This window comes from Mastacembelus armatus, chromosome 4, assembly GCF_900324485.2.
Source record: "Mastacembelus armatus chromosome 4, fMasArm1.2, whole genome shotgun sequence".
Taxonomy (NCBI): domain Eukaryota; kingdom Metazoa; phylum Chordata; class Actinopteri; order Synbranchiformes; family Mastacembelidae; genus Mastacembelus; species Mastacembelus armatus.
This window is the reverse complement of record NC_046636.1, coordinates 11434608-11578786: the sequence shown is the minus strand read 5'-3', so window position 1 is coordinate 11578786 and position 144179 is coordinate 11434608. Positions and strand designations below refer to the sequence as shown.

Sequence of the window (144179 nt, the reverse complement as noted above, 5' to 3'; positions counted from 1 at the left end):
TTTTAACATGTTTTGCTTCTATTCTTTAAGCACCATTAACATCGAACCTGAAAACAAGCTTTAAATTTAAAAGCTTTGGTGATAATGATTTAAGCAATTTATTTGCTGGACATTTTTATATTATATTTTTATTTATTTTACTACATCATTTGTGTTTGAAATGTGTATAAGGTCTACCATGAAATGCTAAACTAGCCCTGAATATCATAATCACTGAAGTATTTAGAATCAAAATCATAGATAATGGCTGGCTGGATGTTTCCTATTTCCAGCTACTATGCATGGGCAGCATTATTATTCACGACAAGAATGTGACATTAATTCCTATTTGTAAAACACATTGTCTTCTCCACTTCCTGTATTTGTCACTTAGACCACTTAAAAATTTTATTTTTGTAGATTTTCCTGCTCACTCGAACTCACTCTCATCTAGACAAAGCAGATTAAAGCAGAAAAAGCTCAGCATTAATCTTACTGAATGTCTGCAGAATAACAGCAGCAGGTCAAACAGTTGCATTAGTTTTTGGCTTCTGTGAGAGCAGCGGATGATGTTTGTCAAATTTTAATCAAAGCACAGGTTGTGGTCACGTCTACTTATGATTTGGTCGAAATGTAATTTAACTAAATTTTTATGTCACACACTCCAGGGTTATAGATGTAGCACCTGCACACTGTGATATAACATCAAAATCGGCTTGCAGCCAAGAATGACTACACAGACTAGACCATTCACATAACAAAAAAATATATTCAAACAACAAAACATAAAAGAGTCACATTCTCATACCATGAACTCATTTGGAAAACTGAGATGCTACAAAATCAGTGAGTCACTCCATGACTACAATATGATTAAGCAATGATTACAAAGTAAGTCAAGAGTTGGTCATTGGAGGGTTATGGGCTAATTTGACTGATGAATATATATATATCAGTATGAAGAAAGAAAGCAACATGCCGCTCTTGATCATTCTGAAAGTTTTGGCAGAAGTTAAAAGCCTCAGTGAAAACTGTGGACTCCTCTTAATCACTGTGTGGTTTGCTTAAAGATGCCAGTGTTTACAGAGAGGAGTCTGATGAAAAACCTTTGATTGCAAGATGAGCATCCACATACTCGCTCTGTCGATGTTTTGGCATTTCATACACCATAACTCTAACTTCATAGCATCAAATAAATGCCCCAAAATAAACTGTAAGTCATGAGGGATTCTTTTCTAACCAGCCTGATTAGTGGTTGACAAACCCAAGAGCTTAAACCAAACAGCACCTTTTGTGATATGAAAATCATACTGAGCTGGGTTGGCAAGTTGTTTATCTTTTGTGCCATTACATCACTGGAAGAAATGTACACAAATTAAGTTTTCATCCAAGAAAGTCCATGTACTTTTGGTTCCTTTCAATTTTCCTTCTTCAATTTGACTAGAAGACTACAAAAAAAAAAACCTTTACAAACACTGTATAATGATAATACAAAAATTTAAATTGGAAGGTTAAACGCCAAATATTGCACTGACTTATTTTCTGATTTCTTTGCTTCTGACTTATTAATTTATGTAACATTTAAATACAGAACAAATCAAATTTAAATAAATCTTGATTGTACAAGTTTATACTTCCCAATATATTATCAAGAAATAGCTGAATAGACCATGTCATGCAAGCATCAGCCTCACTGAAGCTTTATTGACAGGCAATAATGAAGAACTGTGGTCCATACTCCAGCATAGTAGGTGGCGCTGTTGTGTTTAACTTGAACCTAAAATTATTTTAGCCACTTCTATCAAGGGGGTGGGGAAGCTGATCCCAGCTGACGGTTGGTGATAGGCGGGGTACACCAGGGTACAACATGGATCGCGAGGCTATCACCGGGACACACCAATACACACTCACATTCACACCTACAGGCAATTTAGAAGAACAAGAACAAGGTTAGTGACATTCAGTGGTGGAATATACATGTGAGGGGGGAGGAGAGGAAGAGAGGGGAAGGGAGGTGAGCTCAGTGCACTGATGGTCCTCGGGCAGTCTAGGCCTATAGCAGCATAACTAAGGGATGGTTCAGGGTTACCTGAAGCCAGCCCTAACTATACGCTTTGTCAGAAAGGAAGGTTATAAGTCTAGCCTTGAAAGTACAGAGTGTGTCTGCCTCCCGAACCCAGACTGGGAGTTGGTTCCACAGGAGAGGAGCTTGATAGCAAAAGGCTTTGCCTCCCATTCTGCGTTTGGAGACTCTGGGAACCACAATTAGACCTGCACTCTGACAGTGAAGTGGTCTATTGGGATAATATGGTATACGGGTTCCCAATCCTGTATGGCGGCCGTGCCCCTGTAGGGAGCCAGCCTGTCACAGTGTAGTGCAACTTTCCGACCTCTAGGTGGCAGTTGGACCCTATACACAACCATGTGTATCCCGTAATCGGGTCCTTGAGGGTCATCATGGTCTTCGTGGGATTTCCCTATCATCATCTCCGTTTGTTTCCGAATCTGCCTCCCTCGCATGAGAAGGGCCAGGGAGCATGAGGTGGAGTCTTGGATGGCAGACCGGTATGCCATCAGCACCAGGGGAATGTGTATCCCAGTTTCCTTGGTGTTTAGCCATTGGCTTCTGGCATGAGGGGAACCTGTCAATATCCACTGTTCACTGGAAGTCAGTCCATCAAAGTTTTTCTGCCACACCTCCCTCACATCTGAAACTCTTTCTTCTTCTGTAGGCAGTATGGCAGAAACTGGCAGTGAGCACAGGTCAGCAGCAGGCGGAACAGGAATCAGCACAGCCAAAGCTGGTCGAAGGTGTGTGACAACTGCAGGCAGGGTGACAGGTGGAGGAGCTTGCTCCGTTGTGAGGGAACAGCAGGGAGCTACGTTGGCCGTTGTCTCGACTGTGACTGTGCGGGCCACGGGGCAATCTGGCTGGGGCAGCTGCCTTGACATTTGAACCACATGTCCCATCTGCAAATGTGAGAGTTTCGCATTAATCACGCAGTCCAAAGCTTCGAGGCTATCCAGCCTCAGAATACAGTCCACCAGGTCTGCGACCCACACAGAACAGCGGACAGACTTCTGACCCACGACCTAAAGTCATTAACGCCTCTCCCATGGAAGTGCACTCTCCGGTGACTGAAGCTTGAATGAGGTGGGAAAGATGGTCGTCCTATTTCCGACAACCTCGGGTCTTACCCAGATCGCTGAAGAGCCTTTGTCCACTAGTACAGAGTAGCATATTTCTCCCACAGTCACTGGGATGTACCAGCAGTTCCCTGACCAGGTTCGACCCAACACTACTAGTCGCTCCACCTGACCATCCACCACATTTGCTGGCTGGTCTGTCCGGTTGATAATCAGTGCCGTTCTCTCAGTCTGAATCTGTTTGGGACCGCATTGCCCCAGTTAAGTGGTCCAGGACCCATTTCCCTGGTTCGCTGGACTCCGTGGACAGTTTTTGACCAGGTGTCCAGACTGGCCACACCCCCAGCAGACCCTCAAAAGTGGCCTGGGATACCAGTCCTCTCTCAAGGTGGCAGCCCGCACTAGTTGAGTCAGTTCTCCCAACCAGGCCAGCAGCTGGCTACACAGTTCAGAGTGTAGTATGCTAGCCGCTGAGCACAGCCCAAAACACCTCCTCAGGGATTCCACTAAAGCATCATAGTCACTTCTGTCCTCAGGGCTCAGTAGCAGTAAGCTTGACAAGGCATCTCCAGTAAGACACATTGCTAGCTGCAGGGCTTTCTCTCTTGCGCACCACCAGCCAGCCTGAGCCAATAGTTCGAACTGGGCATGGAAAGCTTCCCAGTTAGCTTTGCCATCATACCTGAGCATTTTCATTGTGGTTGGAATGGCTCCTACAAGCAGCTCGAAACAACCCCTTCTGTCCATATACTTTCTTGCAGTCGCCCTGGTTATCACTGGAGCAGAGGGGTTGAAGTCCACCTCAGAAGCCATCTACCTGGCCATGTCTCTCACCCGTTCTCTGTGCTCTGATCTCCCTACTGCGACAGTCCTACATTAAACCACACATGACCCCCAGTCTGTTACAAATGTAAGGAGTATAAAGTACTGATATTTGTGTCTAAATGTAGAGAGTAAAAGTAAAAAGTCAAAAAAATAAATACTCAAGTAAAGTACAGATACCTGAAAAATGTACTTAAGTACAGTAACGAAGTAACTTCGCTACTTCACACCTCTGCCTAATGGACCAACCAGAGAGTCCAGGCTAACTTATACCATGAGAAAATGGTCTCTGGAAGATGCAGAGTCTCAAAGTATAAATATACAGCTCCATCATATAAATAAAACATCTGTTCTTGGAAGCATATTTCCAAGAACAGATGATGTCCCTTTTTATTTCTGGAGACAATGACATTTCTGCCTGGGTCTAACAATGCATAGTGTACAAAGCAGTGTTAAAAACACTATAAAAATTTAATGAAGTAAAAGAGATTGTTTTATTTAAAAAGTAAATATATTTAATTAAAGAATTTATTTAGGTGTGCATAAGGCAACAGAAAACTTGATTTTGCAAAGGTCTGTGGTTGCACTGTGCTCTTTATTCTATCTGCATAAATGCACCTTCAGCTACACTTCTGCACAAGCAGGTTTGTTTGGAGCCATGACATTAACACGTGCAAATGAAAAAGGTGAAAGACACCTGAAAACTGTGTAGATGGTGCCATTACTTAGCACTTACATGATGATGAAATCCTTAATAGAGCCCTTTGTGTTATCTACACTTTTAGAGGTGCTGGTTTGTGTGTGTGCATGTGAATTTTGTGTGTTTCAATGCAGCTAAAGACAGAAGCCACATCAAAAAGATAAAGTTTATCTTTCTAGGTCATAAATAATTAATGTGACAAAATAATTACGAAAATGTCTTAAATTGAGTGAAATAGGTTGTAAAATTATTTTTCATTTTCAATATAGACTGCTGAAATTCTCACTGGAGACACTTCAGTAGCAACTGTAACAAGATATTCTTTAATGCATGAGTGGTCCTATTCTCCAAATGGAATATAAAGTGGTTCAAATGCCTGAACACACCATTTGCTGTTAGCCAAAACAGACACTCCTACCAATACCTGGACATTTATGGGTCACCTCCTGATTAGCTTCCATCGTCATTAATAATCCCTTCATCTGAAATATCATTTCAAGACTTTGACAGTGTGTGCACCAATTTTCAACACGTTATTAGGCGGACTGTCGAAACAGAAACGAGCGACTTTCATGGTTCTCTCATAGTAAATGCCACTGCAAGCTGTATTAGACTTGTGAGGCCCAAATGACTGGGTGAGTGAAGGATGGACTGCAGGAGAGAGTCATTATTTTTAAGCCGCTGGATTCAAGCCCAGATATTTTGAATTGGTGCCTAACAGGAGATTAGGATGAACCCATCAAGGTCTTGTCATTTCACAGAACTTTTTATGAAGCTCTGTACTATATGGTGAGTGATAAGCAACTTTCACTAGCTAGTCAGCTAGTCAAACCGGACCATACTGTGTCAATGCATGACAAGCACCTGCCTGCATATGTTGCTGGAAAGCGGTAAGTATCCAACATCAGCTCTGACTCTTTGACTTAGTAGACTACCAAATCTGACAACCACAAATTCCTACACAAGTGTGACATGCTACAGAACCCAACAGCATTTAGTGTGTGTCAATACTTATAATGCTTTCCTTTTAATTGTATACATATTTCCATATGTTAGGCCAGCTTGCTAGGATAGCCTGAGGGCTAGATGCAGCTCTGGCCAGCCCCCCCCCCTCGCCCTTACAAACAGGAAAAAAGGAGTCAGATCTGGTAATGATTGTCCCACTTCATTGCACGAGATGTGGAACTGGCCACGCTGTCCCCAAACTCACTTGTTTTTCACTGTCCATCTGGCTGAACTGCTGAAAAAACATTCCAACAAAAAATATGGTTTAAACTTCTTTAAAAAATACAGGGATCATTGTTCAGGTTTGTGAATATTATATATTGCTTCATCGAAATCATCAACGTGTCTCTTGGACCCCATCCCGACTAGACTGCTTAAAGACACCCTGCCATTAATGAACTCATCTTTATTGGACTTGGTAAATTTATCTCTAGTATCAGGCTACGTACCACAGGCCTTTAAGACTGCAGTAATCAAACCTTTACTCAAAAAGCCTAGTCTTGATCCAGGAGTCTTGGCTAATTATAGACCAATATCCAACCTGCCATTTATTTCTAAAATCCTAGAAAAAGCTGTTGCTAAGCAGCTATCAGACCACTTACACAGGAATGAACTATTTGAAGATTTCCAATCAGGATTTAGAGCACATCATAGTACAGAAACAGCACTGTTGAAAGTTACCAACGATCTTCTCTTAGCCTCAGATAATGGACTTGTTTCGATACTTGTCCTCCTAGACCTTAGTGCAGCATTCGACACCATTGACCACAACATCTTATTACAGGGACTGGAGCATGTGATTGGTATCAGAGGAACAGCGTTAAAGTGGTTCCAATCCTATTTATCGGACAGATTCCAGTTTGTTCATGTCCATGATGAACCTTCCACACGAACAAAAGTTAGTTATGGAGTTCCACAAGGTTCTGTGCTAGGACCGATTCTGTTCACCCTGTACATGCTTCCTTTAGGATATATCATTAGGAAGCACTCTATTAATTACCACTGCTATGCGGATGACACTCAGTTATATCTATCTATTAAACCTGTTAACACAAACCAGTTAACCAGACTTCAAGCCTGTCTAACTGACATAAAGGCCTGGATGACCAGTAACTTTTTACTTTTAAACTCGGAGAAAACAGAAGTCATTATATTTGGGCCTAAAAATCTCAGAAATAACTTTTCTAAAATTATAGCTACTCTAGATGGCATAGCCCTGGCCTCCAGCACTACTGTAAAAAACCTTGGAGTTATTTTTGACCAGGACATGTCCTTTAACTCACACATAAAACAAATTTCTAGAACTGCATTCTTTCACCTGCGCAACATTTCCAAAATTAGGAGCATCCTGTCTCAAAATGATGCAGAAAAACTAGTCCATGCATTTGTTTCCTCAAGGCTAGATTACTGTAACTCATTACTATCTGGATGTCCTAATATCTTAATAAAAACCTCCAATTAATCCAGAATGCCGCAGCCAGAGTCCTGACAGGAACTAGCAAGAGAGATCATATTTCTCCTATATTGGCTTCTCTTCATTGGCTCCCTGTAAAATATAGAATAGAATTTAAAATCCTTCTTCTCACATACAAATCCCTTCATAATCAAGCTCCTTCATACCTTAAAGACCTCATAGTACCATATTATCCCAATAGACCACTTCGCTCTCAGAGTGCAGGCCTACTTGTGGTTCCCAGAGTTCTCAAAAGCAGAATGGGAGGCAGAGCCTTTAGCTATCAAGCTCCTCTCCTGTGGAACCAGCTCCCAGCCTGGGTTCAGGAGGCAGACACTCTCTGTACTTTTAAGGCTAGACTTAAAACCTTCCTCTTTGACAAAGCATATAGTTAGGGCTGGCTTCAGGCAACCCTGAACCATCCCTTAGTTAGTTATGCTGCTATAGGCCTAGACTGCCCGAGGACCATCGGTGCACTGAGCTCCCCTACCCTAACCCCCCCCCCCTCTCTTCTCTCCCACCTCATGTATATTCCACCATTGAATGTTACTAACCTTGTGCTCTCTCTCTCCCCTAGTTTGTGCTCTCTCCCTCTCTCTCTGTTCTCTCTGTACCTTCTGCAGGTGTCCCTGGTCCTGGAGCTGTTTATCGCTGATGTGCAGTTACTGGCCCCACCAACTTGCAGTGTCTATTTGTTGTTTATTGTTGCTGTTCTTTTCTCTCTGCTCTATCCACTCACCCCAACCGGTCGAGGCAGATGGCCGCCCAAACTGAGCCCGGTTCTGCTGGAGGTTTTTTTTTCTTCCGTTAAAGGGAGTTTTTTCCTCTCCACTGTCGCCAAGTGCTTGCTCATAAGGGAATTGTTGGGTTCTTAGTCTTAGTTTTAGTTTTTGTAAAGTGCCTTGAGATGATTTGTATTGTGATTTGGCGCTATACAAATAAAATTGAATTGAATTGAATTGAATATACAATAATGCACTGATTTGGAAAATATTTTTGTACATAAGTTTTACTTTGGATATTTTTACATTTTGCAACTTATATTTCTGAGCTTTAGGTAAAATTTTGGTTTGAGGACTTCTGTATAATGCAGTATGTTTTACATTGTTGTGTTTCTACTTTTACTTAATGAAGGTTTTAAACACTTCTCTCACAATTGCTGAAATACTACATTAAATAAATTACATATTTTTAGTTATTTAGTTATATAACTTAAAAAAAAAACAAAGGAAATCTCAGACAACAAAAGTCTCTCACACTGACACTGGTACAAACATTCCTCACTTTGACGAGGAAAATACAGCTTTGAGTTAGATATGAATTATAATCTCTACCGTTCTTTGTCCCTATTTTCAAGACAGATACACCAATATTCACACACATGGATGAATCTAACATTGAAAAAAATGAGACAACAAAAACATGATAATTATGTTGTTTTTTTTCCCGATCACATTGAATTACATCTTTCATGCCTTCACTTCAGCTCCCAAATGTCTCCAATCCAACTTTCTTGCCATCAAAGTCATAGATCCATTGCTCTTCCCATGTGTGATGGACAATGTTTACCATGGCCATGATAAACTATTTCCTCATAAATGATTTTGTCATGGCCTTCTGCTGGCTGTCATGTGGGATTCCGCCTGCAGACTAAAACAACCATAATTCACTGGGTGTATTTACCTTCTCAGAGGACAGAAGCTTGACAGATGATAAATGACCACTGCTGACAATCATCAACACATACCACCCTGTGTTTGCCATGAGTATAAGTGGCGCCAGAACATGGAAATAAGACTTTGACATATCACATGTGGAGAAAGACATAGAGGGAGGTAAAGAAAGAAAGAACCAAAAAAAAGAAAAAAAAAGAATTGGGGGGAGCCATGGCTCTATTAGTGACTGGTTGAAATCTCTGATATGTATATTGAGCATGTTTGTTTCTCTGTTCCCATGCATGTTGACTGTGTAATATTTTCCTACTGTGAATGGATTGATGCTGTACATGCAAACCCAGCAGGGGAGAAACGCAGCAGTAAATTGAAGATGTGTTTTTTTTTCTCTCCTGCTTCTGTGTGGTATAGTCATCCAGCATATGAGCGCATGACTCAGAAGATAACACAGTCAGGGTGATGAATGTGAGCCTCCTTAAAGCATATTTTTGTATAACGATGTTTCCATATGGCCTAATGACATGTAGCAAAGTCACCTGCTGCACAGCCAGTGCAATCTTTTATATTATTTTTCTATATGTGAGCTTGTTAACAATGTACATACAGTAGCTCTGTATGTGTGCCTGGGGGGACTGGAAGTAAGAGAGACCCTCCGGTAACTGAAAGCTCAAAATATGAGTTTCAGCAATTGCAAACAATATATTATCACTGTGCTTCAGATCTAAATACAGATTTTAAGATGGTTTCAGTTTTGTTGGGTGTTCACCCTACACCACAAGGTACATCAAAAGCATTCCATTCATTATCTATACAGTATATAGAGAGGCAGAGATCACCCTGGACAGGTCGCCAGTCTATCACAGGATTGACACAAACCATTCACACTCACATTCACACCTACAAGTAATTCAAAGTTGCCACTTAAGCTAACCTACAGATAACTGGACTGTGGGAGGGAGATGGAGTGCCCCAAGAAAACCCACACAGACATGGAGAAAACAAACTCCAGCAAACTCCACTCAGAAAATCCCCAGTTACTCAAAATGTTCAAACTCAGAACCTTCTTCAAAGACAAGAGTGCTAACAACTCCAACACCATGCCACCCAATTATATATTTCTATCTAAAGCAGACAGTATGCATAGTAAATAGGTTTTTGTGTGCTCCTATATAGCAATGCACAGACAAAATTCAAACAACAAAACAACTCACATTTGAAAAAAAAATAAACCATGAGTACTTCTGAAAGAGCTTTAAATACAGTATAGGTACTAAATGGAGGGGAAATTTGTTTAAGTTTCATTTTGCATTAATATTTCAAAATCAAGCAGTTTGACATCCAATATTACATATATCCTATAAAACATTTTTTTATAATAACCACTAACTTAGTAGTAGTAGTAGCAGTTTTAACAATACAGCCTACTATGAAGATAAATGTGTATTATGGATGTGGGACACAGCTTAGGAGTCTCTAGCCATGCAAACAGGCTGCTAACCCCGAGGCTGTATTGCTAACATGCTGACAATGGCAATACTGATGTTTAACAGCTATGTTGTCTACTATTTTAATCATATAGGTTTAGCATGCTGACATTTGCTTATTAGCACTAACCAGAAAGAACATCTGAAACCAATAGCAATATAAATTGTTTTAGAGCTATTTGCTCACTGACCAAATAAAACTTTTACCTAATGGTAAAAAATGAGAGATCAACATATCTACTATTGGTTCTAAGGAGAATATCCATCAAAAATGTGGTGGAAACGTTTTAATTTATACCACTAATGTCAACCTAATTCAATGAATCACTAAACCCAGAAGGATTCATCATCGTGGGAGCATTAATGTCTATTCAACATTTCATGCCACTCTATAGTTACTGAACTACTTCAATCTTGAACAATTTGGTATGGTGACAAACTGACATTTCCACTGCCCACAGCCACAGTTAATATGACTTTGTCAAACATTATCTTTGTGCCACAATGCTTTCTAAATATGCATGTAATGTGTAAAAAAACTACTTCTAAGCCATACTTTACTCATGACAAAAATTTTAAATACAGTCCTTCTTAACCTTCAAACAGCTTTTTTTGCTACCAGTAAACATGGCCATGCAACATGTTTGTATAGTACTCCCATCCTTCCACCTTATGAAACAAGGATAATTCCAAATCAATCCTTTCATCCAGGTAAAATACACGCCTGCACCCACTATTAATTAGCACCAACACTTTGATCTTCTTCTAACAAGGAACTGTTCAGCATTGAGAGTCTTGTATAAAGTGTAGAAAACACTTTTTATGGATTGAGGTCTTTGCTATTTTTCTCAGATTTTTGTGTTGCTTGTGGATGGTTCTACTCTTAACCTTGTCCAATAATGTCTTGGTTAGATAAATGTGATCTTGAATGGCATTAGCCTTTCATAATAGAAAAAAAATACAATATTTTTCATTTATGCAAAACTAAAGCCTTTGTACTCTATCCTCCTCTTTCCTCTATATGCCACACAATATCTATTTGTCAGAGAATTAGGAGATTAATCATGTCAGACCTTGCTTCCTTTGTGGTCTATCTGTGAATTAGGCTCTTTGAAAGATGTTTTTATCAGCCAGGAGTGAAAAGATCCTTCATGTTTGCATGTATTTCCCACACACATACTTTGCCTGCTGGATGGGCACGCATGGGGAGCCTACAGCTGTTCCTATCCTTAACCCTGCCAACAGTCATTACGATCAGTTTTGAAACCTAACACTTGGTCACATTAGGCTTAGAAGAAAATGTATTTCTTGTTTATTTAAGTCTAACAAATACAGAGCTATTAACATGGTGTAAGTTTAATATTCAAACTTCTGAAGAAAATGTAATTCACACACAACACTGAACTTTTCCACTAAATAAAAGTAAATCTATCCCTACTGACAGTTTCAATAGGGTCAAAGTCAGCAGCATGACATGCGGAGGCACTTCTGCAGAAAGTTAGTGATGCATCTCCTATCCAAATAGTTTGTAAAGGGCTCTAAGGATTTAGATCACTGTCTAGATACAGTATATTTGATTTGTTCAATTTCACCCCTGTGAAAATCCAAAGAACAGGCTGTTTTCAGAATGTCAATGTTGTGTATCATAGCCATCATAATGCTCAAATATCCTGCTTCAGGACTCTAAGGTCTCTTCAGACTCCTGTGCACACGTTGAAACGGATGATTCCCAGAGATATCCCGGGGATATTGGATTTCCCCGACACATGAAAGTATTTGTGACCAATATGTTGATTTTTTTTAGTCTGTTTGCAAGGGGGCAAAGGAGACAGGTTCTGACATCTCTCAGCCTAAGCAGACACATATTTTGCTGACCAGCAAAGGCTTCATTTCTAGATATGGAAATATTGCTCTGTGGCAGTTTATTAGCATCCTGTCCAGGGGACAGGGTCAGCTGAAGGCCTGGCTCACATTTGGAGCAAATCTAAGCACAGGCACAGCTCCTTGTTGTCAAATTTGCACCTAAACTATGCTGCAGTATTTAAGATAATCCGCTAATTGTGATTATTATGCATAAGATACAATTTTAAAAGACTAATGAACTGAAATGCACCCTACTATCTAAGATCAGTATTACATTTGCCAAAATTCCATTCAGTCAGCTAAGATATGAAAGATGCTCAAGATTTCATTAAAGTATTAGAATAATAAATTTTAAAAAATACAGACAAAAATAGCTGCCTCCAGATAAATCAGCCAAACGATAACGCTCCCAGATCGATCAGTGCTGGCATCAGCCCAGCAGTCAGAGAGTATATCTACTTTTCACAAGGCATTTCAGTTCAGACTGATGCATATATGAGCAGGCAGGCAGATGCAGTCATTCTTGGCTCCTGTGTGTCATTGTCATTGTGAGTAAAAACAGGACTTATGGGCTTTGTAAATCAAATCAGTTCCTTGTGACGCAAGTGTGCCTCCAGTATTTAACTGTGTCAAGTTCCATTAAATGAACTTTAAAATAAATTGATTGACAGGTCTTCCTGTTTAGCTGCATCACTCCAAACAGTTAAATGCTGACACCTGGTAATGAAGCCGTGACATGTCTATGCTGTACTATTGTTGTGGTCTGGCTTTCTATCTGTGTTACTTTTACACAAGTCTCTTATTTACTCTAAATCTAGACAGATCATCACCATTTAAATGAGTTCCTGAGCATGCCACTATTTAGCAAAATAACATAAGCATGATTTATTCAAATGAGTAGTGGTAGGAGCACAGGAGGAAGCCATATTCCCCTTAGTGCCAGCAGGCAGGCAGGCACATAGACAGATCTAGCCTTGCTGACTAAATAGTGCATTTTTTTCCTCAAAATTGGCAAGCTCTGGCTCACTAGAAGCACACTATGGTGTTGTCAATAACAATAACTGCCTGCGGCTTATTTATTTTCTTATCAGCTTTAATCAGTCTGTGTTGACAGTGACATCTGTGCTCAGCAATATCCAGACGCTACCAGTTAAAACCCATGTACATATTTGTGTTGTTTTGTGTCATATGCCTGTGTGTATAATTGGACATTTGTGTTTAACGACTCAATTGACCACCAAATCTTTGGTATAGTCACATACGTTGTTAAAGACCTTGACTTATCTTGCATAGAGAGTATGTTTTTAGGGACAACACAAAGTACAGGACAAGTGTAACACAGCTCCATGCAAACGCAGATATTTGTGTTTGTCTATTAAATGCTTTTGGTTTCTATCTTATTTTATCGTTTGGTGTCTTATCACTTATTACAGTTATAGCGATCAAAAGTCATAAAATGGTACCTAAATACAATAAAACTATTGAGAGCTATTCATGTACAGCTATTTTCTATAAAGCACTAAATGATAAAAGCTTATTCAATGTATTTTTTATAGCTGACGAATGAGTGAAAGTGAATAAAAATACTCTGGCCTTTTGGCCTCCAGTCTCTAACTGAAACAGATAACTGCTGGTTTTGGACAGCTGTTTGACTGACTGCATCTCTACTGAGGAGCACATTCTTCCACTTTTCTGCCCGGCTCAACAGCCGGGCATGCCAGGAAGCGTTTGCCTGTCTGTAGAAGCAACACTGGACTCGTGGGCAAATGTGTGTATTTGTGTGTGTGCATACGCGCCTGTGTAGTGTATGTGTATCGTCAATGTCTACCTCTGAAACATATCGGTCCAAATTTGACAGCACGGGGGCAGACAGCCATGTTGCAGAATTCTGATCATTTAAATGCTCAGAGGCCTGCTTGAATAGCAGAGGTGTTAAAAAAAAGAAGAAAGACAGAGAACGATAGAGAGCAGCCCTTCATATGCCTTCATATCACATAAGGGACCGCCTGCCACTTTCCTGTGAAAAATAATGCTCACTTGTCAATCTTCCAAGAACGAGTCAGATAGCCGCCAGTCCCATGGAGACCTATTGAGGTGTATGCTTTGTTTCATCTAGGGCACGCCTCAGAGGAGATCGAGGTTGTTGTATCTACGAATTGCCTCCAAAATATAGGGTAGGAAAAAAGGCCACACTTGATACACTTTAGCAGATGCTCAGTACAGAAAAGAAAATTACTCATTTGCCTGAACAAAAAGAGATGAAAGAGACACAAATGTTATATGTACAGTATATTATATAAAACTGGGAGCTATTTAAAATTTGAGAATTTTTTTCTAAATGATGACAGTAACACACTTAGCTTGAAATTCAAAAACCTGAAAGAGTACAGACAATAGCATGTACAGCCTGTGGATACTGCCATACTTAGTACAAAACACAGTTTGAACTGTTATTCTATAACACAATTGTCCCTGAACATTAAAGAAAATAGATTCTTCACTGCCCTAATTACTTAAATTACTGTCTGATGATGAATTCACTAGCATGTGGTTATATACACAAAGGTACTGCATTCCTCCAGAAAAAGCTATTCTCTGTAGTCTATGGCACTAACTGTAAAGGTGTCAAGTGATTTATCTATGCAGCATTGCAAATAAAGCAAAACATACCCAGCAGCTTGAGAGCGAGGTTTGCGTATCTGTCCAAACAAACATTTCCATGTCATTTTGAAATACACTTGCTATTACAGTTTCATGATGTGTAGCACTGATGCAAGTGACAAACCTTATTTGTATAATTGTGGGAAAAATAACTTTGGAAACAGAAAGCTATGCTAATGAAAATGCTCTAAAAGGTCCAGAGCAGCCAACAATGACTTCAGCCTACAGCGACCACGCTGAAAGAGATTCTGTCCTAAACATCCCACGGATCGTCCTAAATGAGGAGGTTTATATCAGCCTATCTTAGACAGAGAGAGATTGAATGTTCTGCTAATTATTCACAGGGATTATAAATCACAGTGGTGTCAGTGTTTCCAGTGATGGCAGAGGATGCCTCCTCATTCCTTAAAACAAATGACAGGGAAAACAACAGCTGCAGCAATAAAATTCTCTGCCATAAAAGAACAACAAAAAACAGGATAAATAAACATAAATAAAGGAAAAGCCAAGGCTCATCATTAAACATCCCTCTGTGTATCTCAGTGTCATCTCAATGACTTTATGCATATTTTATTGTTTCATATCAGCTTGTTTCTGTCTTGGGTTGCCAATTGTCTAATTCATTTATCTCATTCATGTCTTCTTTATGTTTTTCTTATTGGATTTTAATTGTTACCATTTTCTTTTCTCTCTAATGTGCTTTCTCCAGCTCTTGAGAAATGTTCTTTACCTCGCCTTGAGGTGAAGTGATGAAATGACTGACAAGGTTTTAGCATCTTGATATTGGTCACTCAAAAAAAATCCACTGCAGTACATTCATATTTCACGAGCATCCAGATATCATAAAGTGACACATTTTAATAATGATGGTAATTTCATATAAATATTTCCAGACACACTCAAAAAGACTTCACCACAAACTATTAGTAATCTTCAGAAACTGTATACAGAAGAAATGTACATTCACTGAAGTCAAAGTGCTTCTTAGCTGACTGAATTTTGAATTCAGCAATATAACATATGCATATACCAAACATATCTTTTGGTGGCTTGAATTTAGAATACAACATATCTGATGTTTTAATTAATTTTTACCACATATTTGGAGTTTCACTGTCTATTGGTGCACACTTTGCCCTTTAAGAATCATAGTGAAAGAACTACAAGGACGTATGAAGGATATTTGATTGGTCATAAAGGAAAAGCATGACCACAGTGTGAAGTTAAGATAAATACCAACAATCCTTTCATTTATCATTTATTTACCTGCCATTGGCTGTCCACAATTTGTCCCACAGTAAGTTCATCTAAATCCATGTTGAGTCAGAAGGCAGAAGCCCTGAGTTCAAATAAAAGAAAAGTCTAAAAAGCAAGTTTTTAAAGGTTTTTCATTTTCACCAACAACAGTGATAAAATAGCTAATAAATGAATGATGAGGGGTGATATTCTTCAAGAGTCACTCTCTCCCAAAGCAACTGTCACTGTTTTTGTCATTATGCAAGGCAGCAGCTGAGGTGGTTAACTACACTAAAGCCAGGTGAGAACATGTGGTAACTCTGGCTAATGAAGGCGAGACACAATGACTCTCCATTTCCACATTAGCCTTACGCTCTCCCCTTCTTATTTCCCTCTGTGGGATCGCAGTGACCTGATCCTCCCTGCTCATGTATGTTCTGTGACAACTCTTATTAAAATAACTCTGAGAACTAGCTATATTAATTTTTTGGCATTGTGACATTTGTAGCTGAACCATTTTGCAAATCAAAAGACAAATTCTACAAGTGGCTTTTACTTTTAAAAATATTCCACAATTTGTGACAGGCTAGACTCATGGCCACACAGGGGCTGTTGAAGCAACAATGGGGGATATTTTTAAAATTCAAATGAAAATCGTTTTTAATCAAATTTTGACTCTGACTATCAGCATCTTAGATTAGTTCTAAATCAGGGGTGGGCAACCCATGCCCCTACAGGGCCATAGTCCTGCTTGTTTTTGAACTATGTGTGCCCTACCCACTGCTGATTACATGGATCAGGTGTGTTTAACCAATCAGATGCTGGAAGATACAACCTTAAATGAGGGTGGAGTGGGAAAAGACAAAGTCAGCTGGTATTTTGCAGCATTTGATCGGAACAGAAAACACGTAATCCAGATAGTCAGTAGTGAGTAGAACAAGGATGGTTCCAAAATAAGCTGGATTGTGGCCCTTGGGGAACATGCCCCCCCCCCCCTCCTCCCACATAGCATTACTGTAAAGTAATTACTGTAAAGTAATGCTATTAAGACTTCATTTTGAAAAAATTACACATTTTTCCTACTTAGATTCATAATTTTATCTAGCTGTTTTCCTTATGTCTGTTTACATTTTAAAACTGTGCTCAGTGGTATGATTAGCCTGAATGTCAATCTAATTAGCAGCTCCTCTTGAAGTAATAAAAAAAACCATAAATGACTCCTCCAGATAGGATATGTGGGATTTTATTACACCTAATTTTTTGCTCTAACTAGGGTGTGTTTTCTTTTTGGTTTTGGTTGTGTATCTTGTGAGGAGAGCTTTCACACTATTTCTGACCTAAGCTTGCTTGGAGCTATAGTATCAAGGTTGCCATAGCTGTGGGTGTTTGATAAGAAAGACAGTGATTCAAGATATCAAGGAGAATCCAGAGGTTTTAGACACTGAAAGGGCAGATATGTAGGGTGACTGAATCAGAAGCGATAGCTGAGGCCAATGAGATAGCCAGCGCTAAGGGATAGTGTGGAGATTTTCAACTGATGACTGAATACATGATTTATTTATTTGCGGTCAATGTTATTATTTAGTCTTTGGGATAAAGTAACACTGTGGTGATTAAATTCCTAAGTGTAACAAAAGGCAAAAGTAAGCAACTGTTAACTGGATATTGTTAATGGAAACATAGACCCAGAAGCAAATCCTTACTTAATACTAAACAGAAAAACTTAAAGAACTAAAAGAAAAAGCTTTCCGTTTCTAGTAAGGTGTTGCTAAAGATGGAAGGAAGGAGAAAAGAACTGCTCATTCTATAACTCTGAGTTGTGTCTTCTTAATTTTAATATTAAGGACACAAAGCCGCAGCCCATCTGAGTAATCTAAATGGTGTATAGATAGCATAGACACTCATTCACACATAGAAAAGTCTCAAGCCCCTTTCCACTTTTGTCCTCGATTCTCTTTTGTCCCTAAACATAAAACAAAAGATAGATTCTAAGTAAAAGAAAATGTCTGGATGTTTTTTCTATATGAACATTAAGTCTAAAACATATCCTTATAAACATGACTTTTCCTTTAACACAAAGCTTTGAAATCAAGTTATGAGCTTAGACAGCATTGAAAATTCCAAGTGGGGACATTTTGGCTGTCTACACATCTTGTTACACAAACTCTTCCTACTCTGTTGGTCTAAATACTTACTGTTCCCCACAAAGATAGAACATCCACACAGAATACAGAACCAAGTTTGGTATTTTTAACCCTAGTTGGGAACAGGCAGTCATATTAGTCAGCCCCTGCATTTATTTTCTGCAGTTGAGATGTTATATATTTGTCCCACTGGTCAGAACACTTCTCCAGTGCCAGGTATTGATAACTCTCCACCCACCACAGGGGTCAAATTGAAATGTAAAAATAAAATACAAAGATTTTTCAAAACAACAGCAAGTGAGTGGTTACTGCTGAAATGCCTGGATTCACAACTATGTAATCATTTGGCATCTCTTGTCCTTTTTGAATAAAATGAATGTGAAGCATACATTTGTACATCATAATAAAAATGTACACAGGAAAGAATGGCGGATGTGCAGAAAAGGTTATATGTTAAGTACAGAGAAACACTGAATCAGAAGTGTAACTTTGCTTTTAAACCACTGCACAGTTTAATTTTTCTAGGAATGAGTTGTAGTCACCTGCTCGCACTGTTATAAGATTAATTTCCTAATCCCCACTAATGCTTTCACTTTCTTAGATTCAAACATTTTAAAGTCAGACAAGAGCCTAGTAAACTGTATGGATGTTCTAATATTAATTGATTGCTGTCAACGTTTTTTAAATGATGTAATGGATTCTCCAGACTGACTCTGAGCAGACTCATGATGCCTTGTACATGATATTGTAAAGGCTTGGGAATTAAGCGTGCTGTATATGACCCCAATTAGCACTTATCTCCATTACTTGGAGCGCTGTAATCCCGTGAGGCAGATTTAAAACGATCATTGTCAGTCAGCATGAGATGTCACAGAACTTTGAGAATGACACTGTCTCACTCCATCAACTTTATCTGGAGCGATTTGGCTTACTTATAAAAAGACACTTTTGTATGCAGGGGAATGTGCTGGTACTCTGAAAGGATAAGTCAGCATTTTTTTTTTTTTTTTTTTTACTGGGTTGAGACTTAATAACACTGATTTGTTGCTGAGGGTGTTGATTGGATGCAAAGGTGAAAATCTAAGTTGCCAGAAAAACTTACAAACCAATATGTATTCATGAGGTTAATTACAGGATGTGCTAAAATGATACCTTTTCATTATCATGCCCATTGTCAAATACTGAAAGCACTGAAAGGTGTCAGATTACAAATCAGTGCCAATTATATAGATATGCTTTCTCTTAGGTTGGCAGGTTTGTGATGTTGATGAACTGTTGTGCTTTACAAGTACAGTAAATTGTTTTGATCCTCCTGCCAGACAGTATTTTTTATTTACTGTTTGTTACCTTCACTTTGAATCAGCTTGCATTGGGTGTTAAAAGATAAAATGAGTTGTGGGGACAGCTGTTGAGTAAAGGTGAATACACAGTAATTCATAATATTGACTGCCAACTGTAGAGCATATTTCAGTGACTACTGAGAAAAAATGTTTTGTTAGACTGAACAGTAACGGTAGGAAGAGTTGCCTTTAATTAATAGTGTCAGACAGTGTGTTAAGAAGATGGCATATTTCATAAATCATAAAATAATAATCATAGTTTCCAAGACAGTGATGCTGCTAAAACACTCTTGCCAAAAAAATGTTTTTGGATCAGAGATATCACTGATCACTGATATCAAATTTAGCAGCATACTCAAGTGGTTTATTCAAAAAAATTCAAGTTAATGGCATAGCGGTTTGGACATATTTCTTGATTAAGTTAAAATTTGGCACACAGTAAATCAAATACTAACATGTTGTTCTTTAGTTTAATTTTTTTTTTTTTTTAGCAATCTCTGATTTTCTGCAGATGCTAAATTAAGCCATTAATCAAATCAGTGATTGCTCACTGATTTACTATTGTGTTTTACAATTGGTGTTGTTATATCACTTTCAACCAACAAGTGGCTTGTAAACCAGCTCATGCCCAGAATCATGAACAAGAATTTCAGTGTTTCAATGCTGTATAATCACCTTGCTTATTATTCAGAGTACTCTATCCACTGCTGATTAATGTCTCTGAGCAAATATGTACAGAAGGTCTGGTTAATCTGCAGGGCTGTTTTAATCAAGTGGACCTTTGTTTTGTCCAGCTGTCTACTTTGCCCACTAGCCCTGCACTTTTACATGGTCATTATGTATTGATCACAGCACAGTGAGAAATTTTGTTTGGACTTGGCTGTGTTCTACTGTACATCCACCCACTCGCTGCAAGATCACCTTTTATCTCTATCCTCACCCATCTGTCTCTTCATCTTTCTTTCCTCCAGCAGCATCCAGCATGTAGCTGTAACTCCTTGGTGGATTTTATCATGGCATTAGTGGGCACCCCTGTCATCTGCCCTGATCCCAGTGGACCCCTGCCCTTATTGACCATGTGATCCAGTGTATTGTTAAGAGAAAACAGAATTTCCTGTTAGGTTTCCTGTGAGGTCCCTAAACAGTGACAGAGAAACCAGCACTATGACTGACACCGGGTGACAAACACTTTGAACTCAGACAACAGGAAATTAATGCGAGGAGCACCGCTCAAGGCACAACACATTGCATGCCGCACACTTAAATTGACACGTCTGTCCAGATGACACATGTTGATACCTTGGCTGTGGCCTCAGCTCCACTTGTGATTCTCTGCATCTGGTTGTCCTCCAAAGCTGCTGGCACACTGGTCACATAAAGACAGACCCTGGAGACTGTGGAACCGTCATCTGAATACAAATGTAAGTGAGTTAGCTTTTCCACCCCAGAACAAATCTCAACATGGCATCAGAAACTCCACAAACTAAATGCAAAAGTTGGATTGACAGCAGGGCTAGAAAATGGTTCACTGCATAGTGCTTTTATACCAAGCATGACCAGTAATGTCATCTGTACTTTGGCCTTGTTAGCCTCTGGAATTTATCTGCTTATCTTTTTGTGCCTTCTGAGCTAAAAATCTTTTGTATGTCTTTTCTTTTTGCTTTTTTCCCTGTGCTACTCCAATTAACCTCTTCAAAAATGACACAGTTTTGATATGAATGTTTAATTTTAAACCAACTTTTCCTAAATTGCATTGAACCAACAGAATCTAAAATGCAAAAAATATGGTTACCCTATGGTCTTTCCAAATATCTACTGAAGATCTAATTTCACTGATTTGCCAGCTGCAGCTATAAGGTATAACATCAAAGTGAGTCATAATCTAGCTCCTACTTGATATCACCTTCAAGCTGAAAAGCCCCCGATGTACTCAAGACAAAACAACTATTCAACATCTGTTGGGATCCCTCTGGCTCTGCTTTAATGCATTTGAGCAGTGCATGTGCAGAGTAGAAAAACTGTAGGCCCACACAAGACAGACAACACAAAGTTCATTTGCCATAATGATTGTATTGCACTGTAGGTTTATATATTGAATTCAAGCCACAGTTGGTCATTAAAATGTTATCCCAGGTAGGACATCTGTGGCAGCCAGACTTGTGTTCTACATAACGGGTGAAACTAATCAATCAGGCGGCTGTGCCACCATAATCCATTATACTCAACATTATTGAGATACATTTAAATTAAAAGTCTATTTCTAGGGTCTCTGGTAGAATATGTAATAGGCACCATTCATAGAACTGAGTGTCAATACTATAATCATCACAAATAAGCTCAAAGCAATTTACCTTCTGTACAGCGAAATGGCTTGGATGGCGGAAGCATGCCTGACATTAGACCATCTGATCATTTAAATCTATTTTTGATTGTTGGAGATATGAAACCTCAGCTCAGATGTCATTAATTGCTTGTTCTCCCTTTTTCAGTCAACATAATGCTTCCCTCGCTTCCTATCTGCAATGTGATCCGTTGAATCTAGGATGTAATTTCAATGATTGGCAAGACATCATATTGTCTTATTGCAAGACACCAGAAATGAAAAAAAAAAAGTTTAAAGAGGAAGTTTTAAAGGTCATGCCACTAATTTCATCAGCCAAGAAATTTACTATGGGTAGATTACAGAGCTCTCATCTATGAATGTAACAATGGTAAAACCATTCTCTTCTCTAGCCCAACTCTACCACATCCAAAATAATGTGCTCTAAAATTATATTTTATAAATCATGATACTTAGGAAGACCTTTGGGTTTACTTTAGGCTTGGTTCAAAGTGCAGGATCTACAGGAGTATTTCGATGATTTATGTTTTAAAATGATCAATATTCAATCTAAGTATTAAGTTGTGCTGTTTTGCTTGTTTTTTTTCCCTCTCTGATATTAAAATCAAATTTGCAGATCTAGAAATAGATCTAGCTGATAGTCGTCAGCTAACAAAGCAATGATTTGTGTTGGTATTGCTGGCAGTCAGTAAAATATACTGTTGCTGTGGATCAAAAAGTGTGATTGATTCCTAGAATGTATTTTCATTTTAATAAAACGAAATCAGATTAGATCTCACAACACTTCACTCATGCTATATTGAAACTGACCTGCAGTTCAGTAAACATTAAATTATCCAGCAGACTGTATTGTCTGTATTTTGCTACTTCTCAGATAGCTTTCTGTTGCTGTTTTGTTGCTTTAGGTTATTAGGGTAGGGTTAGGGTATAATTGTATTTGAGAATGTGAACAAGATGATTCTTCATTAAGAAAACAAGTGACCTCAACCCAAATCATTTCATAAACAAGGGCAGATATTTGTTGAATCATTATTAATGTTAACAACAGTGTGTGTTTGTATGGTCAAACCTTTTTGTTTCTGCACATTTTAATTGAAAATGGAGCAAGTTATGAATTTTGGTGTCTTAATAAGTGATTTGACTGAGACAAACAACTATACAAATAGGACAATGACAGCAGAAAGGCAATGCAAGTGTATGATGAAGATCACAGATGAAAAATGTTCGCTCACAGTTGCTGGGACCCTGTGGGACCACTTGGCCAGGATTAGCATGACAAGGTTTCTCTGCAACGGCCCTTCTGAATCTTAATGAGAAACTATAGTCCAAGATAGACATTCATAATATATTTCATATCTTGTCTTCATAATCTCCTTGCACCTTCGCCACCAGCAAGGAAATTCTGAATCAATATTCAGTTGCAATGCACATCTATACTCAAGGTTACAACTGTTTTCCCTCTACATATTAATTATAAAAACAGTACTGGGCCTATCGCCTGCTTTATGGATTCCATTTATTTCCCACTGCGACTAGATGTGGTTCCCAGGCAAAGGGTTTCAATGAGATACAGCCAAAGCCCAATCAGTACATCTTGATGGCTTAATCATTTCCATAGAGACGCAATGCATATTTTTGCATATAGATTTAACCAACAATTACAATTTACAAAATAACATATTCAATCAAATGTTTTCAGCTGTCTCACATTACACTGGCATACAATCACTAGTATGATCTTCATGGAAATAAGGATACTAATAATTCAAATAATTTAGAGTATTTTTTTCTTGAAGGATATGAGGTTTTATGAATTCATGTTTACATTGGCAAAGCATAACAGTACTGGGAAAAAAGGGAAAATCTGAAGAGTTTCTCTGAGGCTTTAACATCAGAAAGTCGCCTTTGGAGTTCTTCCATTAGTTCGGAGAAACTGCAGGTGGTTTTGTGGTGCGCAGTTGTTGGTATTCGGTACTTGGCTGTACATTTGTTTGTTTTGTTACTTCTGTTTCATTCTTGATAAATAGGTTTTCTAACCCCGGGCCCAGGGGTGGACCGAAAACTGTATTTCCAAATGTATTACCAACGATTGTCGGCCAAATTTGAATAAAGGCCGACAAACTATATATCATTTGAAAGCATAAAGTCCCACGATTCAAATGGTACAAAGCAATTTAGAATTGAATTATCACAGTGACTACAGTTTCTTAATGCTTAACAAGAGTAAAAATGCTTGAAAAACGCCACGTCTTACCTTCGCTGGCGTGTATAAATCCACATATGTACTGAAACAGCAAGTGTTGGATATCTTTTTTTTTTTTGTTAGAATCCAGGGAACATAGTGCATCCATGTTTTTATTTCCTAAATAAATCCATAAAACCATCGTCCTCCTCATGAAAAGTTTTAATCCGGGTCATTTTACGGTTGATTTCGCCGTTTATTAACTACAACTACATATATAAAGCTTCTGTGAAGCACATGAGCCCTCAATTATACTTGTTCGTTACGTTTTACAGCGTATGTATGTACGAAAACCAATGGGAGTCACGACTCAGAGCAAAACCCAGTCAGGGGGAGAAAACAACTTCTAATGACAGTAACTACACCGCACTACATTTTGACAGGCAACTTGTGGCTGCAGCTATTTTGCTGTGGTGGGAAGGATGGAACGTAGCCTACGACTTATTAGAAGCTGTGCTGGTGACTTCAGACTGTCTACTGGTGCGTTGTGATATTCTAACAAACTGAGATAGGGGTCTTTTCCTTCAGCCTTGGCTTTGTCTAACATGCGCTTGGCTGTCTGAACAGTTTTCTCTACAAGTCCGTTACTTTGTGGGTACTGGGGGCTAGTAGTGGTGTGTATAAATCCCCACGTTTCAGCAAATTGCTTGAAATCGTGCCAACTATAACATGGTCCGTTGTCACTGATCACGGATTCTGGAATTCCGTGTCTTGCCATGGTTGATTTGACACCTTCGCCTCGATCTGTTTTCCCATGCCAGGCCAAAACAGGATGTCTCTTGCCCAACTTTTGCTTTTCTCCACTCCCATGTGGCTTGCATGTTTCCTATTGATCATGCTTTCTCTCAGCTTATGTGGAATAATGATCCTCTTACCTTTGAACATGATGCCATCAATCTCTTGAGATTCCATCTCTGTAGTTCCAATATTCTTGGATGCTGGGTGGGCACGCTGACCTTGATTTTGGCCAACCAGCCAGCGTGACTGTTAAACTGTCAATGCTATCAAACTGACAAACTGAGGGTCTTGGCTAGTTGCATCTCTGATCTCTGGCAGTCTCTTGTCACTCACAGTACTGTAGTTCATGACTGCATGCATTTGGGCTTCCATTCCTGCATGCAGCTCTTGGTCGTGATAATTTATAGATTTCCTGGACAATGTATCAGCCACTGGGATGTTTTTTCCGGACAGGTGGGTGATGTATATGTCATACCTTTGGAATTGTAGAATCATTCTCTGTAGGCAAGGTGGTGCTGCCGCAAGGGGTTTCTTTAGTATAGATTCTAATGGTTTGTGGTCTGATTCCACAATCACTTTGCGTCCATAGATGTATTCATGGAAGCTCTTGCAACCAAACAGCACAGCGTACAGTTCTTTCTCGATCTGTGCATAATTTTGTTCTGTGCTGTTGAGTGAGTTCCGTGCGTAGGCAACTGGTTTGCCATCTTGAAGCACCAAGGCCACCAAGCATCGACTTAGAGCCGTAGCTCTTTCAGGGGGTCAAAGTATGTGAGTACTGGGCCAGGCTGCTGTGTTATCAGGTCCTTCATCCACTGGAATGCTCTGTCAGAACAGCGTCCCACACAAAATCTTTGTCCTCTTTTAGCAGCTGTTGTAGTGGTGTGTTGATCTTGGACAGGTGAAGGGCGAATCGGGCTAAATAAGTGAACATTCCTAGTATTGTCCCTAACTCTGATTTGCTCTATGGTGGTTGCATCTCTTGGACAGCTTTTATCTTTTGTGAATCTGGTTTTAACCCTTCATGTGACAGTGTGTGTCCAAATGTAGCGGTTGTGTACTCTGTCTCTCTCGTGCGTTGTGTGTCAAAAATGAACATACAGGGTGCTGCTTTGGCTTCAACTCGCAGTTTATTGCCAGGTACCGGTACCTGGTAGCAATAGAAATGTGTGTCTCAAACAGCTTCGTGGTACAGGCTTGTCACAGTACTCTCTGAGACACGATACAGCAGACTGGCCACAACTATATTTACACAAGTAAAACAAATGAACCGTACTGGTACGTGGTAGCAATAGAAATGTGTGTCTCAAACAGCTTCGTGGTACAGGCTTGTCACAGTACTCTGAAACAAAGTAAATAAAAATGGCTCAATCAAGCTAGCAAAGTTGTTAATGCAGTGGACAAAAGTGATATGATGGACGCCACACAACCCCCTAATACAGGTTGTCAATCTTATTACAAAGCACTTGGCCGTATTTCTGACTGCTACTTAGCATGTAGTGTGGAAATATCAATGTTTTAGTAACAAAAATCACTTATTTAAATTTTCCACCAGAGCTTCTTACAGATCTACCTACCTCTGAGACACGATACAGCAGACTGGCAACAACATTAGGGGCGCACCACCCAAGTTTGCAGGGAGCCAGTAGAAGGCGCTAGTGCCATACAAAGTATACATACTTATATATATATATATACTTATACATTAATTGTAGGTTTAACATAAAAATGGTAAATAATGAAAATAATGGTGACAAACAATAAATTAAAAGTTACAATAAAAATACTTAAGTTATGCAAGTACTGGCAATTTATGGCAAGTGGAATCATTAACTCCGCTACATGAAGTAGCTGACCTCTGGTACACAGATGCGGCATTTATCGGGGTTCAGTTTCACACCTCTCTCGTGCGTTTTACCATGGCTTCAAGGTTACGATCATGCTCCTGTTTGGTCTGTCCAAACATCAATATGTCATCAACAATAGCAGCGACACCCTCAAGGCCGTCGTATGTTTCATCCACATGCCGCTGGAACTCATCTGGGGCTGAAATTATGCCAAATGGTAGTCGCAGGAAACAGTACCTGTCGAACACTGTGTTGAATGTTAACAGTGATGATTCATGGCTCAGCTTGATGTTCCAGTAGCCTGAGCTTGCATCAAGAACGCTGAAGTGTTTCGCTCCGGCAAGCTTAGAAGTGACATCCTCTAGAGTTGGTAGGGGGTACTGGGCTCTCTGTATTGCTTTATTTAGTGGTCTGGGGTCTAAACATACTCTGAGCTTTCTTGATTTTGGTTTCTCAACAACAAGTGCATTCACCCAGTCTGTGGGTTCTGTGACTTTATGGATGATGCCATTTTTCTCCATGTCATCAAGCTCTTTCTTCAGTCGGCCTCAGAGTGCAAAGGGAATCCTGCGTGGTGGGCAAACTACAGCTGTTATGTCTGGGTCAACGTGGAACTTGCCTTTCCCTGGAAATTCTCCGATGCCCTGGAACACATCTGCAAACTCCTTTAGTATGTGCTATGACTTTGTGTTGTCTCTGTCTCTTCCTTCAGTTACAGCCATTACAATTTTGATCAAATTCAAGTCTCTGCAGGCTTTCATTGCCAGCACGGGCAGGGCACTAGTGTCAACAATGTGGAAACTCAATGTTCGCAACTGGTCCTTGTGTTTGCATTTCAAATTACATTTACCATTCATGTTCAGTGGGTGCCCTCCGTAGTCTGTGAGTCTCTGTGCGGCTGGTCTCAGTGTGACATCTTAGAATAGATTATGGAAAATGTTAGCTGGAATGGTGTTGGCCTATGCACCAGTGTCAACTTTGAAATGTATTTTACGGGGGGGGGGGAGCCAAGCTCCAGCTCTGCATATGCCTGTTCATTACTCTTCCCTTAATTTTCTATTGTATGTATGTATGTATATTCATCTGTGCTACTTTCATAGTCATTTTTACTTTCTCTGACAGAGTGAACCATCTTGCGGTGGGTTTTTGATTGGGCTAGGGCCCTTGACTTACATGCCTTTGCAAAGTGGTTGAACTTTTTACATTTCATACACTGTTTTCCTTTGGCTGTACATATCTCTTTGTCACCATGTCGTCCTGCACAGTAACTGCATGGTCTGTGGATGGCTCTGTCATCCCTTCCTCTTGTGGATTTCTGTGATGGGTCGTGTCTATATGGCTTTTTTCTTATAGTGTGGATTATATTGTGGTGATCTTTTGGGTTTCCCATGGTCTTTAGCTGTTGTTTTGCTAGTTCGTGTGACCGTGCAATGTCTATGGCATTCTTCATTGTCAGCTCTGAGCCTTGGCTGAGCAGCTTTTCAAGAACATAAGGTGAATTGGTTGTGAACTGATCTCTGACCATCTTGTCACTGTTTGGGTAGCAGTCTTTGACTAACAGTTTTAGCTCGGTTATAAACTGTTCAAATGACTCATGCTCACCTTGCATCTTTTGGTGAAACCTGTATCTCGCGTATATGGGGTTGGCTTTGGGTGTGATGTATGCTGTGTATTTATCATAACAAGTCTGCAGCTTTTTAGCTTCCTCTGCGGTGAGGTTCCTTGTGTTATATATATATGTGCAGTTACTGGCCCCACCAACTTGCAGTGTCTATTTGTTGTTTATTGTTGCTGTTCTTTTCTCTCTGCTCTATCCACTCACCCCAACCGGTCGAGGCAGATGGCCGCCCAAACTGAGCCCGGTTCTGCTGGAGGTTTTTTTTCTTCCGTTAAAGGGAGTTTTTTCCTCTCCACTGTCGCCAAGTGCTTGCTCATAAGGGAATTGTTGGGTTTTTAGTTTTAGTTTTTGTAAAGTGCCTTGAGATGATTTGTATTGTGATTTGGCGCTATACAAATAAAATTGAATTGAACTGAATTGAATTATAGATATCGCGTCCCTTTTCCCTGATCCATAGCAGGAGATAGCTGCACTCATCTGCTTCTTCCTTTTCACGAAGTGGGCCCATGAACATCAGGTCCGCATGCTGCCGAAATTTTCTCCATGCCTCTGGCAGGTTCGTAGAATCCCAGTCCATCCTCGGAGTAGAAACACTGTAAGACTCCATTTCACATGCTGGGTTGTCAGGCGATCCACTAATCTGACACCATGTAATGTTTCTTATACTTTGTATGATGCTAGATCATATTGTCAGTTAACACTGGAGACGATCAGGTCTTTTACTTGTTTACTCCACCATACTTGATCACACCGAAAAATCTCCTAAAATCTCGTGAGACCTTCAGTAACAACACATATATATCAACCATTGTGATTCTGTGTTCAGATGTACCTATAATATTTTCTGGCCTGCTGCAATGTGAGAGTTAACAACAGCACTTAGAGTGTAAAGACGGAAGTAGTTACCCTTAAGAAGCGAATAGTGCAGGTGAGGGGGCACTATTAAGTCTTACATATTCCTACTCTTCTTGTTGAATGATGAATAGAAATGTTGATGCTGTGTAAATAAAGCACCATAATGGATTAGCTTGCACAAGTCTCACCATACACTAGGTGCATAGAGGGAACGGGAGTTATCTGTGTTGGCCTGTAGAAGCAGGAAAAATCCTGTGGTTATTGCTGAAGGCTTCTTTTGAGTGCCAATGAGTTTATCAGACATATGTTAGATTTAGTGATGAGATGGAGTCTCTCCAGTGCAGGAACTGAACACAAAAAGGAAAGAATGTTTTGTCTCTGTTTACTGAGAAACACTGTGATAACTTGGTGTTCAATTATTTAATATGCATTAATGCAGTGAATATTTCCAATTTGTAATGTACTGCATGTATTGGTCAAAAATATTTCTGATAATAAATATTAGTCAAAACCCCTAATCTGATCATGTTAAAATTGAAGCAAGTTGAACAGATCTCTTATGTAAATATGTTGCCTTTCTGTCAGACTTGCATCACTGTGTAGTTAACTACAAGACGAAAATATGTTTTTCCTATAGGATAATTTAAATAGTTTTTCTATGTGTTTTGAGGATGTCAAAACCTGATTTAATAGTACAAGAATCTATTACTTTTGTTTTGTTTACTATAGTAACAGCGTTTTAATATTTAGAAAGCCTAGGGCTGAAATCTCACTAAGAATTACAATGAAATGACGTACATTAAGGGCAAGAAAGGTTTGAATACAAACGTCTGGGGATGAATGTGTGACATACCCATTCAGTGTGTATTGATTTACAGAATAATAGCAGTTACTTAAGTTGAAAGCCTGGCCGCCCATTCATAATTACTTTTAAATGCATGTACAATTTATGCATCAAATTGCATTTATTGTTTCACTGTTTAATACTTGTAATGCAATAAACTATGCTGCTGCTGGTTATTATAGCTGTTCTCCAGTTTCAGCCCCCTGACAAGGGCAGATATACATTTGTTTTAAAAACTTCTTTTGAGCTCTAAAATAAAAAACTTTTTATTCCTCATAGTCCTCAAGAAATAAGCATCTCCACCAGCAGAGATTCCAAACTGCTCAAAGTACTACTGTTTTTTTTGGGAGTTTTTTTTCAGTGTCGATTCGGTAGTGTATTTATACTGTTACTTCAGTCTGAATGCATTACTATCTAGTCTATCTATTAATCTCATTGGCTAGTTGAAGATCCAGCCATCTTCTTGTTTTTGTTAGGATATTTTTTATTCTGATTACAAGGGCTTTTGCAGGTCTCACCTTCAAACCCAGTTATAAGACTTAGTTGTTCCCCCTTGAGGTAAATTGGAACGCTATACTAGCAGGGAATGGTTTATTTCATCTTTTTTTCTGAGCCAGTCACTCTCATCCTTTTTTCATTTGAAATCCTGCATCTGGTAATTTCATAATTATGGGAGGGGATTATAACGAAGGCAGCTGGAGCTGCAGGTTAATTGGATTTTTCACCTCGACGGGACCGGATCTAAGTCGCCCATGGGCTGCAAATCTGCACATTTGAAGTTGGGGACAGGACAAAAGAAGCTGGGGAAAGAAAAGAGTGAGCAGTTAAAGGGTCCCCTTTGACTTCAAGAGTTTGGGAAGTTACTTTTGCGCTGCCAGTTACTTATTGTGGCTTGAGAGGTTTTCCTTTACTTGTATACAATCGCTTTCATCCATGTTGATGGCATCTGTAATTGGCACTGTGCTTTCCATTCACTGGAGTTACTGCCGAAGCTATTGCAGCTGCTATTGATAACCTCATAGAAATCCTCAAGGGTTTGAAATGGAACTTCTTAAACGGAACTTTTCACAAACACATAAATGTAGACTTGAAAGAACGTAGCACAGAAATACTGAATTATTTGGATTGGATGATATAAAATATATATAAACATTCATTTTTGTTTTGTGGGGATGCAGAATTAAGAAGTCATAGAATTGGGGATGAGATGTAATTAAAACAAGCGCTTAATTATTATTCAATTTAACTTGATGAAGCTTGTCACAGTTCATATTAAACAGATTAGTTAAATATTTATTTAATCTCTGTGTGACCAAAATACAAAGTGCTTTTAGGAAAAGTCTTGTTTTCTGTGCCTTTAGAGATGACACAGAAACATGGAGATTTTCAATACATTCTGGGATTTCATAAAAAAAAAAAAAAAAAAACATAAAAGCTTTCATCAACATGAAGATCACTTTCATGCAATTGCATCATATCCTACGGAAATTCCTTGGATCTTGAACTTTTTTTTTCTGACTCAACAATCACAAATATCCATATTTGGCCACACATTAGTCTCATGCCTCTGTTTCGTCAATAACACATCCATCTTTGGCAGTTTCACCCTGATTCTGCTGATAGTATTTTCTACCTCTGTTTCCAGGGGCTGACTTGCTCCTCTGTGGGAGCAACTGAGCTCTCAGCCCCCCGGCTCCTGGCCTACTTCTGAATCAATGTTTGACAAAGGGCAAGTCTCTCCCTGAGCAAAATATGGGGAATTAGAGAGGCTCTTGCATGGTGAGAAGGCCACACGCACAGCTAGAGAGTACAGAGTCCACATTCTCTGTCACAGACAAATAGCCAAGCCATGATCATATTTCCCTTCCCTTAATAATGAAAATAAACCTGCTTATCAGCTAGGTTTATCCACTTGTAAGGTCACTGCGTGAGAACAAACAAACAGCAGTTAGAGAGAGGGTGGAGAAAGGGTTAGCAATTATTTGTTTGCTGAGGAGAGTGACTACTGACTCTTACCATCGAGGTGTAGGATTCTGTGGTTTAAGAATCCTGCATCAAGGACATGTCTTTTGTACTTCAGGTTCCCTTTTGTTAAAATTTAAATAAAATGTTACTAGCAATATTTCTTATTTATAATATAATGCAATTCTTAAAAAGGCCTCTTAAAAAACAACAGTATATTTAAAATTTTAAATTTTCTTACACAGCTAAAAGGTTGCTGCATGTTTTATAATGCAAGATGGAAATCAATATATTTTTTCTCCTCATTATTATGCATATCATTATATCTGCCATTTAAGCAGTCAACAATCACCTCAACACTTGATTCCTAACTGACATTCAAGGGGTCTGTACAAGAGATCACAAAAAAAGAACATAATTCTTCTATGACAATTTGTAGCCTCAGATAATTGCACAAAATGTCACATAATTGTTGAAAACGTCAAAACAACACGCAGCCCACAAAACATTATGTGCACCGACACTGACATAAAGTGTATTTTTGCTAAGTTCTAAGTCATTTTCTTCAATGCCAAATGGTAAAACAGTGCAATTTCCAGCTACCCTGCTGAGAGCTGTCACTCTCCCTTAACTGATGATATATTAAAATGCTTCATAAATTAGCATTACCTGAGGCATAAACCATACAGGAACTGACCATGGGCTGCGGCAGCAGACATTAATTACAGCAAATATATGTCATACTCGAACATAGTATGTATAATATACTTCTACAACTGCAGCTGAGTTGACCCATTATTAGATCCATGGACATATTTTCACTCCCACATGGCATTAAAGTAATATCTTAAAAGACTTTTGTGTTGCCAGGCTTTGTAATTGTGCCAGAACTAGTGCTCATTCAATAATTTACTAAGTGGACAATGCTGTCAACCAGTGTCATTTTCTTAACCTTTATTAGTGTTACAACCACAAAGAGGAACATTTACAATTCAATTTTCCTACCTGAGTTTTCGCATTTGTGAATCACATGAAAAGATTTGGCTTCTCTAACACACATGGTGAAATGAGCTCTCTCGACTCTGCAGCAATTGAAGAAAAAGCAGAACAAAAAGCAAATAAATTCCCTGGAAAAAAACAAATCGCCAATTTACCTTTCGAGTTGCTCGGGACTCACTTAATGACTCAAAAGTTTATTTTGTCCATAGCAAAATAATTAAACCTGTTTTCTCAAATAGTACCCAAAACACAAAACTAGTGAAAAGCAACTGACATTTGAGAAAAAAATCTCACATTTATTTCATTTGTTAAACAAGTGTTGAACTTTACATCAGTCTTAAGTGATGAGCCCCTTGGTAACATGTTTACATAAAAAAACATGAGCTACAGTACAGCAAGTATACCAGTGCTGGAAAATATTCACACATTTTCCACTTATTTTTTGGAAAGATTTTAATAAATAAAATGTCCAAACCCAGGCGGAAGAACTACATTTATGATAGAAATGTTATAGTGAAAAGTTGGTTTCAGTTCAGTTGCACTTACCCATCACTTTGCCATGACTGTTAAAAAGATCCATTCAGAATTACACAAAACTGTGCAATGCATTAATCACTACCAATTAACTGGGGTTTTGCAGTCCCATTTTACTAACGTAATGCCACTTTGGCAAAATTAAATAAATATATTCAATGGGATATCAATAGAACTCATTAAGCAAAAACACTGTTCACAAGTGGAGAAGGTGAGAATGCGTCTTTGTAATTTGTTGAATCCTCCTGTATGTTCAAACATACTACCATGAATGAAGTGTTGGAACCATAAACACATTGTATAACATATGTGCAACCTCTACACAATAGTCTCTCAAACGTTAAATTTCGCAATTAAAAGGTTTTTCATATTTATGTTTTCCCATGATTTTTTATTTTACACTAGCAATACAACAAAATATATATTTCAGCCATTTTCCTTGACAACAGTTCAATGTACATTTGAGAAAATATAAGGCCAGGGGCTTGATTGCTAGTGGTTATACAATCCAAATATCGTGGGGGTAGGGAGTGACTCAGGACCTCATATTCCTTTTCTATCAGTCCGTCCAGGAACATTTGCAAAGAGTCTATGTCCTGGTCCAGGGGTGTTGTTTTATTTAAAAAAAAAAGAATCAAATAAAAAACAGGCTTCGACAAGGATGTTGGGGAGTGTATGTACAACCATTTCACCAGGAAATTACTGATCTGATGTAGCCAGTAATGTTTTTTTTTTTTTTTTTGTGTGTGTCTTTCACAAATTTCCGTACCTTAAATTTTTCTCAATTATTCAACAGCAGCAGCACATTTAAATACATAATTGGCTTGTCTCTTAAAATCAAAATTTGATTCTGCATTTTATGTACATTCTCAAAACCTTGCACTGCCATCGTTGTGCACCAAGTCTGTTGGTCTGCAGGGAAGGTAGTAAGAGTGGCATGTCTGGGGAAGAGAGATGGGAATGCAGGTGGCAAGAGGAGGTTTGTAAATAACTCATATATATGACAGGGCTTCTAGGCTCACTTCAAAATTAAAACCACCATTTCCATTCCCTTCACTAGTGTGTTCTTCAAAAGTTGAGGGCTGCAAAAGGGTAGGAAGAAATTTGGGAACAATATAAATACATTTAAAGGCTTGTCACTAACTGCATCTGTCCTTCCCGTACATCACCTTCAGGAATGCTGCCCTCTTTAGTAATAGGAATAATGTAACCATCACTGCTGCCTTTGCCTATCTGGTAATAGGCTTGGAGCTGGTGCCCAGCCCCTAAGTTAGGCATGCTCTTGTAGTAAACGTCCTCATTCTCACTCGTCTTGGAGGGGGACAAGTCATCCACCACATCGGGGCTGCTCTCGGGGCATGGAGAGTCCCTAAGATTAGGCATACTAGTGTACAAGGAGTCTCTGTTTGGGGACTGGAGACTATCGTCAGGCTTGGTGGGTGTCAGCTGGCTGATAAGGGTATCAACTCCCCCATCGGTCCTCACCTTCTTCTGGGGAGCGTACAGAAGGGAGTGAGTCCGCTGGGGGATGAGCGGTGCCTCCAGTTCTTGCTGATGGTGCAGCTCGAGGCCCACTGTGTCACCCATGTGCACCAAAGACGAAGCATCAGCTAGGATAGCATTGTCTTCACTGCTGCTGCAGCCTACCACCGTCACCTTTGGGGGAGCCCGCTCCATGTGGTGGTGATGGTGGTACTGCCGGGGCTGCTGGTGGTGAGGTGGATGATGTAAACTGGGGTGCTGCTGCTGTTGCTGTTGGTGGCTTTTGTTACAGGCACGCAGGTTGTTGTGTACTAGCTCGGAGATGATCATTTTCTCAAAGGCAGCATCGTCCAGACTGAGGCCGCAGTCTACTACCTGCACACTGTCGCCAAAGTCTCCATTGCGGAGCGAGTAGCTATTATTAAAGTTACCATTTAGCGGTAGAGTATCCATTGCACTCGTGTCCCTCACTACGTTGTTCAGTGAGTGCCCTGGAAAGAGAAGAAAATGTGAGGGGATTTTATATTAGTCATCAAAAAACAAAAAAACAAAAACAAAAACATAAAAGAAACAAACAAAGGTTTAATGCTGTTTAGGATGCAGTTTCACATAGAAAACTCAAGTCAAATTAAGCCATGCCATAAAACTGTTAGTTAGGCACAATCCTTAACATACAATATACAGGCATGCATTATTAGCAATGAGAAATCATTTTACTTTCTCACATATACATTTTAACTTTCCCTTTTAATGCTTCAAAATATGCAGAGCATTGTGCATTTTAGTCTGCCACAGAAGTGACAAAGCAATGAAAAAGATCCCAAACAACATTAAGAAACAAACTGAAACAGTAATCACCATCACAACACACCGGGCAAAAGTAGATGTCCACAAGTATGAAGCCACAAACGGGCAAGCTACAACACTTACAGGATTTCTAGCAACTAATAGGTTGGATGTGCCGAGGGAAAGAAAAGGACAGAGATGGGATAAATGACATGGACAGAAAAGGGAAAGTAGTCATGTATCAACATGGGACAGCCATCTTTGTTCTCACTACAAGGGGAGCCCACAAGCAGCACTCCACCATCACCACACACAGCAGGTGAAAAGACTCACTTTAGACAACTCACATCATGTCTGTCTGCTCAGGCTATCTGGTCTAAGAGCAGCTGATGTACAAAAGAAAGTAAAATGATTTATTGTAACATGAAGAAGAATCACTCAAAAGAACAACAAAATGTAAAGTAAAAGTCTTAACTGCAACTTAGCAAGAGCAAGGGTTCAGCAAATTAAATAAACAAGCATTAAACAGCTTTAATCTCCAAAAACAATTTTTTGTAGATTTTTTTATTGTACTGTATTTTTATTTTTTGCTGGTACACTTTCTGTCCATTAGTTGGCAGCTTGTGTACCCAAAACTGGCAAAGGTCAGAGCTTGCCCGCAGCCCAGCACTTGGCATCCGTCACAGTGACAGTTCCCAGTGAGACCCCAGTCACTACCAGAACAGCTCAAGAATAACACACCCGCTGCAGAGGTCGGACATGGTCATGTTAGGAATTTCTCAAAGCTTGGAGGTCATGAAAAGCAGCAGTAAAAAGAACAAATATCAGTTATGTCTTGATTGAGAGAGAAGATAGAAGAAAAGTTTTCTCTGTTATGGCTAACACGGCTCCTTGTAGAACAACAGATGTAAAAATTAAGGTAATGACTAATGGGATATTTCACAGCAATATTCGTCTTTGTTCAAAAAAGTGGAATAATTGGGATTATACAAAGGATGAGAAAAGTTCAGACTTTTTAAACCATATTGCAGGTTAGGGGAAAAATGTCAAAAAAATTATAAAAAAAAAAAAGAAAAGAAAACGAGGGTAAGGAAAAATTTAATAGCTGCTGCCATGACATCCATGTGTTTATGTGTGCTAGGAGGCAATTTACTGCCCAGATAGGTGTTGTTCAGAAAGGTGTGAGGGGAATACTACTGGCCACTGAGACTGCTGAATGCCACAAGAGGACACAGCAAAAAAAAAAAAAAAAGGGCGGTGGGGGGGAGAAAACTTTGCATAAATATGCTCCTTTCCACTAAAATACCTCAATAAATAAACTTTAAAAAATGGTCAGTTTAAATCACAAATTAAGCAGAAGAGAGAGAAGCAGAGTAACGGGCTTTTGCAATAGAACTGTTCAGATGCATTCTAATGACTAAATCAATATTTTATTTTCTTCCAGATTAGAGATAAATTTGGGTGATAATTTTGTGAACCACTTGCTCACTGAGTGTGTGTTAATGGCCTAAAGTAAACCAGTGATTGTGCCAGGGTTTTGGTTGTTTTTAATAAGCATGCTGAAAAAAATTTACATTTGATAGGCAAAGTTAAGTTTTACTCCCATACTTGTCTCTCTGTAGGTCACTAGAGGGAAGCACAGGGGAAAAGCACAAAACATGACAAAAGATGCCATTTCAGTTTCAAAATAGAGTAGCACAAATAATCACGGCACAGTTTTACAGTGTGATATATGCATCAATGTCATGTGCAATTGAAATGTAGTGGGTTTTTTTTAAGTTTGCATGGGTATCAGCTATTAAATATATCTATAAACAAACAATGCAAAAGTTGCATTAACATGTTTTAAGGGGAAGACTCCCTCTAAAACACAGTAACAAATCACTTGAGAAATTCAGAAGCATAAATCTTAATAACCATGCAGTTTATACTACAGCTTCAGGTCTACACCAATGTTTACATTATCTCAAGGCAGAATGTGCAGTATCTCTTTCCCATCTTAATCATTATGTCCTGTACAGAGTTTGGCAACAAGAAACATGAGAACAGAAAGGGTAGATCGGGACAAACCACAAAAATCTGTGTTCTACATGAAAACATGCTCATTTACACACACAAACACATGCACTTTATGTACACTGTGCCACACACACACACAATAAGTACTGTATCAAGCACCTGGGAGACAATGATTCAGAAGGAAATGTGATACTGCAGCACATCCTGCTTTTCATTTGGTCTGCAGTATACTCAACTAAAGAGACAAAGAGGGAGAGAAAGGAAGGAGGCACAGAGAGACAAAAGGCTTGAATGCAGGTGAAAATATTAAGTAAGCACACCTGGCGAGTTAAACACTGGAGCCGTGGGGGTGTTACATACGACTGTCTCAGCCAGTAAGGTGTTGTAAGGGTTGTTAGTGCCTTGTGGTCGAAGAAGAGGATTTGTTAGTAGGTAATTCCCGGTCATTCCTGGAGTGGCAAGACAGAAGAGGAGCAGATATGTTTGGTGTAGTCAGTTGCCAGTGTTTGAAAGGTTCATAAACGAAAGAACATTTTCAGCAATTCTTTTGAGACGTGGTGTCTTCGAGAGGGATCTGATAAAATCTAAAACTAGGATCTTTATTTTAAGTTAAGAATCAGAACAAAGTCTGAGAAGTAGAAAAAAAAAAGTACTTCTGCATGAGCCAAAAATATTGAAATACTTTCAAGTCTTCCTTCCTCCCTTACTTACATTTAACAACTTTAGATAGTTGCAAGTCAACTTCATTTGTTATTTGTGCTGCAGGTCATTCAGAACCCATTACATTTATAAACCCATTTTCAAGCCTTTATGCATCCTATCATCAGTGCCTTTCAGAAGTCATATTTACTTAGGGGAGAGAAAAAAATGTTTTTGAAAAATGGTATTGTGCATTTTTGTGAACATTTCACCATTTAAATCAGGTTCGGATATAAAATCTTCCCCATGTGCAGACACCTTCCAAGTTTAGATATCAAAATATTTATTTAGACTTAAATTTGGACATTTTCTTCCAGGCCTCATCTTCCTTTCAGTTTTTTCCCCCCAGCTTGCCGTGTGCTTTAAGGATCTGAGGTATTTTCACTGCCATTTACCACCTGTGTTAAATGCCATCTGTCATGTTGGGAAGTCTCCAGGGATGATTTTAATGACAGGGAAGTGCTTCCAGGAGATAGAGCCCTCTTTTAGTGCACTGACTCTCCAGGGTAACAAGGCTACTACACCCTGGAGTGATCAATATCCAACCTTTACATTAACATTTCTAGGAAACGGTACTGTAGGAAAAAAGTCTTGCTTCTATATAGTTACTGATGTATCAGCAAGTCAAAATGTGCTTCAAAGCCCTAGGTGTGAGGTTTTATTTTGTGGGAAGAGAAAGCAAGAAAGGCAGAAAAGCCAGAAAGTGGCAGTCAGAGAAGGGGGGAAGAGGTAGTCAAGTTAAACTACCTTGGTGTAAACCCTCTTCTCCCTTGCATGCTTGGAAAGCCATTTCAGAGGCAGCAGAAAGCCTAACAACACACTAAGCACTCCGGGTCACCCAGAGTTGAACATCATCTTCTCATCATCATATTTTGCTCAATCTAAATAATAAATGACAGTTTTTCCCCCTCCCTCTTTCATGAATCCCCCCATAAAGTAATAGAGGTCACCTTATATGCCAGACAACAAATTGCATCACTCTATGTCAAGATTTTCTTAAAATAAAACTTTATTTCCCCATGTTTTAGTTTTGTCTTTGTTTCCCCCTGAGGCTGGGTATGAACTTTGGGCAACCAGCTCTTAAATAAAAATAAACGTTCTAGCCTTGCCCCAATTTGAGACTGAAGTTTTATGGCCAGAATGACAGCGCACAGAGTATTTGAGGACGGATTTTTGTAATCCTCTGTTGGCAGAACAGGGTGACTAGACTAAAGACCTAGATCTTTTTTCTTTTCTTTTTTTCAACTGTACCCCTCTGTCTTTTCAAGCTGAAAGCATTTATTACAATAACTAGCAAAGGCTCCTGCATGGTTTTGTGAAATCATTGAAACCTGAAGGAGTATTTTTAGTTGGATGATGAAATGTGTGCATAGGTGTTCATGTGGAGAGAAATGAGGTGTAAACTGACCTTGGTTAAGGGTGGAGGTGCTGTTGATGTCACCTGAGATAAAGGAGGACTCAGATTGCTTTCTTACGGTGTCATTCCACATTCTCCTGATACGACTCTGTCAGGTCAACAAGGGACAGTCATTAGGACTTTAAACAAGCCCAGTCACCTTTCAGATCAACTTTCATTTATTTTCTATGTATGTGGAATATGTACTTCTGACTATACCACTTCCCACTTGAATACAACGAGGAATGGGCAATACTAATGCTCACTTTCTCTATGTCTCTTAAAACATTTATTTTATTTAAGTCAAGTTTTGAAATTCATCTCCAGTCAGGATTATTTTCAGTAAGGGTGAAGAATTACAGTGTGAGAGGGATGTTTCTCTGTAAGCACAGTACGTCTGGAGGTATTGTCTAATAAGGCCTATTAACCTTTAATAACAAAGGAATATAGCATTGTTTTGCAAGTTTGGCTTTCCCCACAGTAAAATGTGCTTGCAGTGCTCTTTAAACAGTGCAGTACTATTTCCCATGCACATAATGTTAGTGAGAAAACAGATAAAAGCAAGTGCTAAAGGGGGCGGAACGGAAGAAAGGTATTCATGCAGTACAGTGGATGCTGCTTGTAAAATGTGACGTAATGTTTGTCTCTTGATCTACCTCTGAAGCTAAGCAAGATGGTGTGCATTTTTTTTGCTATAACTACATGCTCACGATGAAAGTACATTCCCATGAACAATTGTTCAAACTTTGTAAATAGACTGCATGGTGAGTGTGTATCTGTGCTGGAAATGTTGTGTTCTTCTCAGCTTTGACACTCAGCAAGTCTTTGGCTGTATGAAGTTGCTGGTCTACCTGTGTACCAGAGGAGTAGCGTGCGCTGGTCCGTGTGGTGGAAGTCTTTACAGAACCATGTGAGCTCTCAGTTGGCAGCCCTCCGCAGCAGTACGTGTGGCGGAAGCATTTGCTGTACTCTTTGCGGACCTGCGCGAGCAAACATCTAGGTGTTTACATACAATGTTGACTTTACTTATTACTTAGCCAAAGATTTTAAAGCGAGCAGTGTTTGTTCTCTTTATAAGCACGTGTAGCGCTGTGATTCTGCATGCCAGTGTGAAGGTTTGGCCTTGACTAGTCAAATTCAGCAGCCTTTAACATTGAAAGGAAGAATCACTGTCTTTGTGTGCTGTGGATGGCAAGATACGTACTTTTTTCTGAAGAAGGCAATGGAAGATGAAGATAAACATTCCTTGGAAAGTGTTGAATATGGTGAAGAGGTACGCCATGACAATCGAGGCCTCATTGATGAAGAAGAGGCCAAAGGACCATGTCAGACCAAGCAAAAACAGCAGAGCGAAGGCACCCATGACCCAATGTCTAAAAGGCAGCAAAAAAAAAAAACACAAGGAGAGGATAAATCCAGCATGAGAGGTGGTCAGTGACTGAAGAAGGACTCCAATTTTTAATCACCAAAATTATGAAGAACAAAAAAGCTGTAAACCAGGTGAGAGGAAAACAATAAAATGACACCTATGTTATCTGCAAAGTCCCTTTCTTGCTGTTCCCACCCTTCCATTCACACACACACTCTCACCAAAAGTTCCTGTCTTACAACTGACAGAAAGCAAAACTTTGATCTAGTTTTCTGTAAATAATAATTGATGTGTACACAGAACAACATAATCAGAGAGCACAGTATGTTTAAAAATTAGCTTTAAAAAAACCATTACATACTCTGATGTACTAAATATTTATCTAGTGAGTGTGTTATCAGAACTGGAGAACTAGGAAGATGTAGAAAGAATTCAAGGAGATTTTCCGCCTTGTGTGTGAAGGTCTTGTGGAGCCTTCAGACACCAGCAGCAGTTAGAGTTTAATGTTCAACCACAACAACACTGGATTATAAAAAACAATGGACATGGTGAAAGTGAACAGTCACAAGGACAGTGGATGAGTAGCTTTGAAGCTGCAGTCTGAAAAAGGATGAAGCAGCAAAAGAAAAAAGAAAGAAAAAGGAAAGAAAGAGTAAGGAGAGAGAATAAACTACAAGCTGGAGAGGACACTTCTGGGCAACATTTTCTTACTTGATAAACCGTTTATTATCTTCATAGCTAGAGAGCATGATAAGCAGGAAGAGAGAAACACAATTAGATCAGAGCGCATAAAAGCGTAGGTTAGTTGGCATTTGAGTTAAGATATTGTCAAGTTTGATTCAAGAGAAATCAAGACAGGCAATGAAATTAAGGGTCTAACAGTTGTGTGTTTTTGCTGTTGCTGATTCAATTAGAAAATTATGTGTGGAGCATTTGGTCAGAACACATCATCTGAGGCTAAATTTGTATTATGCCACTATATGTGAGGGTGGTGGTGTTCAGGTAAAATGATCTGAGGTGCACATTAAACGCTTACCCAGGCAAATCTGTATTATAGTAGCCGTCACAAACGCGATAATTACTGGTGTGGGTCGCAGAACAGAGAGAAGAGGAGAATGATAGGAGAAGAAAGGAGAGGGTGTGCGTTAACTTTGCCTTCACATGCAACATGCAATGACACTGGTGCTAAACTGACCAAACTTTGGCACAAAAAAAAAAACAAACAAACAAAGAAAAAGACCACAAAGAAGCAGCCATTAATATACAGTGTATTTCTCTATTATAAAGAAGCTTAAGCAAAATCAATTCTAACATCCACACCACTCTGACTGCCACCATGTTCTGTAAATGTGCTCTGTTGTGGCTCTACTTATAAGGGAGTAGTCTATTTCAAATAAACTAAGGAATCTAAATAAGCCATGTAGCACTGTTATTCCTGATTGTAGTTTTACCACAATTCTATCTATAATGCTGCACACATTCATTAGGAAAAACCAAAAGATAACAAATATTGGATAAAAATAGTAACACCGTGCTGAGTGCTGGAAATATAATGGTACAAATTAACCTGGGGCTGTGCTACTGCGAGCAACAAAACCTTATAACCAAAATGCACGGGGCCCTGAAATTCAGCCTCCAATAAACAGTGGTAAATATTGTTTTCACAGACATGCAAAAAAACAAAACAAAACAATTAGTGCTACAGAAAACTTTGCTTTCCTTACCAAAGCAAAACACACCATAAATGTCGAGGCCACTTAGAGAGCCTAGACTAGAAGGGGGATAGGGGTAGTGGAGTGGTGGTGGTAATGTTGGAAAAGATTTTTTTCTTTTCCAACATTGTTTACTGAAGTCGCAGCCTTAGAGTGATGTGCGTCGTGCCTGTGCAATTGTGCGGCTGGTGGCTTGGAGCAAAACAACAAAGGATGAAAAGACATCTAAAAGTCTGTAGTCATCATGGCAGCTAATTCGTGCCGAAAGTCTAATTCAAAAACTGTGTTAGATTTGCAATTTCTGGAGTCAAAATAATGACCTCCTCTAATAATTGCCCCTTTCTGATCAGAATAATTTTCCAAATAGACCCTGCAAAAAATTTATTCAAATGTTACTTGCTAGTCCAGTACTGAAACTTGGCTTGGAGGTGGGGGACAAAATTAATTTTCTCATGAAACAATATGAAGTTTGAAAAAACACATTTCCTCAAGAGTAAAAGAGCCTTAGTTTTCCTGGGGGGTAGTAGCAGAATAGCACCAGTGTTATATTGCTGATAAGCAGGAGAATGCAGGGGTACAAAATGAGGAGATTTACTTACTTTATATTCTCCAGTCGGCTAGAGTCTGGTTTCAAGGTGGTAGAGTGTTTCACCATTTTGTACATTGTGATGACCAGGAAGATGAGATTGAGCTGTCAAAACAGAGTGATGACAGTGTTAATCCATGAAGACGTACGACAGAGAGAGAAAAAAACTGTTAATTTGTCTCTAAGTATTAAAAGAGGAGAGCCTTCGAATCGCTGCATGTCCACAGACTAATCCAATAAACATCTATCGTTCCAGCCTGGCTCAGACGGGCCGACTGGCGCCAAATTTAGTGTCATTCTATATCAATAAGAGCATGGAAATGCATTAAAACCCATCAGAGTAAAAAAAAAAAAAAAAATAAATAAATAAATAAATAAAAGAAAAGGAAGAAACAGCAGCAGCCTGGCAAAGTCAGAAAGGAATGAAAAGAAGCAGGAGAAATAAGAGACCCTCTTGTTGTACAAAACAACTGCATATCATTTTATGCACATAGTGAAATATTATAAGATATAACCAGCTAGAAAAGGCTTGAGGGAATATTGTATATTTTGTTCGATTCTTGTGTGCAGTCAGATAAAAAGGGAAAGAGAAAGAGGGAAACGGAGCAGGGGGATGGCGTTTGCTTGCTTGCTTTAATGTATTAAATCTTAAGGGAGCCAGTGGCACATATCAGGTCGAGACAAGGATACTATGTGCACTGTTTCTGGGCGCATTTATTTGGTACCTTAAAAATCAATACTGTGATTTAGAGACACAAAGACTGGATGGGCCAGCAAGGAGCCGATCCAAATAATTTACTTCAAAAACATTTATTCTGGGGCAAACTAGTCCCTGACACAGCATGTACATGCATTCACAGCAGATGAACCAGACTGTGTTTGTACTGCAAGCCAGGCATGTATAAATAATGTCAAGCAATATCTGAGAAAGAAAAATTGAAATGTTTGCTTCCAATAGTGCATATCAAAGGATCAGACAAATATATGCAAGCTACTGTACTGTATCTGTGGCATGCTGTTTAAAAAAAAGACATATAAAGACAATAAAAACCAGTTACAACAAAAGCCTTTTTTCCAGGTGAGTCTTATAAACTGTGCATTTCAGTGTTATCATGTTTTCTTTTGAATAAGGCATAAGAAAAATGGAGTAACATTGCCAGTATGAGGGCATGAAATAAATGTATGACCTTTGTGAGCTAGACTCAGACCACGGCCATTCACTCTTAAGCAGAAATTCTCTGTTCTGGTGCACACTGCTATCAAAAGACTGCCTGCGATCAATACATCACCCCTCCACGTGCAACCAACTCATGCAGTTGCTCACAATAACCCAGGCAGTAAAAGACAGGGCTAGAAGAAAAGTTAAGAAAAAGAAAATCGTGAACCTTTACATCACAGACGGCACTAAAACTATGTTTTGTTTTAGAGCTATCAGCCATCGTTTCTGTCAGCATGAGCATGAGTCAGACAGTGGGGGTGGGGGGTGCCCAGACTTTTCAAAAAACCTTTCACACAGCCTGGAGTGGTGACATGGATCCAATGAGACAGAGGAGAGGGACACAGTACTTTAAAGTAACCTAGCAGCAGGGCACATGTTCCAACCCCCACCAACATGCTTTCGCAGCCCATCCCAAGGGATCCCCCTGGCTAGAGCAACGCTGCCTTGTCTCTATCCTTCACTTTGTCTCTCTGTTTCTGAATCATCACTGCAAGTCATGTAGAAGCACCTCACCACACTGGGACCGAGGAAAAAGCTTTCTTGTGAAGTGGACTGTGTGTGTACACACTGAACTCCAAATGAACTCCTGGAGATAAAATATTAAAGGTGCAGATGGAGCTGTCCAGATGATAAGAAATGCTAGCGACGTGTCATGATCTAAGAGGCCTTGTGTTGAAGCTATCTCAAGCATACTAATGGCTCCCCCCACCACTCATTACTTCCATGTTCCCTTTTCATGGAGCTAATACCCCCTGTGCCCAGAGACAGTACAACCTCAGCCCAAGAACATGGATCTAAATGCCTTCCTCCAGCTTTTGTTTCAGTCAGCATTTAGGACCAAGAGCAAAAAAAAAAGAAAAGAAAAAAAAAAAAAAAAAAAAAGCAAGAGCCAAGAGCAAAAAAAAAGAAAAAAAAAAACAGGAAATGCAAGCGAAGCAAAGGGAAACAAAAGGATGAAAAAAAGCATGACCACCCTTGGTCAATACCAATGTTACTTGGTACAAACAAGGTTTGGGTGGCGGCTGGGGAATCCAGACGTGAGCCAAAGCAGCACCGGTTTGTTTTTTTCTTCCTCGTGTGCCTTTTCTCTTCCTCTCCCTTTCCCTCATTGACAAGGACAAAGCCAATTTGTAGAGAAACCAGGGTCATGGATTGTGCAGACAAACCTTGCTCCTGCGTGCTCCCCTGAGATGTCCCTTTCCACACCACTTTGTCTTTTTGAGGCAATTGTTGCACAGAATCAGACGAGCAATGTGCAAAGTCTAAGAAAGTGCTGCAAAACCTCATTCCTGTCACACATTAGCTCGGCTACAATACATTAGCTCCTCACAGGGTCATGATTCTATCTCTCCGGTCATCACCACCGGGAACCCGATCATCATTTCCACTGCATCCACATTTTTCATGCAAATCATTATGGAAACAACACACACTTCGAAAACAATGAGGGTTAAGGAAACATATTCCTGTGTGGCTGACAGAGCCTTTGCTGACACATGGAGAAATGTATGTTTGTTTTATTACAATGTTAGTATTACCTCAATTATAAGCTCACACATTCAAAGTAGTTGCAGAGAGAAAGAAATATGTGAAAAAAAACTGTAATTTCACCATTTACTCAGGTTCTCTGTGCGTCATCTCCTCCATTTTTAACTGCTACATCAAGTGGCAATGTCTCTTTTTGAGAAAACTGTGAAATGCAGTCCAGACAGCACATTCGTCTTTTATTTATTCTGTAACAACACATACAAAGAGCTGTACTATATCTTTACTTTGAAAGCTCCAAGCAGGCGGTCAATGGTGTTCAAAGACTCGGTGGAATTTGACATGGGTGCCCCCTCTCGCCTGTATATTTTCAGTGTTGGTTTGATGTTCAACAGAGGTCACTGCAGCTGTACATACAGTACTAACCATTATGTTGGATAATGAACGCAGCACTGAACAAATACCACCCATCCTCCCTGCACAGCAGCAAGATAAGTTTGCAAAGCTTCCTCAGCCCTTGGTGTGCATGAGGGCAAAGCAATACATGGTGTGCTAGACTAAGTCTATATCTGAGTAATACCACCTGTTCTTTTTTTTGCACACAGAGGTAGGACTCCCTAAGGTCTCATTCCTCTGAGCCTTTCTGATGGAGCAGGAGATAATAATGTCATGACCAGTAAATAATTGCATGCCTCAATGGGACATATGTCAATATGATATGTTATATGTCCTTCACCCCTCATGGTCCTTGACCAAACAGAGAGGTACCTTTGCTTTTCCTCTTCTCCTTGACACTGTCATCTACTATTTACTTCAGGCAGGCAAACACACAAGGAGGCTGATGCACAGGAGGAAAAAAAGGAGCTGTAAAATCTAACCGTGTTATCTTACAGTATGTGCTATAAAATGCACACCTTAAGGCCATTTTAATCTATTTTTTGACTTTATCACAAAAAAGTGTAACTTGAAGACCATTAGGAAATGTCTGCAACGTGAGACTTCATGCCAGTTGTGTAAATGTGAAGTTAAAGCATACTATCAAATCCTGATCCTTGTCAAGTGGCGAGAGGCAGAGAGACTTGTTGGATGCCTCGAAATCTATCTTTCTTGCAAAATTAACCTGTCATCACTGAGGAGACTTGGAGCAAAAATCCTGCTGACTTTTCCTTCAGTTCAACCATCTCACTTCCCTTATGTCTTGCCAGCATCTCTTTCATCTCACCCTTTCAGTCCATTCGTCTGTCACTTTCGGTATTCAAAGAAAAATAAAACAGCTTACCATGATGATAAAGGTGACAGGTCCTATAAAACTCCAAATGAAATGATTATCCACACTTAGCCAGCACCTAGGACAAAGAAACACACACTTCAAATATTAATGGAAAGAAATTAATTTTTGGTTACTTGGGCTAATGACATTAGTGCGTACTTCCTAGTCAATATTTAACTTTCAAATGCTCATTTCACAGGCCGAATATTAATACACTTGTACAAAACAGAGGGAAGACCCCAAGTAGCCCCTTTTGATAGCTGGGTCTTAGCTAAGACATGGCCATTAATCTACATAAAAGGCTTTTTCCGCACAGTGCTCTTCTCTTTGAGAGAGCATTTACAAACAAGAGGTCACAGGAGGGTCTTTGAGTAGAAACGCATTAATGTAGCTGCAGCCCCCTGAAACCACAATGTTGAGTCTGTCAACCACTTTCTAATGACATAAAAAATTGAACAGCTGCCCTTCGCTGGCAAAAGGAACTCAAATATTTTGGTATAGTCCCCAGGGATGCACATAAGGCACAGGCAGAAGTGATGAATACATTTCTTTTCAAAAGCTGCCCCATGCAGATACAGCAGGTAAACCCACACAGTGTAGTATCCAGCGTGTCTGCTCTACATTTCCAAGGATTTGTCTAGTTGCACTTACGCTTTTTTGGTTCCGTAGCTCCTGTAGTCAATAGCTGCAGAGACACCAACCACGATGGCTGGGAACAGGTAACCAGACACATAATAGTATTTTTTCCGTGAGTATTCACTTTCAAAGACCTCCACAAGCATGAGGTAGAGCTGGACCCCCTCAAGACACATCCAGGAGAAGCAGGCCAGGAAGAAGAAATGAAGGATCCCCGCAATGATGGCACAGCCGATCTGCATGAAGCAAAGAATAAATATTCAAGGAAAAACAGGAATAAATATGATCACAGTTTCAAATAAACTGGTGAGATTTTTTTAATATTTATTATTAGCATTTATTACTTCAAACAAGACTTAAACAGGACAAATAGTATCTTCATAGCATTTTAAAATTTAATTTCTTTAATTGTATATCATACTGTATATCCTATCTTTTATTAAACCCCTTGACAGATGACATTCACCGCTGCTGCCTCCCTGCAGTGGAACACATATCAGTGACACTGATGAAAAAATTGGTAATGAATATTCATTCACAGTGCGGGCTCCAACTGTGCAAAGGTTTAGCTTTCCATCAGCACAGTAGAATTTTAAATTCTCATTGTACTGTATGTATAGAATTGCTAGATTTAATCATATCGCTCAGCACTGGAAGTTTTAATTCCCAGCTCAATACAGAAAACTACTGTTTTGCACCTAGAAATTGAAGTGAAAATGTAGGTGGAAAAAAAAAATGTTGAAAGTGGTATGAAAGCACAGCCATAGCAACTGTGGCTTTAAGTGAAAGAGGAAAAAGACCTGTCAAGTAGAAGACATAGACCCTTAGTAATCTATATTAATGGTGCTGTCCTACTAGTGTCATGTCAGGGACAAGCAGGGAAGGCTGGAAACAAACAATGCTTAAAGTCTCATCCATTTTACTCTGAAAGGGTCTTTTATTTTGTCTTGGGGGTGAGAAGAGATAAAGTGAGAGGGAATGCATCAAAACCAAATCAATACGGTGCAATCGTTCTGACTTACCCTGGGTTCTGTCATATCGATACCAATTAGGAATATTAACTCAGCGATGAAGAGATTAATGCATAAGTTCTTGTGGATGGTATTGCGATCACTCTGCAGGCCTCGGAAGAAGCAGAAAGTGAAGATGCTGATGGTGAGGCAGACGAGGGACACCACAATACCAACGCGAGTGATGACAGTCAGAAGCAGCTCATGCACTCTGTCATTAACCTGGAGGAAATAAATGATATGTAAATGGAAAACTAAAGAAAAAGTTTTTGCTTAAGTTCTTTAAAAAAAAAAAATCCAGAAATATTTTGTCTCAAATGAAATAAGACCTTGTCATAAATAGTACATATTCTGCTGTAAAGAAGCTAAATACTTGCCAAAGTTTCCCAAGTAGCTCAAAAAAGTTTGGCTAAAAACATTAAATTACTTATTGATTCACACTGAACCATAATGTTATAAAACTGGAGAAAATAGAGGGATAAAAAAATATTTATCATTTTGTTTTACTGCCTTTTTTTGTAAAATACTTGACACTTTTACAACTGCCTCTAAACATCCTTAAAATCATATGACAACAGCTATAACTTGCAATGAAAGGTTAGACATAGACTCTGCTTCATTTTTGGGAGTTATGAGCCAAGCGTTTGGTGATAATTAACGAAGTGTTAAACCTTAAGTCTTTTTGTGGTAAATCTGTTTTTAAAATTGCTATTTAAAAGCATAAAGCCATTTTTGTATCCTAAACACAGCAGGTGAGTTTGAAATGGACGTAACATACTGAGATTTCACGGTGTGCCATCAGAATGGCAAAGTTGGTGAGATGGTTGCAGGAGCAGGTGGTGTGGGTTTTATTGGAGTCCAGAAGTTTGCAGCCTTGGGTGGACCAGTAGCCCATCATACTCCTCTCAGAGTAATTCCAGAAGGAGCAATTGGAGTTGAAGTAGTGCTCCATCTGCAGATAACAAGAGATATGGTTAAGTGTCCAAATAATTGACTGTCTGAAATTGAAGTACATGTAGAACACAGAGGCCATTTACCCCCTACTCATACAAAGTATTTTTCTGCACTGATATGGATGAGGATTTTTCACTTCACAGCTCTTATGAAGCAATTCATATGTTGTATCTCATTTGGCACATGCTTACCAAATCAACTGAAGCATGGTTGGGTATATGAGGCCTTAATAACAGAGAAGCCTAATTGTTTGACGGCACGTCTTTGGAATTGCACAATTTCTGTGATGAAAAATGAAGCCACGCAAAGCCCTCTGGGAACTCTAGTGACAACTTTAAAAGACGTAAGATAATTGGGGCTCCAGTAATTTCATCCTAGATTGTACAGCTAATCTAGGAGTTAATTTCCCCCACTATAAAAGAAAATGGGTATCATTTATATCCCAATGTTGATTAAAGAATTAGTTTTCATTAAGAATTCACTTAGGTTCTAAAGACTCCTTTAATTTGATGTTCAATGACTTAAATAAACTGCCGGCTGACCTAGGCAGACATTTACAATTCAAATTGCAGATCTCTGTCTACTCTGAATGTTACCTCCTGGTGTTTTTTAATATGACCTCTCCGTTCATACCAGCAGGGAGACTCACATCAATGTGCTCCAGGGTAAAAATCACTGGGTCATTAAGGAATACACGGCTGGACTCTTTGTTGATTGAGGCAGCAATGATGTCAGAGTTGACGGCCACGGACACGTTGCGCCCGTAAGCATCGTTGGCCATTTTAATGGTGGCATTTTCTGTGCTGAGAAATTGGCCTAAGTTTTTGTAGAGCACAAAAACCAGCTTGGCAACTCCTGCAGAGTGAAAGAAAATGCAAACAGACATTAGAGGAAGAGAAATATGAAGCTTCCAGAACAATTTAGACAAGCGGGGAAAAAAGAAAAATACAATGACAAATTATACATAAAAAGATGAATAAAAATATTTAAACCCAGTTTATTTAATGTACATATTCCACAATAAAAACTTTGAGAATGGGAGAAAGATGAGTGACAGATACAGACAGATAACTTTTAAATTTGGCTTTATGTTTTTGGCTGGAATCACAGGGTTTGGGTTTTTTGAGATAAGTGTTCAACTTTTCACAAAAACCAGAATAGGAGCTAGTGTCAAAAGCAGCATGCCTATATTTTATTTTATAGATTTTCACACAGTGAGCAAGCACTTTATTGCTCTTTGAGCCACCAGAATTAGCTTATTTCTTTCTTCCCTTTTCTTTGTTATGTGTAAAAGGGCTTACCATTCCGACTGTTGAGCTTGACAGTGTTGGCTGATAGCTGAATTGAGATACCGCTCTTGCTGGATTGGGGAAATTTAAAATCCTGAACCTGGCCATCTGTGCTGAGTACATATACATCCAGGACTGCAAAGTGCAGAGATGCAGCGGATGGGTGAGATAAGAAGAATGAAGGGAAAAGAAAATGTGATATCAGTCATTACAGGCTTTTTAAACAAGGTTCACGGTCATAAAAATTAAAATCTGAAGAATACTGAACCCAAACGTTTCTACACTATAATGCTGCAAACAGCAAAGGACATCAGTGATTTAAACCATAAACTAAACAATGAAAAGATTAATCACAAAGTGATCATTTCATCCCAGTGAGACTGTACTAATATAAAACAGTGACAAAGGAAAAAGCATCTAAGGAAAAGATTCCTTATATTGCCCAACAGCTGAAAAAATGAGGGAGAGGAGAGGAGACTGTGGATAAACTATGTACTTTTTCTGACTCCACAGCAGGCTAATGTTCACATTAATGTATAGAGTTACAAGGTCTAGACGCATACATTTATTAACTAAGCGCTCGCAATCAGAGAATCCAGTCTATTTAATTGTCTGATATTCATCACTTTGTCAGTAAGCGACTCGTTAAACCTAATATGCTTTGTTTTTTCTGTTCCCCTGAGGTTTAAATGCTTATTATGAAAACAAAGTCCTTTTTTATGTGGCCGCCTTGTTTTCCTATCACAAGAGTTACTTTCTCAATGAATTGAAAGTAATCAAATTAACTGAGCTTGCATCAATCGAGGGTGCTTGTCATTTGCTTACCACAAACTCAGCTTTACTTACTTATATTGTCTGCAGGAACTTTGACAAAGGCAGGTTCCATGAGGTTGTCAGCAAGGACAAAGGCCCCTTCCTCCAAAGTATCCAGTAACATAGTGGCTGCATGCGTTTGCTCTGTGCTGTTCATGTCTTGCCACGACTTCAAGGCCTCTGGTCGCAGAAGGTTATCGACTGTGTCCACAATGGCCTGTGTCCAAACAAAACCAAGCAAACAAATACACACACAAAAAAACAACAAAGGTTCTTAGAAAGAAATGTATTTGTTTGCAAGAGTAAGCAGCTACATACAGACAGTGAAGTGAAATGAATGAAATGTGCTGAAGCATCCCATCTGTCGGGACTAAAATGAACGTGAACTAAAGAAGCAAAAAAGATGTATATGTATAAAAAAACAAACAACGGCATTTACTGGATTAGAAAAAATCATGTTAAAAAACTGTTTTGATGAAGGAGAAACTACAGAGAAAAAGAGATGAACAGGAGCATCATTAGAAATGTTGCATATTTAGCTTCTTTTGGAAGGACGCTACATCAGGGCTGACAGTTAGGGTCACAGTGTATTGAGCCTATTAACTCTGTTGGATAACAGGATATTAGGAGATGGCCAGATGAAAGTCAAAGTACCCAAAGCTGTCCTCAGTTGAAACTGTCTAACTGCAAAGTTTAGTATTTTGCATGTAGAAATTTTCTTTTTTCCTCGCTGATCTGCATGTACTCAAGATCAACTACTTTATTGTACAATTGGGCTTTACGCCACGCTGCAAAAATCCCTAAAAAGGCCAAGGAAATGTGTGAAAAATGAAACAGAAAATGCAAATGAATACATGTATTTTTTTTAACCTATCCTGTAGCCTTCATGCAAGCATTTCTTTATCCTCACACTTTCTGCCACCTGAACAGCTCAGTGGATAAATTAGGTGTAGGATCCAGACGACAGTCAGTTTTTTTCAGGAAATAATCAAATCAATGTGTCTAATCAGGTAATCAATGCTGGCGACAGTGGGTGGAAAGGGTGGGGGCAGCTAATGTGATGTTGTGTCAAGTATGGTAGATGTCTGATACTGCTGAGTCAACAATCTGTGTCCCAGATCCTCTCATGCTGTCATTAGTCAAATTAATGCTGTCATTTACAACCTCTGTAAGACTAATACCTCTGACTTCAGATCTACACATTGTGACATTAAACCCCCAAGATGATGCAACATTTCTGGGGAACTGGTTTGACTACATACGTGTATTCCCCCCACCCATTTTCTCTTCTCTTTTTATCAGCGGCCATTGACTGGCTAATTAACTTGATCCATTTTAATACCATCCCGCAGGGGAGATCTGGATTGGGAGGGGTGACTTTAATGCCAAGTGGAGGACACTGATATATGTGACCAAAATACTTTGATGTGTCAACCTAACCTGGTAGATGTCTGTGAAGATTCTCAATTCTAACCTGACAGAATTCTATGAAACAGGAAAAATTGATTTGACCTGGCTAACCCTATTAACCTGATAGAGCTAAAGATTTGCACCTTTAATTTATGAAACAAATGACTTACATGACCTAAAACCTGTGTCCTTGTGAAACAAGAGCCACAATTTTTACTTAATGGGATGAAAGTTTGAATGATGGTCCTTGGAAAAAAAAAAAACTTAAATAAATCACAACTGAACTGTGTGTGATGCAATATTCTTTTTAAACAGAAAGAAGCTCTGATAAGAAAGCAAAAATTGCGATAAAAATTAACAAATTCTTTAGCAAATGAGACGGATGTAAGAACAGAATGATTGTTTGAGTTGTGCTGTTATGCATCCAGCTGTGCAGTCTTGAGTAAATACTTAGAAAACATATAATAGGGAATAACAGAATGAAAACAAAATACACCATCGCTGTCAATGGATAGAGGAGGGTGGGACAAAAACAAATATACACATCCATGAAAAGAAGCCACCTGAGTAACTTCTCTTTGACTTAGAAAGCACTTTGTGTCTGTGTGTAAGGCAATTACTCAAAAAAGCAGGAAGCACAGAGAGGAGGGAGTATATGACAGTGCAGAGGGTACATGCGGCTGAACTTGGGCTGGGGCATATACACTAGCACAGGAACAGAGGAGGGGACGGCAAAAAGCAGAGCGACCAGAAGCATTGCTCCAGTACCTTCATGTATGCCCTGCATGTCCTTTCACGTTTTTGAAGCTTTTTTATTAAAAAGAGAAAAGAACAGATTAAAAAAAAATAGACACATAATTTGCACAAGTTCATGAGCTTGAGTAAAGGTTTCGTGAAAAACAAAGTCTTTAATGAGTGCTGGATGGTACAAACTATTATAAGAGCAGACCAGCCTGTCCCCATCTCCTGGTGCACTCTCTCATGTGCCTCTCACCGGTTTACCTGAAGGCTGCACAATAAAGGTGCTTTGGTTCACATTTATGCTCACATATTATAGTTTCTTCTAGATTGTCAGAGCCAAATTATGGCCATTTTGCCAAATGCACAGATACTGCCATTAATATAGTCTAAATGTAATGCAGCTATTTATTTTGGTCCTGTTCTGTTTTTCCTGAAATGAATGGGAGAAACGGACCAGCTCCACATGACATCTACAAACTGTATTACTGCACTATTTTGGGGAACAAAATAAAATTCTGCATTTGTCATCAGACTGTTAACCTGTCGGTAAAGCCCACGAGCCATGTAAACTTTGTAGAGCGATTCAGCAAGAGAAAACTGGTGAGAATGGGAGTTACAATTTAATTAAATATTGTGTATATTTGTCCAAATGCTTTTCTTTAATAGTGGTTGTGGTTACCTTATTGAAGCTGCGTCCTGCAGAATCCTTCTCGCTGGGTCTCAGCTCCTGAAGCTGAGCATCCAGGATGTCTACTAGCTGCTCCATGAGGCGCACCGAGGAGCTGACATCCCCGGCAAAGATGGGGCCTTTGGTGTGCTTGGCTAACTCATTGGCCAAGTTAGCTGCATTTTCACCGCTTCGGATCTGCGGGGGCAGTGAGTAATGTTCACAGGAATGCAAGAAGACAGAATTTTTTACAGCCATATTTCTAACATCAAATTACACTTGAAAAAGTCCTTGAAATGCCAGTTTTGAAAGGGGGGTTTAATGTTTTTCTTCACATAAGATAAGTTACCATAGTGGCAATTTTTTTTACTGTGCAGTAAGTTAGAAAACAGCGGCACACAGAGAGCTGCTTGCTTTATCTGCTGACAGATTATGGCCCTTGTTACACAGAGGGCAGCATGTTTAAGAGTACAGTAACTGTTGCTTCAAAGTTGGACCATTAAATACATGCCAGTTGGTAATATTATTACATGTACACTGCTTCTATTTTATACAGTATAAATATAGTATAGTATATATATATATATATATATATATATATATATATGTCAGTACTATATGCTAAATCTCTTTTTGAAGCAATTTGTATCATCATTTTGCAGTTCTTTTAACTGATGCACCATAATCTTCATACATGCTAGTCTTCACAGCCTTTGCCTTTATTAGTTTTGGTGTAGTCTTCTGAAAACACACACTTTCATAGCTTTTCAAGGATGTGTTTCTATTATTTTGTCTCCCCACTCTATGTTTTTAAGAAACACATTCCTCTTAGAAGAAAAACAGTGAGGCAGAGCTCATACAAACCTTCTGGGCTACTTGGTTGACCCAGTGGGAGGTACAGTTGCTGAGATCAGGGCCCTTCGGGTGCCAGGCCCCAGTGGAAAGGACACATAAATACGAGGCAGTGCCTGACAAGGAAAACAAGAACAGAATAGTCAAGTTCAATCAAGTCAAATCTAATTTATTTTCCCATGAAAGTCCTATGCAGGGCAACAAAGGACAAGGATAAAATGAGACATTGTGCATAAACAACATATTTACAACAAATTTATACATTCAACATCTGCTTGTGTATGTACAGAAAATTTGGCCTCTGACAGATATTTTTTTAGTCTGCTAAAACAATTAGAATTCTGTTAAAGAACAAATTAAAATGAAACATCTAGTCAGTAATTTTGTTTCTGAAAATATTTTTAACTACTAGTCATGCCTGCTTTTGCTACAAAGTAGTTTTCTGTCCTAATTAGCACTGTGGATGATGAACTCTGAACACTAACACGATTTCACATGATTTCGCAGTGAGTGGAGAGGTGTATGTATCCACACAAGCTCCAGGAAAAACAGCTGAGCCTGCTCCTCTGCTAGCACAGATTGCTGAACCATGTTTTGACCTGGAATGACACAGCTAAAACCCTAAGACCATTATGTCTTCACTAATTCCCTGTACACCCATTAAATCTGGCGCTCTTTTAGATACTAAGATTATTGTATGCAAGCATATCAGACAGATCAACAAACTCAGGGATGTTCTCTGGGGATCATTTCAGGTCATATTGAAAGCAGCAAGCACACAGCCCTGAGAGAGAGAGAGAGAGCTCTGTTTACCTCGTGTTCCCTTGGGGCAAGGTCGCTCCACGAGCATGCCCCTCTGAGTCTGAGGCCACGATATGTCTCTTTTCTCTGTGGCCTCACAGAAGCGCTTAGGTAAGGGGTAGGACTCCAGGGTAGGAGGGGAAGTAGTCTGTGGAATCACAAGAGGTGGCTTGGGCGCTCTCCTGCTGCCCTCCTTCAGCCCTGTTGTGGTGGTAGCGTTGGCTACACCCCTGTGTGCTGTGGTTGTTGTGGTGGTGGTTGTAGTTCTCAAAGGCTGAGGGGATGTAGTCACCTCTGACACTGGTGGTGGAGCTGTGAAAAGAGAGAGAGGCATTATGTTTGGTTAGACCATTATTATGTAATGAGCAACCAACGAGGAAAAACATTATGACTTTTATGACAGATGGAGTTTTATTCTTGCTGGGACACATATTTATCAGACTTACAAACATACAAACAATAATGCAATGCAGTGTATTGAATTTAAAACTTGATCTTCTGGTGGGCAGATGCCCTTATGCCACCTCCACAAAAAAAAAAAAAAAAAAAAAAAAAAAAAAAAATTCTCAACATGTTCAACACTGTCATGCTTATACATGCAAGTATTCTGTTGTGTAAATTGCTGTTAAGTGCTTTGTGCAACAAGCGTATTTGCCTTCCCGTTGACTATAGTTTATCCAAGGCACTCAGTCTGCAGCGAACAAGACAATAATTACAGTAACATCCTTTTGCCTGGCAATCATTCTTGCCTGGGAGATTTTGTGGCATGGCTGATTAAATTTCACTAGAGCAACACAGAACCTGTATGTGTGGCTATGGTGCCTGAACATTCATTTTACAGTTGTTTCTTCCAACAACTCATACTCTGATAAAGCAGGTGTGCAGTAACTCTTGCAGTGCCCCAGGCAAAAACAATATGTTTCAGTCTTGGCAACGGAGAAAATAGTGCACTCCTTACATTTAACATGACCCACTAAGGAAAAACTATGAAGACATTTTTCATGCGATACACTAGAGAAGTCTGAGTAGCACTGTAATTACATTTCATAAAAGTCGAACACAAGGGAGTTTCATAGATGAAATGTTGATAAACACTAACTGTGATATAAATCTGCTCCACACCACGACCCTGCACCGCCCCCTCAGCTCCCCCAAAAATATTTGTTAGTTGAATTTAAAAAATAAGCTATATTAATCAAAGGAGCTTTGATTGGAATGCAGTGTGCATACTGAATCTAATAGCATCTGAGTACTTTGATTTCCTCCATTAGGCTGCATGTAGAGCATGCAGGGAATGTGAAGAGGTGCTGTTACACTGCTTGAGCTGAGCGCAGTTGTACTCAGTAGTAACTGCTAGTGAAAACATCGATAAGATGGAACAAGGGAGTCAAAGACAAGACAAGTGAAATTAAGGTGGATGGTGGAAAACAGAAGACACAGAAGAAGATGACAGAGTCTATGTTGCCAAGATGGAGAAGGAGAAGAGACTTTTTATCTCCTAGTGGATTGGAAAAGAGGTTGCCAGACCCCAGTTGGCAACACCTCCATATCTATTGCCTCCATTGGATAATGGGTCTGCCTAACCCCACCCCTCCAACACACACACACATGCACACACACCACTACTACTATCAGTATAAGCCCCATGGTGTGGAAGAGAGGGTTCAGGACAGGTGAGCTGAAGGGAAATCACCTTTGAGGTTGGCTGCTAACTGTGGCGAATTAGGATCTATTGACCAGAGGAGATGACTCTTTGTGCTCCCTCCTGGTGCAAGCTATACAACTACATACACACAAACACACACTCTCACACAAGCAGGTGACATGAAGGTGTACACAGCTGACTGGCTGTTTTGACACTTAGCTGAAGGGAGATTTGGCTGGCTGGCTTCACCTCAGGCTCCTCTTCTCTCATCCCTCCTCCTCTATCTGTATCCTTTTACTCAACACAGTGAAATTCTCAGCTGCACGCCCTGTCACAGTGGTTGAGAGACAACCTGTGCTTAGTGTCCTTTCAGCACTAGCATTTAGCTGGCTGGGAGAAATGCTGGTCTCTGTTCTGCACCAATACATTTTTTATTACTATAAACCCTTGCCTTTTTCATCACTCAATAAGAAGATTACCAGAGGTGAAAACAACAGTAACAAAAAAAAAAATAGTCTTGCAAATTTCTGGTTTATATTTACACAGTAAAACATGTAAAATTGCAGCTCTATCCAAAGGAAATGGTTGTTTCTTTTTAAACATCTGGGTCAGGGTTTCTTGGCAAGCGTCCAGAAGATTCCCAAGAAACTGTGGGGCCCTTTATAGGTTTCTCATTTCCAAAGTCTGAAGCTCAGTATGATAAGCTCACAGTCTCCATGGGTGGGGAGTCTGGAATCCAGACAGAAATAAAATGAATATGAATTGCTGTTTGGCAGCATGATTTAAACTACAGGGCTCAAATCTACAACCTATAAATCAAAGAGGCATCTGCTGTAATCTAAGCGCATTCCTTTAGCATGTCAACTAATAACTGTATCTTGTCTACACCACTCACTCAAAAGGGCCACTTGTCATGCAGCATTCATGCTGTACTTATCAATGTACAATTAAATCTGTATGAAGTTTTTTCTTCATTTTTTTGTTGCTACCTGCTATCAGCTGGTAATTTTTGTTAGACTGGGTTAGTACAATGTTAAAACTAATGGTTTGGGCTTTGTCCCATAGTGCACTGGATGGCTTTGGCTTTGGGAATGGGGTGTGGGTTGGATTTCCTTAGTCAATGTCTCTGTTGCATGAGGCAGAAAAGCTGTGCTGGCATTGCTGCTACACTGCCATAGTATTTAGCTACACTTTAAAAACCTTCAATAACGAGAAACATTATGCAGAGCCCATAAGTAAAAAGGGCTAAAATGATCCTGCTGGAAGATTTCATTTCATGTTTATGTTGCAAACCAATCTGTTTTCCTATGTGAAAAAGTTGAATGAAGGCTGTTCGCCCCAAAGAGTGTGTGTACACAATGCAGCCTCTCTGACCACTGCTAGTCCTGTGTACATAGAGCATCAGCCTTAAATCCTGCCAGCTACACAGTAATCTTTTTTACCTTTATGCCATAGCTTGATTTAATTTAATCCAATGAAAGCTGGGAGGAATTAACCCATAGTGAACACTCCTCTCCGGCAGTCATTTCATCACACAGATGTCTAAGTGGATAAGTTTATAAGTAGACTATGAAGGATGGCTATTGATCTGTTGGTGGTGGTGCAGCAGTTTTTTCCATACCTTTTGTGATTATGTTTTCCACCGTGGCAACACAAGCAAGACAGCACTGAATACTTTTCTTGTACAATATTTCTGTGATTATGACAAAAGATACAAATCCCACATCTGGGCTATATAGCGAAACCAGGACAGGATCCTTGATTATTATGTCTCTGCTGCACACAGCCCAAGGGGAACCTTCAATTAGCTGTCACAGAGTGAGCGTATGGAGTGATATTCTCCAAAGTACTGCCAATAGTCAGGACAGACTTATTCATAACCTCTTTGTATGATTCGACGCCCACACATTGTTGCACTTGAATGTATCCCAGTGGTTCTGTTATTACTACTGGGGTTCTAAGCCTGGGATTAATGATAGACAATGAGACGGGAAACCAGGAGAGGAGCATGGTTGTCGAGTGTTGTCAGAGCATATGCATACATGCAGCCCCACAGGAACATACACACAACATTAATGTTTATACACATACACACACACAGAGCCCAGATGAGACTTTTCCAGGACTCAGTAGTCATGCCGGGGTGACAAATGGAAACTGACAGTGTGTGTGTCTTTTATATTATGCTTAATGGCTTCACGTTCAGCAGGCACTGCATGGTTGTTCATCAGGGTAATGTTTCATACACATTATCAGGTGCTGTTTATCTTGTGAAGGAAGGAAAATTTGTGAGGGAACACACATTTAGCATTTGTTTCAGCTAATTTGCCACATGAAAAGTTAAACGAATTATTAGATTTCACTTGTCCCTTCCCCTGTGCCCTGCTCTGTCATGGGATATTCTCATGATGGGAAGGGAGGTTTTTAGGGGAAGCCTTACTTTGGTGCTACAATAAAAGAAACATGTCTTTTGTGAAATATGTCTCCTAGGTGGTACTGTAATTAAGAAGAACAGCGAAAGTTAAAGTAGCTCAAACAATTCTAAGTCTGTTTCTGTCATCAGAAGGAGCCATGCGCCGTCTTTGTGAGGAGACCAGGACATTCCCTTAGATGTAAAATACATGAATAACCCATCCACTTTCAATTCATTCTGTGCTGAGCATAAGTTAATTGAAATAAGGTGTTGAAGTGTGAAAAAAATGTGCAAAATTAGTTAGGTTAATGCTGCTGCTGATATATCTCATGTTTCACTCATGCATTTCACGCAGTCCTCTCTGGATGCTGCCTTGCTTCTAGGTTCGTATGGAAATTGAGCTGTTCTTGAGTATGAAATAGTGTGATGATTTACAATACATTTGTGATGCATTCTGATATCTACCAATAATAACAATAATACACAAAGGAAATTGGATTACACGTCTTTCACTCTGCAACACATTTGTAGCTGTGGAGGGGAACATGGCTTATGATTGCTTGTGTATCAGCAGTAAATATGAAAAAAGCTGAGTGAAAATTCGTATAATTTCCCATGAGTCATGTCCTTGTGAGGGTGTGTACAGTATAAGTCTGTGTCTTAGGGAACAAAACCTAATAGCTGGATTATGTTATTTACTGCTGTCTCCAATATTTCTTTCCACAATACAAATGCATTGATTCATATGGGCACAGGCAGGCAGGCAGAGTACACTCCCACACACAAGGACAGACACACTTATAAACACATGTACACATTCATATGCATCCTCAGACACAAAATGACACCAAAGTATAGAGAACAGACATAGCAGCTGCCAGACTACAGCCTGCTTTTTTTTTTCCTCTCGGCTTTCTCTGTACTGTACGTGCCTCAAATTTCAAGCATTAACTCTAAGTGTGCCAAGCAGCCTGATATTTAATGCCATGCACACAGGGAGGTGTCTTTTTCAGGAGTATTCTTACACACTTGCACACACATACACATCCCAGAGGTTGTACATACAAGCATGCATGTACATATGGTATACATATTAACACAGTTGTGTGCCATGGGAAACCTGCATATTCACAGATTAGAGGAACACACATACACACGCACAATAATCAGGCCTCTGTGAAATAAATCTTCTCCAAGGCGTAAGTCAGGGAGTGATCGGGGACCGTTGTGATGTCTGAGTAATAATTCTTTTAATATGCCTTGTTTCACAGTCAGACTGTAATCAAACAAGAGACTGTGGATCCCCTTGGCTGTAGGGCTCAGTGTAACCATAATAACACCCTCTGCCTTTCGCTTTTATGTAAAACAACTCTTTGTTATACTGTAAATCATAACCCCAGGTTTTCCGTTGCCCTATACTTGTATGCTGTCAGCAGACATCATTTGGCCACACTGAGTAGTTTAACAACAGCGGGTAAGACATTTCAGGAGAAGTGGGAACTAGGAGTTCAGGACGACAGTAAAACGTTATCTTGAGCTGTTTTTGTATAAGTGAAATGGTCTTCCTTCTGCCAACAACAGGCCCTCATATCTTACAATATTCAGCACTGGAGGAGCAGCAGAGATGATGATCAAATTTCAAAGGAAAGAGGTGACCCCTGTGACCTCATGTGCCGAATAAACTTTATTGCCACCAGACATTGGTTGGTTGGGTATTATCCCATGATGCAGTATCAGAGACACTGTGAACAAGACTGTAAATCCCCATGGTGGGATTTTCCCCCTTTTATCGCCCCAGTTAAATTCACCCCCATGTCATAACCAAGAATGAGACCAGTGGGTCATGGTGTAGACAAAAAATGCTATAAAATGGTGGTTAAAAAAGCTCCATGGGAGGAATAAAGAATGAAAGTTGGCATATAGGGAGATACTGTAGTCCAGGAGTAAAGAAGGAGGCCTTTTGTTAGAGACAGAAATACGTCCTAGTTTACACAGAACACACCTTAAAATGTGATTAGGGGGTGGGTAAGAATTTAGACATTTAGGGTCCTACAGTAAAGGTCAGCTTACTTTAGGACCTTTACACCCATTCTGAGCTGTTTGCTGCTGATTGTAGTGTATAGTGAGATGTTTGATTTAGTCTGGTCCTGGCTGTAGTCAGTCAACATCAGTGTGATCCTGACAACAGCCAGCAGGAATTTAGGTCAACAGGAAAAACACACGAGAAAGAACCAGAGTGAAGTTGCTTTAACTGAGGTAGTTTATATTAGAAGCAATTCCCAAATCCAAGTCTGACCCAATCTAAAATGTATGCAAATACAGCTAAGGCAAAATAAGTTTCATGCAAATTTTTTCATCAGAACTCTTAAATATAAACTATAAACTTCTTACCAATGAAGCAATTTCAACAAGCGGATAACTAATGAAAAAAACTGTTTTGTGATCCCAGATCTTCATGTGTGAGCTGTCCATCTTTGTGCTGCTGTGCGTGTACAGTTTCCCAAAGGCACAGCTAAGGATTTACTTAAATCCTGTCATTTAGTGAGCACGGCTGTCATTGGGCATGATTTGAACAGTCTGACCTAGACTTTAGTCTGACTTTAGGAGTGAAGCCAAACAGATGCGTGTATATGTAGAAACAAACAGAAATGCAAATATCCAGATGTAAGACACAGCTCGTGGATGATCATGGTGGAGGATGTCTAAAGAACAAAGAGTCCACAGGGAGGACAGAAAAGAAGACAAAGACAGCAAAAACAGAAAGACAGAAACAACAGAAAGAGAACAACAAACAGAAAGACTGAATGCAATAAAGAGATAACGAAAGAGGGAGACAATAAGATGAAGGACACAGAGAAAAAACAATAAGAACAAGAATATGACAGGAGGACAGAAAAACAAAAACAAAAAAGGGTGATTTTCCACATCAGTAATCTCTTTTTTCACACTGATGTGTCCACTTGGGCAGCTGACAGAGGGTTGTGGAAGAGGGAAGGAGAGCCGTTGTCAGGGCAAACAAACAAATTGGCCGTTTTTAACGCATTGTGATCTCTTCTCTGGTAACACCGGCGAGTATGTAGGAGACAGAATTCTCTTCCATTTTACCTGACCACCTGAGATAGCTTGATGTTGAAATAATCCATATCTCGCTATCTCCCTGTCTCTGGTTTGTCTCTAAATATTGCCATGCACAAGTTGACCCGTGTAAGCACTGCAGAAGACAGGAATGAATCATTGTGGTGCTTATTAGAGAGCTGTATATTCATCAGACTATAAGAGGTAGGCTCTCTAGGGTGACTGCTAATGCATATGACTCACAAGCATCTGTAACAGCTGAGCATTTTTGCATTGTAAAGCACTTTTATAACACACAAACTACAGGGCATTGTTTTGACCACATGCAGAGTTTTGTAAGCTAATTGGCAAGTCGCATCAGTGAGGCGTACCTTATAATTTCAAACAAATTGGGTCATTCTAATCCTCACAATCCCCACTTGCAAATGTATAATTTGAGGGTGCAGCAAAGATTGAAACTGTATGCAAATGTATTGACATTTGAGCAATTAGAGAGGAGGTCTTGATTTGTGTGGGTGTTAACTGCAGCGCCGGGGGCTTTTATACGGAAGTGATTCAGAATCTAATTTTGCGACAAGGGATAAATAAAAGGTTTCCGAGGCTCACCTGTGTCCCATCGAGGCAGTGAAAAGAGTCTGTTTGTGCAGACTTCTGGTAAAAAAAATTGCTTTTGATATGCTTACTCAGTGGTTTGAGGCCACATATCGGAGCTTGGCATGAATAAACGGTCCATAGAAATGGGTGCATAATGAGTTTTCTCTGGGAATACCTCATTTAAATCAATTTAATCATCTCACTTAAAATATGCGACAAAGGAATATGTCTTTTTATGAGCTCCTATATGCAAGAAAGAAAACCATGCAGCCATGGTTAAATGAGTGGATTATTATGCTGTTGGTCAAAGCCAAGAAAGGGACTTACTGACCCATTTAATGTCCACGTCCAGTGGAGCTGCTTGTTGGATGTGACCCCATCCACTCCACCATAATCCTACAAGAGATGATCTTGCCTCGACAGAAGCGATGTTATTGGACTTGACAAGAACTCAACGGTCTACCACACAGGGCCTCAACATCATTTTGATGTGATTGCATTCTATGATGGAGCGAATCATGTGACAGAGCTGTTTGTGCACTTGAGAAATTGGGAGAAATGGAAGAAGGAACTGCAGTGTACAGTGGTAAATGCATACAGTATCAATCTCGCTCCTCTCAATTACATCATTGACTCATCCTCTCTGCGTGCTTTGAATTTCTTTCTGGAAATAAAATCTGTGGTTAAATTAAAAACCTGCATATCCATTTTTTCTTTGTAGAAGTCATATGACAGCTCTTGCTTTTACATTAATGATTAGCTATGCTTGTTTTTAGGAAAAATGCTTCCTGTGTGTTCATGTGCTAAGCTTTCACATGCCAATGATTTGAGCAAAGCTGAAATGTTCTTTTCATTTTTTTGCACAGAACTGCTGAAAACACATACCTTCAACTTTTAACACCACAAAAGAATTCTGATAGCTCATTTCATTGCCTGCTTCACTAGGCAGTGAAACGAGCATCAAGATATTACAGAGAGGGCGTCCAATGACAGCCAGAAAAAAGTGCCATCATTTATGTGTCAACATCAGCCATGTGGGAGGACAAGTTTATTGACATTTTGATGATCATCCTGGACCATTCTCCCTTGCACCCATCGACTGCAACTCAACATACATTAGTCAGCAGCAGGGCCAGGCTCCTGTCTCATTTGTCAGGAAATCAAGAAGAGAGAATGGCAATACAGTATTTCAGATAGTGTAAACTATGTTCTAACATACTTTGTAGCAAGAGAAGTCGGCTTCTTTGGGTGCTCAAGAGGTCTATCTGTGTGAATAAACACTTGTAAAGTATGTTTTTCATGCACTGGCATGCTGCGCACAAATAACTGGAATGTTGTCTTATGTCAGGATAGATCCTTTTAAAGTCTCTGATTTCGCTATCGGTAATCAGTGTCCATTCAACAAATGAATAAATCAATTGAGTGTGCAGCCTGTCTAGACACAGCTAAGATGAAAATAAAGGCCGTGTTGGAGCCTGTTCCTTCACTGCTTAATAATCAGTTTATTGTATGTAAACATATAATGACATGTAAGAACACGGTCCAATTTATTTTCATTGGATATCAGAAATAGTGTGAGAATTTTTACAGCAACTCACTGGGTGAATTCCACTAATTTTAAATTCTACCCTATCAATGAGGGTGTGAAATTATTTTCTAGGCATGATTCAAATAAGAAAACATGTTCTGACTCACTCATATTCCTCTTTTAGTGGTAATATGCAAATATTTAAGTTAAAAGAAAAATATTTAAACTTCAAACATTTAGAGTTGAAATAAAATGAAAACCTTTATTTATATTGTTCCTTGTTTTTGTTTTTTTTTTTGCAGCATTCTACTAAGGCCCTGTTTTTTTTATTTGAATTTTAAACCTGGATTACTTTCTGGGTTCAAGTAAAGCTTGTCTTGGTCTGGTTAGATTGATGTGGTCCCAAAAGCTGAGCCCCATTTAGCAACCCTAGTCCATGTCCTATCAATATGAAGTGGCCAAGTAAACACATAAATAAATATTGAGCTCTCAGATAATCTGTGGAAAAGTTGCGTGGCCTCCATGGCTCATCACTGCCTGCGTTGAGCATTAGGTGGACTTATGAATGTGGATGTGGAGGGAATTAGCATAATTACTGTTATTATATTCTCAGTGTACGGGCTATTGGAGGCTTACACTAGCCACCCCTCAGAACTTGACAGTTAAATTAAAAACATACGCTGATGATGTGACCCTGAATGATTGATCCTTCTCCCTTGTGCCTTACATTTCTTTCTATTTTAGACAAAATCTTAAATCTGTGCACTTGATCTACAGAGTGTTAAGTTTTTTTTTTTTTTTAATGGCTGATGGAGATTTGGAGTTGCAGCATCACTGGGGGAAAGATCTAACCTTGCTCCAGGCCTGACTTTGCACCTGTCCAGGCATGTATGTTTCCAGGGATGAGAGTATATCGCTTTCTCCTTGGCTAACTCTCTCTAAAAAAAAAAAAAAAAAAAACGCTATGCTAGCAGGGGTCCCTTGAGCCTTGGCACCAGGGACACAGGGAACGCTTGGATAGTAAACCTCCCCAAATCCTCTAGATACTGATCCCTTATGATATGGTAACTAGCTTCGAGGTGTTGTTTACCACTGAGCCCCACTCACTTCACTCAACCCCCTGTGAGATGCTTTCCTACACTCCAAAGCTTCAGTAACATATCTAGCACATATTAGATTCTAAATTAAAAATCAGTCAGCTGTGACACTTGATACATAGATGGGGAATACCAAAGGAATATGAAGGCGCACTTGACAGCAACTAAAATCATAATATCAGCAATGCAATTTATCACTATTGTCTGCAGAACAAATGATTGGGGGGCTGGGGTCTTACCATGTGCTGGATCAGGTGGGCCGAACTCCAGATTGTATCTCAGGATGTAAAAATTATTCCACACATAAAGCTGGTTATCTCGAGGATTGTAATCCACAGCTGCAATGTACTGGTACTGGTTGGGAAAGTGGATATCAACATATTCCCCGCGGTTCTGTTTGGTATTGTAAATGTAATCGATGAGGCTCTTGCTGACCTCACTTTCATTGTCTTCGTAGGTGGAGCGGACCACATACAGTACTCCACAAACCATGAAGGCATTGGAGGCTGAGCGCTTATCATAGGCCGTGTCCCAGGTTGCCTCAAAACGTAGCGTGTAGGGGTTCAACTGACTGATTACCATCATGCCGTTGTTCTGCTCTGTGGCATAGATCACCCACAGCCCATTCTCATCTACTGCAAGGTCAATGTCTGTTTTACCACCCCACTTGTAGGGTGATGTGTCGTGGTAGTTGGCATTATTGATGATCGCCTCACCACTTTTGATTCGAGTCCGCAGGTCAAACTTCACAATGTTGCGGGTGCGCTCCTTGTTGAAAAACACAGCTCCATCGTAGACCACAAATCCAGTCCCATCCACCCGGTGGGGCAGCTTGTAGGTGATGGATTGCCGGGCATTTTGGAAGTCATCCAGGGAGGAATACTCAATCAGAGTGTCTGTCCTATAAGGAGTCCAAGGCATGAAGTAGATTTTGTCACCGGCTTGAAGAGGGTCTTTGCACCAGGCACCAGCTTGTTGCTCCGCTTCAAATAGAAAGGACGGCTCACCGACAGCTTTCAGAGTCCCAGGACAAAGAAAAACTAGCAATGGAAGAAGAGTAGAATAAAAACAGACACAGGTTAACATAAAAAATAAAGCCATACAAAAGTACATATAATACAATAGTAATATAACACACTCTGTAATGCCTTCGTTTTTTATTACAGGTTGTCCATGAGGAGTGGGGACAAACACACATTAAAAGAGTGGCCAAACACAACTAACATCTATAGCCAATGTTGACAAGCAGTATAAGGACTTTGGTTTTGTGCATAGAAAGAAAAAGAAATCAGAAAGTTATTAAGCATAATATTTAGAGATTTAAAGTAGTCTGAAACAAAAAGAAGCTTGGCTTCAGACATTTACTGTTGGGAATAGAACACAAATGAGGGGAAACAGAACAGAAACAAAATGTACAAACAAAACAATTGGTCCTGTAAACAAACAAACAAAAAGATATGCAGCCAACTAAAGTCACTTGGCAACAGATGGGAGAGGTTATGAGAGAGCAGGAGTCAGCAGATTCTGCAAAATGTTTGTGTGTCCTTAGATGTGTCTTGGTTACACCACATGATCTACAGTATATACCTGAGAGGCTTGTCATTACAAAGTGGTGCAAATGTCAGAACCATTAAAACTTAAAAAACTTTCAGTAGGGATCTCTTGAGGTGTTTTGGTTGTTGCTCTGAGACATAGGAGGCATAAGAATCAACAGAGAAAAGAGCAAGTGGCCAGGTGAGAATAATGGGGAGAAGTGTGAAAGTGTTTTGGGGGGGGGGGTTCAGAGAGCAAAGGGACAGTAGAAAGCAATAGCTTAAATAAAGGGCCAAAAAAAACACTGTTACCATGGCATGCTATGGAAAAGGGTTTGGAAGCCAGGCAATATGAGATTCAGCTGAGTAGCAAAAGCACCCAGGGACAATGAGAAGAGGAAGCCCCTATGGACGGCAGCCAATACGCCCCCCATTTACATCTTTTGGCTGCTTGCGTGCTGTCTTTTTTATGGTCAGCCTCTCTTCCCTAGTTGTACCACACTGATTGTTAAGATTACATTTGAGGGGATTCTGAAGATAACGTCTACGATGGGTTCGTAGGGGCCACCACAGGAAAAAAGGTAGTTTACAACTAGATGCCACAAAACAGCTAGGGATTGGATCATGTCTGTTATTTACCTTTTTGCTCCACTTCTATTTTAAGCGTTGGAAGAGAGAATGAAAGGGGTGCAAGGGGAAAAAAACAGATTAATATAAATTAACTGTCATTGCTATGATTACATAGGCAGAAACATGTTATGAAACATGGACAAACACAGGTACACCTATTCAGAAAAGGCAGGAGAGTTGTGAGAAAGTTGTCACACAGCCGCCAAGTTCCTGTCTTAGAAAATGGGTCCGATTAGAGCACTGAGAATGGTCCGATCACACGTGGTCTTTTTACTATGGATTTAAAATACAGTGGTGGGTGGATTTCTTATTTGATAGGCTGCCTGTGGGTATCACTGATGACATAACTTCAGTCAGGTTAAATGTCTGACCTTTAAGAAAAGTACATTGGATTTTTGTTTAATACATAAGAAAGCAAGTCTGTATTTCACATTGGAAACAAATTAGGAGAGCGATCTTGTCAGTTATACTGTAAGTACTGAAAACATTCTTTTTGGTATTAAACACATTTTTGAGATTCAAAGCTATTAAGGGTCCATCCTGTGAGATTGCAACCATCAACTGTGATTTATTGCATAATTTTAACAATGTATAGACACGTTATTTTACATACTGGTAACTGGTTTGGTTAAAAAAAAAAAATCTTTTAATCCACCCACCACCATAAACCATAAAAAAATACAGAAAGGAAAAAGACAGATAACTTTTTAAAAATGAATAAATAAAAACTACAATTACATTTAGAGTAGTTCATACATCTTTGCAATATTTCAATGTAAGTATTTTAAAAAGAAAAATAAATTAAGTTAAATGTTAGTACAATAAAAATGCCGTTTTACCAATATGACACCTGACTAATAACAACAAGCCTCTGTGTAATACTGTAATTTTACTTGATCATTAAAAATTATGAAGCCATATGTGCAAAAAAAAGTAATTAATTAATTAATAAACTACTTGTGGCCTTATCAACGAAGCAGGTAATCAATGTAAATTACTGGAGCAAAATACATTATTACAGGCTATGTGCACTGAATGTTTAACTCCATATTCCCCAACACTGTACTTGTTTATTGTGTTATTTTGTGATTTTCAATACAAGTCCATTATTAATAAGCTAAGGTGTTCATGTCCAAACAAGGCACCTTTTTTTGTGAAATAGCAGGAGTGAAAATATCTAGGAAAGTATTTATGACATAAATTTATGTAGATGCTAAATTTTCTTCAGAAAAGACATCTCTGAGTCTAGTCTAAAGTCTAGGTCAGACTAGGTTCACTCTTTGACACATTTCTGGTTTGGTCTCATTGCTGTTCAATTAGCAAGCTGTTGACAAATGTAAGGGGACAGCGTTGGGCAGCACAGAGAAATTAATCAGTCATTCAATAACTTTGTACCATGTATACAGAGAAGCTCCAGAATAGTAGTAGTACAAAAACTACTGTATTACATGGCAAATTATTTAACACTGAATTTAATTTCATTTATGAAACAGCTTTCACATAAGTAATTCCTGCTAATATGGTCTGATTTGTGCTCAGCTGCCTGTGAATTAATTTAAGATTTATTCTTTTAACAATATAATAGTAATCTCATAAGTACACACAGTATACATTGGTTTTTTTGCCCTTGATCTGCAATCCTAAATTATTTTTTTGGTCTGTGGGCTTTTTTTAGTACACAGACAACCACAGAAACCCTGCAAGGATCAATGTTAAAATGCAAAGTGTAGACACATTTTGGGACAGCTTACACCATGGGAAAGTGGGAGCACTTGTAAATTAGGTTCCCTTTGATTTTTGCAACCCTCAAGCTCCAATTAATGCAGGTTCATATCAAAATCACAAAGTCTGACATAGGCTTCAGTGGCCAAAAAAACAGTGGAACCTACAGAGATTCAGAAGGAAATGCTCGCCACTCTGCAGAAAAAATGTCAGTCAGTGTGTTGCAGCTAACAAAAAGATCAAACACAGTTATGAAGCAAACAATTTAACAACAGTTGAGTTTTCAGAGGCCATCTCAGCCACATAAAGGGAGAAGGCAAGAATAGGGCAAAGATAGATGGAAGCAAATCTGGAAAGAAAAGGAGAACACATGACGGAAGACCTGATGACGTTAGCAGAAATGTAAAAATAGAAATAGCAATCAGTGTGATCAGAAATCAGTCAGTGGATGAAGAGAGTGAGTCAGATAGCCGAGGTGGTTTCCTGCAGATTGCACAGGGGAAGGGAAGACAGTCAGTTACTCTTATTATAGTAACATCAAAAGAAACACATTCACACACACACACACACCCTCACACACACACACACATTCAAACCCACACTTAACCAAAAAAACTTTTTCACTGAACTTTGCAGACTTTCTAGGAAATTTGTGCTTTCTATGAACTACTACTAATCAAACTGCAAACAGTAATTGTCACTGGTAATAAACTGGATGGATATCTGCTGTCAACAGCAGACTAAGCTAGTGGCTCCAGGCTTATTTAAATTAAAGCATCATGTAAACTACAGAAAATAGATAAGGAAAAACAAAACACAATAACAAAAACACCAAAGGGAACCCAAATGTCACATTTTCATAATTTGGCCATCGCTGTTACATGAAACTAAGGGTTTACTGGCACTAGTATGTGATGAAAATAAAAATATTAACATTAAGGACTTTGTACACCCCCTGGCACAGCTCTATAGTTTTGCAAGGGTGGAAGAGGGATGGAAACTTTTTTTTCACCATTTCAAAGTCGCTTGTACAGAACAGGCGTAATAAAGAAGTGTCTTGCCTTTTATGTTGCCAGTTTCAAGCAATTACTAGAGCCAATTCAGAGGGTGACTCGTGCCAGGTGAAGGCAAAATTTACATCCTTGGCTGGAACATGAAGATAATGTTGCTAATGAGGGCAGTTCATGACAAGAACCAAATTATGAAGCCAAAAGGATGAAAATGGTGGAAATGTAGGCAACTTGTTACAAAGGCCACTTGCACAGAAATGAAAAATCCAAAATTGCTTGTGTGGTTATGCAAAGACTTAGACAATACAATGAATTAATTAAACACCACAATACATTCAGTCTGTGGCACAAAAACAACTGTTTATCACATAATGTGGTTAAACAGCTGGTTGTGGGTTAAAGGGGTAGAGTTTGAGGGGCAGTGGTTGCTACTCAAAATGAGGACACTGTCTGTGGTCCCGTCGTTGATCAGCTTAATGGGGATTTAATACGTGTTCTTGCACAACAACTCCTCAAGTCTTGTATCCCAGCAAATCCTAGGGATCTTAAGCTTCTGATCCACTGCAGCGTTTTAATCACAAATCTTGGTATTCATCAACTACAAAACCGTAGGTCTTTGCTGTCCCATCTGAGAACTGTAGTAAGGGTTTGCTGTAGTGAGGGAATGTTCAGGAAATGTTCTCGTTTAGTCTGATTCTACAAAATGACCTATGGTATATACATTTTATTTTGGGGAAAATGAGACATAGAGGAAAGCAAAAAAAACATGGAACTTGCCTATAAATCACAATCTATCACAATTTACAACAGGGCTTGTGTAGGAAAAACTGGACTTGTGTGGACTGGATCAGACTGGGAGAACACTAAGCACTTACCAGGGCAGTTGCGATAGGAAACATTCTGTGTTCTTGGTCCTATTCTGGTTGGGCATGGACCTTGAGAAGCAAAAAGATGGGGCTACAGACATGCATGTTTGAAACTGCTTAGAGTGAAGTGAAGACCTGCTTGGAATTTTTTCTGTTTTTGTAAAAACCTAGAGTCCTTGAGCAGAAGGTTATTTTTCACAACACTATGGCAGGCTTGACTTGGTGGAAAAAGGAGACAAAAGACAATCATAACAATGGGTGGACATGAGTGCACCTTGAGGCTAATCCTGCTATTAAGGTTTGAGGTAACACAGCATGACACAGGATCAATACTTCACTTAGGTATGAGGCAGTTAGGCATTTAAGGTGGAAGCTACAGAATTTGGCTTTGCTCGATAAGGTAGACTCAAATGCTCATTATTGCTTGTTCCATTTTTAATTACAGATTCACAAAAACTCAAAAGAGGTCAACCTTTAAATCGTAATGAGTTTCACAATCTAATGATGTTCACTAATGCAGCACTGAGGGGAACATCTTGGACAGGTAGACCAGTAATGAGCAATGTAAATGTGATATGTTACATTTGTGTTATATTATTTTTATTTGGATTTAATTATTTTTATTCTGTTGGTTCAAAACTGAGAGACATCAAAAGGCATCAGTCAATAGTATATTTCTTTGAATCCACAAGTGCTGCCAAATGCTATCTGCACATCACTTCTAATTATTTCAGTTCCACCTGATTAGTGATTCTGGAAATTCATCTAAATCTTTGTGATTAATCAGTGTGTAAAGGTTACACAGGGGAATTTCCTTCACAAATTGCAAATGAACATGATGGCTTAAAGGACAAAGAGGAATTTTAATTCAAAGGACAATCTAAAGATTGTTTGGGAGCTAAATTGCAATGAATATTTTAGCAACCAAGGAGCAGACAAAATGTTAACACTATCTCTTTAGATGAAATATTACCTTGTTGACTCACGAGTGGAGACATTCTGTCCTGTTACATAATGAAACATCTGTTAACATATTTTAACACCTGTTGTAGGGATGTATATTAAGCCATCAAGGTGAGCTGTGTTTTCGCCTGATAGATTTCTCCATACAAGATTTGAGTAATGAAACACTCGCTTGCCTTCGTGGAGAATCAACACGACTTCCTCTACCCTCAATCTATTCTGCTACCTCATAACCAGGCTCATCGATCTTCTGGAAACATGGTGAGCACATCAATAATAAAAATAGTACAGAGGAGGACCAAAAAGGTTTTACAGGTCACATTTCATGAAAAGTTCATGGTGTGACACAGGTGAAAGAAGAGACAGAGGGAAAAGGGTGCTGGAAGGTGTTGCAGATGAAGAGAGTAGACTGGACACTGCCGAGGGAAAAAAAAATAGGACAGGATATGGTGTGACAGAAAAGAGAAAGAGCAGAGAAACTGAGGATGGAATGATGGTGGAAAGGGAGTAGGGAGAGTCTGCAATTCATGATAGTAGGGTCATACTTACTGTAGGGGACACACTCGTACTGGATCTCCAAATACTTGTAGGTCCCTGGGCAGGGGTCTGGGAAAACATCTGAACCTGTGATCACAATGCACTGGGTCCGATTGTTGCATCTGTAAAGGATAAGAAAAAAAAAACACAGAAACAAATTTAACAATAATAACTTGTGCCTAAATACATCAATGTTTGTCCTTTCATGCCCAGTAAATGGCTGACGAAAGGAAATACATAAATAACGAGTATAGCAAGGTCTCCACAAAAAAGCAAAAGCAAATTCTTAACTCATGTTCAGAGGTGAAACTAAAAAAAAAAAAAAAAAAAAAAAAAAAGTACAAAAAATAATAATAATAATAAAAAAAAGCACCACTCTGCAAAAGTGGTGAACTGCCATTATTATTTAGGCTGCTAATAGTAAAGTCCAGGCCAATTATTTTGCTTTTCACTCGCCTGTTGTGTGTTCTACGCTATGTGTACAAAGAGTCCTTTTGTATTCTGTATTATTTGTGTCTCTTTCAAGAACTCAGAAAAATTGTCTGAATGGGTACTGGACAATGAAAGAATTTATAAGGTTCTATGACATTTTACCTCAATACAGAATTACAGTACCTGTCTACTTAATAACCTGCCATACTTTTGGTTTTCCGAGTGAATTCATTACATATGGTTTTGTGGTTTGTTTGTTCTGTAACTTTGTCCCTGCAAGTTGTGCTATAATCAAATCCAAACCAGCTCCTGAGTGTGTGTGTGTGTGTGTGTATGTGTGTGTGTGTTAAGTCCTATTCACAATGTACGGCAATTGCACAGGGACCTCAAGCAATTTTGGAATTCACCACCCACATCGCTGTTAGGTGGGGTGCATTTGCATGGGATAAACAAAGTGTATGTTTTGCTCAAATGTCCCGACTTATTGATTTGAGCTGATTCCTGCTCTGAGTGGGTGTACATGCTGCGTAGCTAGATGAGCCTCTTGAATTTGCACCCAAAATGCCATCAAAGGTCTCATTAATGATTACCACTGCAGCCTCCGTAATTGTAGACCTGGAAGGGCAGAAAAAACCAAAATGCTCATCAAGGCATTGATAACAAAAAAAAAAAACAAAAAAAAAAAATGAATATACATCAATACCCTGAACAAGTTGCCTTTGCTACCAAGGGGACTTAAAATTCTGTTGGCAATGTGAGGAGCCAGATCGATAACTGTGTTCTGCTGATTTAGCAGGGACCAGAGATAATATTTGTTTCTTATCATAGACCACTGTGCCATTTACAGCAGATCATTAGAAAATGTATTACTGGTTGCATTGTATTGTGTTTTGGGTTTTGCCTTTGTTTTAGGCTGCTGAGGTAATCGCTGCTCTGTGTCCAAATGTTATTAATATAATATTAGGTAGCACAGTGGAACAGTTACTGGTGAGGTCTATAGAATTGAACAGACACAGGGGGCTGGAAATTGGCATTGTTTAGGTTTCAGATTGAAAACAACCACAGTGTAGCTGCAGACTCTAAAAGGATGCAGTATATTGTGGCTAACAACACTAAAAATTATCCAGCAACTTAAGCAAATGTTTGATATGCTAAAATAAAGAAAAGGCTGAATCAAATTGGAACAGCCATTATTTAGTCTCTCTTCCACTTCCTAGTCTTCGATATCTCCTATTCAGCATGTATAACAATTAAAACATTTTTTTCAAATTCATGTGATAGAGAACACTTGTGTCTACATCTGTGTGTGTGCATCTGTGTTTAATAGAGGTCTCAAGGGGCATTACACTTTATTAATGACTTTCACATGTGATAGCATATGATAATAACGGCATTTTGTATTTGTTTTTATGGAAATGAATTACTCTTTTGGAATTAAAACATGCACCTCATGCTGGGTCCATAATATGCTGATTGTTTTTGTGGGTAATATTTCATGACTCTGCAGCACTTTCCATATATTATATGGTCACTTTGATGATTCTGTCCCCTTTGCTCATGCATACGCATATCATGCAGGGGCAATATAAATTACAGTGCTTTATCTAAGAGATTCCAATGGGACCAGGAAATGAATGCCTGGTTTATATTAGGCAAGTGAAACACAGTGATATCAAAAACAAAATTCATGACACCAATGAGACATAGACCTGCCATAATTTCCCAGGCAAATGTATTAAACAACAGGACATAATGACTGGGAAAAAAAATATCTCATATTTCTTTTGAAACAATATTGACGTAAGTGTTGATAGCTCTTTCTGATATATTGCCCTAATTTTAGAGCTGTGGAGCATGGGCGCTCAGATCTATAGGATTGTATGACTCTTCTTCCGTCTCATCTATGAAACCTCGGCACCTCCTGAGACCAATTGAAAAAGCCCTAATGACTTCTTCTATGCATAGTCCTAGCCCTTAGTTTGAGTGTGAGCATGTAATTGAAATTTGTCACAAAAAAAATTCAGCATTTGGGCCTGCCAGGCCACAGGTCTCAAAGTACACACTAATTAAATACATGTAAAATATGATATCTCTGAAAATCTTTTGATAGTCTGAGGCGATATTGTAATTAATCATGTACATAATGAATATTAAGTCAAAGGAAGATTTTCCCCATTTTTCTCCAGAGTGAAACATTCTACTTCTATAAATAGCTTGACTGCTTTACTGAAAAAGCAAAAGTGGGAGGAGTACTGAAAAAAGAAAAAGAATAATTAGGAAGTTGAAAAAAGAGCTCACTATGCAGTACATCTAAGACAAAAATGTTGTAAGTTGCCTTATTTTGGGCAATGACATTATCTAACTGTCCACTGATATTTCTTTAGTTCATAATCCGTAAGGTTTACAATGCCAGCTATATGGAAGGAAACATAAAAACACTGTTGACCAATAGGTGCAACTGTGTTTATACAATTTTGGTTTGAAGAACAAAAAACATAAAAAAATCTGCATAGTCTGAAATCAAAAAGATTGATGCAGCCATATGTAGTAGTTTATGGTATATATATATATATATATATATATATATATATATACACACACACAAACGTCAGCAGTATGTTGAGGATAGTTGTTGCATTTTTTAATTGAAGTTAAACTAAAATAAACACAGCACAGAAATACTTTCTGCTTTGATTGCTTCCATTTCCCCTATCAGCCTGTTAATCACACTGAAGTATTCCAAATGTAATCCCATCACATCTCTGACCTTTTGGGAGAGGCAGACATCAGTACAATTAGAGCGTCATAGAAAACGCTACTTGGATATGATGCAAATCTCTTTTAAAAATGAGCACTCCCTGCTGACACTGGGAAGGCTGTGATAAGATGCCGACAAGGTGTGACTGATAGTACTCCTGATACCGTGTATCTACATTCAATTTAACCTTTTTCACCGCTGTCAAAAAGCATGTCACAGCAATAATTGGACAAGAATATAATGTTCTGAATTAAAGAATAAGAAAATGTAACAAACTGTATGTTTCACATAAACTGCCTTATGATTTTTAACTGAAATACTGAAAGTAAAAAAGATGTATATTTTAAATAGTCATGTCTATGCATTTGAATGTACAGGTTTTAAATTAAAGTAGTGTGGAAAGTCATGGGGGTCTCACCATTTTCAGTTGCTGATGTAATACATGTGCTGCTCATGTGATACAACCAGTTAAACTAAGGATGAGATGCTCCTTAATTGCTGAAATCCTAGTGTAGATCAATTTGCCCTCACTGTTCAATTTCGTATCCCTCAACACTCCACAGTGTTCAGAAAACCTACGCAGCCATTTGGAATTCACAACATAAAAAATAGCACCATGCAGCAAAAACAATCACTGTGTAACTGGAGGAGAAAGGCGATGTGAGTGAGGGAAGCACATTACAGAAAAAGGCACAATCTACTTCCTGGTGCTCCCAGTTTGAATTTCAATCAAATTAGCGTCTCTTAAACTCAAAGTGACCCGTCTAGCTCCATTTCATCTGAAATGCTGATGAGGTTCATGCCACAATTATCAAGGCAGACATCTCTCTCATGAGGCAAGCCTGTTGATAGCAGACAGGCCACTGAAAAATTAAATCATTTCCAGGGCCACTGAATGGCAGCAAAAGGAACAATCCAATGCAAATAGGACACAAAGCACACACACACATGCAATGTATAATCCCATATCAGTATATTTAGACCATTTTCCAAGAGGGTGGTCCAATATTGTTTCAGGAAACAGGCTGTTAGAAATTAGCCATTAGCATCCTGCTTTTAACTTGAAGTCTGACCCAATATCCACATACGACATCCTCGAAATTTGTAATTACTGTCATATGCGTGTGTTTATACTATATTTACTGGAACTGACAGTGGTGCTCAACTGGGGGATTTCAGGCTCTTAGAAAATCAGGAAGAAAGCTGTCTGACTCACATTCATCCTGCTCACCTATTGATTCTTAAACCAGCTAAGGTATATCACTATGCCAGTGAAGTCAATGGAAATACTACTGCGACATTCAGCAGGTCAAAATATGCCCTTTACAAGTGTGCATAGCGCAAAGCGAGCATAACCAAGCATTAAACCAGAACTACACAGAAATGATAAACGACAACATTAATGTCTTAGAGTGTAGTGGAAGTCTGGACCTCAGTTGTAAAGAATGACTACTTAAGCAAACACATTTAGGGCACTTTAAATTTATTCCCATTACTTTTATCATTTAACATTACATTTAATCAACTTTTAGTCAGTGTTGTAAAATAATAAAAACCTAAACAGCTTTTTACAGGCTCATTTTAACACAAGCAGGATGCAGTGCTCTTGAGTCAGTTAATAGTGGTTTAATATTTATATACTCAAAGCTTAGATGGAATCATTTAAAACACTGATATTGATAAAAACTTCTGCTTGTAATTTTATATTGTTTGTCATTATCATCTTCAGAAAAAAAAAATTGTTCATTGCTACTCATCTGGAACATCATTAGATTTCTCAAACATATTGTCATAGTAAAACAAGGCAGGCAAGCCTATCAAAATGCTCCATATTTTAATGTGAAAAGGTTTTCTTTGATGTTTTACATTTTACATTTAGAATACTGTTTGTTGGTATTTTTGCCAGTTGTTTGTTTAATGGTGATCCCTGATAACTGATACACTTTTTAATTTTGCACATCATCACCAACTTGAGTAGAAAGCAGTTTCATGGATCATGAACTTGTGTACACCCCTCTGCAATGCCCAAGCTGAATTTGGATCTTTATGAACTCTTAATCTCCTGTGCTTTAAATAAACACTGTATGTACAGAGAAAAAAAGAACAAGGCAGCGTGCTGTCAGGCGGCAACAATGGAGCTCCTTGGAGAGCCTTGCAAGCAGTCCTGTCACTGATATAAATAGTGTGAGCAGCATCATTTAGTTTCCAGAACTCAGTCATTGACAAGAATGCAGAAAATACAGTTGATTACATGCTAACATTACTGGGTCATTTTAACATTACAAGCCAGCCCATACCTCCCGAATTAACTTAATATTTGTAAACAACATATTAGCTGTTGATATGCCATTGCAAAACAAACAAATAAAAAAATTATATCAGGTTTGGGTTTTGCCGTTGTTTTGGGCTGCTGAGGTAATCGCTGCTCTGCTATATCAGTGACTGCTAATAATATTTTTATACTAATTATTTATCCCAGCCTAACTCATGACTGTCCTGTAATCCCACTGTTGATTTAACATCCCCTATTAGAGGGCTATATTCATTGATCACTGTTGTCAATGATATGCTCCTTGGAAAACTCTGATCCACAACCATGGCAGGACCCAGACATGTTATGTTACAGCAATCAATGACTTTGTTATTGAATACTTACAATGAAGCTCATTAGTCAAAGTGGAATCAATAGCTGTAAGCCACTTATTCATATTGTATATCTTAGTATGTTCGTTTTAGTGAAAATGATTAGTCAAGATGTGTCACTGTCATCTTTATTATTTGTCAAGCTACAGTAATAAGGACTGGGGGTCAGACTTGAATCTTTTTTAAACAAATAAACCAGATAGTTAGTCCGTATACAACTGAATGAATTACAAAATAATATTAAAGCACTTTAGAGTTACAGCTAATATCTGGGAGATATTACTTCTGTTTTAAGAATGCTTTGTGGTTACAATCATTATCATCAGTACAGATGAGTAAATGTAATTATTAAAGCTAAAATATTGAAAAGAAGAACATGAAAAATCGCCTTACTGAATATTCTTATCAATGAATTAATTACTGCAAACTGTACTGCCATGCAGTTTCACATCTGCTGGGGAGGTGTCCACAAGAAAAATTCCTGTATAGATTATCACCAACTTGAGTCGACTAATTGCTTGCAGCTGAATGTTCTAATTGAGCCACAACAGTCCTAAGGCTATTTTCATAAAATCATTGTGCTCATGAATATAATATACCAGCCAGATATAAAAACAACTTGGAGTGCCAACAGGATCTATCAAACTCATTGAAGCCTCAATCCAATTCTCCACACTTCAAGACCACATCAATTTTGGATGTTTAAAAGTGAACACTGTTTTCCACACAAGTGCTAATGTGATTTTTTCCCCACACACTTAAATTAGTAGGCCAGGGTAATTATGGCAACAAATATTTTTGGCTCTTCAGTGTTGTATTGATGCAGATTGTACAGTAGAAAATTCAAATTTTTCCTTACGCACTGTCTGCAGAGGGTGGCCCCACATAAGGGAAATTTCAGCTGGGTTAGCCTCAGCAGGAGGCAGTGCACAGACTATGGAGAAGTGAGGGGTTCAGGCCTAGTAGCAATGAAACAAACACCGCATTCCAAAATTTACCACATTTCTCAGATGAGTATAATTTTTGGCAGCAGAGACATTGTTCATTGCATTTGCTTCCTTTTTGTGTCTTGTCCTGTAAATAAATGTACAAGAAAAAAAAAATCACTAATTAGTCCCATATGCAATCTTGGGAGTTTGTCAAGCTGTTCTTGAATCTATTTGTGGACCGTTTTAAGTTTCGCCATTGATTCTGCAAATACCTCTTTTATGATATCAGCTATATGGGAAGGAAACTGGGCATCTTCGAAACTATGGCTCATTTTCACATAAATAATACCACCAATTATTGCACACACTTTCCATTGCAATATACCTGACAAGAAAAAAAAATTATCTATGGCACTATGTAAATATGTGCCAGGCAGTTTTTTGGATCCATTTGTCTTATTTGGATTTGGATATGCTTCCTGTGGTATCATATGTGAAAGTCTTGTGGGGTGTTTTTGAGTAATTTTTGAAGCTACACTCCTGAGAGAGAGCTTTTGTATTACAGGACTTTTTCTTAGAACCAGACATTTCTCCCTTTGTCCCTTTGTTTGAGTACAACAGCTCAGGAGTGTCACTGAAATGCTAAAAACAACTTTTGAACTACGGCCTCTGGCACTCTCAGGATGTGTATATGGACCTCTGTCCTCTACAGACATGGGTGGAGAAAGTTTTGACGAGGGTGTCTGGGATTTATTGTCATGCTTCTGGTGGGTCAGTATTTGTGATTCACTGGATTGTTGTGAATGAGTAAGGCCAAGGACAGCAGGACACACAGGGCCACAAGCAAGGTGCAGGCAGACTGCAGTCTTTCAAGACAGGCAATGTGAGTCAGCTATCTGACTTCATCAAATAGGGCTTGACAATAAACCCCCTGAATACAAGAGCTCAACTGTTTTATTTGATTATTTTTTATTTCCCAAGACGACTTGAGCGGAGTTGCTGACGGTCTCATACCGTCCAATATCTCTCTCTCTGTGGTGCTCATATGTCATTCTATCCTGTGCACTTTGGCTCAGATGGCATCGCTACGTGTCAACTGGTCTCATGTATGCAGTGTTGCCAGTGGAACCCTGCTGAGGTGCGTGTGTGCATGCAAGAGCATACACCTCTGTGGATTTGATGCATGAGTGTCAGACGCTTTAAATGTGGAATGGAAATGTGGGGTGATTAGTGATCAGTCACAGGGAGTTTAGTAAATATGAAATATCTTTACGTCGCCAAGAAGCTGCCTTAATTTGACAAATTTGCGTGTGTGTTAGTGTGGAAGAGGTGTCATTTGATTAATACCCTACTGTACAAATGATCCATTACAAATAAGTCTTATTATGATATTATTGTATTTTTATTTTATTGTTGGACAATATAATCTATGCATTAACAAATAAACTGTACCTTAACATTGGTCAGGGGTAATTAAAGGTATGGAAATACCAATGCGAAATGCTAATTTAACAAAATTTCTAAGTGCAATTTGAATACAATGTTTCCAGTGTGCTTATACAATTCAGTTCAATTCAATTCAATTTTATTTGTATAGTGCCAAATCACAATACAAATCATCTCAAGGCACACAAAAACAAAAAACCCAACAAATCCCTTATGAACAAGCACTTGGCGACAGTGGAGAGGAAAAAACTTCCAACAGAACTGGGCTCAGTTTGGGTATACTATAGTATAGTTTTTTTATTTGTATTGTGTATATTCTGATTACCTTGGCTGTTATTTCTTTTTACCAGTTATGCGTCAGCCTCCTTACTGTAATAAAGTTACTGTATACCTTGGAAATCCATCCATTTTCTATACCTGCTTATTCCTTAATCAGGGTCACGGGGATCTGCTGGAGCCTATCCCAGCTCTCTTTCAGGTGGAAGGCAGGGGTACACCCTGGACAGGCCACCAGTCCATCACAGAGCCACATATAGACACACAAAGACAAACAACCACACACACTCACACTCACTCCTATGGGCAATTTAGAGTCACCAATCAACCTAACATGCATGTTTTTGGACTATGGGAGGAAAACGGAGTACCCAGAGTAAACCCACGCAAGCATGGGGAGAACATGCAAACTGCACACAGAAAGGCTGGGTTGCGAACGCACGACCTTCTTGCTGTGAGGCAACAGTGCTAACCACTCATCCACCATGCTGTACCTTGGAAATAACACTCTGTAAACTTAGAGAAGATTCAGATACAGATATTATAATAATAATGAGGTTATTCCCTTATGTGTGCTATATGAACTATACTGCCACACTGCAAAACTGCCAGTGTTAAACTATGAGTATTTTACACAAAAAATTGTTAATACGTTTCCACTGTCCACATATAAAAACTTTTTAGTGTTGATTTAACGTGATTGTTTCTCTGCTGTTTTCTTTATAAAGGTAATTAATGAAGTTAAGTGAGATAAAACTTAAAAATTTACCCCAATCGAATTATGTTTATGTTTGTGTCACATTGACATCGCTAAGCATTGTACCTTCACCACCCTCCCCGCCAAACGGATGTACCCTATTGTTTCTTAGGAATGACACAGAGTGACTGAAAAAGTAGACTAAAATAGTAATTTGGGAGAGTTGATTTAAAACGTGCTCCATACATGCTGTTTGAAGAACTTTGTAACTTTAATATCATGTTAAATATCATCTCTGACCACATCCTTAGATTTTCTACATTTTAATAAACTGATTTCATTTTCTGCCAATCATTGTTCTGGTTATGGTCTGACAGGAGAAGGTATTGCAGTTTATGTGCCAGTCACTACTCCTTTAAGATGTTGAGGGAAGCCACGGCAACCTGGTCCCAAGAAATGGTAAGGGATAAAACCTGACTCTTCATTTAAATTATTTTACAGATTAACTTCTAATGTTTGATAATCTGGAACTTCTAGTGTGTTTTTCTGTTTCAGTGGTTTGGAGGTCCATCATTAGGACCATGAGAGTTCCTTGCGAATTATAGGAGGTGGACTCCCTGGCCCTCCTGCGCTCTATCTTCCTCCAGATGCCTGCATCCTCTGGCTTTTTTTTATTTTATTTTTTTTTATTTTTTATTTTTTTATAAAGCCAACAGATGCAGGAGGCTCCAGCCAGTTTTATTAAATACAACCACCCCAAGAGAGCTCCACAATGTCCATGCTGTACATTAGAGTCCAGGTACATAATCCATATAATCGTTATATAATCCAAACCTCCTTGATTATTGTCATATTCTTGAAATATTTTAAAACACAACTATAATATTCAGAACAATCTTAAATTATAATCACTTTAGATTGTTATTTTTGTTATCTTTATTAATTTATGTAATTGATCTATTGTGAAGTATGAATGTTCCCCTGTGAGAACTTATGATGAAAACGTGGGGACTCTGCACAGTGCAAGTATGGACCTTTCCATGTCGTTCATCTCCTTTGTATTTGGTTATCATAAAAATTAAATTTAAAATGTTTTTGTCCCGCAGTAGGGAGACTTTTCAGTAGCCCCTCCACAATCACAGTGCCTCCCTCAGGCAGCAGGCATTCAAATCAGTATAATTCATGCTCTAACCAACAGGGGCACTATGGAGGTGCACACTTTCTGGTCCCCTCTTGGGCAAAAAGAAAATATTCATATCATATCAGAGCACTTGTTTCCTATTGCCACAAAAGTTCCCACTTTGCAGGTGTGTAATGATGTAGTTGTCCACTTTTAGATAGGTATGCAAGCACACACACACACACACACACACACACACAGGTACGCATTAAGTGGATTTTGCTTAGAGCAAGTGGCTCAATTCCACTAATAAAAAACAAAACTAATAGTGACAGACTAATGTTTGGATACTTAATCTAGATTGCACATTTGCAAGGTAATGTATTTAACAGAGTAAATTATAATAGACAGAATAATTACTTCCTACAAGCTGGATCAGATCTGCAGTCATAGCAAATGAAAGACCGAAAAGAACCCTTAACACAAATTTTTTTATGCTATTGTGATATTTTGAAATGTGATTTTGAAATAATTATTTACCTATTTTTATTATATTACTGTGGCCTCTGACTGCGCATTTTTTTAATCTACTGGTTGTTTGATTATTAGCCCTGCTTCACCTCACATGTCCTGATGAAGTTTGTAATTCTCTTTCATTCAGGTTCAGCTGTCTCAGTACTGGTGCTAACTTTAATGTCTCGGAGGTTATTAATGCTGACAGGCTACTATTGCCTTTTTATTTTTTTAGTCCACACTTACTTTCAGTCTTGCTACTTTTGATGGAGTAAATCAATAAGGCTGCAGCTCTGTTATTCTCCTTGGTGGAAGATTTTATTCCAATGGATGCAGACGAGTTTGTTTTTAAACATCGAAACAATGGCTGGAAAGGAGGCCATTAGGTAAAAGAAAAAAAAAAAAGGTTGTGACTGGTCCAGATCTGGTTGCTCAGGGCAACTAGGCAACCATACTATTGAGCTTTGTCAATTATTTTCTAAGGGTTCAGCGACTTTGGCAGATACCTCACTTTGGAATGATTTTCTTTGTGCTGCACAGAAATGGCTGTATTTTTACCTTTGTGACATGATCTTGTAGGCATCTGGAAGATAGCAGTTGATGTTCTCCATCTGGAAAGGGTCAGCGTCACAGATCTTGTCATCTGTCCGACCATAGTTGGCACTTTCGATCATTATGACATCACTTCCTGGACACCGCAGATCAATAGGGTAACCCTCACAAGACAGCTCTCTCCGTACTAAGCCAAACGGTAGAGCAGCTCGACTAAACCCTGAGGGAGGAGAGAGAGAAAGAGATCTATCAGTCTAAATCGAAGGGAGATATGTAGTTAGGCTGACAAAAAGGAAGACAGTATGAAAGTTATAAGATGTGGAATATCAGGACTGGATCTGATGGACATTATTTTTGTTTGTTTTTTATTTAAGTGGCTTTAACTATCTAGCAAAATGAATCAAACCAATATGTGGAAAGTGAACCTTGGACCAGAGTACTAGCTTGACAGACATCAATACACTGAGTAAACATTTGAGATTTCAACTACACCAGCAAACTAATGGTGTACTATGTTTCCCCTATACCTTAACTGGTCCTGGAAAAAACAAACAATAATAATCATGTCTAGTCTGAAGCACTGTGCTTTTTGACCATCTGTGTAACAGTAATTAATTTTTAAAGTCAGCCACCAACATTTTATTTTCCTTTTGTTATGCTACTATCCAGTGTTTCAATACGGGAAACACTGTCATTGCATGGTTTATCACTTGAGATTTGTGGTTTACATGCAATGCTCATTTTTCTATCCAAATTGAAAAAGTATAACAAGCAACTGTACAGCATGAGTGTAATTTAATCCACTTTGCAGTGCCGACGATCGAAGGCAGGGCTATTGGGAGACCGGAAAAAAGAGAAAAGTTTCTGTGTGTGTGTGTGTGTGTGTGTGTGTGTGTGTGTGTGTGTGTGTCTTTATTACATTATGTGGACAACATTTTATTCATTTACATTGTCGTGAGGACTTTTTGCTGCAGTGATGACATTTTGGCCAATCCTCACAACGTCAAAAGTCTTTTTAAGGGTTATGAGTTGGTTCTAGGATGAAGGTAAGGATTCAGTTTTGATTAGGGTAAGGATTTGTGTGAGGCATTTGGTTATGATGGTTAAAGTCAGATTAAAAGCATAAATAATATATTATGTCAATGAGTGTCCTCTAAACCATAGGAAAACAAGACTGCATGCATGTGTGTGTGTCAGGAAGGGTGAGGGGGGAAATAGAAAAGAAATCAATACTGTGGCTTTGTGCTCTGTAAATCTGAACAATGCCAAAAGCCACACTTGCACTAACAGTGAACTATGCACATAAACCATACCAATCTAAATATGGGGTATTTTTGATCAGAGCAGATTTTTACAACTATAGCAGGTCAAGAAATACAGGAGAGTGGCATAAAGCCTAAAAGGTTGCCTGGTAGGCTTTAACTAAACCTCTGCAGCACTCAATAATAACCAGTTTCCCTGCATCTAATGGTGACTGTCTCTGCTTTAAACTAAATCTAAAGTGACACCATTGTTACCTGAAGCTAGGCTGATAGTCATGTTCTAAATGTTTTCAAGTCTCTACTTCCCTAATGAGTTTTAGTTCACAGTAACAGGAGATTTTTTTTTAAAGTATGTTGTTACTACTTCTTGTGCACTGATTTGTTTGGCACCCAAACAAGTCACACTGATCCATATATGCAGTTGTTCACAATTACAAAGCACCTTTTCTATTCATGAGTCATTCTGTGAGATTTTCCTTTGTCTTTCCTTAAAGCCACTGACTTCAGCTCTGCTCTAATTGGCCTGGAAAGGGTGAGTTCATGTTACCCTATTGGATGCTTCATCAATTAACTACCAATACAATTATCTCTGTCTGATTAAATGCTATACTACAGTGGCAGGGGATTAGCGTTCTGTACTGTGGTATTTTAGAAAGGAAAATAAATGTCAGTTTGTATTGCCTGATTCTCTCTTTGTGCACTAATCAGGTAAAATACTACTTCTAAAGGTGCTCAGTGAAAAACTCAGAATAAATAAAGCCTATATCTGTATGGAGCAGGGCAGCAGCTCTGGCCCATCTAACCTCTGTAAGACTTTATTTGTTTGGGAGCATACAATCATAAGGGAAGGATCTTTTTTCCTCCACTTGCTCTTTTTGACAGAAAGCTTTCTCAGGTGACCAATAGGCATGAAAAAGTAAAGGCTTTCAAATATGATAGGCTTCAGCCATATTTCATATTTGCAGCCCTTTTGTCTCTGGAGTCAAAAGAAACGCTTAAGGTGATAAACAATTTATCAGAGATGTTGGCTTGAGAGAAAAAGCCCAAGTGGAAAAAATGAAAATACGGCATGTTCGGAACAGAACTTGACAGCCAATCCTGAGTTCACGTGAATGCATTCCAACATAGCTCCATTGCAACTGAGGAGCACACTGTGTAGTAAGTATAAGAACGAATGTAAAACATCAGTCAATGCCACATTACAATTTTAATGCTCAAACCATGACTTGGAAATGGCAGCCATTTCATGGAGACTATTGCATTTCTTTCACCATTTGTCGAATCAAAGATAAAAGACTTTCATATTGGCTACATGTGATGCAAATGTGATATTTAAATGTAAATTTTGAGAATTTAAAAGGCTACATAGTCTATACTAAAACAAGCAAAGAAAATGACATATATTATGCCTCACTAATCAAAAGCTAAACACTTAAATGAAACAATATTTCTTTGTTAAATTCCTGAAACCGGACTGAATCCTAACTAGTCTTATTATATACAGTAGGTCACATTGACTTCACACAGATCAATTGGGCAGCGCTTTCATATGCCTAGGTGGTACACATTAGCTTGAACTAGTCTACTTTATGGCTGGAAGTGATGTGGTCCTTTGGGCATGACCAAGACCTCTGAGTTTGATCTCCAAATTCTGAGCCAAACCCACTGATGCTTTGTGTCCCAGGAACGTTGTTAAAACGCTTAAATCCCTCTACAGAGCTTTTACAATCCAAGCCTCCGGTTTTCTTTTTTTAAAACTGATGTAGTCTTGCTGCATAATTAGGAAAACAGAGGTCAGAGCAATGGGGAAATTAATGTGTACTCAAGAAGCTTGTAAGGCTTCTGCTGAAATACGCAGCAACTTTTCAACCATGCTGATGACAGCCCCTGTAATAATGGCACATTTTTGTGTTCAAATCTCTGGAAATCGAATGAAATTGCCATCCTCTCAGCACACTTTATTTGCTAGCTGAGTTTGTGCATCATGGACCAAAAGCATGGTCATAAACAACCTCCAAAAGCCTCTCTCCATTGATTAGGCTCTAGGCTGAACTACTTTCTCACCCTGGTGTCAGATGGTATTTTTGGTACAAGGGGAGATGAGTGACACAGACAAATCAATACGGGAACACCCGATAGCCCAGCAAACTAATTTGAGTTCAATAAATGAGATGTGTATTCCTGATTATTACAACAAAATAATGCATTTTCTATAATGTTCAGTAGATACATTAAATGTTAATGTGGTACCTTTTTTTTTCTTTTGCTCAGAGTGAAAGTCCTAAGCAAATCTTTCTTCTTGAAATAAAATTTCCCTGTGTGTGATCCTGCAAAATAATTTCCAGGTTTATGTCACAACATGCTAAAATTAAAAATCCACATTGACATGTCAAAATCTGCTTTTTGTATAATATTTTTAAGTTCCTTCATACTGCATAATTGAGGGTTTAAATCAAACAATTCCTCTTTCTCTCTTTTCATGCAGATAATATGAAGACAACAAAACATCATCGATCATGCTCTGGTGCAACAATACACTGCAATTATAACAGAATAATATGATCATAGTGAATCTAATACAAACAAAATCCAGTACTTACTGTCGCACTTAACTAAATAATTTCATTATTTAAATGAGCCAGAAATGTAATCATTATTTTCCTCATGGGATCATTAGCATAATTATTCAGCGAACGCACAATATGAAAATTATTTACTCACTATATGTTAACAGTAAACCATGTCAAAAATATAAATATGTGGTGGATCTTAAAATATTAAATTCTTTTTCCTTTACTATGGGCTTCACCTGATAAGTCATCTGAAAACTAGAAGGATCTCAGCAGTTAATTGGAACCTCGAAGGTCAGTGTTACTATATTATGTTGCAAGTGCCTTTTTACTTCTGAGCTTTCAACGATTGGGAAGCAGCTGCTGAGCCAACAAAATGGTGCCACACATAGCATACACTGCTGGTGCATAGGTGCAGAAATAGAGCCACATGACTGCAACTGAGAGGAATTTTTCTTAGTTGTGTTCATTTTAGGTTGTCAGACACATACACACTGTGTTCACACTCAAAGGGGAAACTCAGCACACTTCTCTTCACAGGTAGCACACACTTCAGATTCCTCCTGAAAATATCAGATCTTATTTTACTAGTTTTAATGTACTTTCACTCTGTGATAGTGCATCCAAACATACACTGTAAGAGGGCTGGAAAGAAGAGATGCATATCAGCAAACACCTAAAAGGAGGAGTTTTTTTTAACTAATTATACAGCAGCAGAGCAAAAGATCAAAGCACAGTCAATAAAATATTATATGAAAAGCTCAATCCAGAGACCATGGCAACATGGTGCAGCAGAGACATTACTGGCCAGATCCTTATCATGGCCTTGTTGACATCATTCTTAATCAGGTATTCTGGTCACCTTCCTTCCTCACAACCACCACCACTTGAAAAACATTTCAATTCCTCTTCATCAGCTTTGTAGTCAGCATTCAGTTGGGCAGAGATCAGGGCCTTCAGTGGGAGCTCCACTGTTTATTTGCACAGATGTAAATGAAATTGTAAGGTTCAAAAATACTGTATATTTAACAATAAGTGAAAACTGGAATTTTAGTAGCTTTTTGTTTTGCCAACTAGAAATCAGTGATTTACTTTTTAAAAATACATGATCACTCAACCTTTTGACACGTGCTTATTATACACGCTAGCGATTGATTTTGAGCGGTGAAGAGGAGCCCTATTTCCATGGGCTATAGCACTTTACTACCCCATTGAGGAACCTCTACTTAAAGCTTCCCAGGCTGGCATTTACTATCATGCGTAACCTTTGTGATGACATCAGGCCCATACAGAATCTACAGCTGAAGAACTGTGAGAAACTCCCATATGTAAGCGGGCCCATTACATACTGTCTCTTTGGTGCTATGATGGTTTCATTCCATTTTTTTTCTACAGATGAGCCAAATCAATTGGAAAATGACCATCTGGTAGGATATGAATGTCATTGAAGCAGAGGTAATGAAGAAAATGTATTCCTATTTAGCAGGAACAAGGTGTCATTAGGATCTTCATCAGCCATGTAGGTACTATCATGTCTACCATGTAGTCCCATGAAACTACACATTACCATAATCAAACCCAAAGGGCACAGATCTGAAGGACATAGGACAGAGTATACACAGCTAAAATGTAAACTTCATTGTCACTCAATAAAGTGAAATTATTCAACTATTTCCTAGTGCTGATAATGGTGCATAAATGACAGAAGAACTATTCTGCTTTTCATCAGGGCTATCTTGCATCCAGTAAATGGTTTTCATATTAAAATTACCCTTTGTGCCATGAGTTACACATACTTCCAGAGTTAGTCCAGGGGCAAAGCAAAGGCTGATCAAAAGGCCTATTCAGCCACTCATGCTGCCATCATTGTGGCCAGAGCACAAAAGAGGTCTTCAGATTATTTTGATGTGAAACCAGATAATTTTTCTGTCGAGAGCCAATGAGGAGTGTGACAGGGACGCTCCTGATGCTTGTCGTCTACCGTTAACACAACGCTTTGATTTTCCTCGCTGTTCTGATGAGAGCTGAACAGCTGCTTGTAAATGAACTAGCATCTCTGCTTTGGCTGCCATTATTCTGCACTCCTGAGCCAACAAGTTCACTTGCTAGGGGGGATTTGGGGTGAAAGAAAACTGTGGCCTATAGCATTAGCTTGGAGCCACAGGAAACACAGCTTGAGTCCTCTAGGTTCTGCCACTATACCCCTTCCCCCTCCTCTCTGTGCTACAAGCAAAGAAAGTCTGTCAAGGAAAAGAAACCTTTAAGTCAAGACTCTTCCCACAGTGCTGATTCTATAATCCAGAGATATCCTTTACAACAGCACATATTCTTAAGAAGTCAGGTTCACACAGGGGAGGAGAAGAAAGAAAATATTGCATACATCCTGCAAACAGCAGGATATGAGATACACTGCGGACTCTGTGTGGCCATTGTAAAAAAGAATTACAGCTACTGGTTTGACAGATATTAATGTTCTCTTGAATTTCTTAACATTAGCTTTAGCTCAAGACTAGGTTCCTATTTTTTTCCACTTTGTGTGTTGAAAGCTGATGTCAATTTGGGGCATGGCTAACAGCAAACGACAGCCACTTATGTAGAGGTTTTTTTCTCCTCTGTAATTCAGCCCATAACATCTGTAGTTTATTAAACTTTTTGACAACTGATGCTGAAACTACGGCTTATGTGGCACAGAATACACTGACAAGACAACTTAGCTCATATTTATATCAAAGATGACCAGTGAGAACCCAAATTCATTTTGTAGGGGGGAAAACCATTAATGTTTTTGTTATTTCATCCACCCATCCAGTCAATGCACACTACCAGACTAAGGGCAAGGAATTTTTATGTATCCATAGTTGTCTTGCCTAAAAACTATTTTTAAGATAAAAGAGGTCAGAAGCCATTTAATATAAAAAAGAAAACATAGTGTAGTGTCAAAATATGTGGAATACTGGTTAATGATAGGTCTTTGAAAATATAGTTGCTCTGAGAGGGGAGACACGAACAGAGAAAGATACTGAGAGAAGAAGAAGAGGCAGAGAGCAGCAGGGGAACAAGCATTCCAACCTCATTTGTATTCTCCACCATCCAGTTCACTCCAGTTCATTTACATCTCCATGACTTCCATAGCAACAGCAGGGGGGCTATCAGGAGCATCTTTGATATAGGTACAGGACTCTGAAAAAGAGCTTGTCATTTTCCTCTGAATAGATGCCAAGGAAATAAGATTGTGATTTTTCTTCCCTTGGTGTGAAGGTGGGCTTCTTTAAACAGAAATTTACCCTGCCAGATGTTTTTTTTTAAAATTTAGTCTATTCCTCATCTCTAACCAGCAGTTGTAGGCGCATAAGCTTGCACAGGAAATGCCATCATTACACAGAACTGAAATCTGATCCTGTAGCTTAGTACTTGAGGATTTTACTGTGTTCAGACAAAACAAGGACACTTGTAAAGACTGGTAGGCAAGAAAGGTTTATGTTTTTCTCCAATCCAGAAGAATCTGAACAGATACAAGGCATCAAGAGTTTCTGGCATACAGAATGAAAGTGCACTGCACCAGCAGAAAAACACAGCCTCATCAAATTCCATGTACGTAAATCAACCTTTAGGCCTAATTAAACTCTATGGGGCTCATCAAGGTCATAAATCCCCTTTTTTTCATAATGCATTATTGACTTCACATCATCTGCACATGTCGGCTGACTGCACTCGCACAAGCACACAATGTCATCTCATGTCTAATATCGGATAGCCCTGGGGCCAGGCGGTGTGTGCATATTTGTGTGTGAGAGAGGGAGAAGTGGGGAGTGCTTTTTAGGTCACAAAAAAGCAAGGACATCTTCTGGTAATGAAATGGCTGCAATGACCATCAAACAGTAAATTTGGTCTCATGGTCCTTAACAAATAGTCACTGGTTTATTAAGAGCCCTAAATTATAGTACATTCTGAGATTATCAGAAATGTCATGGCTTTGATCATGAGAGTATTAATGTAAATTTGGCATAATTTAAAAATTTCAGGAAGTAAACATCTTTCAAACCTACAGTAAATTATGGTATAAATGATTTTGCCAGCATTTTTCACACTGCAATATAAACTTAAACTTTAAATTCTGCAAATAGATGGAATTTAAACATGTTTTTTTTTTCCGGCTGGTTCTGGACTGATCCTATATGACTCATTGCTGAAGACAACTTCAGCAAGACTTAAGACTTTTGTGCCTTTTGTGTTTGTTGTCTCTTCCCATGCTCTACGTCACTTCTATGGTTTCCATTACAACAAATAAAAAAAAGAGGCTCATGGATGCATTGGGTAGCCAAGACTTTCTTCTCTGCTCCAGTGAAGCATTTGATGCTTCATGATTCAATAAGAAAGAATTTCCCAATGGGTCACCAGTGGCGATACACACAAATGAGAAAGGTCCATCTCTGTGGTTTGCATTTCCAAAGTGCACTACCTCAAGCAGACCACAGCAGTGGTTCCTCTTGCCGAGACTTTGCTCTCATGTGTATGCATTTGTGCCACATTATTCAACTCGTGCTACAACTGACCCCCACCTGGCATTTAAATTCCCTGACCAACAGGGTAGTCATGCCCTGATGACACGACTGCTGCTCCAACTGAATTCTTTATGCAGCACTTACTCAGACCAGAGACTTGCTGCCTTCTAGGTTCGGCAGATTGTTGTCTGAGACAATGCTATTTTACTCAGACACACTGCTTCACAGAAATTTCTCTCTTGACTGGACCCATTCAAGGTTATGCGCATATTCCGCACTACTACAGAGCACTTATTTGACAAACACAACACAACAAAAGCAATAGTATTTGTTTATTTATTATTATTTGTAATGAATATGTTTTAACTCCAGATATTACTATCTTGAGATTTCCAGCAATTCAAGGATTCCATCTCATTTCATTCCAAGGATTCCACTTAAATAAAAAGTTGGCCAAGCTAAAATTTAATTTTACTCTTGTTTCAATTTATCAAGGGTTTATTGGCTGCTATTCATTATAATACAGAGGCTGAATATTATCTTGATGACCTTCAATCTCGTGTGTTTTTTCCACTTTACTGAACTGATGCCCCCCCCCCCCAGTTTTTATCAGAAACTTTCAGTTTTGGATTTACCTCATTTGAATCAAGTCCTCAGACTAACCCTGGTTCCTGGCATTCTCACTCCTCCATCTGTTTCCAGCCCTCACGCTATCACGGCAGGGGTACTTTGAAGATCTCATTTAAGGATTTATCGGATGTTTCTCATGCTTATTGGCCTTAATTATTACTTGTTGCCCATTTAAAAATAATTTGGGGACATACAGGGGGGTGTGTGTGATGGAAATTAGTGTACTAGAGAAACTTTTAAGCAGGAGGCACAATCCAGCTGTGCTGAGCTTGTATTACAAAAGATATACTTATATACTAAAAGGGTTTCATTTAAAATGATTTATTTCACTTGATATTGATTTGTGAAGTTTCCAAAGGGTAGATCTGTCTTTGATGACTATTTTTTTCAGCCGATCGTTTACTTGAAAGTGGGCCTAAAGGGCAGAGGCCCAAGCCCTTGACATATGGACACACTCAGGAGTCATAATGACTCGCAAGGTCAAAAACTGAGTCACATGGGGTCAAGTTGCAGTGATCTGCCATGTACAAATGACCTGAGCTGACACGTGATGTTTGACAGCAACTGACCCAACACTTCAGTCTAAATGATGGGGCAATGATCTAAAACCACTTTTTATCTATTATTGACTGACTTTAGTCCGGTTATAGACAAGCTTCACTATAAAGAGGGGTTATACAAACTTTGAACAAAAAGCAAAAATACTGAATGTACCAGTGAAGCTTTGTAACTTAACAGGCTTCATAAATGGGCACTCAGAGTTCCTTCAAAAGACCCTAGTTCTAAATCCTGTATATTTATGGGTGTAGTTTCACCACCCCTAGTTTACAGGAGCCTCTACAGGATTTATAGCTGCTCTAAATCAGGAATGAAAGTAGGAGAACAAAGAGGATTCCACTACGGGCAAACAGGAATATCTTGCATCTGACTCTTAAGAGTGAACTATAAAGTCTGTGAAATCATAAGCATTTGGATATATTATGCTCTCTTAACAGTCTGTCATTACATGTTCTGCAATCAGTTTTCATTGCATGACATCAAAACCATAACCACATTTTACAGTGCTTCACTGAACATGCCTTTCAACAGCATCCCCTACAATGAAAACGTGATTACATACCCCTTGAACACCTGCAGATTGTTGTTGTTTACATTAAGCATTTCAGTTGATACGGAATGGAAAACTCACAGGCATGAGTGGTGGTTTGATAAATGGTAGGTCTGGTAACACTACTTCATCGCATTCATGTCTCAGTTTCTATTGTTGCTCAAATCAGAAGGTGCAGATAGACAAAACTGCTCACGTTGATAAATACAGTACATGTAATTCATTGTGTGAAGCAAAAACGCGCGCCATGCGCAAGTAACAGTTCATTCAGTTGGTATCAAGTCTCTAATTCACAGAAAAAGTTCAACTCTGTGTATATATTGTGGTGTGATTATTGCAATGCTGTACTCCATGTGACCTAGACGCTGCGGTCTAATCACCTTAAAATTCCACACTATTACAGTAGCAAACAGGAAACTAAGCTACATTTGCCCTTTGACCAGCTGAGCTGGTTTATTTGTCTGGCGCGAGGTGCACATGCTGGTTCTTGTTTGAAATACCATCTATGCCAGATAATCAAAAACATTCTCCTCATCCGCTGCTTCCAGACAGTACTTCATCAGCAGTCCTTGCGTGAGGTCTGTCTGCAGTCCTTGATGTCCACTACACAGACTCTAACAACACAGAAATATTAAAGAACTAAAGAGCCTGTGCTATTTCTGTTGGGAAGCTGAAAGTATGTTCTCATACACATGCCTTTTGGCCACATATACCAGAACCTTTAAAATCCTACATGCCAACCTGAGCTAAAGCCACATTTTCATTCAAGTAACAAATATAAAACACAGAAACAAACAAAGACACAACTTCTAACACGGAGCCGTATCTCTGACAAATCGAAGCCTGCTTATACAAAGATGCCCATGTACTGCTAGTCACATCAGCCATGACCACATCAGAGACAACCAACAAAAGCACAAAACAATAAATGTTCCATAAAGAATAGGTCTTTGGTTATAGACCACTGCACTGGAGAATGATAAGTCATATTTGTTTTCCCATATTTGGGATTCAGAAGAGAGACTCAGTCGGTTATCAAAACATGTTTTGTAGATTGTTTGGGATATACTTGTTAGGGACCCACATGGTTCTACCTGGGAAAAAACAAAGTAAGACAAAGCATGACAGTAAAATACAAGGCAGATAAGGACATGTGGGTAGATGACTAATCTAAGATGCCTGAGATCCCACCCAGCGAGGGCCTTGTGGGACCTGTGTGAATGCCCATTATCCACAAAGATCAGCACAGAGAATGATGGGAGAAGGTAGGTTTCACACTAAGTCTGAGGCTCTGTCATGCTGAACCAGTCTCCCAGACAATTCTGAAACCCAATTAAGGACCGTGTTAGAGGTTCAGCCACATGTTTAGAAACACAGTCCTGTTGTTTTGTATGAGAAGTTCCTGAGACTCATTACTTAATTGAAAAAAAAAAGCAAAAGTATTTGCATATCTTCAGAGGAAAAAACAAACAACTTGAAAATTTTGAAAAAAGTGTGAAGTTTAGGGATAAATAGCTTCATAAAATACCATCTACGGTGTGTTTGCCATAACTGACATTTGGAGGACATCAACTGGAGTTGAATCAAGGCATGGTGTCTCCTGTCTGAACCACTGCGTTGGTGTCACGGCCGAGACCTCAATATGAGTTATGGACAGTGACAGCAAACAACAAACTAATGATGCTCCTCAAGGTTATCTCTGCATAAATAACCACTAAAAAAGAATGCTGATACAGGGGCCTAATCCCAACAACAGCTAACACAGACCACTGGAATACCAATAAAACCCTTGCTAAGGGGAGGGAGTTAATAATTATGAGGTTCACACATTGTGGGTTAGTGGGACATCTTTTAACTGCCTCAATAGCCAGGTGAAGGGAGGGTCTGTGTTTGCATGGGAGGGAGGAGGGTGGCAAAATGTCAGACCTCCACCATGCTTTTGCATGACAAATACCAACCTGGAGCCAGCTGTGACAAAGCCCTAATCCAGAAAATCCCTTCTTCCTTTGCTGAAAATCCTAATGAGGATTTGAAGTGCTCGGCAGGGAGGAGACCCAGGGGCTGTGGTTACACCTTGCCACTGCTTGCTCTCCCAGTTATTGTCTCCTTATCTCCTTATTGGTCAAGGCTGGCTGGCGATGAAAGAGACATGACAGCACGGTGGGCCTTCGTACACAGGCCCCACGCCTGCCTGGCTCCATGGGGAGCCAGATTCCACAGTCTGCCACAAACAACCAGGATGACATCAAGAGAGAGATGGAAAGACAAAACCAATAAAAGCTGTTCACTAAAGACAAAGGAAAAATTCTCCCCTTTAGCCTCAAGTGTTTTGATGCAGTTTCCAACATGCAGTAAATTAGAAGCTTTAAAAACTCTGGTCAATATGCATTTTATGTAATAATTACTTATTGAGCTGGTTTAAAGCATCTTAAATATCAAATTAAGTGGTCGAGGAACTGAAGTGTGGCAATGCAATGGGGTACTATAGTTTTCCCACAGACCCAATTTTGGCACAAATCAGTACGTCAAAAAAAAAAGAGGAAATACTTAGTTGACAAACAGTATTTTGATGTCTCTTTTTAAGATGACATGTAAACAGAAAGCACAGATAGACTGCATTGTCAATTTATAATTCACCTGATTGAATTTCCTAATATCAATCCTACAAACCTTCCCTAATCTACGTAGATATGGTATAAGGTCAATGGCAAGTAAAAGTTCTAAGTGTTAAAAAAAAAAAAAAGATTTGCAATCTTTGTGAAATTAAATACATCTTTTAACCATGCTCCCTTGGTTAAGAGAAAAGGCTAAACTGAGCAATAGGTGTTGGCACAGCACTGGGAGTTGTTTGATCCTGTTCTTGCAGGTTCTGGCTCACATTAAGCTCAGGGCTTTTACTTCCAGTAATTACATTTCAGAACACACTGATTGTCTATTTCATTGCATTCCCTTTGAGTTGAAGGCTTTAAGTCTTGTCCTTTCACATGGTATGAAAGAACTTTTAAAGGTGCCCTTTGTTGTTGCTCTTGTGAAATCTTAAATACTTCAAACATTTCAAGCTTTGAGGAGAAACAATACTGTGGTTTTAGGGTGTATGGAAGGAACAGAAATTCTCTCGGCTTGTTCACACAAGTTCTGTTACTGAAAAGCAGCTTTTAGATCATGGCAAACTCTTGCCATACTCTCTACCTCACAGACATAACCAGCACAGACCCCACAGTAATGAAATGACAACATGAGAAAAAAACAACTGCTGTTGAATTGCTGTTACATAAAATCCCCATGACCTACTTCACAGTACCTTGCTTTATATAAAGTATGGTTTTGTATTGTGAAGTAAATGAGAAAAGTACCAATGCAACATGATAAAGTAGAACAAAAAAAAGGCATCTATACTGATGTTTCTTTTAATCAGCTTGTCATATTTTTCTGACCAATGACTTTAAAACAATAAAGCTGATTGCAATACAAGAAGATCTCACAAACACCAAAGAAATGTAAGATGGACACATTTTCTCCTGATATGCTCTGTCCACCATGGTGCAAACTTTGCCCTCTCACTCAACACAGAATTGTGGCTCTGCTCTCTCATTGTATCTCACTATATTTCTAAAAATCTTCGGGAATAGCCTTTGAAGAGCATGGGCTGAGCTGGGTGTGAATTGTTATTCTGTCCCTGATACTGACAAATCCTTTCAACCCCAACAGACTTGACTAAATTAGTTTGGAAGACATGTGAGCCAGTTTAATCATGTGTGCAAGGGAAAATCATCACTGTTTTTACATTTTGCAAAGAAAAAATATTACTTCATAAATTACACCTTCACCTCTTTTCTGCTGGGTTGCTATGGTGACATCCACAGAGGACACCAGGAGGACAAAAGGAAAAAACATGCTCCTTCAAAGAAGATCACTTTGAATGCCACAGGGCAAACTTGTGCTGATGTAAAACAATATCAATGCAGGCCACAAAAAGCATATTGATAAAAATGATGGATACATGTATGTCTGTTACTTTATGACCTAATATTCTATAAATGTTGTCTTGTTGGGTGCTTATTGCTTTGGCACACAATGGTGACACAGAGGATGGTTAATTAAATGAAAATTAAGAATAGCTCAACTTTTCAGCAGCAGCATTAAAAAAAAAAAACACTTGGAAAGCAATTTGGAATTTGCTAGACAGATTTTTAAAAAGTTGTAACAGGGTTCATCCCCTGGTGCTGGTCAAGCTTCTAAAGCATTGAATGCTTCACTATACATTTAGACCATAACCATCCCATAATAGAACTCAGTAACAGATTTTGTTACAGCCCACTTACTTGGGAAACACCCATCTCCATGCTACACCTTAATCAGACAATTAAGGTGTAGCATGGAGATGGGTTACCTTTTCACACTTTGGAAATTTCCTTCCAGACTCACAGAGGACATTTTACAACCGTCTAAACACACTGATTTAGTACTGCTTGTAAGGTGTAAACTTAACTATTTAAAATTTGTGATGTGGCTTTTTAATGAAATTATGGCCAAGCTGGGTAATTTACATGAGAGAACACTTCAAAATTGAGAAAATGCTTGACTTCACTATTACAACTAAAACCCCAGATGATATTTACTCCTAATATTAAAATGTCCAAATTTATATTGATATTATAGTGTCTTTGTGATAACAAGTCCCTACCAGGATTTCACAGGATTACAGACAAACTACAAGAAAACGAGAACACTTGTATAAAATAAATTAGTACCACAAAATAATTACTATAGTTGTAAAAATTGTGCCATCACTTTAAACAATGCCTAGATACTTTCTTAAGTGTAGTAAGACAGAAAATAATATATAGTGCTAAGATGAGAATAAAAAGGACTTAGAAGGCAAAACAGACAGCAACACGACACCGAAAGCTACAGTATCAATCTTGGCTGTGTGTATATCTCTTCCTTCAAACACAAAAACAAGGAAAGAAAAAAAAAAACAAACTTTACACTATTTACAGCATTCCACTAACCCATTTAATTCAATTATAAAAATGCATTAAAAAGATATTAGGGGTAGCTGCAGTTTAATGAAGCATGTTTACTTGGGGATATTGTTTGTAATGAACTGTTTCTGGGCTGATCTCAGTGGCTGAGATGGAAAGTGGGGAGGGAAGGGGAGAGGGGCAACAAAAGGAAAGAGGTGAATGATAAATGTCATCAATAAATGGACATATTCCTTTGTTGTCTTTACTCGCTCTCTCAACCGATTTGGAGTAAGAATTTCTGCCTGTACTACAGTCATCTACTCTCTCTGTTTGCCTAAGGAGAGCTTAGATCATCATGTGTTACCTCATCGTGTCAGCAAAGAGGTCCCATAATATATACCAGGGTTCACCTAGAACAGATCCACCCTAACAGCCATTTGGAGTTTATCGTGCAAGATCCATTACTGGCTTCCCACCTTGCAAACACTGTCAACTGACTTTTATGGAGCACCCAGTAACACAAGGGGCACTGCAACAGGGGACAGAAACTCTCTAAGGTGGCAAGTATCATTCTTGTCCCTAAATAGATTTACTCATGTCTACCCAGTTTTCTTTGCATGTTTTTACGACTAAATATCAAGAGTGCTGACATATATGGAATAATGTGGAACGATTATGGACAGCCATGTTTAAGTAATTTCTGTGACTGTACTTCCTAAATTCAAGCTACAGAGAACATACACTACTTAAATTTCACACACCTTATATGAAAGATCAAATCTAAGCCAGATACTACTTAAAGAACAAATATGTCATAATATATCAGGCTGGTGTGATTTGTTACATTGTAAATTAGTCATCTTGAGAAATTATTACTTTTCAGACTTGAATGAATAATTCTACATAACTGAGTCAAAAAAAATAAATAAATAAAAATCAATAAAGCAGGTAGTGAACAGTTGGCCAGAACTTCAACAGTTGGCACCCGTGAACCAAATCTGTAATGTCTCTGATATATTGCACTGAAAAGGTGCCAACTTTGGTTTATTCTAAATCCAATCATCGTATTTTATTTCTATTCTGCTCTTGTGATTAAATGCTAATATGTACAGGATATAGCTTATGAGATGTGATTTGGATGCATAAATCTTATAATTACAATACAGACAAGAATGATTTAATCAAAGCTAAATGCACTATGATTAAAACACATTCAAGCTTTATATATTTCGAGGTGTGAAATCTGTGTGTGCCTGCCATGAGACCGAACATTTTAGTGAGAAATTTACAAATGGAACCAGCTCTGATGCCACTGGGAACAACTGACGCTTTCAAGCAGAAAATCTCAGACAAATCACAATTTACCAACTAATGAAACCACTCAAGATTATCCCCCATCCGCCTGTGCCCACTGTCCTCACAGCTGCATTACTTACACAAGCACTGCCTGCACTCAGTTTTGGCTTGAGTCACAGTTTCACTGCTCTTAAATAAGACAATACAAAAAACTATCATTTCTGGCACAAGTTGTCATTGAGCCTGAAAGAGCGCTCATCCATGATATGGCATAAAAATATTGGAATGAGAACAAATCAGTCTGTTTATAGAGAAAACAAAGATGACTGTTTCATATGTACTTACCCTCTGTGGAGTGCACTTGGGCTAGCATGATGAGAAACCAGCAGAAGGTGTGTAGTTTCCACAGGGAGCATGCCATGGTGCCTGGTGCTGATGGGTTGTGGCAGGTTTGTGTTGTGATTAAAAGGTTCTAATTAAAAAAGTCCAAGCCAACTGGTCTCAGGGATGCTCATCATTGATCCTCTCACCTGTGGAGCAGACCAAGAGAGACTTTAGGTTCAGGGATAAAATTTATTCCACATGCGACCTTTCACTCAGTGTGAATTAACATAGGAATTCACACAGTCACACTTGAAACACAAGGCACTTGATGCTGTACATACATTCCACTGCAGAAATGTAACAAACCTTAAACTGTGAAAAGCTAAAAACCCACACAAGCCACTAAAATAAGCCCAGAAGGTCAATAATCCTGAGAGGAGAAATCCCTTAATAGCAGCTGAATGCTAACCATTTCACTGGCAGGGAGAGGGAGGGACCAGTGCTGGCATCAAATGAATAAGGCCGGCCCTTGTCCATATCCTCTTGACCTATAGAAAGTGATGCCAAACCTATCAGTGATATGTCAAATTCCCATATTTGCTTCAGAAAACAGCTTTTTGAGCATTTATAAATCTTAAAAATTTTGCAAAATCTCATTTCTCATTCCATAGAACAAACTGAGATATAACGGGACCGATTTTAAACTTTACCATGTGCAGAGATTTATAATTTTAAAAAACATCTCTGTTGTGGAACAAAGCCTTTTTGCACAGTGACATTTCAAATCAGTCTTAAAGTAAAAAAAAAAAAAAAAAAAATATCTCCATCAAAAACTGTATTGTAAAACCATCTATAAATTGATACACCATCTAAACTTTACAACCACGTGGCGGAAATCTTAAACTAACTGACAGTATCATTAAATGCTAAAATTATCCATGGTAATAGCTTAGTGAACATTAGTCCAAAAGCTTTCCTTCCTGCTACAGTCCTATTGGTTTGCATTAGCTTGGTTGTTGTCTGAGTAATCAATGGAAAAACTCAGTTTCATAAGAGGTGGATGTATACTACTACACGTTTACTCAAATATTAATGTTACGTTATTTTTAGAACACATACATGACCAAAACATTCAGCATAATAGATTTTATACATTGTGGAAAGGATTAGATATAACTGTATATGTAATTGAGTCATATTTATCTTAATACAGTTTAGCTACATCAATGTGTTATATAAGCTGAATTTACTACTGCTGGCACTTGACTTCTATTTCAGTAGAGATTCAGAAGTAGCAGTGCTTCCAGTTGCCTGATAGTTTGTGAATCTTTCCACCCCCGTGCTCTGGTCAAAAAACAAACACATGAAGAAAACTACCAAGCAAATGGTCACTTCTCTCTGTTGTGACTGACCACAAACTGCTTTATCTCTCCAGCCCCTTCCCTTTCGCCCCCTCTCTCTTCTCATCTCAGCCATACCTGTCCCTCTAGTACTTGTCTGTTTGAATGTTTGTTTTTGCTCTTTCACTATAAAGCAAATGGCCTCCTCCCTGTCATGGATACAGCGCTGAAGCTGTATAGGGTGAAACCTAATGCCTACCTGCACGTCCAGGCATGCGTTTCACACTACTAACGGCTCCCTTTTGTCTGTGTGTTTACACTGCCGGGGCTAAGCTCCGTCCTCTCACTCCCGTGAACCATTAGCACACTCACCATGGGATATGGCATCACTCTGGCAACAAGGCACATAGGACCCCATTAGAAACTGTTTTTTTTTCCTTCTTTTTTAGCACATTCAAAAACAACATTCCTTTTTTTTCAGTGTCTGCAGCCTGCGATTGTTTGTTAAGATTCAAGGGACTGAATGTTATCCATTGCACTAGCAGATAACAAGAGAACTCAGCTGAAAAGATGGTGAGGAATTCTGTTTGTCATGTACAGTCACAGCTGCACAAATCGGCTTCGCCTGTCTACTCCACACTGGAGAATATCCATGGCCTGAAGACTCTTTGATCTATTTTGTCTGACTTCTCAGACACTGTAATAATTCATCACTGCGAAAACATGCAGAGCGCACACATTAGCCAACAAAGTTATAATTAAGCCTGCCATAATCAGCTCATCTAGTATAACATTAAGCCTCACCTGAGACCTCTAATTTTAGAGCCATTTAAAAGAGGTTAACAGGAGCAAAGTACTGCAGCCACAGTATATTTAGTTTCAGTGGAATAATATGCAGTCATAAGATTCAACAAATGAAAGCTGATCATGGGGACCAAACATATTGGATTCCCACAAAACCCTAACCTGTATTTTTGTGCTAATAAGTGCATGTGGCACTAATTAAATTTGTCAGACAAGTAGCTATGTATGATCAGCCTACACTCAGGGTCTATACAGTATAATGAGGTCTAAATCAGACTATCTCTACAAGAAAGCTGTATAGTGTGTATAGATGTTTAAAGATCCTCAACTGTGTATGACAAAGTCTTAGTTCTTACTGTTTTGTCTGCTTAGTAAGGCGGACAATACTAACATCACACTGGCATGTTGAGATCTGAGTCACGATGATCCCACTCAGTCATTGTACTGTCATACACAAAGAAATTTTTTGTGATCTTAAAACAGTTTCCTCTAGGTGTTAACAGAAGGAGATATTTCAATAAACAATAAATCATTGGTTTACTTTGATTTGGAAGGCTAAATAATGTGAGGCAGTGTATATTCAAAGACAAAGGGGAAATATATTAGAAATGATGAACAGACTTCATTGCTGTTAATTGTTTTTAACATCAAATTTTTACAAGGTAGATTCGCTCAGGCCCTCTCGCCTGAGGTGATAGTCCTGAGGTTTTCTGTAGAATTAAATTTGTTTCACCGTCAATCAAAAAAAAAAAAAAAGGACCTTTATTTTCACACCATACCCAGTCTCAACCCCGGTTTTATCACATATACTCTCACTTTGCATGTATTTCACTCAGTGACCTCTGTGGTGCGTGCACAGAATCAAAACACAAACGCTACACGATACGTGTCAAGTGTAATGTCAAAGATTGATGCAATGTCTGCTCAGCTTATGACCTTGACACTAGCAAGATAACCTGGTTTAGGTCTTTACATGATATTTTCAATAATCGGTGTACTGCCTTATATAGGTTATAACCAGAATGTTATGCCTGTAAACACAATGATTTCCCTTCTGCTGAGAGCTTTTCTCAAACACATTTAAATCTATCTGGGGAACATTTCGTCTGTCAAATCATCTTGCTTCCTTAACCCTAAAAATATTAACTCGAGGTAGTAGTAAAAAATAAAATACCATATACCTGAGCACTACATTAATTACTTCTGTATGCATTTTCATAGATTTGTACATCTCTTTGGTGGCTGCAGGTGTTCATGTTTACAAATGTAAACAAACTATTATAATTCTCAGGCTGACATAACAGCACTGAATCAATATGATTATTTTTGCTTCGTTGTCATCAATGCTTAGTGTACAAAAGAGGCAGAATGCTCAACAGACCTCCTGTGTCAGAATGTGAAGACAAAGACAAGATGCCTTTAAACAGTTTTGCCTCGGAGGCAGTCGAGACCCCCTGCCACGAAGAAAAAAATGCAGTAGATCCCTAGTACATGGGGATGGGTGTTCTGTAAATCGATGATAACAGTCCTATACTTTAATATATTTGGTACCATGCTGTGAGTGTTTAACATGCTGAGACACCAAAGGCACAGACTGGAGGGAGACTGCCTGACTGCTGTTCTCCTCATTAAAAGTGCTGAGGTCTCCCCTCTCAGCTGGAGCCTTCTTTTCTCTCTCCGCCCTGTACCAGAAACTGCTGGTGATGGTACCTTGACTGTTTTCTTAAATAGCCCTTGACTAAAACAGGTTTTAGTATCTGCAACAATTTGTTGTTGTGATAGGACTTGAAGCTTTTATGGGGGATGGACAGACGATGAAGAGCATCATCATCAAGATGCTTTCCTCTAATTCACAAGATGATCAAGGCAATGTTCTGTGATTGTTAAGCACAGATTGCTAAAATGTCAACAGGCATCACACTGTTTTGGCTAAATATGAAGTCATTGCAGACAGATGTTTAAGTACCCTAAGAAATGGAAAAGCCACAGGGGCGTGGGCCCAGAGGCTTTAAACATATGTGTACTTGATATATTCGCAATACAACAGAATGTTTTATAATTGACAATTGAGTGACAAAATTGTGAATTGCATGTGCTCAGCTGGTCTGAAGATAAAAGACTTAGTAACTAGAAGGAAGGGGGTTATTAGAAGAAAGGGGTTGATGTAGGGATTTAAGGGTTGATTGAAAAGGACAGTTCAAAATTTCAATGCAACAGGGGTCTGAAAACAAGAGGCAGATGTGAAAGAATGCCAGGCTCTGTAGACAAAGCTCCTGGTTGTCCCTCTTTAGCTGTTAGAGGGCCACGGGAGAATAGAAGAAGAGTTGGGCCATTCTATTAAATGAGGTCTGGGAGAATAGAGGGGGGACCTGGAATAAAAAACCCGAGTGGGGGAGGGGGTTCAAGTTACAATGAAAGATTGACAGCTTGCAAGTCTTGCTTGACCCTTGAATTAGCCCCTGAGGTTTCAACAAACCTCAAGAAAGCCTTGGGATGTTAATTGTCACGGAACATCATAAGGATGCAAAGGAAGGGAAACATGGGGCCAGAGATTCAGTGAAATGTAAATCTGAGCCAACAGACCACCACATGTTGAATGAGGGCAACACATTTGGTTTCTGTTGGGCTTTCCTGACAGCATCCTCATACATGAATTCATACATACTATAAGACTCCTCTTATCTCTGTTTCTCATGCCCACTTTGAGAGAAAAACCGCTGAAAAACTGAAACCTGGGGACACTGAGCTCACTCACAGAACACTCAGCCTCAGCTGTGGAGGAAATATATTCCCAAAAGAGATTGCATTCCTGCTTTGACACTGCTGAAGATGTACAATTTGCAAGAGTAAATCAGAAAATTCGCACTCCAGAGGGTAGAGATTGGGCTGGTGATCGGATGAGTCTGGAGCCCCACTGAGTCAGATACTCGGCAGGGAGGAATCACAGGCTGACCCCTACACTGAGGGAATGATTGAGACCAGCACAGGGCCAGAAGAGCTGAATGACATCGAACCAAACACTGTGTGAATGCTGCTGCCCCAAAAGCAGGCCCTGACCCTGACAGGAGTTCAGCCAGCGAAATACCAGGTCAAACACGCATGCTGCGCAACAGGACAGCTTGGCTACTTTATGGGGGCACAAAGGGTGAAGGGGATTGGGAAACAAAGCACAAAACAAAGCATGAGGGGTTTGTGGTTGGAGCCACATTGTTATATAATATTTTGAGAAGATCATTACCATAAAATATTACTTCAGACAGTTCAAACCTATTATGCCCCTGAGATGTCTAATCAGGATGGCTATTTTTTCCACGTCTCCGGTAGTTACAATGTAACGCAGGTCCATATTTACTTATTTTTAGGTATTAGGTAACCCATTTCATCATCTCAGAGTACATAAAAACAATTGTTTTTGAATCTGTGGATCATAATGTTTGGATTAAATAAATCAATACCCAGCTCTTATGCAAGCCACGCAGTAGCAGGCAAAAGCCAGAGCCTATGACATAAGCATGGTGCTTGTCGTGCTCATTGCTCTTGGTGTTTGCACCATTCATCATTTTTATGAGCCACTCAATTAATCGATTAGAGTACTCCCCACTGGTCAGGACATATGGCTACTAAATAAAGCAATCATGAGTCAAAGCCTGGAACACTCCACCTCATCAATACATTTATGGAGACAAAAATGGTAACACTGTCACAAACAACTTACAGGCTGGAAAAAAAGCATATTTTGAGGCGTAATTAAAGGTGAAGAACTTATTTTTATCATTGAATATTCCTTAATTTAAAAATGTTGATATATAACATGATTTTGTGGATCTAAGATGTTATTTTTAACTCTAGGGGCTGAGTGCTACTTTGCCCTCTAACTGAATATATATTAAATCCATAGCCTCATAATCACTTTAGCAATGCAACAAAAATCCTATTAGTGCTGAAAGATACCTACACCTGTCTGTCCACATGGATTATAGCCACATAATTCGCAACAGTAACAGTCTTAAGACAGGTTCCATACACTTTTAGTTGTAATTTTGATGTTTTACTGGGAAGTGAAGTGGATTATCTCGAATGAAATTTCAAAATGTCATTTCCACTTGCTGATAGCACAAAACTATTCCTTTCAGGTCTGTTGAGATAAGAATGATTCAGCTAGGCCCATTAAACGGTGTCTTTGCCAAATATTCCTTCGCTTAGGAATTAATAGGTTGACATTAATACTGCAAGATAAATAGGAAGGTCAGGAATGGGAGCCTCGCCATTATATTGGCATCTCATGGTGATAGTACCTGCCAATCAAGTCCAATAAGTCCTTCACATGGAACGATTCACCTTGCAATACGCAGGAAGCATTCAATATGTAGTGTGTACTCCCCTGTCCTGAAACTCAATCCAATTAGTATGTGCCCAGGAATACTTTGCAGAGTGAACATTGGGACACCATAAAAGAAACATTTGTTGTGCCATGGCTAAATTAGTCAAAACAAATCAGGGATTATACAAACTGAGCTCGGCAGTTGGCCCAGACACTCTCCCAAACCCATCTTCTCAATTTCAGCACCAGTAGATCATTGTTGTATAATAAACTGCAGTGTAGTCAAGTCAAGCAGTGGGGACAAAACAATGAACAACTGCCCATTCACAGTGATGCACAACAAGGGAGTTGTGCGTTCATGTAACATATTTATTTTTATGTCACCACTCATCTAAAGCAACCTGTTTAAAAAGGGAGGAACCCCATTTGGATGCATGGGGTCTGGTTGAAGTATAGGATAATAATGTGCTGTATTTACTCAGATATGCACTAGTAAGCAGCTTTTATGACCCTCCCCCTTCAAAATAAGCAGTAGAATGGTTAAAACCCCTGCTCCATCCTTCTATTAAGGACCTCACCATCAATAATGCACTGTGATCGTTAGGCGTTATTAAACAGGATGATTAATTTTTAAGGTAGTGGGCAGCAACACAGAACATGAAAAAGGTAACGGAGAAGTGACTTGTGAAAGACGTTTAAAATGGAAAGGGAGCAAGCAGGAAAATAAACCATTTATCCTTGTCTCTATTCATCTATGTGACGAGAAACAAAAGAAACGGAGCAATTATCTTTGGGACAAAAAAAAAAAAAAACTAGGAGAATATTTTTAACTCCACCTTGAATGAAAGATGTGTCATTAAATAAATTCTTGGCTTATGCTGAAAGTACAGTCCTCATATTGAATCAGAGCCCATTTTGCACAAGCCACATTTTAACTGTCTAAAAGCTCCAAAATCCCTTGCTTCTTTGTTTGCCTTGCTTGTTGAGCACTAGTTCCTCCTTTATGACTGGTATATTTAACAATGGCTTAATATTAGCTTTAACTTGGATTCACCTCATCGTTGTATTGATCGTGTGTAATATATTTTTCTTCCACTGCACTTCCAATTGTTCAAGAAAGCAGCTAAAAAAAAGGCTCTGTCATAAAAATCTGTACAAGCCTAGAAAGCAGTGATTGTGTTTCTGAAGTGGTGGACATTAAGATTTTTGTAGGGTGCTAATTCCTTCAGAATAGCGATGCTGTGCATAATGTGGCTGACCTTGGCTCAATGTCTAATTGAGGCTTTTAACCTTTCTGTGGCTCAGAGGAAATACAAGGAGCCAAAATAAGAGACAAAGCATAATCTAAGACCTCATAAAAATAGAAAAGAGTACAAGGGCTCTACCCTTACAGCAGAAGGAAGATTATACAAATTATTTCAGCAGTGCATTGGATCTCCTATAGTCTGCTTCAGCTTAATACATTTCTATCCCAGTGCTGCCATATCTATTTTCAGTGTAAAAGATGGCCTTTGTCAGACAGGGGGGCGCAGCGTATGTCAACCAAAAACAAGGTATAGCACTGTCTCTCTTCAGGAAGCTCAGACAAAAGAAGTGGGTGTAGTCTTTCCTGAATGCAATCACTTGTCAGCTCTAAATCTTCACTCAGTACTGCCCTGACAGGTAATGGTGCTTGTTAAACCTGATGAAGGTACACTGGCCTCTTTCTCAAAGACACAGAAAATGTCTAAAAGGCCTTTAGCTGCTGCTCAGAAATAAATGCTTTACTCACTTGGATGAACAATAACATAACACAAATTCTCAAAAAAAAAAAAAAAAAAAAAAAAAATTAGTAGATTGAAAAAAAAACAAGCATCTTATACATTTTTAGCACAGCAACATGATAAAAAGGAGTACTTTAAGTCTCTTTGAATTTTCAGGCTCCATCATTAGGTTTTCTTATGCAGTTTCGGTGTCACTGCTCCTTGCCCTCTCCCCACCTTCAGCTGTGAAAGGGAGAGGACAGTTTTGGGGTTGAGCTTTCTTCATGGTGTTCATTAGCATAACATCAGCAGTGGTTGGGGGATTGTGATGCAAACAAGCTCAGATTGGCCTGTTCCAATCCCCCATTTTAATAACTAAGGTGCAGTTGGACCTCACTCCTCTATGCTCACCATACAGCGGAACAGCCTCTCACTGGGACTGAGAGCGCAGCTATTTAATTTGAGAAAAGTTTCAGCTCAAGTTTGGATGAGAGAGACATCACAAAGGAAACAAATTCAACCGATAAACACATACTGGTAAAACATAACAAAACAGTGACAGTAGTAGAGTATAATGTTCAGCACACTTTGTTTGAAACACTTTATCACATAGGAAAAAACACTCTTCAAGAATATTCCTCAGCTTCCGACCAACCATAATTCAAGCTTGACATGATTAAAAAAAATTATGGTAATGGATCTGTGGCTTATGTTATCGCCCCCTGCCACCCACAGTAGGAAAGCAGATACAGCAATCACTGCTTCTGCACCTTGTGTATGTTTAATATGTTTGCTTTTTTTGTGATAACAAAAGAAGGGTGGGGAAAGACTGGGTTTTCCTTTTCTCTCCCTCTCTCTCTTTGAATAACTGGACCAAAGTCAGGGAATCTAAGGAGAAAAGGAGAGAGAGCAGGCACATACAAAAGACTGTCAAGCAGCCTGCGATAAAACATTCACCAGGAAATTATCTCCCTGTCATAAGTCCTCCTGTTTTGAATACCAAAGGCATTCAAATTCCCAAACAAACTCAGAAAGGTTGACCAATTCTGTGCTCTGCCAAACGATAGTGGATTGCAATACGGGGCGCAACTTTGAACCGCCACGCTGAAGGTAGCACATATTTTAATCTCTGTATCTCTGCATAGGTAATCCACTGAAGTGTAATTGCTATAGCTATTTGTTATATAAAATAATGACAGTAGAATCAGACTCACTATGAATATGAAGTGAGCGATGATAACGTCCCATGGTGGAAAAGAAGGTGATATTTTGACAAGGACTCTTGCTGAGGAGGAAAATTCTCCTCTGAAGCGTCTCTGTGAGGTGGTTTCTTAACACGATGCACCATTCAGAGCAACATAATGCACTGAGCCACGTCCATAAATGATGTCTCATTTGACTAAAACGGCTTGTAGACTGTTAATTCCTATCATTCCTTAACCCTGTTTGTTAACATAGTGAAACAATTATTGAGTTTGTGTGCTAATAATTTAAAAATTGCACAATAATGGCACAAACCTCTTACTTTCTTGCACATATAAATCATGAGTTAAATTGTGCAACCTTATAATATTGCCGCTCTCTGCAACAGAGTAAATAATTTTTAAAGTGACCTAACAATTAATGTACTCAGAGCGCTTCTTGTATGTTTTGATATTCAAATAAAAACTGTAAATGTCAGCTTTAAGTTTGGATTCCACAAACCTTAAGGAAATTTAACTTTATAAAAACTTTATAACTTTAAAAAAAAAGAGGTTAACTATCTGAATAACAACCACACATTAAAAGCAGTGACGCATTGTAACTCCAAATGAGAAATTCCTGACTCGCTAATAAATATTCAGCCCTGTCCTATGAATATGTTCCATCTCTGTCATTCTTCTATAATTTATACACCAAAATATCCACTGTGTCAATTAGCACTTTTGTTTGGGGCTATTACTGCATGCTCCAGTTGTAGGAATCATATTATGAAAGCTTCATTACACATTTCTCTCTTAGTGCAAAATGTTTAAGTTCTATTAAAGTTTAAATACCAAGAATGCAGCTAAGAGCAACTTCAGAAAATCTTTTCAGTGTCCTCGGGTGATGACTGCACACCCCTCCCTTTGCTGCACTGTTTCCACTATGCACAGAAACTTATGAGCCTTTTCAGGTGAGAGAATAAAAGATCCCTTTTTGGCCCTTGCAGTAAAGTGAGTAGGCGTTGCAGTGTCTGCAACATTCACCGTCTCTCGCTGAGTGTTAGACTCAGCCTAGGTGTCTGGTAGCTACATTTCAGCACTGCCAAAGAGCAAAAAGTTTCTGGGATTCATCAGAGGCAGGTCTTCCAAAGCCATACTAAATATCTAAACAAAACATACTACCTCACCTAAATACTGAGAGATGCTTGCCTGAGAGATGTTATCAGGCAAAGCACAGCAAAGTTTTTCCATCCTTTAGGCAGGTCATGGCCTCTTCGAGCTGCAGCTCCCCGCCTACCCCCGGGTCTGCTGGACCTATTTCTGATGGTAATGGCTGCAGGAGCCACATCCTGTCAGCTCACTCCAGACTCACTAGTAATCAGCTTGGGCTGATGAATGACGGAAATGCCACTGGCTCCACTTTTTGCAGTGACAAAAATGTACCCATGGCTGCCCCCCATTTGACTGTCCTCTTTACTGCTTTTCCATCAGCTACTACAGAATAGCATTCATCACATCGGTTCAGCTACTGATGTTGAAGCTAAAAATGAAACGTGTTGCCGGGCACAGACACGATACTTCAGAATTTGTGCAGTTTGCTCAGGGCTTTTGTCAAGTCATCATTTAACCCTTGTTTGAAATGTTATTCATTGAGTGGTTCATAAGGACAAAAACATATGTTCACTTTAATACTACTAGTTGTTTCTTATGAGAACGCAACAGGCGCAGGTGGACTGTAGATTAAAATACAAAGACGTACATTAGCTTGTTGGCGTTTCATGAATTATCTAGCGACAACTGCTCAGTGTCATCATTCTCCAAAAAAAATAAGGCTCAGCAAAAAGTAATTTCAGGTTTTACACAGGTTTTATGTAGCGCAGTACACTACATAAAACAGTCTGTAAAACCTGAAACCTGACATTTTTTGAAAAAACACAATTACAACTGCATTTTCACACTAGCAGTAAGTGCAAGAATTTCGTCTACTGTTGAAATTGTTAGGTCACAGTGTAAAGTATCTGATTATGCATCTATTATTTAAAAAAAGATTTGAGGACTTGCGAGGAGATAAAATGCTTGTTTATTTGTTGTCTAGAGAAAACCATGCATCTCCAAATTTACTATTCCTATTTTTAAGCTAAATGTACTGGACAAATTAAAGCTGTTTTTCTTAGCTCCTGGAGATGAGCGGTCAAGACTGATTCCGTAACCCGTATCTTTTAAATTCTTTACTTTTGTTAAATAATGGCGACTAGTGATTTAAAACTAAAAATGACAACCATGTTAATGTTAACCCTAACAAATATTTCAGTGTGAAAAATGCATATGTCATCCATGTATACGCTCTCCATATTTAGTGCAATCTGTAATGTAGCCTAGTCAACTTGATTGTCATTTGGTGGCTAACTCCCTTTCTTCATACTTCACCATATCTCACTTCCAGTGATAACATACCAGGTGTGAAGTAGAAGCCGCAGTTCTCACACTCATCTAAATTACAAAAACCAGTGCGAGGGGCTGAATAGCTGAATTAGACAAACTGGTAGTTCTAGTGGACTCTGACACTCAGGGTATGTGTGATTTATAGCAGAATTCACACCAGCAGAGCTGCCTCACACCTCATTTAGAAGGAGGCATAATAAATTATTAGGGAAGCCTGTATATGTATTTTTCTTGTGCAAATGCCAAAAAGATCAAATTGTGCACTGACACTGAGGCGTCAATATTAAGCATCCCAGTTTTCATTATAAATACATGAATAATTTGACATCTCTGTGTACACACACACAGACACACACATTCAGGAGCTCAACTTATCTGCACTATTTAAGATGTTCATTACCTAACACCCCTCCCGGCATTGAAGAAAGGAGCTGGAACCAACAGCACTGAATGCCAGGCCTGGCACAGCTGTACAAGCAAAGCTGTAAAGACAAGTCACCGGCCACTGTCGCTCAATCTTCCCCCGTGTTAATCCCACACTGTCTGCATTCACGTCAGCCTCCTTGTGTCCCTGCACTGCTTTTCACACTCCTAAGTTCAATTTGGCAGGAAAGTGGACATGTTGCATCATTCCTCCTGGCTGAAAATTGTCTCGGCATTGTTCCCCTCCAATAATCTTTTTTGTGAGAGCATGATGGCTGTGTTATGATGTACGACTGATCCAATAGTCATTTTTCAGCACGATATTTCTTGCTTCTGGTTATCTTTTTCAGGTTTTCACTGAACCAAATAGAGTGTGAGCAAAAAAAAAAAAAAGGGGGTTTAGTTATGTTTTCCGATACTTGATCCTAGCTCTGTGACTTTTGAAATCAGCATAGCAAATATGACTGAATACGAGATTTAAAGGCATTTAATGCCCCAGAATCTTTTTATAACTGATCAGATCATCTTCTGTATGGCCTCAATACACAAGCAGGACAGCGTTTGTACAGAAGAGTCATCTCCATTTATCTGCAGTCATCATTCAAGATATAACACAGATATAACACAGGGACAACTTGCTGTCATATCATACCCCAAAATGTTACAGTAGCTGGACAAATGCGCTGAAGAACCAAGACTCAAGTGGTCGTCAGGTTTTACTAATCCAGCATTCTTAAACCCTACTGTGTTTTGCAGAAACAAAGTTTATACCCATTCTCCAACAGAACCAAATCTTGGCCCTCGGGGCAGAAATTTCATTTAACATCTCTTTTCAAGACTGACATTTTGTCCTCTGTTTTCAAATGTTTTCCCAAGAAGCTTCTCTCTAGTTGACCCAAGCAGCGCCCGTTGCCTCTGGCTTGTCACGGAGAGAAGAGTGATGCGGTTCTATGGGCACCAGAGAGGGAGGCTCTGTACTGAGACAGCAGCAGGTGCAGCTGTGACAGTTGCCGTGTTGTTGCTAGCCCTACACTGTAGTCAAGATGAGGTTCACAGATGTAGCCACTCAGTGCAGTGGTTTATTGGCTGCCTGAAACAATGCATCTCTGTCAAGAACAACTCCTCCTAAGGCCATTTCAGTCTAAGAGTGCTCCGTATAAAACAAGGCGTAGAAAAACCTCATTCTGACACACAAGGTCAATTCTGCTACACAGCAACACAATCACAGCTCCCCCTCTTCTGCCAAAAAACAAAACAACCTGATTTTAACCTGAAGCAATCACGCTGAAATATGGAGGTTTAAGCTATATTCTCGTCAAGAGACTTTTCTGTAAAAAGCATAACAATTTGTGAATAACGCATAGATGTAAATATGTTTATGTGTAATATTATCATATTTTCTATTGGCAATACAATGAGGACAATTCTTACTAACTATTGCTACAGGCATCGTCACTGTTTGTCAAAACACAATTCCGATTAATTATTTCCAAGTCTCTCTTGCAAACATGCCTTCTTAAGTCAACTAAGAACCACCCAGGACTGCACTTTAACCCCAGGTGAATTGTGCAAGACATGCATTCCAGTCATGCGACACTTTCAATATATTGCGTCCATACAGAAAATTAATGGCACGCATTTTGCTGTAAGTTTTTTTTTTTTTTTTTTTTTTTTTCTGGAGGTGGCGAGAAAGCAAACCTGATTCCCTTCTTCACTTCAGACCCTTGAAGTAGTCCGTAAAGTCCAATCCAAGGTTTGTTGTATCTCAGAGAAGTGGAGATCTGAGATAATATGACTATTGTTTTCCTGTAAAGCACCCAGTCTCTGCTTGTTCAATTACTGGAAGGAGCCTCAACGAGGGCGGTTAAATCATTTGCAGAGACATTATCTACGCAGAGACAGAAAGAAAGAGAAAGACGGGTGGGGTGGGGGAGACAGAAAAAGAGAGGATGAGAAAGAGAGAGAGAGCGAGAGAGAGAGCAGATATAGGGGCCTAACTTTAGTCTGTAGAGGAAACAGAAACATTTTTTGTGGACCACACATGGAGGGCACTGTGAGGATAAAAGCAGCAGGATTCATGATTCACTGCAGGAAATTAATAGACTAATACAGTTCTCTCTGTTTCAATGCCAAAAACCACATAATAAGATAAAATTGTTTTCATTACAGGTGATGATTGAAATCTACGTAGCTTATAAAAATGTACAGAGAATTTATGAGTGAACGACCACAAACCTCATTCTTCCTCACATATGTCGCCTACAAACAAAACCGACTCACAAGCGCTCCTCTGTCAGCGTGAGCAATCATTAAGAGATAATTTGATTGTTTTTTCAACCTCGGCTGTGTTTGATGTCTCTGGCATGCCAGCAATTGAACAGACAATTATTTTGTTGATTAGTTTAGTTTTTAGCAACTTCCCATGCCTGTGATATTCCTCTGAAACTCCCAGACCAGACGCTCAACTCCATCTGACTTGGCAACTACATTGCAAGAACAAAGCTTCAACACTCCCCAACTAATACTGTACAAAAAAAAAAAAAAATCATTTATCAAAGCGTCAAGACTTCCAAATTAACCAGATAACCAAATAAGCATATAGGGTGAAATTCGTGGTGATCCATTTACTTATCAGGAGCTGCTCAAATATGTATGCAGCAGGATTACATGATGTATTCGAACATTTACTTGGAAGTTTCACATTTTTCTTTACTTTAGAAACAACACTTTATGTTGGCCTATTTGATCATGCAAATCACTCTCATACAGACTTCAATCTAGTGTAAATTTCCAAATTAATTCAGCACATCAATATGCACACACAAAAGCACATATTTTTACTAAATCATATTTTTTTTCCCCATTTGGCGGATTGGAGGACATACTATTGTTTTTTTGTGTGTGTTGGTGGGTTGTTGCTACTTCAAACTGATGCTGCCTCAGTCTGTTTTTAATTTTCTAGTCAGTATTCTGGTAGAGTATCATATTTCACTTAAATGTTAACAGTATGGAATTCAACAAAATATGCAAATCATTTGTCAGCCAGAGCTACATCTAAAGTATAACGCTGGAAAAACAAAACATACATTAAAAAAAACTATTGTTGAAGAAAGGTAAAATATTCTAATGTTAAACACTGTTTGCCAGTTTTGCACTTTGCTGGAACAATGTCCGTTTACATGTACTCAGCAACACCCATAGCCCAATATCAAATTGGTAAAAAAAAATAAATAACGGAAAAAAAAGACAAAAGAAGTAAAACTTTTCTCACTTACAATGAGTCACAATTTCCAAGGACAACAGCAGCCTATATGGAGGAAATATATTGGTCTGACGTGTTTACCCACACCATCCCTAAATAACAGCCCTGTCTTGTTGGAAAAAGGGCTTTTAAGTGTGGATGTGCTTCGCTCTCCTATAATCCAGCCGAGACGTTACTCCTTCCCCTGGCAGACGTCCGCAGATCCCCCCTCTCTCCCAGCCAGGCCTTGCTCTCGGCTGCTAAGGCAGAGCCGCAATAACTGCTGTTTGCTTAGAGCCTTCCTCCCAGGTTCTCCTCTGTCACATAGAAATTGAATATTTTCCCAAATAGTGTTGCAGCTGTGCACAGATAAGGACAAGTCCTGTTCACATGGCACAAAGAATGAGACTGTATGTGTATGTGTGTGTGTGTGTGTGTGTGGTTGTTGCCTTTAAAAATAAAGTCTTAAATTTAAAAGAGATTTAAAAATGTAATAACAGCAATAAAAAATAAGTATGGTGCGTAAAATTAAATTACGGAAACAAACTATTGTTCCTTAAATTATCCAAGTGATAAAAGTTAATCATAACTAAAACCTTTATGATTTTTATCTATAATATAATAATGTAACTCTTATGTAAAATGCCATAATGCTGATTCCTGTAAATGTTTTTTGCACAACTGTATATTAGCAGACATTTCTTTCGTTTGTCTTAGGTGTGACATGAACACACACTGCTGATAGCACAGTGTACTGTATCTTATACTTATCCGATAACACAGAAGTGTTTTCAACATGTGAAATGTAAAATAAGTGAGCAGCGATGAGAAACTGGGCCAGTGTGTGACACATATCGTTTTATGACCCAGTTTTGCACTTTGAACTTCCCTTTCTTCTAAATGCTTTTCAGAGAAGGAAAACATGAGTGAAGCAATCAGAACGAGATGCTAGACATCAGGGAGGCTGCCACTTAACCAGTGTGTAGAAGGCTACACGAGAGCAATCGGCTAATATCCGTGTTGTTTCTTGTCACCGGAGTTTGAATTGACCCTAACTTTCTACTGCCTATGTCCTTTCTCTGTAATATTGTGCTAGAAAATTATTTAGGCAAGCAGGAAGTTTCACCTGCCATTTCAGGGGCAACGAATCCCCCGCTGCACCAGAGGCCTTTGGCAAGTGGAAACAAATGTTTCACAAAATGGCAGGGAGGGGAGCACACTGGCGCACAGCGTTTTAGTGATTGCCAATCGTAAAATAAAATCAGTCATGAAAGGGAAGGTATTCAGGTCCACCGAAGGCCTGAACATTGCATCAAATTTGCCATAGCTTTCTTTTACAGCCTTGCTTATTCCCTTTAATGGCGGGCAGTTATCCGCACAGTATGGTTCCATGTAGGTGGTTCAGCAATAGAAAAGACTGCATCTGAAAACACAAACTCACAATTTACACGGCAAATAAGTACTGGAATGTAAATCTAGATGTTTTAACTCCCTGCAATCCTTTACTTCTTATGCATTTACAGCCAACATCGTATGCCTGATTTTGCTATGGTGTAGCTAGGAATTGCAACCTGAGATCGGTCCTCGTTCCTTACACACAGCTGCCTAACAAAGAGTGTGATGGTTGTGAAAAAACAAAAGACAAGCTTATGTTTGGTGGTGTTTACCGCACACAAAAGCGCAACATCCCTATACTGTAACATTGACTTAAACTTATTTAGCCACAACGCAACCTTAAAATCAGTCATATGTACTCGCCAATCGATGCTCACACAAAGACATCAGGCTGAGATCCATGCTTGTGAGAGAGCGCAACACGAAGACAAAGTGAGTAAATTTTGCCACTGGTCAGTGTGTGTGCGATGATACTGAATTAAATCGATAACAAATTACCTTAATAAAGGCAGAGTGGAAGTGCCTGGCTTGTTGTTATAATTTAAAAAACAGGAGAGGCTATGAAAGCCACATTACATTCTGTTTAATGCAACAGTCAAATATCCATAGACAGTACAAAACCTCAGCTGCTGTTCTGGGGGGAAAACATCCCAACAGGAAACGAATCAACAGTCTGTAATATCACAAATTTCCATGCAATCACACCCACTCACTCATTCACACTCCATGGCTTAAAATTGTGTGAGAGTGTGATATTAAGAGTTCCAAATTGAGTGATATGTAGCACTTCTGTCTCCGCCAAACCCACACAGAAGTGTGCTGGGCTATATTGATCTGCAAGCAGAGATGAACGCACAAGCAAAGAGGAGCAATCTGGTGCTCAGGCGGATCAAGAGCAGCTGCGGTTCTCTGAAACCAGACGCACTTCCACTGAAACAAGGGTATAGACTGAAAAAGGTGCTCTGGAATCAACGGTAAAATGCTCATAATGGCATGCTCGAGCTAAAGATATCCAGCAGCGAGACATCTGAGAAGACAGTTCCCCTCATAAATCCACATTCACCAGTAGTTTGTGTTATTTCCACTGAGTGTAGATACACCTGTCTTTCAAAAGCTGAAAAACAGATCAACAATTATAAAAAATGTGCTCCTGTTCTAATTAAGAATTCAAAAAATAAGCCTTTCCAATACACGACTAAGAATTTCTAACTTCATGTTTTTTTCTACTTAGAACCAAATGCTTTTATTTTTTACCCTCAACATAATATTTACTCTTTTAGTCACTGTAGAAATCCCCTGTAATGTGAAAGCTTTGACATAGTCTCCCACACCACCACACAAACAAGTACAAGTGAGATTACGTTATTCACAAGATGCCATACGACCCTAGTTACAAGAATGGGGGAAGATACCCAAGTCTTTCAGTTTTACACACACACACACATTCTCAAGCCTTTTCAGGCTCAGCCAATACCAGTGGCAGAAAATACGGCTCCTTCCATTGTGCATAGGCTCTGACCACTTTGAAATGCTAATACATTCCTCCCAAACAGCTGGAATTTGTACTTCCATTAATACAAACATTTTTTGTTGTTGTTATTTACAAACATGAAAATGGAGTTTCTCAATAAAGAGGCTTGAAGGAGCAGTCTAACCCCTGAAGCCTGATAAAAGCACTTATTGGCTTTTTTTCGTACACATTTCTGAAAACTCAAGACTTATTCACAAATAAGCCCCTTTTGGTAGTAACTGATTGTCACTTAGTTATGTACAGCGAAGGAGATAAAGCCACTTCGTCTTCCAAACACTTGGTCTGTTCTTTTGTTTTCTCTCAGCTTAAGAACATAGTCTTAGAAAAGGCTATGCAACTTTGCCTACTCAAGCAGTAGAGTTGCATGAGATCTCTTTAAGTGCACATTTGATTGAAACCCTCCACAAATGTCACATTTTACAGTCACACTACATCCCACTACAGAACAGCTTTGATGAATGTGTTCTACATAAATATTAGACACCAAACATAGAAGTGAGTCACATTCACTGACCCCAATCCAGGCTGCATTGGCAGCGACCTCTAAGATTAGAAGCACAACCAGAATAAAATAGAAATTAAAAAAAAAATAAGATGAATTCATGTGAAGTCTGAAGCTATATTTATCTCAGTGCCCTGATCGATCACTAAAGATTGCTGCCCTGCTCCAGGCTACCATGCATCAGCGGCTGGCCGGTGTGTGTTTCTCGGGCCAGGAGAGGCACACAGCGCACCGCATGTGTGCTCCTGCCGCCTCCTCTTTAACACATGGTTGACAAGACGCGTTCCGAATCGGTAGGCCTAAATAATAAATGTGCAGTAAAAAGGATCTAATTTTATTGCCACTCTGCGCGGAATGGCTATGAGTTAAGTCTAAACATCCAAACCCGCTCCCCAGCAAACACCTTTAGAAATGTTTTCATTTTTTATTCCTACCTTTGATTGATTTCCATGACATTTCCTGCGCTTGTGACCCAGGCTATCTTCAGCCAAAACTAATTATTACAGCAGTAGGCGAGGTTTGACAGATTATCTTTTCTTCTTCTTTCTTTCTTTGAACAAATTGCCTATAGTCCCAATTATAATTGATTAGCCTGTGAATGATCTCAAGAGCATAGTTTCCAGCCGAACAAATCAATCCACATCTGGTTATGTTTTGATTAACCGTTTTCCAATGAACATGTTTGAAAGGGTTATGAATTGTCCAAACCAAATTGCCATTCTCTGAGTGAAAATCCTATCGTTTATTAGTTTTAATAAGTATATTAAATACACTATACAACTTCTCTTGGTATCTTTTTTTTTAATTTTTTTCAAACTTAGTCCTAAAAGCAAACGCGAGGCTCTGGAGTGACCGAAGTTCATACACTCCACACCAACTTGTCAAAATACTGCTTAGGCTTTGATTTATAAAGTGCTGATGATGAGACTAATGTGCAGAAGAAGAAGAAGAAGAAAAAATCAACTCTTACCTTACTTGAAAAGCAGTGAAGGCGCGCCGTGCAATGCTGAAATGAAGTCAGTGTGGAGGAAATGTGAATAGTCAAATGAAATGTCAGATTGTGGAAATAGAGTCTGATGGGAACTCCTCTGCAGCGAAGAGAGTCAGTCTGCAGGTCTGAGGCATGCTCCCCTTATCTGGGACAGATGCTGGTTATCAGGCGACAGGTCCCCCCCTCAGCCCGTACGTTCCCCTACACCGGACACACACTTCCATGGCAAAGCAAGGTGTTGCTGTGCGCTCAGTCCTAACTCATCAACACCTCATGCGCCTCTGAGCGGCTCATCAATTCTCGGCTCTCCTGTGCGCCTTCACTCCCGCAGCAACAACAACAAACAAGAGGAGAAGCGGAGCTCGGGGACCAAAAAAAAAAAAAAAAAAAATGGAGAGAGAGACTGAGTGACTGAGAGGGACAGACAAGAGTGGGGCTTTTTCAGTGTCTGGGGGAAGGGGAGACGACGAAGACCGCTCCCCGCTACTTTAGCCCCCGACGCTGCTCTCCTGGCTCCTCTGAATGAGGCTGTGAAGACTGGGGAAGTTTCAGCGGCTCGCCTCTGGAAGAGATCTCGCTCACAGTGTTGAGACACTTGGTGGAAGCAGCGCGGAGCGGGCTTCCAGTAAACAGCACCAGTGCAGTGGAGAAGCAGGCTGCCGTCTGCAGGAACTGTCTGAGCGCTGGGCTCCACTAAAACATGGCATGGAGTCCGGATCCAGCGTGCGTCGGAGTCTAGACCTGTGCAGGAGCAACAGCGCAGACTAATCACATCAACTTATTACGATGCCAGGTAGGACTCAGTTCAGCTTCTGAGCTCAGTATGAGAAGACTCAGCGACATCAAACAGAAAAAAAGCAGGTTATCATTCTACCCCCATACATACATTCGTTCATTCTGGCCCCTTTCTCCTCAGATATACAACACTGTCTTCCTTATGGGCATGAGAGGCCCATAATCTGTCACAGTAGGCAGTCCAGCCTATTCAACCAATGACAGAGGACTTATTGTACTGAAATACTACCAAGCATCAAAAGGAAAATGGAAGTACAGGCTTACTCCCACTCTCACTCCAAAAGGCCCCACAGGATAACACTTTGGCCCAAGCAGCAGCGGTCAAGCTGCTGCTGGTTACATAGGCCCAAATGTGTGTGTGTGTGTGTGTGTGTATGCGGAGCCAAACAGTTTTTCAAAGTGAGAATCTCTTCCCTGTTTCCATTGTACTTTTACATGATTCATCACACCATTTAGCAGTCAATGGAATTTTTATCTGGCTAACCACAGATCTGACCTTTGAACCCCTTATTCTAAGGTGCATGTTACACTGGTGCATTCTGTGTGAAATGCAGTGATTGCTGTTCATTTTGTATAAAATTTCAAACTTCATATGAATTAAATTGAACTGGGATCTCATATCTGACTTTAATTTTCATTAAAACCTCATAAAAAGTATTATTTTTCTCAACATGAGCCAATCAAATTTGCGATGCAGCTGTTATTTTCTGTTTCCTCATGAGGAACCTCTATCTTTAAATCAGAAAACCTAAACATAAACATATAGGTCACAACCGTTTCGTGCCATTTTTTTCTGAATTTGCTAAAGACTTGAGACATGTTATGATCTGGTTGAGGAATTCTGTGCGGAAACATTATCAGGCAGGACGTGGGTACACACCTGGCTTCAATAAAAACTGCCTTTCACACACTGTGGAGAAATGTGAAGTTGAGTCATGCTCGCCAGGTGAAGGTAAATGCAAAGTTGAGGCAGATTTATGTTTTCATAAGCATATTTTTACATAATAACACCGTTTTTTTTTTTCTGCAAGGGACAAAAAAGAGAAAACAGATGTAATAAAAGGTCACCCAATGACAGGCATCCATATTTGGAGAAATGTTTATTTATAAGCCGAGACTAAAAACACGTGGTGACTGTATGGCTTCACTTGAAGCAGCAGCTTAAACAGCCATTTCGCATGAATTCATTTGAATCTGCTTCCTCAGATTGTCAACAGAGGGCATTAGACTTATATTGCTATTCCTCTGAATGATCATAATTCACTGAACTGTAACATCCACAACCAGGTTAAATATAAACAGGTGAAGGCAGAGATATGTTTGAGTTACACAGTAATGACATTTTTTGTTTGCTAATTATAGACCACAGTTTGTGTGTGCTTCCAGTTTGTGCAGTCATCTCATTGATGAGTAGCAGCAGTTTCACATAAACTGTTCATAAGAGTTCATGATAAACTGTGATATAGTCTCATCTTGCGCATGCGGCACACTATTGCACATTATCCCTCATTAAATGGTGCATGATAAATACTGTTTCACTCAGCTCAGAAACATTCAGGGCAAAAGGATCGTGCTGTTTAAAAATATCAGGTATATAAAAAATCCAAGAAATAGAAGTGTAGGTCTGCTGGATGGTAAAGATGTAGCTGCAGTGTTTTTGTTTTCTGTTGAAAATGATGGCAGATGCTTCAGACAGACCTCAGTCATCCACAGTGAGAGAAAGCATGTCTCCTCGTTTCCCATGTGGCTCCAAGCCTGCCTCTTAACCTTTCGATTGTTCACCTAACAATGCTTATTGGTTCCTTCCCAAAATATTTGCACATGATTGACATCTCAGGCACACATGACCAGTCACACGACTGCTGCTGACCCCCCGACAAATAACAGTCCTCTGGCTGATGACGGACAAAGATTTGGCCGAGTTATATGCTCCAGAGCACAATTAACAAAGCCGTGTCTAGCTTCGCTCACCGAGTCATTTGTTCATTTTGTGTTTTTGACCTTCATTTTCTTATTTCATTCAACTTTACTGGGCTTGACCCAGACACACATGAAGACAGTTTGCATACATCCTGTACTATGTTCAAATCTGTCTACATGCTCCTGTAATTGAGATTTCATGTAGGCTTACAGCCTGTTTACTATACAGGCAGATAAAATAACCTGTTCTGGGATGCTGAAAGGGCTGTACTTCCCATATTCACTCGTCACATCTCTTCCATCTTCTACAGAGCAAAAAATTCAAACTGAAACTTCAAGCATGTTAACTGTAAGCTAGTGATATTCCTCCTCTGCTTTGTTTGCATGAAATCCTGCAGCTTTATCCGTTCTAAACCAAGTGAAACTCTTCCACATCACAACCACACAGAGTCTCTTGGTAGTCTCTCATCAATTTTGTCAAGCTGGCTTTAGTGGTCTCCCCTGGATATCAAACTCTCGGAGTAGACTCATAATCAAAGAAGGCCTCTCTACACAGTGGAGACTCAGTTAATATTTATGTAGCCATGGGCAACCATGCAGTTTAAGAGTTTTGACCTCACTTCTGCAGCACCTCGAGGAGATGCCCTTTTTCTACACTGGTTGAACTAGGTTTACGTAGTGATACAACAAGGCTTGTAAGGGCTTATAATAAAAGAGGTTTTATTATGTACAATATTAGTTTTGCAGGTTGGAATATTTACAAAGCTTCCCAGTAAATTGTGTATGAGGATGGTGAATTTCAACCTGTGGCAAATTAAGTAAGAAATAATACATAATTTAAGCTCTGCACTGAAATTAGACTTACTCATAAATGGATTTTGACATGAGAGGACAGCCAAAGTGAAGTATTAACATTGTATTGGCATTATAATACTTTGTATTGTAATGAACTGTATTGTATCCTGAAACTAGTTAGAGTACAGGCTAACACAGACATTATTTTCATTTTACTTTGCTATCGGGGTTAATTAAAAAAATGAATGGATTACCATATGTTAATGAAAACGTGCTTTTATGTCTTTTTAATTTGCTTGTTGACTACTGGTTAATCTTCAGAGTGTTTTTCTCAAGGCTCATATTTTGTGTTAAATACAATACCAATGGGTATTTACACCAGCAAGCACCTGACCCAAAATCAATAATGTATAAAAGAGTAAGACCATCTTAAGCCTTTTTCGAATCAATAGTTTTCTTTATCTCTCTCTCTCTCTCTCTGTCCTTTTTTTTCAATAAACAGACCTAAGAAAGGTAAACAATCAACTTTTGTCTAAATGTAAATCAACATGCAGACAGACGAAGCAAAATATTATCAAATCAAATCCCAATGAATGACGTCATCATGCCCCTTAAGTTTCAGTTATTTAATCACTCCATCTGTTTACAAATGTCGACATAGTCCGTGCCACCCCAAAAAACAGCCTAGGACTTATAATTGAGTCAGCAGACAGGAAGCAATTAAAAAGAAGTCAAACACATGAGGGGCTTTGAGATCAAATTTGAAAAAAGCAAGGTCCACTGGCGTGGGCATGTTGGGTACTGACTTGCACAACTGCCAAATAAGTTGACTGTTAAAAAACCATTCTACATAAACAAATCATTTTAAGTAAATTGTGTAGTGAAGTAAACGTTTAAGAATTTTAGCACTAACTAAACTTTGTTCTATAATCAAACCTTTCCAAAAATAGGCTTTCTACTGAAAACTACCTCTTGCTCTTTCTGAAGTTTGATGAATGAGACACATGTTGGTTTAAACAAGCGCAGGGAAGCAGGGATACAGGTGAGGAATCTCTATTCAAATGTTTGGTGTGGAAATGCAGACAAGTGGAAACAGATGTGCTTCACTTGGGACAAAAAAAAAAAAAAAAGATATATAGTCACCAGTAATATGGTTCAGCAGAGGCCAACAGCTCCAATTTGCTTCACCCTGGCATGTTGCACTCTGTGTTCTGTAAATGTGGATGTATTTTTTAAAACAAAAGATCTGGCATTTTGTACCGAAAACAAAGTGAATGCTCAGTATATTTTGAAATGACAGAGCTGAAAGAAAGATCCATGTTTTCATGATTACAACAGCTTTGAAACAAAAGTTTTTCTGTCAAGCACAATGTTACCACAAATATAATTCATCAAGTTGATATATTATAATTCAAAAGCGGAGTTGTTCAGCAGCAGAGAACATCTGTGATATTCTTTCCATGTTAAAAATTTGCAGTGAATTTGAAACAATATGCTGATTTTTTTTCACTTGCATTCAGTTGTCTCCCACAGATTTATTTATCTACAATTATTCAGACCGCGCTGGGGAAAGCGTAGGACTCCAAATGTGTTTAGATTTACCAAAGAAAAATTAGGGCTTCATCACAGAAATGAGCATATTTTCAACAGGAGGAAGGACTTCCTCACAACAAAATAACAGCAACTGTATTGACACATTAACAAAAAATGACCTTCCTGTGTCTGCTGAAAGGACATGGAAGTCTAAGAAGCACCGATGAAGAAGAGTAGGCCAGGGTGACCAAGACAGTACTTCAGAATCTTTACCTGGACAGACAATAATAGAAATCAACTTTATTAGTGAACTGTGCAGAGGATAATCTGTCTGCGTTAATACCTTCTTGTACGAGCGGAAAACGCCTTCAATTGTTCTCTCTAATGAAGATGAATACTATACTGCAAAGACAGAGGAAAATATGTGACCTCACCAGTCCCTTTAGAGGTCAATAATCTTTTAGAATAATTGCCTGAAATTTTAATTGAAGCAAAATCTTACTTAAGGATTCATCATTGTGGACAGACATTCCTGTCTTCAATTTTGCATTCCGATTAATTCCACTAATTTAAAAGTAACTGCTTTGTGCCAGTATAAAGGAACACAATTATAAGTTTTAAATACATATAGCTTATTTCCATAAAACATTATTCTTCTAAATACAGAGACTCACCAAAGCATAAAAAATGGCCAAATTTATGCTGGCTATTGCTTATGATGCTTAAACTTATTACAGAGTCAACAACAATCTTTGGTGGTTTTTCAATTTGTCAAAACTTGCACGTGACTAAACAAACTGTTCTTGAGGACTGATTACTTTTTTAAGAGGTGCGTTTCCAGACATACGCTTCAGGAAACACAGGCCACTGCAAATGTGCAAGGTCGTATGTAAATACTGCGCATATCAAAAGCACATTCTTTAATACAGGTTCTTTTAATAGGTCTGGAATTGCACCCATCCCTGTCATTTGACAGAACTGTTTATTAAGCCAAATTAGCCTGAAGGAATTTTTTTCAAGACAATCAAATAGTTTGCTTGATTAGTGGTGTGTTCTTGGCACAGTGAAGAAAAGATGAATCCAATAGGGGAAAAAGACATGGAAAAGAAAGGGCAACTCTAATTTGTGAGGACAATGAACTAAATTGTTCTGTCCCAGTTTCTCAAGAGATACTTTGTAATCATGGCTAATTGTTGTTTCATAGTAAAGTGGGAAAGGAACAATAGTCACTGTTTCAGGCTTTTGTGAGTTTGCAAAATAAAGGAATATTTTGAAGATTCACAAAACTTCCATAACTGCACACCTGAGACTGTCGCAAGTTCAACACTAAAGAGAACAAAATAAAAACAAATCTCAATTCATCTGTTAGTATCTGTCAACTTTAATTATTCTGGTTCACACCAGAAACACGATTCACACAGTTCTACTTGTTTGTGTATTCAGGAGTTTAATTACTAATTAATGTGTACACTAAGTATGCTTGTGTGGAGCGGTCAAGAACTGCTATATAAAAATTCGAACTACAGGTAGAAGAATATATTTAAACAAAAGTACAAATATTTGTCATTTGATTATTATTAGTAATCCACTAAGTTATGTGTTGTATTTATTGCCTCAGCTGGTCAAAGTGTTGATTATCCTAATATAATATTTTATGTATTGCTATGTATTAGTATGTACTGATCTTTTTTCTATAACACCATTCTGGTATCTAAAACTGAAACAGATGTGGAGTAACGTACAATATTTCCTTGTAAAATACACAGATATAGCAGTATTAAGTAATGGAAACGCTCAAAGAATGTACAAGTAACTCCAATTTGTACTTAAGTACAGTACAGTCCTTAGCTGCCAGTGTGAAAATATGAAAATATACAGTAGTTCTGGGGTTCATCAGATAAAGTTGAAGTTTTGTTATTACCTTCTGTCAATCCGATGCAAAATAAAAGCTATGGATCAAAGATAAATGTCTGTGTCTGTACAGTTTCTCACCCATTTTGTCTTGACCTGCTTGACACACTGAATTTTCTCAAGAACAAACCTGGGTTATAACCTCTCTGTGGGTGTTTTTTTTTTCCACAAATTTTCTCAATAGCAACCCTCTGAGAAGCAAAACCAAATAACTTTTACATGAATACCGCTTGAAGTCGACTGCATTTGACAATTTCTTCAGTGTTGGTTAGTTTAGACTCGTCTGTAATAGGGTTCTCCAAAGAGAGGAAATTAGAGATGTCAACACAAACATAAACACCTTTATGAAAAAAGCAGAATAAATAGAGGTCAGCATAATAAATGCAATAAATGTTCCATAGGCAAAAGGAAATGGAAAAATGGAAATGTGCAATGGAACCCATCCATATTTCAGATGATGGGATAGGCTTTCCATGTTTAACCTAACACTGGGATGTTTGATTAACTGTGTTAATCATTTCCCATCTGCACTGGGCCCCTGTCTCTACCGTTTGATTAAATTCCGACTAGTCTTGCATTGTTCATTATGTATACTTGTCAAATAATTGACTGCTTGCAGGCAAAAAAAAAAGAATGTACGCCTTTCAATCTTGATGAGGAAGTGTTTTAATATCATGTCATTCACTCTGCCTGGCATGTCCAGGAGATGAGTGGAAGACACGGGGAGAAGTGCCTCTTCATCACAACCTCATGGGGGAAAGGTTATCATTCATTTGATCCATGTGGTTTTAAACAAGCCTTTTTCTTCCTGAAGTTTATGTTCCGGGTCAATCACTGAGTTTCACACCATATAATTTGTAAAATGCATGAATGACCCATTACTGGAGTTCAGTTCATAATATGAGCTACAATAATGGTGCCAATGGTGCCAGAAAGGAGGGAAAAATGTAAGTATTTCTAAATAGGCAATTACAAATGTCTGTTGCTCTTAGGTGACAGATCAGATTTAAGACATACTGTTTATATAACAGATTTTCATTAATCCTCAAAATGATCACAATATGTATCTTTTACTCTGCATGCACATTTAAGAAACATCATTGTACTATGTACCACCGTATATGTTCACTGCAAACAGTTTTCTTACATTTACAGAAAATCTTTCACCATAATGCAGTGATACTTCTACAGAATTTGCAAATAACACAGGTGTAAGCTATTCATATTTCAGTTCGCAGAGTTACCTTTCTTTTTAATTACTTCACAGCACAAGTGACTCAAATCATAAAGCTGTCAGTTTTCACTAAGAAGCCAGACCTGCCGATATAATGACACCTGACACGACTGACAGTTCCATGCTGCGTTATTTCTGGGGTTAAGGGTGTGTAACTCCAGGCACTTCAGCATCATCTTCGCTCTCAGCTTTTAATACTGTTTTGTTTGTACAGTCCTCAATAAAGAAGCACACCACTTTGTATGCATATGTGGTGGGCTGACAGGCCTGCTTTCCCTCCTCAAGGATAAATGGGTACCAAGTACTCAACATGATAAGCCTGGTAACATAAGTATTATTCAGCTGAAGTGAATGTGGATAAAAGAATGTAAAAAAGGGTTTATGGTCATGTAAGGCTGTGTTTCGCAACTTTGTGATGAGCTGAGATCACATCTATGTGAATAGTACATTTGTAATAAAAAAAAAGCTTGTTTCCACTCCCAGTTGAATCACTTAAGTGTGGAAGTAAAATTAATTTACTCGCATGGCTCCACAAGAACTGTCTAATGATGGACTTTTAATATTATGGCTGCCTATTGTCGCCACCCTACTCACTGTCAAGTTTACAAAAGAGGTTGGATTTAATTAAACAACTACTTGTGCATTTCATCTCAATTGCTATGGCAACACCCTAACTTCGATTGCCTAGCTGCAGGTTTGAACTACATGTCTCTCGCTCCTTTTCAGCTTTACACAAACTGCAGCTACGAAGATCACAGAGGACCCAGTTTCACACAGACTCCAGTGCATTTTTCATGTAATGATATTATACTGTTGATAGAATAAGAGCCAAAAATGTCACCCATGTTATTTTATTCATGTCAGAAGATGTCGAACTTTCAGACTCCATTTGCTGTCAAAATGAAGTCACTAATAATGTTTTTAAAGCACCATTTGTGCCACATGTTTTGTAAATTGTTCTTGTTAGGATCCAGAGACAGAGACACAGTAAGGCACATTAAACAGAGCTACAATGAGAAACCAAAAGATGGGTGAAAATGTCTGTGTGTGGTTCTCCCCAAATTACTAGAGTGAACCCATAGGTCACTGGTTTGTCATGGTAAACATAAGCCATTAGAATTGAGTTCAGGAGCTTTCCCACCATTGCTCCAAAGTGGCAAAGGCTCAGCCACCACTGCATTCTTGTGTGTCTTACCATTAAGACCCAGTGAATACCTTGGTGACAATGGTCATGTGGTCAATAAGGAGGCACCAGTGGCAGCAGCTCAGACTTGGGCAAAGGGCGAGCACTTTGGAATGGACTCATTAAGTCACAGCTGCTGTGTCTGGAATAATGAGCCAAGGACTCTTCTCAGACCTCTCAAACACCCAAACATAAAACCTCAGTGGAAGATGTGCTGTAGAGTGGGGGAGGACTACACCAGGTAGAGGTTTGACAGAAAGCAATTGTATCTTAACCTTGTTTCTGGATTGTTTTCTTTATTGAGACACATAAAAAGCAAGATCTTATTTTAATAGGCTTTCACTGGTCTAACAAATCTACAGTAAATGTTCTTGTTTGTTGATTTTTTCTTGCAACACAGTAAAAAAATAACACATGAAAAAATTCAAATGATTCAAAGCTAGCCTTGCTTTTAAATTCACAATCTTACTCAATCCAATGAGTCATGTAGACACAGTAAGAGAAAGCCAGAAAAGCAAAGCCTCAATGGTTTGGGGGTCTCAAAATTATAACACTGTTCCTCTCTTCACAAAGAAGTCCCCTGCTGCTGCAGTCTTGGTACTGCAATGCTACCACCATTGCACTAGATTGGATTAGAGAGACATCTAACTGTGAGATGGAGCCCAGGCTCACCACCAGTCCCATTTCTCATGTAAATGCCACAACAGTTCATGGTGCCCAACATAATAGAATGGATACAGAACAGTAAAAAGTTCCTTTGTCTGCACAATTACAAATAGTGACATCAGTTAGTGAGGATCTGTTTTCTCTTTTTGTTCACTTTTGTAAAACTCTCAGTGCACCTGGGAAATAACTAGAGGAGTGAGTCCCTGGCTCATGTCATAGCATATTACTCTGCTAGAGGTTTTCTTGGAGCGCTGAACTCTGGATTTGTTCTCTGTTTCCTTTTTCCTTTCCGTCCTGGAGTCAGCAGTGTTTGCTTTGGAGCTGACAGTTGATGTTTTAGGATCCCGGAAGCCGGCCCACCAGCGGGCATGAAATCTTAACCTGTAACAACAAAGTCACTACGATCTAGCAGTTATATGACTTGCAAAATGACAGGCTCATGCTAAAAACATGATGACATGTTAAGTGTAAACCTATCTTTAATCATAATCAGTTAAGTGTTCTGCTGATGTATTTTCTCAATACATTGCTTTAAAAAGTAAGACACATAATGAAAATAGTGCAAAAAAGGTTATCCAATATGAGAGAATGGGTGGAGGAAGAGCCAGAGAGGCTCAAGTGCAGGTCAGTAATGCTGGACTCTTTGTCACCTGACTTGAGTTAAGAAACCCAGTCGTCAGATGACTGAGGAGTCAACTTCCACTTAAATATTTATTTGCATTTAGGTGTTTGCAGATACCTCCTGCTTCTTTCCAGTCAAGGATTGTGTGAGATCATGATGGCGCATCTTCACATGACCCTCGTCACTCGGGACCTTTCTCGCATTTTCTTAACAAGGTCCACCTGGATCCTATCACCAGGAGTCACCAGAGCAGTTTGTTCTGGGCAGAATGTAATTAAAGTTAGAGGTTTCATATGTAATTGTCACAACAAAGTCTGGGACTTGTGCGTCCTGAGTACTTTGTTGAAAAAAGAGAGTGTTTATCTTTTCAAATTAGCTAGAACCTACTATAAAATTAAACTGGATCTCTGAGGGTCTTTTTTTTAATCATCGCAAATCCTGTCTAACACAGTAACACAGTTCATGCTTCGTCACATGCCTTTGCTGAAGCCTTTCTAAATCCTCACAAACTTGTACTTCGCTTAAAGTGAGGAGCAATACGATAAGGCATCTCCTGAGATACGGGAGTCAGCTGTTTGGTCCCATTTCAGTTAAGTGCAGTGGTGTGTATTGGTTAAGCTGGTTTTGGACCATCTCAAATTTGCCCCTTGGTGTCAAATAAGCATACGATGTGCCCCCTCTCACCCTCAACACACATACACACTCACACTGCAACCCACTTTCTAAACAGCAACCCCGCACAGCTGTCTCCGTCCTGTGGGAGATGGCAAAGGCCAACTGTGCAGCCACTGAAATGAGCTGCTAATCCCTGTACAGGCTCCCAAGCATATTACAATGCACCGAACAATCGGTCCATCAGCCACTGTGTGCTATCAGTCTATACACATGCATGTGTACATTTAGGCATGTGCCACTCTGCTTGAGGGCCAGCTGCATAAATCAGTGTGTGCACATGAGAATGTGAAAATTATTGTTGTTCCTGTCCTGCATGACCTCAGTAATAGCTATATACCCCTTGAAGAACTATGGATGAGCACAACCAATTGCCAGTGCAGCAAGAAGATTCCACTTCTCCCCCAACAAGTGTTTCAGCCTCCTCTTTCAACCTTTCAATGGAGCAAAGTCATTACTTGTGCTTATGAAAGTGAAACGAATGAGCACGTAAGGGAGTGGATGGGAGGTCATGGCCTCAGGCCCTTTGGCGAGTGAGGACGCATAAACTCATCACCTGGTACTGATAGAGGACGGCTCGCCTCATACGGTATCTCTATTCCTCTGCCGTAACTACCTCCACCTGATTTTGTCCTCGCCACCAAAGGCGAGCACAAAGATACGAGAGTTTTCTCTAGTCATGTTCGCAAAACACCTTAAATACCACATTTGACGGCACCCCAGTGTGATCACCTGAAATCAACATGATAAGGAAATCAATACAGAAGGACAGATCAGAATGACCTCCCTTTCCTATCACTCCTGATTGGTGTAATTACAATGTTGAGCCTTTGTTTGAATGGGTTAATATTGCTATCACAGAGCTGTTATGAAATCATGCATTTTTAACAAGGAGAGCTGATTTTAGTCCCCAAATATGAATTGAAATATTCATCAGTGAGACTACATCAGCCTTAAAATTAGCAGATCAAACTGACGTATTGGAGGAGGCAGCTGCTGCTTTAATTCGATAGGCAAATCTATTCTCCATCAAGTTGGCCATGTGTTAAAAGTAACTCTCAACTAACAGAGATTTCACCCGTGCAGCTCAAAAACAGGACTTAATTTAAAAAAAAAAAAGATTTTAAAGTGTCCTTCAATAACACTGAAAAACTACATGCTTGGTGCTAATAATCTTTTGGCATCAATGACTCTGCTACATATATAGGTACTATATAGGTAAACAGTTGGTAGTACGTAACAATAGGCTTTGCCAATGTTCTGATTTAAACATTTTAAAATGCATTCAGGAAGAAAGTATGTTGGTCAAATTAAGGTAGTGTTAAATCAAAAAAACAGAGTTAAAATGTTAAATGTTAGGAATATAATAAAATACAGACTGGTTATGAATGGCTATTTAACTATCCTCGACAGTTCATCTGCAGAGATGAGACAATGATAGACCACATAAAAAACAACAAACCTAAATATATACCATTGTTACCTTCACTAAGGAGGACAGACTGTTAAAAAAACGCCTGCAAGGACTTACCCGCTTTGAATCCCATAATACAGTACCTTGACTGTCTACAGGCATAACAAGGGCAATTTTTCACAGCTACCTGACTGTGACACACCGTCCACTTATCCATCAGCAGCCCTCAAAACGAAAGCATTTGCCATGAATTTTCTTGTGCCTGTGATTTCTGGCTGGTACATATCTCACGCAAGTCTTCAGTCTTTAAGAGAGGAAAGAGTCAATATTATACTAAAACTGGTCAAAGTAAAACATATTTTGTCCATAAAAAGAAAAAAATCCACTTTCATCAGATGGCACAATTTGTTAAAGAAATAAGAAATTAAAATCAGGGACAATCTCAAAATTCTAGCCAATGATCACCAATGTAAGTAAAGCTAGTTGTGGAATGATGCACATCTTCAGGCTTAGGTGAGACAATTGTGGACGCAATCAGCGATTACCCTAATGACAGTGCTGACATACGCTGTGGTGTAGGGTTTGAGTGTGTGCGTCAGGGGGCTGGAGTAGGGAAAAGGCCCAGGGAGGACGGCGGTCTGCTGAAAGCCCTGTCGGGGTCTCTGAGTGATGGCTTGTCAACGAAGCACTCCTGTTTCAGACACAGTCAAGGCTCAGGTGGCTCCAGAGGGCCCGTTCTGCCTCCACATGGTGTTTCTCAGGTCATGCCTGTCCAGAGCACTGGAACTTTTCCACACTCCCCTCCATCTGTAGCCCATTCCACTTTCCCTTTACACTTCTCTTTGCAGCCTTTTTTAATCTGCTCATTTTACTACCTAAATCCTTGCTAGACGCTTGAACAAATGTGAACGTCCAAGTCTTTCATTTAGCTTGTTGATCACACTGAAAATTACCATTACAGCTTCAACTTCTAGTGTGTTGGAATGCAACACACCCTTCAATAGGGAAGAAAGTAAGATAATATAACTATACTCAAAAATAAAGTATAGATTCCTTAACATTTCACTTTATTTACTCTTAAACACTGCATGTTACTTAGGTAAATGTACTTTATAGCACTGCAAGGTGCATCATCATTCGACCGTCTCTTCTAGAAATGATATATATATTATGTAAACTACTAATAAATAATACTTTGAGAACCATAATTGCTGCATGGATTTTTGCAATGAACATGAGTAATGAGCACTACAGTAACATATAGCATCCTGTGTTCAGCGTGTGGTTAAGGTCAGGCAACAAACTTTTTTTTTTTTTTGTTAAATGTTAATGAAGCAAATGCACCTCAGTTTTTCAAGTCACAAGACCACAATGTTTCCCTCACCTTAAAAAATGAAAAATGTTGGACATTATTTAATGTAACCAGTAAAACTGCACAAAAAAAATCATGAATGAAAATAATACATAATCATCACAGCCACGTGCTGTTTGCTTATGATATCATGCAACGTATCATTTCAGTGACGGAACTGTTAAGCACATACATATACAACACAGAGTATCAAAGATCTATTGGCCATTATACACACTTGACAGCTTAAGCATGACTATTATCATACAGGCGCGTGTGCAGCAGTCGTTCCAATTAGTACATGTAAATGAAAGGGCCTAATAACTGTTGATGAATAATTCAGATGTAACACTGGTGTCACATTGATTTGTTCGTACTAAGAGTTGTGATAAAAACAGCCTCTTCATTATAAATGACCACTGAATTACTCATTTGTGTCATGGCCTGAAGAGTGATGTGGGTTTCAGCATAGTAAATGCTCCTCAAATGATATTCGGCAGGGCATAGCCTTCAAATTATATTCAGCAGAGTAGAGGCTGAAGTTTATTTACTGACTCGCAAGAGAAGTATTTGAATATCAAACAAAAAAATCCCTGACTCCATCTTTCCAGGTAGCTGCCATGTGTTTTGTTAAATATATAAGCAATTTTTGGAGCTGTGTGTACTCATGACTAAGCCCTACCATGCGTGTATTCATGTCATCTTTAGAAAAGTAAGGGTATATATGAGATTGTTTACCTTGCTTTATGCTGATTGCATTTTTATATTGAATTTAGCCTGCAGAGTTGGAGCCCATTCAAAAATGTGGTGTGCTGTGCTGTTACTAGAAGACGGGATATTGAACCAAGCTAATGTGCATTTCTATTGGCAAACCAATACCCTATAGAAGTCTTAGACTCAATGACAACATTCTTCTTTCATGGTTACATAAAAAAGTATGCTTGTTGCAGGGTACCGATTTAAAGAAGATTATTCCATAGAGACAGTTACAGCCAGGCTGAAGCTACCTGAGAGATAATAGCATGAGCTGTCCAACACAAAATGATGTCATGACTAAATTTTCCCTGTCACTTTAAAAAGAAAATCTGCTACTACTGATGTATGTATGTGTGTGTGTGTGTGTGTGTGTGTGAAAGTGTGTGTGGGAGGGAGGGTGTCAAGTTTTGACTGTGACAGAATTAAAATAACAGATTGTTACTGGCCTAATTATGGTACTTCTGGATTTGTGCGTACTGCGCCTGAACCAGCTTAATGATAAATTAGCAGTCTGTGTGGTGGCTGATGAGGCCGTTGCAAAGCTATATGATTTCAAAACATTCAAGGCTAGTGACACTGCCTAAAGCAACTTTAGCTGCTAACCTGTGAGTCCTGACAACTCCCAGCAGGGAAGGTGAGTCACAGTGGTTCACAGGTCTGTGAATGTCAGATAAAAACGGAAGTGCTTACTGGATCATGTAGTTTATTGCATGCTACAATGCTCCAACGACAGCACCAGTTTCACCAAAGAGACATGACCGGATGCATGACTGGGAAACTTTAAAATCTGGAAATTAAAGCAGGTCAAAAAAAAAAAGAAAACAAAGTGAGCAACAGATAGCAAACAACAAGAATAAAAGATCACCCATTAAAAAAAGAGAGACAGACTGGAGGTGAAAAAGACAATTAGAAATAGAGGGAGAAGAGCAAGCCGCAGCAAAACCCTACAGCACAAAAGACCCTAACCACTATATCTCATCCCTGATAAGGCTCCAGAAGCTTATCAGTCAGTGGGTAATTTCAATTAAAAGGGGTTTTGCAAGACAAGTGGTTAAATACCTCAGAGGGAACCTGTCACCACAGGAGAAGTGGCAAGCTGCCTCCACAAGGCAGAGGGAAGGACAAGAGGAAGAAGAGCAGAGTGCTGTATGAATAGCTGGACTTGGCCCGGGTTGCGGCACGTGATGAGCGTTATTGCATTAGCTCCTCGCCAATCACATAATGAACTCTCTGTCAGATGAGACAAAAGTACGGCCACACCCCTGCAGCATGGCAAAAAGCTAGAAGAATGCGATCGGTAGGATTAACAATGAAGGAGCCCTGGAGGGAGGCAGAGAGAGGCCTTTTGCCAGGGAGAGATAGGAAGATTCGGGAGCTTAGCGTTGTCAAATGTTTTATTCAGCCATGACCGTGAGTGCTGCCAAACAGATTAGCCTGTTTACCACAGGTTCTCATTTAAGAGATAAATCTTTAAATGTTGGATTTGGCAGGAGGAGGTGGGGAGGGGCATCATTTATGTCACATTAAGTAGGAGTGGGGGCCACATCTAGTGCTTCCTAGTAAAAAAGAAACTGAAAGGCAGAAATATAACTTCCCATTAAGCTCCAAGTTGCCTGAATTAATGAGAGCTGTAAGCAGACTATGATCAATATGCCTCAGTAGAGCTCTCTCCCAGGGTGAGATGATGATCGAGCTACGTTCACGACAAGCAGGTTGAGCGGCTGCCGTAGACGGTGTGAAGAGGATGGGGGAGTGAAGATTTGACTGTGTTCTTTGTTGTAGCTTGGTGGAATTCTTGCCTCTCTACTCTCCTTCTCTCTCCACTCCTTTTGTTCTTGTCTATTACAGCGGGGGTGATGAGGCTCCCCTGGGTGTGTTCAGCTACAGAAGCCCAATCTCAGTGGATAATCATCTTCAAGATACATCAACAGGGCGGTTGTAATTTTGAACAACTGCAAGAAAAACAGAAGCATGAAAAATTGCAAAGCAGACAAAAGGGAAAGGAAGAGAAGACAAAAAAGAAAAACAAAACAAAAAAAAACAAAACGACCGTTTTTTTTTTTAAAGATAGCTAGCTATACTAGTATGTAGATTTATGGCTCTTCTAACTACCTTTGGCTCATTCCCATCACATTTGCTTTCCTTCCTACTGTTTCTCTGCTGAACGCACCCACAGTTTGGCTGTGAAAGCCTCAGTTCTCAGTCAACTTGTCAGAAAAGGACCATGCCAAGTATTCCACACCATTTCCAATTAATGATGCTGTGCTTGGCAGCAAAGTAGTAAATGACTACCAAGAGGGTTGTTTTATTTCCCAAGATAAAGTATGTACAGCTTCCGTTTTCTCACTCAAGAATTGATAACTACGAGATTCTATATGACCCACTTTCTTACTAATGAGAGGTCATCACATACTAGGTAGAAATGTCAGGGGAAAATGCTGTCATTTCTGCTGGGCAATTCTTTAGTGCTTTATTGACCTTAAGGGACAGACCAGGTATTCCTGGCCAGTGGAAGGTGTATGAGTTAGGGACCAAAATGGATAAACTACTGTAGGGCAACTTTTAATGGAACCAAGGGGACCTATGTGCGTGGTTGTGTGCATGTGCGGATGCTTTGTCCATGCACACACACTACAATATAATAGACGGCAACTGGCTTATGATAACAGCATGATGGACAATGATTGACAGATGGATTGTAATGTTGATGAGCTATGACTCTAACTGGCCATTACATTTCAGAATATTCAAGCCTCAACTGCCATTTCTCCAGTGATACATGAGAATTGGAGCACGGTCTATCTATCTCCAAAACAACAGCATTCTCTGGAAATCCCATTGGCCACCTGGCTATCTTGTTCAAATCAATAACATCTCAAGCTATCACAGCTGCAGCCTGAGTGACCCTCCAAAATGGCAGCCATATGTCCAGTAGAGCAAAGAAATACTAAACAAGGCAGCAAATATTTTCTTCCTAGCTACACTACAGTTGTCAAACTGATTCTCAGGGAAATTTGAGATAGTAAAGTTAAGAGTTTCAAGCAGGCTCAGAATGTGAAAATCTCAGAATTAACATAGGTCTTGACATGGAGTAGCAGGGAGTTGTCATAGAGAATCATGAATATTCAAGCCTGTGACCTAGTTCGATATGCTACAGCAGGACAGTGGGGTGCACGGTAAAAATCTATCTGAACTCAAATGTACTACAGTAATATCGGTGTGAGAGGGATTTAATTCTAATTAATCAAGTGTTGAGCTATGTTCTGCTATGCTTTCTCTTCTCATGGTCTGGATCATTTGACAATTTTGAGCAGTGAAGTAACAATGTCAAAATAAGCCATTCTGATTTCACAGATAATGCTGTCCCTCTCACCCCATCCACAATGAGAGAGATAAGTCCCTCCAAGACAAAGTGTGAACACCCTTCTTCTGAATCATGAAGCAACATACTGAAGTACACAAATGAAAAGTGTTTCATTCTTCCCAGACCATAAGTTAATAAAAAATCCACTCTGTTGGCACCAGACTGTCTGACACAAACTCAAATTGATTCATAATTGAGTTTGTATAGATTTTTATCCAGCTTTTGCTGGTTACATTAGGGCTTGACTAGTCTCATTTTGCAGTGGAGTGTAGAGCAAATGCCAGCCATGTTCCAGGCTCACTGTGCCCTGTGCATTGCAATAGCTTGCTCAAATAATAACAGGCTTTGAAGGACAATTTTGCTTCCTTCTACTCATCAATGTGCAGCCACTGAAGGATGTATTTAGGGTCACCTTTTTCCACTGACACAAGCCTTTTTCTGACCATTAGGAATTACATTTTGCACAATGTTGTATGATTTAGAGACAGTGGCACTGAGAAAAAGCTGGAGGTAGCAGAGCTGAAGATGTTGAGGTTCTCTTTGGGAGTGAGGAGGATGGATAGGTTCAGGAATGAGTACATCAGAGGGACAGCTCATGTTAGGTGTTTTGGAGAAAAAGCCAGGGAAGCCAGATTGAGATGGTTTGGACATGTTCAGAGGAGGGACAGTGAATACATTGGTAAAAGGATGCTAAGGTTAGAGCTGCCAGGAAGGAGGCCTAGAGGAAGACCAAAGAGGAAGTTCTTGGATGTAGCGAAGGAGGACATGAGGATAGTTGGTGTGGGTGAGGAGGATACAGAGGATAGTGTTAAATGGAGGCGGATGATTCGCTATGGCGACCCCTGAAGGGAGCAGCCGAAAGGAAAAGAAGAAGAAGGAATTACATTTTGCAATTCATTGCTAAATGGGGCTCACACATATAACATATGATTTTCACATCAAATAAAAAAGCTTTTCTTGAAAACAACTTGGAACTTTATGGGGGAATAACAGTATTTTTTAAAATTTGGTTCCAATTTATAGCCAAACCCAGACATTTTAAAGGGAAGAGTGACATTACCCTGTACTTTATCAAATGTAAACAGATCCAATGAAAATCCAAAATCAATGTATGAGTCCATCTTTGAATACTAACTTGTAAACCAATTCCTTAATATTGATGATGTAAGCATATGCATATTTCCTTAAACATTTAGTCACTAGAACGTTTAGTAATTGTTAACCAAACAGAAATGGAATATGTTAAGAATAGGAAAAAACACATAACTTTTTTTTATTCATTTCAGTAGCAAGAAAAAGCACACCACTTTGAAATACAATCTCTTTTTAACTGACTAAACACATAAATTGTGTTATTCCTGTCTAGACTGAATACATCAAACACAGTGTAGACTGGAAAGTATGTGAGTATGTGAACCGTTAGACTTAATGACAAAGCTATTTGGAGAAAGCAGTTAGCAAATCAGGTGTCAAATCAATGAAGGAAGAATGGAGGTGAAGTTTAGAGTTACTCTGAATAATAAAAAATACCACCCAAACATTTAGTATGCTATTCACAAGACACATCTGATGATGTGAATCATGGCCCACAAACAAAGAAAGAAAGAAAGGGGTTGATGGGTGGGGTGTGACCTAAACATTAAAGTTAGACTGACTTTAAATGAACAAGAAAATCCATCGTTTGGTTTGTCTCAGTCCAGAAGCCCAGACCTTAACCTCATAAAGAGGCTGACATATCTAGATATGCTGGAGACATCCTAAAAATATAGCTGAGCTGAAACAGTTCTCTAAGGAGGAATAGTCAATGAAAATGGCAAAGTTATTAAATGTTCAAGACTATTCCTGCCAATATCTTCTTGCATGTAAGGTTAAAATGTGAAACACCACAGAAAGTCAGTATGGCACCAAAAGCAGAGTGAGAACCTTGGACTTGCCTAGAACTACTACACGCACCCATGTCGGTATCTCACTTGGTGTGAGTGCTTTGTGATTAAGGAGGAGGCAGACCATTCATCAGACACCGCTGTCCATTCAGTCCTCAGTGGGCCCTGTCATATAGGTCTCCATTCAGCCCTAAGCCATGGTCAATCTTCAGCTAGACAGCAACCTACCTTTGCGATAAAAAAGAAAAAAAATTTGGGATTTATGGCCTATCTGCAACAGGCCTGAACATCTCCTACGGGAGCACATAAAACACTGAGGAAAACAGAGTGTGAGCACTAACACACACATTTGTCTTTTATGGCTCAATGTACTGATAATGATGTTTGATTTTCCATTATGTTCCATTCAAAGGTGAGGGAAACCAAGGCTGCAACTTTGATGCCCTGACCCACTGCTGTAAATGACCATGTCCATAATGTATACTTTTCCCATTAATTCCGATGGGATTACAGACCCTGAAAAAGATAGTCAAGTCATGCCAGGGCCCCGAGGTGCTCATTAAGTCCACCTAGTGAACAGTACCATCATAATAAAAAGGATGTGGTGACTCTTATCTGTATGCAATGCTGTTGTTTTTCTTATGAGGAAGGACCCAAGGCGACTCAAAGCAGCTCTTCGGTTGTAAAAGGCAAGTCAGCCACCATCACTTATCCATCCTTTGTATAATATGTCTTTGAAGGATAATGTGCATATTTAAATATGGGTATATGTGGTGCTCATTGACAGTGCTTCATTAAAATATTGAAATATTCCCATTTCATTTGTTGGAATCCCCAGTGCCATATTTTTTGGTTGTCCCTGGCAATACAGTGAATCATTAATAAAGCATACCAATATCATCCAACCTGTGGGATAATTAGGTAGCCCAACCCCACAAAGACAGTATATGGAACATAAATTCTATTAATAAGCTATATATTGGTTTAAGACCTAAAGGTCCCGGATCTAAACTTGTCAAGAGAGCAGCAGAATATTACAGCACCTTGCCTCTGTGGGGACAAGAATTAATGGCCTTTGTTCTAAATTAAAGGTGAAATGGGTAAACATTCCCCTCCTTCCAGTTTCATTTTAATACTCAAATATATTTAAATTATGACTAAATACTGATTCTTTCTATAATATTATTTTACCTTTAAAATGATTAGTATGGTTTTGGCAGACTGCATATGTAATTAAATCTTTAGAAAGCCTAACAAGGGATTGTGAGACAATTTTATATTATTGAGTGACTGTATATGTGGCAATATTATGTTATTGATATACTTTTGATCCTATCATTGAGAAAAAACTGCAATACCCTTCTTGTAATACCTCAAAAACATTAAAATACAACCCCTCTAGTTTGAATAAAGAGCTGTTTCAGGATTAGGACTATTATTGGCTCATACACCAACCATAATATTTCTGACTAACAAAAACCTTTGCACATATGGATGCTGTCAAAAAAAAAATCAATATATTGATGAATGGATATCATCAAGTGTAGCCTTATAAAGTTTATGCCATATTACTAACTCCCACACTTACCTGAGTGGAAAGTCACACACAAAGGATACAGTAATCAAACACATACAATGTAAAATATTGATTTGTACATACATTTTCATATCAATGAATTGAGCTAAAGTTCATCAGAAAATGAAAAAAACATTTCAAACATTTCCACCCACACATCTCAAGTTAATTACTGATTCAAATACACAAATTGGCCTTGGGGGCACATTTTTGTTATTGTTTGCTTTTCATAATCATCAGCAGAATATCAAAAGGAAGGCATAAGGCA

At 39.1% G+C, this 144179-nt stretch overlaps 1 protein-coding gene across 1 annotated transcript; it reads right to left on the bottom strand.

Moving 5' to 3' along the window:
- Positions 1-34161: 34161 nt before the first annotated feature.
- adgrl2a (adhesion G protein-coupled receptor L2a) lies at positions 34162-123123 on the bottom strand. The gene is made up of 24 exons (XM_026323530.1): positions 122216-123123; positions 102342-102526; positions 85668-85881; positions 74308-74417; positions 72805-72864; positions 69207-69221; positions 67275-68075; positions 56696-56995; positions 55895-55998; positions 55043-55228; positions 54391-54429; positions 52246-52429; positions 51412-51534; positions 50760-50965; positions 49935-50108; positions 49169-49378; positions 48162-48382; positions 47520-47586; positions 43550-43641; positions 41074-41242; positions 40721-40849; positions 39882-39978; positions 38095-38223; positions 34162-35460 (listed from the first exon to the last, which is right to left on the bottom strand). Exons 2-24 carry the CDS (start codon positions 102415-102417, stop codon positions 34613-34615), a joined length of 4554 nt encoding a protein of 1517 aa, XP_026179315.1. The 5' UTR covers positions 102418-102526; positions 122216-123123; the 3' UTR covers positions 34162-34612.
- Between the last annotated feature and the right edge of the window lie 21056 nt (positions 123124-144179).

Coding starts and splice junctions, on each gene's coding strand:
- adgrl2a (XM_026323530.1), bottom strand. CDS start 102,417: ATGGCATGCTCCCTGTGGAAACTACACACCTTCTGCTGGTTTCTCATC. Junction 52,430..54,390: donor CATGCAGGGCATACATGAAG/GTACTGGAGCAA, acceptor GTTTGGACACAG/GCCATTGTGGACACAGTCGA. Junction 40,850..41,073: donor ATTGCCTTCTTCAGAAAAAA/GTACGTATCTTG, acceptor TTGCTCGCGCAG/GTCCGCAAAGAGTACAGCAA.